This window comes from Sander lucioperca, chromosome 11 (genome assembly GCF_008315115.2).
Source record: "Sander lucioperca isolate FBNREF2018 chromosome 11, SLUC_FBN_1.2, whole genome shotgun sequence".
NCBI lineage: Eukaryota > Metazoa > Chordata > Actinopteri > Perciformes > Percidae > Sander > Sander lucioperca.
Window position 1 is genome coordinate 34,843,593 of NC_050183.1, and position 144,179 is coordinate 34,987,771.

General features: G+C 39.8%; 1 protein-coding gene and 1 long non-coding RNA gene across 2 annotated transcripts; both read left to right on the forward strand.

Moving 5' to 3' along the window:
* The first annotated feature begins 15,162 nt into the window (after window positions 1-15,162).
* On the forward strand, window positions 15,163-119,732 carry LOC116063358. Its single transcript, XM_031318320.2, has 5 exons — window positions 15,163-15,451; window positions 25,013-25,134; window positions 31,432-31,479; window positions 101,292-101,497; window positions 116,422-119,732. Exons 1-5 carry the CDS (start codon window positions 15,394-15,396, stop codon window positions 116,597-116,599), a joined length of 612 nt encoding a protein of 203 aa, XP_031174180.1. The 5' UTR covers window positions 15,163-15,393; the 3' UTR covers window positions 116,600-119,732.
* LOC116063360 lies at window positions 74,075-88,849 on the forward strand. Its single transcript, XR_004108253.1, has 3 exons — window positions 74,075-74,194; window positions 84,880-84,882; window positions 88,839-88,849. It is a non-coding gene; the product is annotated as an uncharacterized LOC116063360 (long non-coding RNA).
* Window positions 119,733-144,179: the final 24,447 nt, after the last annotated feature.

Consider the following 144,179-nt stretch of genomic DNA (forward strand, 5'->3'; position numbering starts at 1 on the left):
AGAGTTGCTACATTTGGGCTGGTCTTTGATTGACATTTTACATTTAGGTGTTTAGCTGTTACCTTAATTTAGACAATGAACATTACAAGAAACCAGTGTGAAGTAGGGGTCTGAACCATAGTGCCTTGACATTTCATGGTCGTCATGGTAGGATGACTATGTAAGGGAAAATGGAAAATACATAAAATGTGTGTATAAAGGTAGACTACAGCTTTTTATAGTTCATTAAATCTATTTCATAGTGCACATTAAAGGCAGTAGAACAAGCAGAGGGGCAAGCATTTAGCACAATTTACGTTTTCACCATCAGCTAATCTTAAAAGGATAGTGACATGCACAACATAATAAATGAATATGATCAACAATAAATGTGACAGAGGCTTTGTAATGAGCATGTCTTTGATGACAGCATTAGCTTACATTGCCATACTGATATTATTCCCTGTTTTCTGGAGCTAAGCCAGGTTGAATATAATGTAATAGCACTGAGAATGTTGAGTGGTTTGTTGGAATGAACTACATTCTTTGCTTTTAGTTGAATATCAACAACATGAATGTATGGCCTGATGGAAAGAGCTGTGCCCTTGCCCCATATTCAGCATAATAATACTCTGTCTGCTTGAACATTTATTTTCCCTGTATATACTAGAATCTTTTATGTTCCTCACAGATTTTTTTTATGGACTGTCTGGTTTATTTCAGCAATGTGTTGGACTCTCAACTCAGACGATATCTCCATCTTGTTTGAAGAGGTTGGGGATGATCCACCTCAGCTTGGCATTACCTATGACCATGACTGTCCAGCAGCAGGCTGTTGGCCAGTCTGGACCTCACACCATGCTGGGTAGCATGTGGGAAATTTGTGCTCTCAGTTCAGATAGATGTAATTGAGCATGGTGGCAGGGGCGATTCCAGGATTTCTTTAACTGGGGTGGCATCTGCTTAGAAATATAGGAAATATTGGATAGGATAGAACAGCACAATGTCATTTAGCTAAATAAAACACGTTACATTCATTATCATTTGTTTTTATTTTCAATAAATTGTGTATCCAAATACAATACACATTTATATGGGCTCTTAAGGCAAACATTTGGATTGTCATCATGGAAACATTAATTGGTCACGTAACAAGGGCTGGGAAGATTTTTTTTCACAGAACCGTATAAAATAAAGTGCAACAACTTCAACAAAGAAAACCTTGCTGTACACAGTTTTCAGATAATAGGAAACAGAATAGAAATAAAGTGCAATGCGCAATTTATTTCTTAAAGCAACAAGTTCTCTACAGTGAGTTCAATATGTTTCTACTTCTAAACTGGCCTCAAAATGTCAACAAAGTACACAGTTGCCATAAAATGTGTGTTTAAAGGATATATCCATTTACCAAATGAAAAGGCAGCGATTGGCAGAACAGGCAGCAAAGTGACAGTACTCTGATCCAATGGAAAATAAAATTTGTCAGATTGACAGCACTCTAGCCCAGTGGATTGCGGAGGCACCGGGGGGGGGGAATTGCCACTCACTCCTCTCTAGACCCACCCCTGCATGGTGGAGGAAAAAGGCAAATTAACTCAGATTAGTGTCTAAGCTTGTGACATTTACAAAATAAAACATTTCTTTGGATATCAGTGTGTTTATGTGTACACTATGTGTGTATCATGCACAATATATGTAGGTTGTTTAGTCCACTCTTTATAAACTTGATTTTTTAAATCCTTTTTGCCTTTGTACCAGTGCACACAGTCACGTCAGGCCGACTGTTTTTCAAATAGAGAAACTTTCCATTTATAAGGTCAACATTCATTGTTGTTTGGCTCCATAATCTACCATAAAGCCAAAGCCAAAGTCCACTTCTGAAAATGGCTCATTGAGATTTTGATCAATCTTGTTCTTTCGGTGAGACAGACTTAGGAAATGCCATCAGAAAATTGCATTTCCCAATGACATTAGGCGCCCAGTTGACCATCCAATTCCATGTGTTTCTATTGAGATGTTAAGATCTGATATTGTTTGGGTCAGAAAACCTGCTTTTTTTTCTCTAAGTGAGGCAATTAAATTTCCTTGATGGTCTCTGAGAGCACTTAGCTTAAGAGAATACACTTTTAAATCAAAAAGCTTTCAATCATCTCAAATCATATTTGGGAGAAATTTGCCCCAGAGTGTAGTGTCACATGCAATGCTATTGAGCATGTGACAGACTCGTGCTGAGATGGGCAATGTTGGGAAAGGTTATCGTACATGTCTCTGTGGGCTGTTCATTGGCTGCGACATGTTGTTTGTTGGCATTACAATGTAACTTCATATCAAAGACAGGACAGGATAAGAGAGGCTAACCTTAACTGAGCAGAGGCCTGGCAAATTGAAAAAGAAAATTAATAATTAGAAATATTTTGATATTTTTATGTTTTAGAGATTGATTGTGATATAAAAATGATTATTTGGTAAATTGTTTTTGACGAATATTTAGAGGGACACAGGATTAGAACATGGAAATGTATTTTTCATTTCACTGTCTTTAAGAGCAGACAAACACACCTTTATCCATTCCTTACACTTTTGCTCATCTATTTTTGGTTTTAGAAAGGCAGGCCATATATAACAGAATGTAATCTGTTAGGCCAGAGATCTCATTGATTCCATTCAGGCTTGATTGCTGCTGATTGTATTTGCGTAATTTGAATATCATTTTTTAAATAATGGAGTACTTGAATTTGTGAACCCTATAGACTATTGAACATAACAAATAGAAGAACGACATGAATTAAGTTAGATGTTTTTAAAGTAAAATATGAAAGTGCTGTAAATTCAATGCCAAATTTCAGCATTAAGTATTCAGTAGTCATTGCATTCCACATATAGGTAGTGAGTTGCTTAAAAAATATAAATCTTTATGGCCATTATTTGCCATTATTCATACCTCTACTGTGCCAGAAGTATACAAAAAAAAGATTACCTGTTTGTGACAGTGTTAAACGTCATATTGAACAAATATAACATATGAAGAGCTTAAGTTCTGTGAGGGTGAAAAATAAACAAGATGACCATCTGGCAAACCTAAAATCAAATACCTAATTCTCTGTAACTACCTGTTAACTGGTTTACCATCCTGCTCTATTTTACGGCAGCTAATTAGGCAGGTTTTATAACCAGGTTTACTTAACTCTGTCATGCAAGGATGAATTACCATTTTGCACTTCTCACTTAATCATTTTAATTACCACAGGCAATGCATCAGGCTGTCTTCAGGGTATGAATAATTGCAAAGATTATTAGATGAGAGTACAAACTGTATCAGGATATACAGTAAGAATATCTGGTATAATTTTTGAGGAGACTGAAGGAAATATGGTATGTGAGTTTGTACTACCTACTACTAGTTTTACAGCCCATCATATTAAAGTACAATGTGTTAGATGTAACCATTTTACAGTCATTCAGTGCCTGTCCTCCCTTACAGAGATCATCAGCAAAAGACAGAAGGCTTGCGGTTTACACATTTTAATGCTTGTGTGTATCGGGAGTGTGTTTGGGAGGGGCTGGCCCTTTGCTGACTTTGTCCTGACATTCATTCCCACAGTAGCGAAAGAGGGATGCACCAGATGCCCCCTCCACACAGATCAAAGAGGGGTGTGCCACGCTGCTGTGGGCTTACTTGAGAGACTACCAACATGAAAATACATATACACATCCCAGTCCTCAGTGGGGGGCCAGTCTGTAATTGTGTCTTGTCAGACCTCCAAAGTCCCTCTCACAGCTTCGTACCTGACATTTTCCTCCAATGAATTTATTTTTCATTCTTTGGTATTTTGGCAGCGGTGCCACTTGTGACCAAATTTAGCTCTTTCCTCTCACCATGTGTACTATGAGCCAATGATACAAGTGTGTGGAAATTGCACTTTGTATGAAAAGAGAACGTTACCCCCATCAAGAAAAGGTCACATCAAGCAAAACTGAAGAACAATGCACCAGCGATGTATCAGTTTATGATTCATTGGCTTATATGTGCCTCACTGTACACCATTTTGCAAGAATAGAAATTGCCACTGAATTCTCAACACCACACAAGTGAAAAGCCATATACATGATCCATCTTCAGAAACAAACATACCATGTGTGTGATCAAACAGAACCAAAAGGATATATGTGTGGCATTTTACAGCAAAAGTCACTACTGCTCAAATTACATCAAATTACATAAGATTTGACACAATTACTGTATATAATGTACAAAGATTCTGAGCTCTAACCACCATAATGCATTGCCATTTTTCAGAGAGGTACATAACAGCTCTGGAAGACAGCCTGCGTGGTGCCTGTGCCAAAGACCCTGCATCCCAAGGATCTCAACAGCTACAAACCGGTGGCACTGACATCCCACCTGATGAAGACTCTGGAAAGGCTGGTCCTGGTCCATCTCCGCCCCCTGGTGAGCCAATCCATGGACACACTTCAGTTTGCCTATCAACCTGTCACTAGGGTGGATGATGCTATCATATACCTTCTCCACAAATCTCTCTCCCACCTGGAAAAGGCTAGAAGCACTGTGAGAATCATGTTCTATGATTTCTCCAGTGCTTTCAACACCATCCAGCCAATGCTTCTGAAGGAAAAGTTGGAGCGGACTGGGGTGGACCTCCACCTCACTGGATGGATATTGGACTACCTCACCAACCAACCTCAGTTTGTAAGGACACAGGGCTGTGTCTGACAAAGTTGTCTGCAGCACAGGGGCCCCACAAGGAACAGTCCTGGTCCCGTTCCTGTTCACCCTCTACACTGCAGACTTATCACTACTACTACTATCACTCAGGAAACTGCAACCTACAAAAGTTCTCTGATGACTCTGCAGTTGTTGGCCTCATCACAGATGGGGACGACAGGGAGTACAGAGAACTTAACAAAGACTTTGTGGACTGGTGCCAGCGGAACCACCTCCCAGATCAATGCTGGGAAAACCAAGGAGCTGGTGGTGGATTTCCACAGGAGCAAACACTCTCCACCTCTGCCGGTGAACATCCTGGGTACGGAAATCAATATGGTTAAATCATATAAGTACCTGGGTGTTCACCTGAACAATAAATTGGACTGGACTGACAACACCACAGCACTACAAAAAGGCCAGAGCAGACTATATCTGCTGAGGAGACTCTTGAGGTCTTTTGCGGTGCAGGGGGCACTTCTGAGGACATTCTATGACTCTGTGGTGGCATCAGCCATTCTCTATGGAGTGGTCTGCTGGGGTAGTTGCAGTGCAGTGGCAGACAGGAAAAGACTGGACAGGCTGATTAAGAAGGCCAGCTCTGTTCTTGGTTGTTCCCTTGATGCCGTGGAGGTGGTGGGAGACAGGAGGATAGTGGCCAAGTTATCCTCCATGATGGACAACTCCTCCCACCCCATGCAGGACACTCTGTCAGCACTGAACAGCTCCTTCAGTGACAGGCTGCTGCACCCGCGCTGCGTCACGGAGAAATACCGCAGGTCTTTCCTGCCTGCTGCTGTCAGACTCTACAATTAGCACTGCTCCCAGTAGACCACATGGACAAAACACACACATCAGGGCTGATAAAACGTGCAATAAAACATGTGACTGTGCAATTACTGTAAATACATTTTAGTATTTAATAATTACTCTCTTTAATTATATTTATTATTTTGTGTTAATGTGTGTCTTTTACTTTTCCTCTTATCTGTTGCTGCTGCAACAGAGTGAATTTCCCATTGTGGGATTAATAAAGGATTTTGAATCTTATGAATCTTGAATAACACAGGCAATTAAGTTTAAGGCTCACTGTTTTTGGTTTCACTACATGTCACCAAGAAATGCCTTAAAGGAGAATTCTGGTCGATTTCAACCCGTAGCTCTGTTGTTTGTAAATTTGGAGTGCTGTCAGTAGCGAGAAAAACGAAAACAATCGGTGCTGCCTACACCGTGTTATCCTCCTGCTAGATTTTGCAGCCAACAGGGCAAGTTTTAAACTTGTTTTTAGCCTCTAAACATGTTTGAAATGTCATTAAAAGTGCCTACCCATGTGCAGTTATTCCTACCGAGGGAACACAGCGAATTTGACTGCAGTAGCTGTGACAGAAATGCATAAAAGTTGTGTTAATACATACCTCAGTTTATTTACTGGTTTCTGGTGAAGTCCACACTAGTCGATTGCCGAACTCATACAATCCAATATTCCAAAATGTATTTTTCCCCAAAAAACGATTTGCCGTGGTTATTTCCATAGTAATCACTGTAGCAACAAGCTGTAACCTGACACCACACCACAGCTCAGCCTGCAGAGTGGCTGGCTGGAGTTCAAAAGTTCAACAGCTATCGTGCATGTGCATGCATAAGGTAACCATGCTGTCATAAGTGGTTGGTTTTGACCAGTGGCTAACCGTGGTCCTGGACCCTGGGCCTTCAATAGGACCATGGGACCACACGTGGCAAAAAACAATCAAAGAAAAGCAATAACAATAATAGCAAGAACCCTATGTCACATTGAAGTTTAGCATATTATAGGTTTATTCAAGAATTCTTTGCTCTAAATAGCTTCATAACCATACAACTATTTCTATGTTCACAATACACAAAGGTCATTATGGAAAACCAGAAGACCAAAGCTGGTTATATGAAAATAAATGACAAATTTATCCATTTGGACATGTCATACAGTTTGATTACACTATCAAATGCTTTTATAATAGTCATGAATAATTATCTTGACCATAAGTAAAGTGGAACCATTTGGACTTTTCAGTAAGATGTCATAACATGTTATATATCAGTTTGTCCATCCTTCCATCTTCGTCCACTTATCCGGGGCAGCAGCTCCAGCAGGGGACCCCAAAGTTCCCTTTCCCGAGCCACATTAACCAGCTCCGACTGGGGGATCCCGAGGCGTTCCCAGGCCAGGTTGGAGATATAATCCCTCCATCTAGTCCTGGGTCTTCCCCGAGGCCACCTCCCATCTGGCCGTGCCTGGAACACCTCCCTAGGGAGGTGCCCAGGGGGCATCCTTACCAGATGCCCAAACCACCTCAACCGGCTCCTTTCGACGCAAAGGAGCTGCAGCTCTACCCCGAGTTCCTTGCGGATGGCTGAGCTTCTCACCCTATCTCTAAGGGAGACGCCAGTCACTCTCGTTCTTTCAGTCATGACCCGGCCTTCATGACCATAGGTGAGGGTAGGAACAAAAATTGATCGGTAGATCGAGAGCTTTGCCTTCTGGCTCAGCTCTCTTTTCGTCACAACGGTGCGATTCTCCGACCAATCTCCCGCTCCATTGTCCCCTCACTCGCGAAGCCCATGACCCCAAGGTATTTGAACTCCTTCACTTGGGGTAATAACTCATTCCTTACCTGGAGTAGGAACTCCATTGGTTTCCTGCTGAGAACCATGGCCTCAGATTTAGAGGAGCTGATCCTCATCCCAGCCGCTTCCCACTCGATTGCGAACCGATCCAGTTGATCCTCAGTTGAGGTCAACAGCATCCTATCCTTACTGTACACAGCTTGGATGGTTCTCCGCTTCCCCCTCCTGAGGTAGCGAACTGTTTTCCAGAAACTCTTTCTCTTCACCCAAGTGTCCAAAACATACAGCCTCAGATCAGATAATGCGATTATAAAATCGATCATTGACCTTCGGTCTAGGGTGCTCTGGTACCAAGTCAAACATGGTGTTCGTTGTAGACAATCCATGACTAGCACAGAAGTCCAACAACGAACAACCACACGGGTTCAGATCAGGGAGGCCGTTCCTCCCAATCACGCCTCTCCATGTGTCTCCATCATTGCCCACGTGCATGTTGAAGTCCCCCAGCAGAATTATGGAGTCCCCCACTGGAGCCCCATGCAGGACTCCATTCAAGGTCTCCAACAAGGCCAAATACTCCAAGCTTTTGTTTGGTGCATATGCACAAACAACAGTCAGAGTTTTCCCCCCCACAACCCGCAGGTGTAGGGAGGCGATCCTCTCGTCCACCGGGGTGAACTCCAACGTAGCAGCTCTCAGCCGGGGGCTTGCAAGTATCCCCACACCCGCCCGGCGCCTCACACCCTGGGTAACGCCGGAGAAGAAAAGAGTCCAACCCCTATCCAGGAGTATGTTTCCACAACCGAGACTGTGTGTAGAGGTAAGCCCCACCAGATCTAATTGGTAGCGCTCCACCTACCACACAAGTTCCATCTCCTTCCCCCACAGAGAGGTGACATTCCACGTCCCCAGAGCCAGCCTCTGCTGACCCGGTCTGGTCCGTCGAGGCCCCTGACCTTCACTGCCACACGTGTGGCAGCACACCCGACCCCAGCAGTCCCTCCCACAGGTGGTGGGCCCTTGGGATGGAGAGGAAGGTGCCACGTTGCTTCTTCGGGCTGTGCCCGGCTGGGCTCCGTGGCAACGCCCAGCCACCACGCGCTCGCTGATGAGCCCTCCATCTGGGCTTGGCTCCAGATGGGGGCCCTGGGCTTCCTCCGGGCAGGGTAACTGTACCTCTTCCCCGTTGAATCATAGGGTTTTTGAACCATTCTTTGTCTGGCCCCTCACCTGAGACCACTTTGCCATGGGAGACCCTACCAGGAGCACCAAGCTCCAGACAACACAGTCCTCAAGTTCATAGGGACACACAAACCTCTTCACCATGATAAGGTGATGGTTCCCGGCGAAGACAAGGCCAGTTTGATGACAGTGATTTATGGAGTTCTGGACAGATAGCTTTATTTGTTGCTAAAGTAACAGTTGACTGTTAATAACTGTAGTTGGCTGCCGTTAGCTAGTTAGCTCGGTTTGCTGTACAGCTTTCCTATATCCTATTTCCTGTGATCGGAACAGTCAGGAAGTATATTTAAACCAGGTCAGAACAGGGCCTTAGTGAGCTTTGAAATAACTCATCGGTAAGGCCCTACAAATTCAAGTAGTACTGACAGTTTACTTTAGTCAGTCTCATATCTATCCATTTTTACAGCAATACAAATTACAGTAACTAATACAGACTGACTGACTGTAGCAACTCAATGAAAGGTTCAGCACAAACACATACTGTAGTTAATCTGTTCAGTACTACACCTCTTACTTACTTACTGTAGTGCTCCTTGAAATCTCCCCGTGCTAACATGCTGTATGTTACTGAGAGGACTGAAGATTAGCATATGACATGACAGATTACATTAAATCATGTCTGCGCCGTGCTTTATGACATTAGCCTCTTAGCCCAGGCATATAGATGCATGCAAATGTTCCCCCAAACCCTCTTATTTAAATCTGCTAGATGACATGGCACCTTTGATATGATTATTAGTCATCTAAGCAACTCGACTTCACCCTCATCAGATAGGAGATGTCAGCGAAGGTGAGAAATGATGGCCACTTTGAACATGAACCTTGACAAGCTGCTCTGAAACACTGAAAAGCAGACGACTGACTGAAAAATGTTATTTAACAAAGGATGTCTATGAGGCGATATTTTTCTTACTCTGACTTACTCACATGATATGTTGAACAAAAAGTCTCACCGTCTCCTCGAATATAACAAAAGAAAGTTGTTGAGAATGCGGTTGTTCTTTTCATGCTGTCCAACTCATTAGCAACAGAAGTCAGTCTGTCTCAGTCATAACTGCTGCCCAGATGGCTCTCCAATCTGCCCCGTGTAAAGAGTGAATCATCATAATCACACATAATCTGCTGTTTAACACATGCCTTTTGCTTCAATTTTTTAAAATTATACACTACAGTAATACATAATACACTCTTTCTTTTTAAGACCCGCAAGCGACACAGAGATTGTGAGTTATCATGCATTCTAAAAGAATTGAGCAATCTGGATGTTTCAACCTCATTCCAATTGTCAGTCTCATCTAGTGTTTGCATATAGTGATACCCATTCTCCTACTCTTTTGGGAGGTAGGGATTGTAGATACTTCTCTCCAATTATTCCCAGTGTCATTGGAGAAGCCTGCAACACCACTTGAGTGTCTTGTCTGTGCTCCATGGTATTTAATCTTAATTATAAAGCTATCATTACAGCATGAACCCTGGGCTGCCAACAGTGGAGCCCTAGGCTCATCTGCCCCGAATCAATCAAACTAAGTTCTGCACTGGAGGACTTTTTCTCTTTTTTTCAATCAGGTCATTTTGATTCTCCCTTATCTCATTTTCATAATTATGCTTGTCCCTTCTCTACTGAGTAAAAACATGCTCTAATTTCCACAGCTTTACATGATCAAGTCATATATAAGTCAGTTTATATTTAAACTGTGTCGCAACCTTGAACATCTAACCTTGCTTTAGAACTTCGTTGACAATAACGTAAGGTTTTTTTATTTTTTGGTCGTAAGCAAAGCTTCAGTGAATAATCCAAAAGATCAGAATTTGTTCCCTGCAGTGCTTGTTAATAGATCCTTATTAACAAGTTGTTAATAGTGGAGGATGAGACAAGAACAAAATAACTTAGGTAGTTTATTGTTTATGAGAAGGTGTTAGATATGGAGTTATGTGTCTGTGAGACTCCCTCATTCACACTCAAATTGTCAGCTTCGTCTGTAAATCAAGGCAGTAAAATTGGATGACAGACAGAAAGTTGGCAGCGGCCAATGACATATTTTCCCTATCTCAAACGCAGCTGACATCTTCAAGCTGTGATCAAGTGAAATGATCAAAGGCATTCAGTACTCCACTGAGGTGTGTGTGTGTGTGTGTGTGTGTGTGTGTGTGTGTGTGTGTGTGTGTGGGGGTGTGAATTTGATTAAAATTTTACTTTTGATAAGAAAATTCAATAAAACAAAGTGTTTGTTCAACTGTGTATTTATTTGGCCAAACCTGTAATTACCAAAAGTAAAAAATTTCAGTTTCATACATTTTTTCAGCAGCGACCTACATAAGTGTATTTCAGGACTGTACATTTTAGATACAGACTAGCAATGACGTCCGGTTCGTTTAACTAATGTGATCGCTCTGCTAATCCGTGCCCTGGCCCGCTTGAAAGAGGTGGGCTTTGTTAGGTTCTTACCTTACAGATGAAGGGGAATTGTAATCAGCGAGTCCTGCAATGTGATGACGTAAAAGTATGCTCTGGCCCTACATTTTTTATTGCAGTGTGAGTGCAGACCAGCAGGGGAAGTGGGGAGGGGGGACTAGTGTGACAACAACTGGGCCTAGTGTGAGTATGCACATAATAGGGCTGCACGATATGAGGAAAATATCTTATTATTTTGACTGATATTGCGATATGATTCACGATATTGGAGGGAATGATTTTTGTATCATTATTCTCATTTTAATTGAAAAATATTAAAATAAAACCAATTAAAATGATTATAGTGTGATTTTTGCGAGGATCTGTCTAAAACAAAGGCTTTTTTTCTTTAGTCTGTAGTATACGATTTGTAGATTTGTATATCTCTGCAGCACCGTAATACTGAATTCAGAATGGTTTAACACATATTTAAATATTGTGCCACCCTGACATTTGGATATTGCAATAGTCCATATTGCGATTTCGATAAAATCACAATTAATTGTGAAGCCGTATCCCTTAGCCCCATCTGTGATTTGAACACTCCATATACTACTCTGTGTTGTGATTTGAGTCACGGTGTAACATACGGTATGCTGAGGTTACAGGACTACCTGTTCCTGTTGAGTTTTGACAGTCTGGTCATTTGCTTTCACCACATCTGAACCCATGAAAGAGAGAGCGCTCACACTAGCTAGACCCCCTCCTTTGTATACGGCAGGACAACCAAAGAGTGTGCAGGAGCTGCTGATGACTCAGCACATGTTGATATAACATGTACAAAAAGTTACGTCTTGTGGGATACTAGTTACCCTAGTTTCCTAGCTTCCCCTTTCCTTGTGGAAGCTAAGCTATACAAATTTTTTTTTTTTTTAAGTTTAATATGCTAACCAACTAGCCTACCTTGCTAGCTCCCATTTTTCGAGTGAAGCTAGATTACCTATCTTGCTAACTTCCACTTACCTTATGTAATACAAACTACCAGCAGCATGTGTCCTCCCAAATGTTTAGTGTTGTGAAGGACAAATAGCCTAGCTTAAATCAATGTTTGATAGCGTGAGGAGACGTGACGCGACGCCACAGTCGGCATTCTTTGCCACGTTCTTCGCCTTCTGCTTGGTGTGTCAACAGCACCTATGGAATTTATTTACCAATTAAATGGGAGATTTCTGGTATATTATGACTCCATGATAAACATTAAGATGTTCAAAATGTAGTAGGCCTATGCGTTATTCTGTATTAGCAGCACCAATCACTCTGTAGTCTCTAGTCGTAATTCAAGAAGGATACAATATCCTAGACTCTAGGGCCGAGAGCCACAGTTTAATAGATACTGTAGCCAGTGAACTTATGAACCTTCAGTCTATAGTGGAGAAATTCAAACGAAATCCTACACAAAGACAACCTGTAAGTCACATCATGCATCATTAAAGACGATGGAACAGATCAAAGAGTAGATGAATTGAGCTTTTCAGCTTTCAACAGGCGCTGCAGATACGGTATTGCTTCCCACTATCCATGCCACCTAGTCATAGCACAAAGGGGAAAGAGCCTGACAAGTGAGCATTATGACAGAGAAGATTATGTTGAGTTCATAGGTCACATTTCTTTAATGCGCAAAACCCTCCGAAATACCTTTTACTGCTGTCTGGGAGAATGCGAAAGCCTTACTTTAATGCGATTGAACGAAGGTCCTCGTTGGTTTTAAAATATGCAAAGAAGTACATGCTAACATTAACCACTGCCTACATTATTTATCCTCCTGAAAAGTGTTTTATCAGCACTAGGCCTGCTTCACTTTACTTTTAAATATTCAAATTAGAGCGGAACTAAAATATCTACCAGGCAAGAAAAGGGCTCTTCTACATTTGATTTTTAAATGAAGCTCACAAATCTCATGTTTGGTTAAAAATGGTTTGGTGTATTGTAAATTCTGTAGAGGTGCATTTTTCAAAGGAATTGCAAAAGGCCTAACTACCCATAGTAATCAATATTTTTTTTCTATGAGACTAAAATACAGTTTTGACTGAAGGAAAGCTCAAGCTGATTTCAGTGACAAACGTATATAAATGAAAGAAATGTTTCCCAGATTACTATTTGATGCAAGTATTGAATTTGGTTCCACTTTGAGCAATGACTTCAAATCCACTTCAAAATGTTTTTTTTAACTTGAGAGAGAACTTAAAAAATGTACTAAGAGCATGGTATGATAGTGTCTGAGAGGTTCTTAAACAAAATGTTTTTCACAGTAACACCATAAGGTCATAAACTAACAGATGAATCTCTCACCAGTTACTTTGTGTCCATTTCTCCGTCTTTAGTGGTTGATTCTCTCCCTGATGTGGACTTTATTTAGATGGCAGGAGGTTTTAGAGGGAGAGGGAAAAGCTTTTACTGTGGTTTACATTGGCCATGTATCATTGGGCTTACTAAAAAGTGAAGAGCTGTTCCTTGCTTTTTAGCACTCAATCTTTCCCCTCCCGCTCTTTATTCCCTAACACCCATCACAAATTTGGTCTGGTATGTGACTGCTAATTTATCCTTTCAATGTATGATATCCTGTCATCTCCTCATTTGTCCCTGAGTGTTTCTAATCTGAGATAATCCCAGTCAAATCCTTTGATTGTGTGTTTGGACGTGATCCATCTCTAAAGAAGCAATTTAATGGGCTTCATGGCACTTGGTGTTAAGTCATTTATCTAGTGGATTGGATGTGAATGCTTGTTTTAATAAGTGCTCTTCATGAATAGTAGGAGACGTGCCATTTAATTAAGCAGAGTGTAGACCTGTCCCATACCAACAACTTCTTCAAGGTTTTTATTTTTATTTTTTTTGGAGCTGAGTGCTTTATTAGAGAAGGTATGGAACTCTTGACATTTGGCATGTGTTTTAACTATACAACTGTGAAACTGTGAACTCTTAAACTATGCACATTTATGTACATGATATGGTGCTAAAAGGTTGAAGCAAAAGCTGCATGACCCAGGCAAAAGGGCAACATTCTCACTATGCTGATGACTCATCTAGAAGAAATGGAAATAAAGAAACAGCATTGTTCCGGTATTGCAGGGTAGTGCCAGTTAGTATTAGAAATTAAAATTGAATTATCATTCATTTTTTGTTTAGTTCTAACATAACTATTTCTTTGTATGCTAACCCTGGAAAAACATAATTTGACAAGCAACACACAGGTATATTTTGACAGCATGTAATAATAATACATTTTATTTATCCTTTCATAGCACTCAAGGACACCTTACAGTTAAAACAAGCAAAAATACAGTTAAAAGGCAAATATAATTAAATTAAAACAAACATATTTAAAAGATTGAGATAGAAAATTAAAATAAAGCAATCTATTCATTATTTTGATGGAGAATGTTGTCACTTTTAAGAGAAGCTTTGCTCTAAATTTATTATAAGTTTATTTTATTAAACAGCATTTTGGCTCCCGCACGAAAGATATTCCGGTCCTGAGGTAGCATTTTTCTACTGTTATGTGTAAGCAGATAATATGAACCTACTACAAGATCAAGTTAAGCTTAGGGGAATAAATAACATAAATGTACAACAAAATAACAACAAATACATTGTCCTAATTCTTTTCAATATCACCAAGGCTATATATATATATATATATATATATATATATATATATATATATATATATAAAAGAGTCCTAAAAAGAGAATGTTGTAGGAGACCTGGCAATGTAGGCTGCCAAAGGGAAAAATAAATGCCATAACTGTTACTTTGGAACTTTCCATTAATATTTTCACTTCGTCAACATATGTGTGGGGGAAACTCCAAGATCTGTTAGTCATCATTTCCCAGCAGTGAGCATACGTGACGGTTTGTTGCAACACAGTGTTGTTTATAAGAAAGCAATCTCTTCCATTACATGCTCCTCCATTATGAAATATTGCCAATCTTATAACTTATTTTCCCTTAAACAAAACAATGCATGTGGCAAACAAATAATCTCCCTTTGTGGTGTTTTGTAATCATCACTTTCTCATTCACTACATCTGTTTTAAGACTTAAGTCTTTGCAGTGAAGGCACCAGAGTTCACCCAATAGCTTTTCTTTGTTCTTTTTTTTCCATTTGGCTTCCTGTCCTGACGTGCTCCAGTGTGCAGCTGTGTGATTGGCTAACCCATTTCCCTAACTTCCTCAAAAACAAAAACACAGAGCGATCAGCTGACAGTGAGTGCAGCAGTAGAAGTTCAGATATACAGTAGTACATTTTAGATTTTGACATGTTGATTTGTCTCTTAATGTCTGTATAACCACAGCGAGAGAAAACTGAGGAAAGTTAACAGGAAGTGGCATCTGGAAGTGCTCAGAAGTGAGTGGAAGAAGACGTCTCCCAGCAACAACAAAAAAGTGAAATATGGGCAGTGAGTACCAACCACTGACTTCAGCAGAGTCATGCAGAAGGTTATTCATAGGTATGTATGTTGTTTTGTGAGGAACATATATTACACTTTTATACATTAATAGTAATCTGATTATTATCAGTTTTGTTTCTTAATCTGGTAACTATTTTCTGACACCCAGGTGAAACCACAGTGAGGCCAGGGCATATCTGTCAAGCATCTCAGAATCCCTCCGAGGAATTATGTTGAAAGTTTAACTAGGACTAAACCCATTCTTACCTCAGAGCAGAACTCCAGGGTCACTTATGATTCTTCCTGCACTTACTTTCTGCAAGTCCTTCTCCTAGGAGAATGGGATGACACTCATCTGCAAAGTAGAAATTATGATCATGTATTGTAGTTTTCTGAAAGTTTTAGTTTGAAATTTTAGAAAGTGGTCAAATAAGAACCATTTTGACATGTGTTATTAGTCACTAAGTTAATTAGGTTATATGTGCAAAATCTGCTGTGGCTCTGAAAAGGAGCTTTCCGAGGTCGGAAAAATAGCCCTGATGATGACATCAGGGATATTTCTTTTTACACTTATACAGTGGACAAAATATCTACATAGAAAAAAAGAAAGTCAAAACTCAAAAAAGTCCAGACGCTTTTTCCCTCATGGCATTCACTTACTCCAATTCTCCACTGGGTGCGTCTGTGCTGCGTTCCGGCTTTGTTCCGGTTTTGTTCCATCCTCCGCCACGTGCCATACCACACCAGGAGCGTCTCAAGAAGCGGAGCGTGTTGCTGCCCGACTTGCAGATTATATTGTCTCTACAAGTACTTTACAGAACAATCACGTGTTTATTAGCTATAGTATCTACCTTCCTCTCCAAGCACTCCTGTTATTAAACTCCATGCCTTCTCTTTTCGTTGTCCTTAAAAAAGATATGTGATGTCAAATTACGTTTTAATATAGACCTGGCGCTTATCTTTAGCGGCGCAGAGGGGAGAGCCGCTTCACGCATGCTTCTGGGATGTGTCGTCGCGCGGCTGGTGGAATATCAAGCATTGACATGAATGGCAGCGATTGCTCGCAGGGGCCACCGCGCATCCAGAACACAGTGCAGATGCGCCTGGTGGAAAATAGGGGTTATGCAGTAAAAAAACAGTAATGCCATTTTTCTCTCTGTCAGGGTCAGTCACATCGAACTATTCTGCCCTCTGGTCATTTTTTAAGCCAAGGACCCCTCAACTGAAAGAGAGACGGAGCAGGGACCCCCTTCTACATGTATAAAATTAAGCCAAACTGGGTTTACAATAACATGGACAGCCTAAACCCTTTATACATACCTTTTTAGTGCATAATACTAAGCTATTAAAAAATGATTGTTGGCATGAATTTAAATAAATGTGGCAAAGTGAATCCTTAAGATGAACTGTATTTGTGGATGACTACCTTAGTGACTACCTTACCTGTAGGCCAGTAAGCCTATCATCAATGTTTGTTTTTTTTCACAAATAGGCAGATTTATATTTGGTAATAATATGTTGGACTCATGTTAAGCTATTTTATTTTTTTTAAAAACTTTTAAAAAATACAATAATTTAACAATAATTTGGTGGCTCCCCTCCAGTAACTCTGAGGACCCCCTAGGGGTCCCGGACCCCCTGTTGAAGATCTCTGCTCTTGGCTATATACAGTCTTTGTTTCATCTGCAATGATGCACACACACATGGATAGTCAGACCAGCCTTCCATTGGTTAACTAGCGGCGATAAAAGACCTAAAATCCATAAATTATGGACATAAAGTTTATCAATCTGTATGTAAGAGTTTGGATTTTTTTGCTCAAAGACCCCAAAAAATGCTTAAAAAAACCTCCTGTAAGGGCTATGAAGACACCAAAAACATCAGTGGAACAGCGTGAGTGTTCGCTTTTAAAATGATTAGAAATAAATAGAGATGCAGTTTTTTGTCAATCTCGGGCTTAAGGTGGTATTGAGTTGCAAATTGGCAAATGAAAAGTTGCCGGAGTGCCCCTTTAACTTAGGAGCCCTTACAGTCGAGGGAAATATTAGTTATTTCTGTACTCTCACCATGTCTTGGGAAGTACAGTACACTGTAATAATATAAACATAGCTCTTAAACATTAAAGGCCCATCACCGATCATTTTAAATAAATAAATAAATAAATAGATGATTAACTCACAATTTGCATGAATGCAGCTTGTGGGAATGAATTAATCTATTATCTGATTATAGCAAAGTTCGATTCACTGCTGCTGCCATTGCCAATCTAAATCATCAATTTGGATAAGCTGCATTTTACCTTTTTTCCCATTTTAAGGTTGTGATGATGTCGTTTTTTAACAGTTTATGTGCTTGTTTTTGCGTACGGCAAAAGTATAACTTTATTATAGTCTAATTTTAAAGTAATATAATTAAAGTCTGAAAGTTTTGGGCCAATTTTGACTGATTCCTTACTTTGACATGTTTGATAATATATCTTAATACTTATATTATGAATGTACTTTAGGTGTGTATTTAAAGTAACCAGCCATACATGTGTTACATTAAGTAAATCCACCTTCAAGCAATTATCTCAGTTTTAATTATATTGGTTAAAACATCCAGAGATATTCAGTGGATAAGTCTACTTAATACTCGCATTTTGTGACTTGAATCACATTATAGCTCAAATAAATGAACAGAAAATAACATTGGAATTCACATTGGTTAGTAAAACACTAATAACTGCTTCCATCTAGAGGGGCTCTCGGCCTGCGCTTGGAAGTCATGACGGCCGTGGTGCTAACTTACCAACCTCCAACCCCCACTTAACCCCACCCCCCATTGTAGCCAGATGGCTGTCACACAGGCGGTTCCTTGCCCAGACCATGCTGATTTCCCATCATTCTTTTGTTAATGAGGTCGTTAGCAATGCAGCGGACAATTAAATGATCTCAATCTGGCATTTTCCCCATTTGTTTACTGTATTGTGTACCGTACGGTGTTTGTTACTCATCCAATACCACCGCACAGTTTGACTACTTCTGTTGAGGGTACGGCTCCTATTATCCTTCTATCATTTTCTTTCTTATGATTCACGTCTGTGACACTGTGAAGCAGGGAATTAAAACATCACTGACAGATGCCCACTACTAAGAAAGCCATTTTTCTGACAGTCAAGTAGTATAAACTGAGCTGTTGATAGAGTTTGTGTTGGTACATTGTCCTCTGTGATAGTGGGAGATCAGCGTCTTTAACTGACAAACTTTGTTTTAGTACATCATCACCCTGTATGGAAGCAACACAGCCTGCAGCTGCTGTTGTTGCTGATGCACAGAGGAAGTTTTGTTAGTTGTTAAATCGTGCATTGAGGGTGGCTTCAGCCAGTTAGTAGAGCACTCACCTTCATGTGAAACGCTGCCGAACACTGACACCGCTGACAGTTAATTATGGGTGTCACAGATCCCACAGACGTGTCAGCTCGGCTACGATTGACGCGCCGCATGTTTACATCTCTGTTGTAATGTTGTTTTCTAGTTCTTTTCTCGGCAGCAGTGCATCTGTTATTTAGCTCCAGAAGTGCCTCAAGGCATGCCATAATGATCGTAAAAGCAATACAGATTCAGGGGAATGACATTTTTAAAAAAAAGGACTTGTGGGTATAATTTGTGAACCTGCCATCATAGTACCTTTTGGAAATGTTTTTGGTCAGACTGCTGAAACACACAGACTGCCTGTTAGCTAGACTGTCATAATCTATATGTATGTCTCTGCACAGCTCCATTATTTTCTGCAAACTCTTCTACACATACAAATTTTGACAATGAGTGAAAACCAACTAAACTTGATATATTGTTAAGACAGGCAGACGAAAAGGAAGCAAACATATGAATTTTGACACACAGTAGTGTTTGGAAAGTGCCTCACTAGAATTATTTTCATTATAAGGCCAGGTGGCTGGTGTCAGTAACAGGGAGGTAAAGCTAGTGGCACCCAGACACCACACATTTAGTCAATATCCACGACCTTCCATATCCGGGATTGCACCGTTGCTGCCGGAAATTCCGCCGTATGTCCGTTACCTTCCGCTTTCTTTGAGTTGGAATTTTAAACTCTGCTGGATTTATGAGGACTATGGTTAACTGCTCCTCAGATCTCTGCAGGGTAAATCCAGACAGCTAGCTAGACTATCTGTCCAATCTTAGTTTTCTGTTCTGTCTGCTAAAGTGAACCTGGGCTTTAAAAGGTCATTGTTGCAGGTTTACATTCCAGACAAGACAATGAACGCGACGGTGCAGACGTGAGAGTGACAATGGGGAACAAAATTCCGTTTTCTATTTAGTGATTATCTTCAACTGCTAGAATCTTGTTCGTAACTTGGTTTGTTTTTGTTGTTTTATTTAATTTGTTTACGTGCAAAATGTAGTTACTTTGCTACTAACCAAAATTATAAATTCAAATAAATTTACTTTTATTCTGCAGAAAAAAAAAATATAGAAGGCAAAACTACAGGGGAAAATTGTCCTATTTGGGCAAAAACTGCTTTAAAAAGAATAATTAAAGCCCCACACGGTAATTTTACAAGTTGTCTTTGCCAGATGCCAGAGTGAGCCGTCAGCAGGGGCAATTCTAGGATCAGACCTTAAGGGGGGGGGGTCTCAGCCCTTAATGAGAATGTGACACAGATATAGTGCCTTGCAAAAGTGCTAAATCAGTAATTTCACTGGATAACAATGAATATATGTATTTATTATTATAACAGAAAATATTGAACATATGAAAAAAATATGAAGTCCGTTCATGGACTACCAGAATCAAACCAAATGATAATGAGGTGTAAACAATAAATAGATAAAAAATAAAACTTTCCTTGACTGGAACTGGACTGGTTTCTTTGAACCTGTAATTGTTTGCTAACAGACAAGTTTGTAAACTCTAACTTCAAACACTAAAATTTATTTTTTTAAAAATGAATTTCTTTTTTATTATTATAATTTTTAAGGGGGCTGAGATGAAATTTAGGCTTGCCAGACCCTCTTCTGCAGCGCTGTGAAAGAAGGTCTGGCAAAGCGAGACTATAACACGTGTCTAACAAATGCCAGATTTCTGACTTTTAACCAAAATGGGTTCATCAGGGTTTTTTTCTATTTATTTCACAGCTTTTCTCACAGACATTAATGCGAGGTGAGATATCTGCCTGGTCAGTAATAAAATCTGCTTACACAGAATGTGATGGGCTACATTAAAAAAACACCCTTTGATTAAAAGACTTTTCATCCGAAGATAGATTTTCACCTGAAGCAATCTAGTTCAACGAGAGGCCCCAAAGGAGACAGGAGCCTCTGAGGCAGCAGTTTATCCCCCATTCAGGCGAGCGCACAGATGACAGCTAGCCTTCACTGCTGTCTCCCAATGTTTTTATGAGATGAAACCAACACGCCTGGCTTCTAGCTACTGGCCAATATTTAGCTTCAAAAGCTCCTGTTTGGGAATCAACACTAACGGAGATATTGGTCAAGTTTTCTGTTAAATCAGAGATGCTGGTTTCTGTGGGTAACCCCAGCCCTGGGCTAGGACCGCATGTCTGGCAGCTAGCGCATGATGTATTCCATCACTCACCTTTTAAGTCCACTCCTAATTGAACCGGGACAAATGATTTTACTGCAAGATATTAGGCATTGTTTCAGCTGTTTGTTCAAATCCGTTGTTGTAAGTTTTGAAGGCAGCAAAAAATGCGTTGTTGTTAACAATTAACAAATCCTGATCCTTCTTTTTACCCTGTTGCCGAACACAATCTTACATCAGACCAGGCTTTAACACATTTCTAAATCCTTTTTTAGGTTTCAGAAAGATTAGATTTGAGAAATTATGAAATATGTGTTACCGGCCTCAGACCTAGGGGTATCTGGGCAGGTACAAGGCCACAGGCTGGATAGCACTGTGGGTTGGAAAGAAGTGGAGATACAGAAATGATGTCTTTCTCAAGCGCTGGACGTTTATTTCTGAGCCAAATATCTCTCTTTTTTTGTTGTTTTAGTTTCTTTTCAAAAAGTAATTAAATAACATTGCCAACAGATAGGCCTAGCACACACCAGGTCACTGGACAATTAACAACACATACAATTATAAAATACACTATAATTATATAAATATCTCGATACTATGAGATCCTACACCGTAACTTTAGCCATTACATGGAATATATAATATAGAAATGGTCTATAATTACACTGAATACAATAAACAAACCAATATGTAAAGCATTGGTATAGATCAGATAAAATACAACACCCATTAATAACTATTATTAATAATTGTGAAATAGATACCTAGTCTTACGGTATAATATATCAAAAATACATCAACAAATGACACTATAGATCATATTACATCTTGAAACAATTGCTATAGCATATTCAAGTAGGTAGACACAAGCTACATGGCTATCTTGCTATCTGTTAGATTATTCCTTTAAAGTGAACACATACAACAGATCAGAGGCTACATTGGATTACTTCTATGAACTACATTACAATACAAACAACCTTTTCATAGATCAAATACCATGAATACTATATTAAGATTTAAACTGGTTACGTGACGGTGTAATAATCAATCACCAACACAACACATCGGTCTGCCGTTTGCCTGTGTGTCTACAGGCACGCGCACATCAACTGACGGCGGCGTAGCCTCCATAGAACATTGACAGGCTCTGGCTAACAAAATGTATACTGAACAGAGCACCGGCGATACATACAAAACGATACAATGTACAGAGAGACTTAATAGACATTACATGTAACACTTAAACATACTGATGTTCAATCAACACGACACTGTTTACCGTCCGTACAGAAAGACGAGAGAACGGAATCTTCACTGACGGTGACAGGCTAACTTCAACTAGCTTCTGCTAGCTCGGTAGCTAAAGCTGCTAGCAAATACATATAAACACCTCCTAATAACCTTTCTACACAGAACATGACCACATACATCATATAGACAACCGTACTGGTGATATACTCTTTTGATACATATTAACAGAGACTGGAGAGGTTTACAAATATACCTGTGGGTTGGAAAGAAGTGGATATACAGAAATTATGTCTTTCTCAAGCGCTGGACGTTTATTTCTGAGCGCTCGAGCTACCGTCTCCACGGCAACCCACTACGGTGAAGCAGTGCACTGAAGCGTCATCTACCGGCATGAAGTGACATACATGGAAACGTTATCTTAAATGTAATAAAATAAAAAAATAGGAGGGGGGTAACTGTTTTTTTAAAACTAATATATATGGGCATTTTATCTACCCATTACATATGCACTAAAACAAATGGGGTAAAATTATTGAAATTTGAAAGTTACGTTCGTGTAAGTGTATATTTAAAGCTATAGTGCGTAGTTTCTGTCTCCACCATGAGGAATTCTAAGGAATGACAACAAAACTGTTCACATGATAAAAGCCTATCTTGATTGTGCACCCCCACCGATCCCCAAGCAGTGGCTAGTAGCCAAGGAGGACATGGAGGATTAAAAAAACATGATGGACTCTTCAGAAGTTAATTATCTTCACTCGATTTTCTGCACGCGAAGGTCGCGCCGGACGACACAATCTACTGAACATAGCCATACTGAGAAATACAGAGAGAGTAGTGTGGAGCAGATAGTCTGAATTACCTTTGTATCAACTCATTTGGCAATGGCTGGAATGTAAATGCTGTGAAGAAAGTACCCTGCCTCTCACCCAATGTATGCTAGGATACGCTGTCTGACATTAACAGAACTTTTAGCAGCTTTCAGTTCATTGTCTTTGTGTCATGGCTCCACAACTTTTGGTTCAGTCTCACCACTCTTATCAACCTCATTTCCAGCCGCAGCAGACAGCTGTTATCCGTCAGAAGGTGGAGGCTATCAAACTAGAATTAAATATAGTGACTATTTGACTTTCAGTCAAAAACACAAATCCAACTGAATGCTAATGTCACTGGTTATGGAAACAGACAACTGTTTGCTTACATGTTCACCCTAACAACTTTCTATGGTGTACATCTTGTATTTCTCAGATGCTCTCACTGACTAATAATTCTGATGAATCTGACATACAGTGTAAAATCAAACATACAGTGCAGTCCACTAACTACCAAACTTTTCATAAAATAGATTGGCCCATTTATGATTGCTAAGGATGCAGTGGGACGACAGCATTTACTTTATTGTGTCATCTTTTTAGTGAGTCAGATTAGATGTGTTTTCTACATTACCTCTAGCTTATCAATAACAATCCAAAATTCAATGTAGTGTTAGGTAGAGGTCTGTCAATTTAATCTTTCCAGCTCCTCAATGCTTGCTCATGGCAAAATAGTGCAAACATAACAAAGGTTGTCCTCAGAAAATGTGCAGTTACTGGGTATTGGTGTATTGAAAATTCAAAATTAATTTCTTTAAACCAATCACAATCGTCTTGAGAGTCCAGAGCCCCGGTGCCTCAGCAAAATAGCCTTGGGAAGGAACTTGTTTTGGTGGAACGTGTACGTTCAAAGATTGTTTTAGTCGTGCAACAGAATACTCAGATTGGACAGATAGTCTAGCTAGCTGTCTGGATTTACCCTGCAGAGATCTGAGGAGCAGTTAAGCATAGTCCTCATAAATCCACCGGAGTTTAAAATTCCAACACAAAGAAAGCATTAGGTAACGGACATCCGGCCGAAAAGGACAGCCGGCCAAAAAGGACATCCAGCCGAAAAGGACATCCGGCCAAAAAGGACATCCGGCCGAAAAGGATATCCAGCGAAATTTCCGGGAGCAACCGAACAATCCCGAAAGTGGAATGTCGGGGATATAGACTAGGTACAGGCTTGTCAATTTAGTCTTTCCAGCTCCTGAATGCTTGCTCATGGCAAACTAGTGCAAACTTAACAAAGGTTGTCCACAGAAAATGTGCAGTTACTGGGTACTGGTGTTTTGAAAATTCTGTCTGACGACTCACTCTGGCATCTGGCAGAGCCAACTTGTAAAATTGCCTTGTGGGGCTTTAATTATTCTTTTTAAAGCAGTTTTTTGCCTAAATAGGAACATTTTCCCCTGCAGTTTTCCCCTGGATGTTTTTTTCTGCAGAATAAAAGTACATTTATTTTAATTTATAATTTTGGTTAAAGTAACTACATTTTGCACGTAAACAAATTAAATAAAACAACGAAAACAAACCGAATTACGAACAAGATTCTAGCAGTTGAAGATAATCACTAAATAGAAAACGGAATTTTGTTCCGCATTGTCACTCTCACGTCTGCATAGTCGTGTTCATTGTCTTGTCAGGAATGTTAACCTGCAACAATTACCTTTTAAAGCCCAGGTTCACTTTGGCGGCACTCCCACTGGGAACAAAATAAAGGTCTAATGCTCGAGGGAGCTGTACAGTGTTGTTGAATGCTCTATTAGCAAATAAGTTGCAGTATAAGTGGGAATATTTGCAAAACTCATTCTCAAAAGAAAATACAATGGTACTTGAATAAATCCTGAGTCAATTAACCATTTCCTGACCAGCAATGCATCTTCACGTGAATCTGCAAATAGCCTTTGATGCACGGTGAAATCAGTGCTAAACCATTCATAACCTATCTTTTCCTCTTCTGCTACAGAGACGTCAGAGTGCTTTATATGCAGGGATGTTGAACTTCAAGCCAGTGACCCACTGAGGAATTTCTGTAACTGCAAGAATTTACTTGCCCATCACGTGTGCCTGTCCACGTGGATCCAGAAGGTAAGAAAGACTTTACATGTAGGAAACTTTGATATTTTAGTCTGGCTGCTATTCCTCATCAGCCATTTGTCAGAATTTGAAGGCTAAAATGTCTTTGGCGTAGGTTTTGTTTCAACATGGGGGGGAGGGTCACATTATAACTGGGGGGTCTGGAGGTTCTCCCAGATATAATTTTGCGCTTCAAACACTTAATTTCCTGCATTCTGGTGAATTTTTCTGCAACAATTTATGGTGCAAATGTCTTTATTTATGTAAAAGGAAATTATTATTCTCCTGCATTGCAAATCGACATAAATCTATCTTTATTTCTCTCGCTCCTGTTGTGTTCTTTAACCCCCCAAAGTAAACAGTTATTGTTTTCCGTACATGTTTTGAGCTCCCATCATATTTTTGAGGGAGACAAATCTTCTTCTACTGAATGGGGGGGGACATATCCCCTGCATCCCCCCCGAAATATACGCCTATGTTTGTTGGTCTTCTAAAAGTGAATAAATTAGTTTGTCATGTTAGCATTCTGTATTGAGACAAAATGTTTCTGTTTTCCTCAAGGTAATGAGCTAGCCTTCAAATAGCAATACCAATTAGTTTTAATGAGGGTTGCAAATAATGATAACACGTCACTGTTATACTGTTGAAGCACAGCTCAAACAGTGAGAAGGGCCTCATGATGGACTGGTAGGAATCCAGGAAGCTATCATGCACCCGACACCTGTCACCTATACCGCAAAATGGCTTATTAACATGTGTAGCACTCCTTAACCCAGTAGTTAGTTGTATTGATACTGCGGTCACTGACGTGTTGTTTTTTGCACCGCACCTTCCAAAAGATCACTTTACACTCTTCTCAGTTAATGAAATGTAAGTTTCTGTAGGTGGCATACATTTCTCTTTCTGTTCAGTCATGGTGCTTATTGCTACTCATGCTAATTACTCTTCCTCCATTAATTCCCAGCAAACTGCTGCTGCCAGAATTGTAAAAATGTATAATTAGCTATGTATAAGTATTTTCCCCAGAAATTAAAAGTTAACGTTAAAAACATTTTGATTGATGTAAAAATGTAAATTTTAACTGTAGATTTTTTTACCCCTCAGCTGCAATTTTTCACAAAACAAAAAAAATGCTACGTTTTTTTATGTCACTTAAACATGAAAATGCACTTTCGGAGCTTGTTAGTTTGCATGGATAGATGTTTTTATAATCATTGTATAACTACCTTAAAGGGCATCATAATAATCCCATTATGGTACGACCAGCACTGGTTGAAAACACTGGGCATACTATGATATACAATATTCTGTAACTTAAAGCTGCACTAATCTATTTTTGTATATGGATCAAATGACCGTGTAATATGAAAAGTGTCATTTGTATTCATAAATCTACAGAGAACTATCACCCATCCCTATTGTTCCCCACAGCTCTACAGAGATTTTTTAGCCTTATTTAGCTAATCGTTTTAGTTTTATGCAACTTTACTGTTTTAATTTACAACTTTTATCAACCCTGTTTCAGTAGTAACCACTGTTATCAGCAAAAATAAACACACTGTAAACTATGAACACCAAACACCAGACTGACCAAGTTAGCATCTAGCTGGTAAACATAGCGGAACATTTAGCAGCTAAAGAGCCAGATGTTTTTCTCAGGAGTTGGTGGAGACCAAAACAGAGCTAAAAGGAGAGTGAATATTGTACTTACCAGAAACATCACTCCAATTGAATGCTAATATTGATCTTTGTCTGCGTAAACAGGCATGCGTTTTTATAAACACGTTTGCCATATTAACTTTACAAAGCCATAATAAGTCACACCCAACAGATTGATACAGCAGTATGTGTAGCTGTTAAAATAAAATGACAAGCCAGGGAGGTCCACCAATTTCACAAGATTAGTTTAGTAGTCATGGGGAGTACTACTAAGCCTATAAAAACAGTTGTATATTCTGTACTTTTACGTCACTGTGGGGGACCTTTGTCAAGTCTGAGAAAATTACCCTGATGAGGTCATCAGAGTTATCTAGGCTTGGGCTTTGAGATCACATTCTTTTACACAAAAGACGTTGTGTGGGCATTTAACAGGCAGGGAGTATCTGATGAAGAGACACTATTGCCACGCCATATGGTTAGTGTAGTATCCAGTATTTATGGAGCTTGATCCATGCTAGCGACTTCAAATCAGGATATCTAGGAATCTGCTGTACCAATATTAGTCTCGCTTTGCCAGACCTTCCTCCACAGCGCTGCGGAGGAGGGTCTGGCTAGTCCACACTGCATTCCGGGATGGGAGAAAAACATGCTCTGGTTTATTGGCATTTCTTTAAACCAATCACAATCGTCATGGACAACGCTAAGCACCGAACAGAGCCACGGTGCCACTGCGAAATAGCCTCGTGAAGGAACTTGTTTTTTGTGGAACATGTGTACATTCAAAATTTGTTTTAGTCATGCAACAGAAAACTCAGATTGAACAGATAGTCTAGCTAGCTGTCTGGATTTACCCTGCAGAGATCTGAGGAGCAGTTAACCATAGTCCTCATAAATCCACCAGAGTTCAAAATTCCAACACAAAGTGTAGAGGCAACTTGATAGCTCAGTTGGTAGAGTGGGCGCCCAAATACAGAGGTTTACTCCTCGACACAGCCAGCTCGGGTTTGACTCCGACCTCCGACTCCTCTCTCTCCCCTTTCATGTCTTCAGCTGTCCTGTCAAATAAAGGCCTAAAAATGTCCCAAAAAATAAAAAAAATATATACCTTCCTCGCCACTGATTGCAGGATGTAAAGTGTTTTGACTTAAAGAAACACGCTGACTTATTGGGACTTTAGCTTATTCACCGTAACCCCCAGAGTTAGATAAGTCCATACATACCCTTCTCATCTCCGTGCGTGTTGTAACTCTGTCCGGCGGTTCCACCGGTAGCTTAGCCTAGCACGGATCCTCAAGGTAATCAGTTCCAACTAGCCTACTGCTCCGAATAAGTGACAAAATAACGCCAACATGTTCCTATTTACATGTTGTGATTTGTATAGTCACAGTGTGTAAAAAAAACAAGGTCACATGAGACACAGCCATCTTCTAACCGTATATAAACTGGAAACTATATTCTCAGAAAGGCGAAGCACTGCTGATCTGCTTAGGGCTTCTCAGGTGCTGCAAAGCATATCACTCCGCCCAAGTAGCAGAGAGTAGCAGTGCTTCGCCTTTCTGAGAATATAGTTCCCAGTTTGTATACGGTTAGAAGATGGCTGTGTCTCATTTGACCTTGTTATTTGTACACGCTGTGACTTTACAAATCACATGTAAATAGGAACATGTTGGCGTTATTTTGTCACTTATTCGGAGCAGTAGGCTAGTTGGAACCAATTACCTTCAGGATCCGTGCTAGGCTAAGCTATCGGTGAAACCGTCGGACAGAATTACAACACGCACGGAGATAAGAAGGGTATGTATGGACTTATATAACTCTGGGGGTTACGGTGAATAAGCTAAAGTCCCAATAACTCGGCGTGTTCCTTTAAGTAGATCACCATGTCCAACTTCAACATGCAAGGCTATCCAAAGAAAGAAAGAAAGCGGAAGGTACCAGACATCAGGCTGAAAAGAGTGAAATCCGGCGGAATTTTTGGCAGCAACGGAGCAATCCCGGAAGTGGAACGTCGTGGATATAGACTATACCAATATTGATCAATATGTTTTAAATCTGTATCTCGCAAGTCACCCAGCTATATGGAAGTGCAATACTACATCGCTCGAGTACAGCTTTGACTAGAGAGCCTAAGAGCAGATACAGTGAAAATTAATTCAATCTGTGTCCCTTATGCACTTTTGGACTGTACAATATCTGTATTTCCATGTGTGGTACGCACAGAATGCAACTCTGAATAACAACATCCAACTCTAACTCTGTAAGTTGCTCTGCTGTACATAATATATGAATTAGTTATTATAACATACAATCATTGTATATTAATTAAGTATAAAATGTGTGTCTGCTGTTGAATGGTTTACTGTTGTGCCGTCCACTCCTGTGAGCTTTGGGTCTCTTTGGATACTCCACAAGTGGTAGACATCATGCTACAGCAGACCTTTCATCTGCACCACCCAGCTGTCAGAGTGAAGAGCCACTTCCATTAAGTGTGTGTCTTCCCACTATACAATTATATACAGACACACACACGCTCAGGCTCATGAAGCAGGCACACACACGCACACACACACACACACATGCACGCACAGAACACTGCTCTCTGCTGAGAGTGTGTGCTGATGCTACGAGACTACTTTAGTTTTTTGTGTGTGAGAGAAGCAGACAGAGAGAAACAGAGAGAGAGAGAGAGAGAGACAGAGAGAGAGAGAGAGAGAGAGAGAGAGAGAGAGAGAGAGAGAGAGAGAGAGAGAGAGAGAGAGAGACAGAGAGAGACAGAGAGAGAGAGCGTGCAACCTTTTAGAGTGCTCAGGGTAGGGAGCCCCTTTCCCTTTTACAGAACAGAAATCAGCAATTGACCTGTCACTTTTGCTCTGATAGCCATCTCTGGAAAGCAGGTCATGCACATATGTCTAAAGTGCCTCTTAACCGCATTTTATGAAGCCAGAAAATGTAATCCAATAATGATTTGACTTGCGAGAGAGAGACAGAGCTAGCCAGCTGGGAGTGATAGCATGCACCGTTAGCACTCCTAAAAGCAGCTTGAAGAAAAAAAGGGCAAATTCCATGTCCTTATTTAATTTCACCCACAACAGTATCACACAGATGTTGTCACTAAAACAGGCTGCATTCAAACAATAAAACAGTGCTGGCATTAATTTCCACAACTGTTGATACGTACTTCAGCATGTTTGCAGCCGAGGACTATCTGAATGACTATCATCTGCACTGAGCCAAACCATACGCTATCTTTTTTTAGACTGCCTCATTTGTGCCCCCCCCCTCTCCTTCCCCATTTCAGGTTCCCAAAGACAAATAGCATGGTACAAAACTAATTAGTAACCAGGAACTAGTTAGGAGATGCCCTTTGAAAAACATGTCCTGAGGCAGAATTTAAATATAGGGACAGAGTCAGTGACTGAGTGTGCCTAGGAGATCCCGGCCTCCAGGCGCGGCAGCACTTTGACCCCCGACCCTCATTATAGGGAGTGCATTCCTAGAGGGGTGAAACCCCTCGCAGCACAATGTACAAGGGCACGGGGGGACTGTATGGCTTGTACCACACCAGCCGAGTGTGGCCTGGTGTGTCTCACTGCCCAACGACGGCTTGAGAAAATACAGAGCAAGGACGCAGGCTTTTGGAAAGTAATGGAATACCACGCTTGCTATCCCAACGGATATACAGTATATACTATGTATTTTAATTTCTACTCTATTGAAGTTAATAGGAAAAAAAATGCTCTTCAGAATTTGTAACCCCATCTATCTGAAATAAAATACATTGTAGTTAGGGGGGGAAGAAGTGAGAAGAGGGGTTTGGAAAATGGCAACAACTTTCTGGGGAGTAAAGCATTGACCAGTGTGAACACATGAAAAACACAGTGAGAAGATAAGTTTAAATGCTGACATGTAACCCACCCCCCACCCCCCACCCCCACCACCAGCCCACTCATGGGTTGATAATTCTCATCACTGCAAACAGACTTGGTTTACATTCATTAGCCAAACACTCACAGCAATCAGGCCATAGTGCCAGGGGCAATGGTTCTCTTTATAAAAATCACATTGCCTAATGACAGTGTTCTATAATTATATGCCATTAACATCTATCAAAATGTGCTCCTACATGCGACACATATTAGCAGTGGATTTGGCAGTTTGTGTTTGTACAACTGCTTTTCTTGTTATTAGCATATTCGGATAGTTAGCACCAGCTTGAAGATTATTGACAACGTTATTTTTGTTTCATGTGCAGTTCTGTCGTGTGAAGTGGTACATTAAGTGTGTGCATTAAAACATCTAGTTATGCATGTCCATCTAATAATTACGATAACTACGGTGGCCCTGAGGTGCAAAACACAACAACATTGGACAAAACACACACACAACTAAAATAGAACTCTTGTTAAAGTACAACAATGTGAAATGTGCTTTCTGACATTATGTTTCTGAAATATGGTTGTGTTTCCTATTTTGTTATTGTGTTTGCGTCTTTAACAGCTTTGGGTTAGAGATGCAATTACATTTTCCAAACAATTATAATTAGTTTATTGATCAAAACAGTAAACAAATGATTTCTCACTCATGCATGTCATTCTACAGTCCATGCTTTAGAACTTTACTAAATTACTTTTAAATATTGTTTCCTTACAGGGATTTGGGAGTGAAGACAGGCTGCGCTGCATTATCTGCAAAGCCAAGGCAAGTACATCAATAGGTGTGTGTGTGTGTGTGTGTGTGTGTGTGTGTGTGTGTGTGCGGGAGGGTATTATAAAAATGCAATGAGAGATCTGATGATGTCTCATTCTTTTAATCTTCCTGTGTGAAATGTAGGTAGCAAGCATTTAAGCAAACACCGTTTAAGTCATTAAACAGTGACTGCATCTCACAAAACAGATTTAAACAGAGCTGATCCATAATACTAATGAGCAATCAGGTCTTTGTTTTGCTCTGTGATTTAGCTGATTTTCCAGCAGTTGTGTTGCTTATGAGCTGTAAGCTGTCTTATATTCCTTATTATTGCAGCATAACACTCGCTGTGAAAAAAGGAGGGAGAAACATTACAATATTTGGCAAAGGATACAAGCCATGTAATGACCAAATCTGTATTCATTTCATGAGCAGAAATTAATCACGCTTTCCTGTGGTACATTGCTAATGCAAATTTTCCGTCAACACATTGTGTCTTGTGTTTGTGAGTTTATTTGTGTGAAATGTTGGAGCTGATGTGTCATCACAGATGGGGTTGCATGCTGGATAAGGTGGCTACATTACTAACCATCTCAGATTAGGAAGTGTGCTGTTGATGTGTTGTATGTATTCATGCTTGTGTCGTGGGTCAAAGCATCAAGTGCTGGCTACTGAGTGTTTTATTCATTGTTTGCTCTGCAGCAGCGGGTTGACAGTGTGATCTTTGCTGTCTGTTCTTGTGTGTATGTATAGGAGGGATCCACTCGGTGGAAGAAAATGTCACAGTTACTCTGACAACGACCTTTCAGGATTTCGGAGATATTTTTTAAACATGAAATCATGCACACACACACACACACACACACACATACACAGATTCACACAATCATGAAAGTTAAATGAAACATCTAGTCCGTGGGGAAGTCTCACTGATTGTTGTTACTCATCTAGGAATTTGTCTTTGTCTCCATTTGGGGTCAAAGACCAATTGGTCCAGAGTCTGATGCTTTCTTTTATCAAAGTCAACATGTCTCTATTACATACAGCTGGAGGTTTTTACCAAAAGGGTGATGAGTATGTTTTCAGGACATGGATTTTAAAGTCGAATGGAACTTGGAATTTTTCTCAATTTTTGTATTTCAATATAAACTATAATAATACTGTGGGTATTGTGTATATTTTTCTAAAGAGGATAAAACCTATTTGTAGAAACATTTAAAGCATTTAAACTTGAAGCCCCGAGCTGGGTGTTTCCCTTGGCAGTGGTTGACTGACATTTGAGAGCCAGGGATGCTGGGAGATATGCTGTTAACTTTCGTGGCGTGCTACTGACTGGAGTCATAATCCTCATAATCGTATTTCAGACAAATGATAACACAAGCCCACATAGCGTTTGTTATCAACCATTAACAATGTAAGACACCTCTCCCTTTAGTTTGTATTGCACTCAAAATGATTACCATTAGAAGTAAATTTCCGTTCATATTATTTTAACACCTGCTGAGTAAATGACCAGACTCACGAAACTCACAAAGTATTCCACTTAAAAAGTGGAAGTTAGCAAGTTACTAGCCTTAATCAGCTGAAGTACATTTCCAGGATAAAGCCACACGCCGGATTTCTCTCACCTTCCGATCTCTGTGTGTTATCCCTTCGCTTCCGGGAAATTATAAACTTCGAGCTAGCACGTTTCACGCTGAAAAAGCCAAGTTTTAAAAAAACTTTGGATCGTGCAATAAGACAGGCTTTTTTGGTTCTTTCGGATAATTATTGTAAAGATTGACAAACAATATGTTAGTAGTAGTAGTAGTCAGTTACTCTCTAACTGGGACATTTTGGGACTGATTGGTGGGATTGTTATGGCTGAAGTACACACGGCGATACACTGGTAAGAGCAAATGACAAAATGATTTAACCATGGATCCAGCTACAATAGCTCAAAGCTATTTGCGGGGTGCAAATGTTCCACCAAAACAAGAGCCACCGTCGCTTAGTGCTGCCCAAGCAATTGTGATTGGTTTAAAGAAATGCGAAACAACACAGAGCGTTTTTTCTCCTATCCAGGAATGTATGTGTGGAGGGGCCAGACCTTACTCCGCAGTGCTGTGGCGATAGGTCTGGCAATGCGAGACTAACAAGTTACTAGCTTTCACTCATAAAGTAGAAGCTAGTTAGCCTAACTTCGTTGCCAATATAAAGACTGGTTTCCACCAGACATTACTTTTTATTTATTAAGTAATTTGTTAAAGTGCTCATATTATGCTTTTTTCCCTTTCCTTTATTTATCTTCCTATCCTTTATCTTTTTTGTGCATGTAATAGTTTTACAAAGTGAAAAAGCCCAAAGTCCACCCCAAAGGGACTTACCATCTCCAACAGAAAACACTGTTCACATACTGCTCCAAACAGCTCTATTGGAGTCCAGCCTTTACTTCCGTGATGGATGTGGCGTGCGTCACTTTGTAACACAGGTTATAATGCTCACCTAGATGCTAGCGTAGCATGCCCTACTCTGCTTCTTACTGGCTTGTAGTGCTAAACTAGGTACTGCGCCCGGTAAATGCGACTCCCAACAAAGATGTAACAGAAGTGAGATGCCTCACACGGTAGCTAAAACAGAGAGCTCAACACACAGGGTGAAAAGAGGAGCTGCAGCATTGTGTAGTACAACAAAAACATAGTGTTATTTGCAAATTAAACCATGTAAACATATTCTGATATAACCTCTAAATACAATTATGAACCTGAAAATGAGCATAATATGAGCACTTTAAGTCATTGGCAGTTCCTGTACATTCAGTGCTGTATTTGTCATACATTATAACAAGACTTGGTCAAAACCTAGTATGTGGCTGGAACGTGTATGGTCAATGTGCTAAATTGTGCTAAATATGTTATAACTTCCTGTGTGGCCTTTGGAAATGAAGTGATATTGCAAAAATGTTTAGTGCCCACCCACACTGATATTGCACATCATCAGTTCAAGCCAAAAACTCATGCTCCCTGGATAACACTTATGCATGGGGCGCTGTAATAAAACTTACATTTCTTCTTTTTAATAACTTCAATTTTGCAAAAAAGTCAAGTCAAAACAAACTGCTTCTTACCAAAAATCTGTTCAACATGCTGCACTATAATACTTCACGAAATATTATTCATTGGACCTAACCTAAACTTAAATGAGTCTGTGCTGCACTGTACTGATTTGCTGTTCAAAAAATAAATAAATAAGGTCCCCATGATATATCAACAGAGGTTGAACTACTACCATGAGCTGTCATGTTAACCTGCAGACCCCTACCTGACTGTAATAATGTAACTCAGTGTTGTTTAAATGGAAGTCATTTTCATTTTTTCCCTGTTTCCCTGACAGTATTCTGCTGCAGGCAAACACATTTTTTTAGGCGTTACAACCATCTCTGCTCTTTACCTATGAGGGGACATTTCTTGCACTTTTGCAGCATCTCTAACTGACCGTTGCAGTTGTCTTAGTCCATTGTACCGATGGAATCGTCATCAATTATTAATGCCGAGCAGAGACATCCCACTGAGAGTCCAAACAGCCATGAACAGGGTTTAGTGGCAGAACTGGTGAATGCAGCAGTGCCATTTAGAGAATGATTGTTGGGAAGCTTCTGCTGTATATTGATATGAACTCTGCCACAGTAAGTTAATGCATCAGTATAATAACATTTTAATGTCTACAGTGGCACGGCCATTTAATATTTGTCCACAGAGAGATGTATATGTACATCAGCAATGACTGTAATGATGATAGTGATAATCATTTGGTCCTGCGCTGCTATCACTCTGAAATGCATAACTGCAATCATCCTTGGTTAACATTAAGAGGCTTTAGCCATTAAGACTTTAAGGAAGCAGTGATCATCATACAATCTGCAACTCAATGTGCCAGCCATTTCATTTTCTAGCTTTTTTTTCTTGTCGATGCTGCTTTTTCTTGTATGTTGTTTTTCCCCTTTTGCAACGTAGTCTCAAATGTGGGCCATTTGTATGAGTTATGTTAATGTGTTGGGGCAATGAATGCATTAATTTCATTAGCACATGGCCTCAAAGCAATAATTACCAGAGTAGGTGTGTCACAAGCAATCATGTTCAAATTTGCCAGTTAATTATTAAGATTTTGTTCTGAGGGACCTGGATTTGACACGAGTCGCCGAGGGAAAAAAAAGAGAGGAGAAAGTTAATGCATTCCAGTGGCCGAGGCTAGGTGCTTGTTGTTGAACACAGTGGGGGTGGCTGGGCATTGTGGACCTACTGGCACGATTTTTGCATGTTGACAGCTCACATTCTGGACTAATTAGGCCTACCACAAATAGCAGAGGGCTAGCTGGTGCTCGGTCTTTCCAGGAGGGTCTAATTATAAAGAAAAGGAGGTCCAGAGCCGCCTAATGGCCTCCGCTCCCTTTGATTGGAGTCCGGTGGAGAAGACATTGGTTTGAGATTTTGAAGGAGAAAGCACATTCACAGCTCCCTTCCTTGGCTCTGATTAGCCCTTGTCCGAAACAGAGCTGAGGTCAGGAGGACAGACTCTGTGTCTAATGATGCATTCGTAATAAAAAATAGTAATTCTTGGTACCATGAGGGGTTCCTCACGTATAACTGTCGGAGCCATATTGGTGTAATAGAGAACTGGGTTGCTTTTATTTCCTGTCAGGGCATTTAATTTCACCAGTGCTGCTTCAATTGTCTCGTTGGGAATTCAGTGTTAATTTTCATGACAGGACACAAGGCCTTATAACAGTAAATAATGTAGGAAGTCAGAAAACCCGTTTGATTAGCTGGCATGAAAACAATATATGTCAAAAGAGCACTTGTTGATTGCTTGAAAATGTGAATGTGAGTTTGAAATGTCTGGTTTTGTTGGCAAATTCTAAGTTGCTTAAAGATATGAATACCCTTGAACGTAATGTCAACCATTTTTAGGTTTAATATCTGTAAGGACTTCTCAGATTGTTTTTTATTTCCCATTGCAACCACTTCAAAATACGTGTTGGCAAGGATTGGTTGTTTATTAGTTTATTTATTTTTTAAATCCAGTTGTTCCATTGGATCCATTTTCCGGACTTTTATTTCCTGGGAACACCCACCTAAAGCTATTTTGACACAGCATCTGTTTTACGTTATACTCCTATGGAGTAAACTGTGTTTTCAAAAAAGTCCTGAGCGCTTTTTTAAACGCCAGCGGCGACTTATTTTTTGCAGCTCGGAGCGTCTTTTTGAAGTTGAAAAAGTTCAACTTTTCTGAAGAAAAAAACACTAGACGTAGGGCGTTTTTTTTTGACAGCCGGCCAATGACAAGCGGAGTAGCCAGACCTGTCGTTTTCACACAGGAAACAACAAGAAAAAATGGAGTTGGAACACAGCGAGTTATATGGTATGACCGGGTGCTCCCTGTACAGGGAACTCGCTTTGTTTTATTTAACGTTAGCAGCACCACTCTCTGTCTCTGTTCTTTCTCTAGCTCGCTCCACCACTTTGTTTTATCTAACGTTAGCACGGCTCCATATAGCGCTCTAGCTACGATACTGTAGCAGTAGCTGTTGTTATAGCAACAAGAGACGCTCTCGGAAACTTTTTGGAATAAAAACGCTGCCAGCTTTTTTTTTCACTACAAAAGCGCATTAATCAACTTTTTCTTGTCAAAAAAGACACTAAGTGTGAACATAGCCTAAAACTGTATCTTTGAAGGTGTTGTAAAATCTGACTCTCCCAATGTTTTGGGCAGACTTGATTGTCGACCAGGGAGTCTGCAACCTGGGAAGCTATGACTGTCTACTTTTCTTAATAGTAAATTACCTAGAGCTTCTCCAGCCATGGTAAATGTGGTAGTTTACAATTTGCTCCATCACACACATGGATATATTAGTGATTGTTGATCTACTGTGGCTTGGATTGTACCTCATTTGTTTGTCCCTTTGGACAAAATCGTCTGCCAAATAAATAAATGTAAACGTAAATTAGTATGATTTATCAAAAGGAAAAACCTTCTGAATTTTTTAAAACCTTCTATTGCAGACTTTAAAATAGAATTTATTACACTAGATTTTGTATAGTGTTAATATTTTACAGCATGAGTGCCCCTTCTGTGATTTATTTCTATTTGAAAGAAGTATTTCAAATGAACTGGTTTTAAAAGGCAGTGGGCAATTAAAATCATAATATAGAAATCAGTCCAGACAGAGTGACAGTCTAACCTGAAAGCTTAGTTGATACACTTCGTTCGTATAACTTCCATATCTTCTGACACAATTCTGCACCGTTTCCCCGCCCCGTGCATCTCAAGTGTCTCCTTAAAGGTGCTAGCATTTACACTTCCATCCCCTCTTTTAAAAAAATGTTAATCATCACTTGATTCTATATGGAAAGCAGATTATCCTTTGATTTTGATGAATGCAGCAGCTGCCAGACTCTTCATTTGACTAAAAGCAGGACATTCTGCCGAGGCCTCTCATATGTCACTAAGCCTCTGTCAGGACAGTAATGTGACAGGAGATGACACATGAAAGGAATTCCTCCTCATGGCTTTCACAGGACAATGGAACACAGCCTTGAGGGTGTGTGTGTGTGTGTGTGTGTGTGTGTGTGTGTGTGTGTGTGTGTGTGTGTGTGTGTGTGCGTGTGTGTCTTTCTATTTTAATATTTATAACATTTAAATTTGTTTTCTAAGTTAGTGGAGTGCCCGTTTACAGTTTGTACAGTTTGGAAAGGGTCGATTGCTTGGCCTCCGGTATTGCAGCTTTCTCCAGACCCATTGTAACCCCAAAATAACTTACAGAAGGCCCCCAAAGCACCTAATGTGCAACCCAACATTATATTGACATATTTTCAAACGAGATATGGGATTAGACAAAACAGTTTATATCAATATGGTTTAATGTTGCGTTACATAACCCATAACAATCGGCTTTATGGTCAAATAAAGTTTTTGTATCATACACTTTAGTCCATCGCACGCTCCCTCTCTTTTCTATGAGCCCTCCTTCCCTCTCTCTCTCTCGGGGTGGATGGGTGGGCATTAAAACACAGGATTATCAAGCCAGGGAGCAGAGTTCACATCCCGGGGAAAACAAAAGACTTTCACCCAGGAAATACTTGTTCCTTGCGAGTGTTTTTAATCCAAACCATGGTCGTTTTGGTTCCTAAACTAAACTTTCGTCGGCGCATAACACTCACTTTTTTCTTGCCTAAACTTAACTGCCGAAATTTTGCAGGACCTGCGTCAAGTAGTCTTGGAGCCAGACTATAAACAATGCCTATGCACAAAAAAATGCATACGCTATTTCCCATACATAAACTGGTGTTTATATGTGCGGTGAGTAACGAATACAACAGACTTGGCATACACACAGTTTACTAGAGATAGCAGTGGATATGATAAGGAGGAGCTTACATATAAGGAGAGAGATGTGTCTTACACTTAAAATAGGTTTTTTGTACAAAAACAATGTACATATGTCTGTCTTTGTCCTTATGCAGAGTTTATTTTTAGTTGTAAATCTGTTCTGAGTTTTATGCATCCGACCCCTGGTCTTCACAAATGTAAATGTAGCATCTGTATTTGGAGCAAATTCCACACAAAATTTGGGCTGAAACTGAAGAGTCACAATGTCACCAGACTTTGAAAAAAAATAAGAAATAACTACAGCATCTGGTTTGGTTGGATAAGGTGCACACAAAATGTAATTTACATCATAGCAGGGTCAGTCTGTAGCCATTATTCCAAGAAAGGACTTGGACTCTTGGTAAGTTCACCCTTTTTATTTAACCTCCATGCCCTCCCTCTCTTTCCTGCCATTCGTCCTCGAGCACTATTCATTTGAGTTCCTGTTTCGGGAGGGTCCTGAGGCTGATTCAATTAAGTTTCCTTTAATTGGCTTTCAGGCATCCAAACTAAAACTGATGGAGAATTAATAACAGGTCCAGTTGGTCTCTGCACTGTTTGCAACCTTGGACACATCCTAAAAAAACTGGAGGCTAAGTCAGTCCCATTTTCCATGTGTCTGTTTTGGTAGTTTGATAATACAGCTGTGAAGAAAATGTGGTCAGAGTTACTGTGTGGTCCCCGATCTTGGTATGCAATTCATCTCTTTGTCAACACCCTGGAAGTTTGGTGCAAATCTTGTACCCACAAAAGCATAACAGATGCCAAAGAAAACTCTGCATAAGTACAGTATATCTAACTATTGCTACATTTGCTAAAAGATGCATATGATTTCAAAATGTGTAGTTCTGTTCTCCAAAGCCATTGCATCCATTAAGTGAAAAGATTAAAACACTATTCATCTTAAGCCTTTACAGTATGTTCTCTTGTATTTGTTCCTAACTGAAGCACATGTTGTACAAAGCAAATATCAGCCCAAAAAAAGCAATTTTTTCTGTCTGACAAGTAGTTCTCTGTGGATAATATGGCTCACTTTGTGTCCAGAGAAAGATAAATCATTTGCAGATGCATTACTATTTAGGTAGCTAACAAAAGACGAGTTGTGAAATGGCAGAATTCGACGGCTGCTTAAATTAAGGTTTGAAGTTCACAAATCATTAACAGCCATGAAATCAACTTCTCCTCTGACTGTACTTTCCCTCCAGAGTATGCCTTTGTCTTCAAACAGCGCCAAAGCAATCATTATGCTCACACATAATGCACCATAATGACAGTCATTTCAGAATCAAATTTTCAAATGTTAGGCCTTAATTCATCGTGGTTAAGTAGCTTAGTTGTAGTTCACATTTGCTACCCTTCTTAGCACAGTGCTCATGGAATGAGATGTATAAAGCAGGACAGGAGAGCAATGCATGCAGGGAAATTTATTTAAATACTGTCTGGAATACTGGAGTCACTAACTCTGTAGTCTTTTCACTCATTTCACTCAATCATTCACGATTCCAGGATTTTTGAAGTGTGTGTGTGTGTGTGTGTGTGTGTGTGTGTGTGTGTGTGTGTGTGTGTGTGTGTGTCTGCTTAGAAAAATAGGAATATATATAGTATAGGATAGAAGGGCACAGTGTAATTCTGCTAAATAATTGGTCATAAAATATCACATTCATTATTAATTTCACTTGTTTTCATTTAAAAAAAATGGTATACCCGAATACAATACACATTTTTTTTAAGCTCAGTCTGCCAAAAAACAATTCCAGTGCTGGTTCCATGGTATCAAAATTGTATATAGTCGTCATGGAAACATTAATTGGCCACGTGACGAGGGCTGAAAATTGGCAGAACAGGCAGCCAAGTAGACAGTATTCTGATCCAATGGAAATCACAATTGTCAGATTGACAGCACTCTAGCTGGGGGCGGGGGGGACAATCATATTTCACTTATATCAGACTTCTTAATATATAGCTCAACACATGGCAAGAAGCAGCAAATCCATATGCACAGGATCATTTCCATCCCATAATATCAGAATCAAAATAGATCAGCATGCCGATTTGACTCTATCGTTGGCCAGTTAAAACCACACTTCATTGAAATAATCTTCAGTTTTCAGTTGGGAAAATTATGACATGCGCCGATACGTGCTGAAAAACCTAATCATCAAAGAAAAAGAAAAAAAGGAAGGAAAAATGTATTAAATTATTAGCATTATATTAATAATTGATAACATAGTTATTATTACATAGATTTGTCCTCAAACACTATTTTCTAGTGTCTAGTTTATATCATAGTACAGCGATATGGTGGTGGCCTCATTATAATGATTTGTTGGCATTAAAAACCTGCCTGAGGTTGATACATAGGCAGAAGGCCCAAAGCCTACTTGGACAAACCTAGAAAGAAAGAAAGAAAGAAAGAAAGAAAGAAAGAAAGAAAGAAAGAAAGAAAACATAACATAAACTGCATTCAATGACAGCTATTTCAGCTTCATGTTTATGCTGCTTTTGACTCATACTACACTGTCAGAGAAGTCCATGGAAATATGGGCTAATATTCCGTGTTAATACGAAGGAATTTTCTGTGATGAGCAGGTGTTTTTCCTTATTTTGATTTTTGGATTAACAGAAATATCCGTTAATTGTACAGAGGATATACTGTAAATTAAGAGAATTTAGTATAGAGAATAAAAGAAAAGGTGGTCATTTTCTGCCAAGACATTGTCCGTTTTTTTACGGATTTCTTTTCTTACAGTGTACAGTTAAAATACAGAACCTTTGAAAAAAAACACTGGAAAAACAGTGTCACAAAAAAAGCGGGAAAAAGTGACAAGAGCATCGTAAAAAAAAATGCCCAAAATGTTTTTTAAAAAGCTACAAAAAAAACATCGGGGAAAAAAAAGTGACAACGTGGACTTCTTTAATTTCCTATAACCAACCTCTGTGGCCAGCCAGAAGTTGTCGGAGCACAAATTATACAATTCCAAATGTAAAAAAAAACTGTAAAACAACTTTAAGGGCCCTATTTTAACGATCTAAGTGCATGGCGTGAAGGGCCTGGCGCAGGTGCGTTAAGGGCGTGTACGAATCCACTTTTGCTAGTTTAATGGCGGAAGGTGCATGGTTCCAAAGGGTTGTACTTAGTGTCTTCATTAATTCATAGGTGTGTTTTGGGCATAACATGCAATAAACCAATCAGAGTGTCATCTCCCATTCCCTTTAAAAGCCAGGCGCGTTTGTACCTTGGCGCATTGCTATTATGATGGCAGATTTGCTAAGCAGGAAGGAGAGATTTTCTGGAGAAGCTGATCTGCTCGTGCGTGAAGTGGAAGCATGCGAGCAGTTCATATATGGCACAAGCACTATGCCACCAAAACTCCATAATACTATTTCACATTGTAATATTTTTATTTTCAATCGTTTGCATGTTTGTGTGCTGCTGTGCGTCCCTGTGTGTGTGTAACAAGCATAGTGTGCGCGCGCATTTTACTAATGCGCTGAAAAAATAACAATGAAATACTGCGTTATTGACCTCAGACCAGGTTTTTGTCGGTCCATGGGGCGATCACTTTCCGCTGCCTCAAGATAGCAATACGGCAAGAATGCACCTGAACACACCTCCCTGTAAGCACGCTCATGGGCACAAAGATGGGCGCAAGTGCATTTGCTATTTAAACGACGTGGGCGCTGGACGGGAAATTGACAATTGCGTCGGTCCTAAACTAGCAAAGATACTTGCGTCGGGCTTTGTGCTGCGCTGCAAGATAGGGCCCTTAATCACATTTTGTGGACAATTTCTGTTAAAATATGCAGACCTATGACTGTTAATACACAGCTATTTTCTTAGAGTGTAACCTTTTTCACATACGTAGTTGTCATCTACCTCATAGCAGACCTTGCTAGACTGGATCAGTATTTTGATTATTAGGGCCCCTCATAGCCATTATGCACAGACTCTTTCGGTTCCAAACTGAGCTGTAAATTCTGAGAGAATCTGACACCCCTGCCCGAGGGTTACAGCAGAATGCTAACGAGGCCATGGCGACATTTCCATCACCATACAGTCAGTCGTACCATACATCAGCTCCGCGCTGAACATCTCCCAGCGACGCATGAAGTCAGTGACAATTTCAGATGCAACACTTTATTCGTATCCCCCCCCATATCCCCGGTGTAATGAATGAGGCCATTTAAACAGGATTTACGATATCTTTCAAACTTGATTGCTTAGAATTTAAGAATTATTCATAAGACTAAAGCATCGTTTGTCATACAAGCGAGTGCTGTTTTGGTGGGAACAAATGGTTTTGTTGTAGTTTTTCAAATGAACTCCTTTTCATGCGCTCTTCAAATAAGCCATTTCTATGCATATAAGTCCACACGGCAGATGTAATTAAAGTGGATCGAGGCTCAGGTGACAGCTCGCAATCAAGTTTTCTTCATAATGCATGGTGCCACTGCGGGGCTAAAGTAACAGATATAGATGCAAACGATTAAGAATACGCACACGTATTGTATTGCACTGCAACTTCTGCTGAAACAAAGAGTACAGTGGTCATACCACAATACATGTCAAGATGTTTTGTTTGCTTAAAGGTTACCTCTGTTGAACTTCTTCTCTTATTGAACAATACAGAAAACGTATCATATTATCTTATCTCCCCTTGAGTTACATTTCCTTATTTCCACCATGAGAGAGGCTTCCTCGCCTTGTTACAAAGATTATTGTGCTCACTTCCTGAGGCTGTGTGACCATGCTTTGTGTGCAATGCCCAGATCATCTCATAATTACACAAGGATCCTGAGGCAGAGGGTGGGGACTCGAAGTGAAGGACCAGTTATGTCCACACACACACACACACACACACACACACACACACACACACACACACACACACACACACGCACACACGCACACACACACACACGCACACACACACACACACACACACACACACACACACACACACACACACACACACACACATACAAACACTGCTATAGCTTGGAGGCATGGCTTACTATTGCCACAGCCAAGAATGAGGCCTCTCAGGATAGATTTACACACAAATAAAACCAGTCTTATCTTGGCCCACATGTGAACGAGAACTGATTACACGGTCTACATTTCAATGCTCAGATTAAATGGAGTCACTTTCCTATGGCCTATTTAAAACCAATTCCAACCTGCAAAATAACAATGAAGCCACATTTGATATTACTGCACTAAAAAACCTCAAATAAGTTAAACTGTCCACTGAGAAACTGTTTCGAAACAGTTTTTGGAAGTTAAAGATGTGCTCAGTTTTGTAATTGTTTTAACACTGGTGCAATTAAGTAATATAACACTTGTGTAACTGCAAGCCAAATATATATATAATGTGTCTAAACAAGGTACTATGTCTTCCTTAAACACCATTTCCTAACAATATTTTACTTTATGACAGTAAATAACTTTGTTGCAGACACTGTATTATTACTATTACTATTATTATTATTATTATTATTATTATTATTATTATATTGTCACTTTCCTTACATCATTATTATTACATCATTATCCCACACACTCACACACACAGACTTCAAGTAAAATGGCTGCAAATATAGTTTACAATTCATTTATCTAGCTGGCCCTCTTTTATAGAGTGACTTATGGTAAGATAACATACGACTCCAAAAATTGAAAACAAGTCCTGGATTGGTTTAAAGCTGCAACTTAAGATCATTTACATTATTAATTTATCTGCTAATTATTTTCACGATTAATCACAACTTTCAAAACCCCAGGGTGCTCTGGTGGCCTAGAACAATGAACGGCAACATCCTCAGTTCAAATCTGGTCGGTCTACTGTCAACTCTGTAACAAAGAAATGCATTCAAAGCAATGTGAACAAACAAATAAAATCAATTATACAACTACAAAAGTTCAAATTTCATATTGCTTGTTTGGTCTGACCAACAGTAAAAACATTCACTTTACTAGAAGACAAAGTTCGTAAATAGACACTCTGAGCACTCTGGCACATACTGTACTATTGAGCGCTGTTGGTATATGCTGTTGGGTTATTCAGAGCAGCAGCACACGCTGGGAGTAGCAGAGCGTACTCTGGGCACTCTGTCTGAGGAAATGCAGAGCGCCAAGCGCAGTGAATGGGACATGAACAGCTGAATCGATAGGAAAGTTTTTCTTTTAATTCATTTTAACTTTAACTGATAATTCATATAGAAATAGAACACTCTCATTTTAGTGTAGAGTGTCACATTGGATTTGCAGACGCACCCAAAGGAAAACAGCAATGTTTGACAACACTCGTATTCAAAAAAGCAATATTACAAAATTTCATTTTAGACATTTATTTACTATTTTATTCACATATTACGCTACTTTTGTGAACCCAACACTTTTGTAAATTCATTTCAAGCACCAAAACAATTGAGTGTAGGTTTGTTTTTTGTTTTTTTAAAAACAATTTTTTGGGCTTTTTTTTTTTTTTTTTTTTAGGCCTTTATTATATAAGACAGCTGACGACGTGAAAGGGGAGAGAGAGAGGGGGAATGACATGCAGCAAAGGGCTGAGTTGGTTCTGAACATTTTAACATATAACATGTGGGGATCAGTTTAAATACAAATACTCTTAAAAGGTGAATTTAAAAAGATATGTAAAAATGCTTTTAGACCTCAGAGGGTTAAATTCAATTCAATTCAACTCAATTTTATTTATAGTATCAAATCATAACAAGAGTTATCTCAAGACACTTTACAGAAAGAGTAGGTCTAGACCACACTCTATAGTTTACAAAGCCCCAATTAATCAGTTATCGAAATAAATATTTGTTATGTTCTATTCAAAATAGACGCAATAATGCAAATTCCATTTAACGGCACTAATTTCTTTTGATGTGCGTTACTAACGCACATGCATTCTGTAATTTGGGCCTTGTGCTGCTCCGTAGTTTTGGATATCAGGAAGCGATGCAGCACCGCTGCACCAGCACTGCACTCACCCCAAGACACCGTTAGTTCGGGGTCACAGCACATTATTTTGACCCACAGTGGGAACTTCGGTCGCATGCTTTGACTGTTATGAAGCTAGAGAAGAGGCCTCTCACCGACGCGTGCGCCAAGCACTTTCTGCAAGTAGCCAGACAGCGGGGCCTTAAACATAAAGTCGGCACACTGTCCACTGATAGTAATGTAATGTAATTTTATTTAAACAGGGACAATGCACAATTAAACATTAACCTTGTATAACAAGGAGAGATGCATTGTACCAGGTTGTAGCACAATTGCTATTTTCTGCCCGTAGTCCCTGGGCAAGTAGGTAAAACAATAAATATTCAATGCAATTTACGTACAAAACATCAGAATATACAATTTCAGAAACACATTCACACCTAATTTACAATAATACAAATGTGCAAGGTTGTATCAATAAAATGATCACGGGCTCAATCGTTACCACATCCTAGTGCACGCAACATTGCAGCGTCCAGACAACTCCTGTTGACACATATGCCTCCACCGAGCCATCACAGTTTTTTTCATTCTTTAGTTACTGTTTGTTTGAATTTATGTTTTGTATCACCCTGTTTTGATCCCACTTAGTAGAAGGGGATGTTTGATTTTCCTACATGTGAGGTTAACTCTCTGAGGATGAAAGACGCTCTGGCGCGTCCAAACAATGTTTGACAACCCTCCTACTCAAAAAGCAATATTCCAAAATTTCATTTTTAGACTTTTTACTATTTTAATCCATATATTACAGTACTTTGTGAACCTAAGGTTTTGGTAAACTCATTTCAAGCATCGAAACAATTCGTACAACACATCATACAGTAAGTTAAGGTTTGTTTTCAAAGGAGATTTGAGGAATTTCAAAAAGCGAACATCCACGTTTCAGCTTTAGCGCCAAATTATCTATTTACACATTGCTCTAGAAAAAAATGTGGGCCTCACTTTTCGAAAGCATAGTTTGTTCTGAAATGGATCTGTTCTATGCAAATACCCTAAAAAGGTAAATTTAAGAAGATGTGTGAAAATACCTTTTGAATAAAGTTTTCAATCTTGGTTACAAATAACAAAAAGAAAGAATCTTAATATAACCTAAGAAACTACCAAAGAAAGGGCCCAAACTTAAACAAGTTCAACTAAGTAATAAATAAACTATGTTTCAACCTAACCAAATGGACCAGGACTTATATACCCACATGGACTACCCTACCCATACACCAAGAGGAGCTTAACTGATAAATAACATTAAACATCTAACCCACTTAGGAGATACCAAACCTAAACAACCTATTACAAGAAATGATTTACAAAGAATGAATTAGCTTTAAAAAAAAAAAAATCGTAAGAAATTTACACAAAAAGGATTATTGTTGCAAACTCCAAGCTCCTTTCATCTCCCTGTTGGCTCCTTCCACTTCCTTAAAAGGCCCTCTCTCCCAGGCTTCAGGCACTGGGGGCCAGCAGCAGATACGGCTGCCACGATACCCTTAGACCTCAGAGGGTTAAAGACAATGACTTTGTTTCATTTAGCTGACCAATGTACTTGTACAATTTGTCTGTTGCTCTCATTGTTTTGTGTTAAGCTGTTTAAGAAAATAGGATGTTTAGCTTTCAGCATATTATTTGAGTGTACAGTACCTTTGAGGCTATTCTGGAGAATATTCTAGACAGTATTTGTCATTGTTTTGGATTGTTGCAATAATAATAAACATTTGCATAAAGCGAGAATATTTGTCCGCTCCCATGTTGATGAGAGCATTAAAAACTTGAAAAATATCTCTTTGAAAGTACATTTAGAACAGATCAAAAATAACTATGGAAAATCGTGCAATAAATCGCGATTAAATAGTTGATTAAATAATCGATTGACAATCTATTCTATTTTCTATAGATCAACCCCTCTATTAATCAACTAATTATTTCAGCTTTAGTAAACACGTGACTAGCATGAAAAGCTGAATCACAGAAACACGCCGAAACAGAATAGCTACTGTCAGACAGAGTGGAGAAAGATTATACAGTATGTACAGTAGCACAACTAAAGTCCTAAAGACATTTGCTATCATCGGCCACCATTAGCTACTTGTCATACCAGACTAAACAAAGTTGTAGCAGCAAAACCCTCGAGTGTAATAAACTAGAAATGGTCCGATTCCATTTTTAGCTTCCCAATACCAATTCCGATACCTGAACTTACGTATCGGCCAATACCCAGTACCGATCCAATGACAATGTGTTATATATTTTATTATATTTTAACAGCTGTATACTACTATCCCTGTATGGATGGGATATGATTTCTATCTTTGTTGTATGGCCTGGCTCAGGTTAAACTATTTTGGGAAACATGAACAAACACAAACATTGAATGCCACAGAACTTTCTTTTACTATCCAGTTTGACAGTCAGTCATAATGGAAAAAGAACATACATAAATAAACTACTATAAAGTAGATTTTCTTCATGGCTAAATAACGTGGTATCGGATCGGTGCATAAACTCCAGTACTTTCCGACACTGATCAGAAAATCTCTATTATAAACTGAGCAAGGGTGCCTTTTATTGCTTATGAATTCAGCTTTTCATTTGTAAGTACTGGTTATTTCTTATTTCTGTCAAAAGTCTCACTTTAAGGGATTGAAAAATGAGTTTATCTACCATCAGATCTCCTGAGAGATCATGTTTTACTCTAAACATCATGTAAAGCATTTACATAAGCACTCATGGTGTTGCACACTGCTTTGTTTGGAATGAAGCTGCAGATGTGGCAGAAGCATGTGACTGGATTCAGGCTGGGTGTTGTATGTTTTGTAAGGGACATCTCTTGAAAGCACGTGGATCAAGCTTATATTGACGTGAACAAAATTAGGTTGGTCTGTGACTCATAAAGACATTATTGGTCAATTTCTGTGTAACATGTACTCTAAATGAGTTTTCATTGTCTATCCCTTTAATGGATTTTTTTTTAAATATATTTTGAAGGCTAAAGTCATTGGTTCTGCTATGAACAACTCCCCCACTGATCATGTAAGGCCACTCTGATTGTTCATAAATTAATAGGAAAAACCTTCAGCGATGGGGAGTATGTACACTGGTTATTATATTAGTTATTATCTTAATAATTGGATTTTGGATTTTTTAACTTCGGAAAAGGTTAACTCTACCTACATTTTTTATGTTACAAAATGTTCTCTAAATTAAAAAAATATTTTATGTTTAAAATAAATGCCTTGTAGATTCAATTATCTGAATTGTGAGGAAGTATCATGTATGTGTGTGTGTGTGTGTGTGTGTGTGTGTGTGTGTGTGTGTTTAAAATCCCACACGGTCATATTGCAATGCCTCAGCAAAGCTCTTGATTAGCTGTGGTTTTTATGTTTGGATGGTCCATTTAATTAGGTTATGTACGGGATAAAGGCCAGCCAAAAGTAATCACAAGGATTATTTATTCTTGTTAATTGAGGCTTCATCTTAACACCACAATTAAAGGTTAATGTTCTCTTGGTATATTATTTACTGTCCACACTCCAGAGGGTAGCCCCCCCCCCACCCCCACACACAGTGGAGGAGGGACAGGAGAATCCACAGGTGGGGGGGGATGGAAAATGATTTATAGTGTAATATTGACAGTAGTTGAACTTTGGATATTTAACGGCCCCCGCTCTAAGCCATCTGAAATACTGTACAACCTTCATTTTAATAATCTTACTTTGGCTCAGGTGTGATGCTCAAGTTTCCTGGAGCTTTAGGTGGGTGCAGCCCATCACCATTCCTAATCTCTCCTTTAACTAACCACAGATAACTCTCTGCACATGTACTGTAAATCATAAAGCGCGCTTTAAAGTGAATTGAAAGGTAGAATTGAAGTGACATTGTGTGATTAATTCTGCCGCTCTATAAATGACCCTTCGTTTCTGTCTTCATAGGAAAGCTGTTCTAATAGTCTTTCCAATAGTGATTAAAATTACAAAAATGTGAACCTGTAGGTTAATAAAAATGGTAATTTAACTAGTATCTGATTTAATTGACTCTGAAGAAGTACTTAAACGTGTTTGCACTCTGGAAAATCTACATGGCTCAGCGGCAAAGAAATTGGAATATCCAGCTGTCAAGATAATAAATTTGACTATTTCATCGCTGTAATCTTCATACAATCTCCCTTTGTGCTGGTCTCTATGGCTCACCGCTAATGTAATAAATCACCTCCATGTTTGGAATTGTTTCATGTGTTTTAAAGTAATTGTAATATACTCAAAAGACCCGAAGTGTGGTGATCAGCCAGTGTCCTTAACCTTTGTAGATTCAAGATTTGGAAAGTTTAACTCAAACTTCCACCTACAGCAAACTTTTGCCGTGTTACTATAAAAATGGCTCTTGCTCTATCAATGCATGGTGGGCAGGATTGTACGGCACTATAAGATTATTTATTTTTAGACATGGTGGTTCATTTTAACTCCCCTATTCATGGGCGTAAATTTCTCCTTACAAATGGAGGGGACACAAATATTACATACAAAATTGTACTTGTATAGAATATGTTTAGTTGTGGAACTCCAGTAAGTAGGCTGGCAAAGCTGTTTTATTCACTTCAAAAGTCGGATGAAGTGACTCTTTTCTCTAATAAAGATGATGCTGAACTGAGCCTCCTAGTAAACAAGCTAACGTTAGCTAACCAGCCAGCCAGCCGACCACTAAATTAGTAAAATATAAAAGCTTAATGTTTCATTCACACACTATTGTCACAGCGTAGAAAAGCACAACGCTCTCGCCGGATGAGTGACACTTTGTTTGGCTCATTTTCTATAACCAGTGTGTAGCATGAAAGCACGGTGGGTGGAATTTGCAAGCTGGCTAAAAACTATCCAACAAGCTACCAAACAGGCTAAGTAACTTTATATCTGCTAACATAGCGGACTCATGGAAAAATACATAATTTTGTTGTCATGACTAATTTATTAATGACTTAGCATTGTCTGTATTAAAGGAAATAATCACTTCATCCGATGTTTAAAGTGAATAAAATAGCCTTGCCACTCTACTTACTGACATGATTCGTTCTCTACCACGAGTCCCACTGGACTTCTGTGTACCTTTAAGTAAAGGGAGAAAACCAAGCAGTGGACCAAACCACTATGAGGCAAAGGAGGGGGACTCAAAATGTTTCTAAACTTAAAATGCATTTTTTGCCCCATTTGCATTTGTGTTGTTTTACTACTTACACAATTATTTGAAGTATATCTATTATATACAATACACAGCATGGTTTTAATGATATTTTTAGTGATCCCACAGTGATTTCTGCCTATGCCCCTATTTAGTATTTTTAAGCAGTTTATAAAATAGTAACAAATGGCTTATAACACATTATCATGTAAGCAGATACGATGACATTTTGGAGTGGTTTTTTTAGCGTTTAGCTTAGCCATTGAAACCATTGGAACACTAGCTTAGCCGCGTCATCCTACCCAGCTCCACCCTTTTGTCCATATATGGTCACTTCTGGCTCTAAATTACCAAGATGGCGAATACCGAAATGCAAACTCCTGTTTCCAAAACGGCAGTCCACTAACCAATGGGTGACGTCACTGATGTTATGTCCATTATTTTTACAGTCTATGCTAGTGTACTTCATTTTCTGCAATAAATAGTTTTTCTTCCATTTATACGCCTCATACCAACCCTGTCTTCTAAGAAATAATGTTTCCATACAACAAAATTGCTTCATTTATGTTTCGGTAGAAACACATTTACCAGTGACTGGTGAACAATGTGAAACGGTTGCTGTTTTAAACACATGGTCAATGTGGTGTATTGAAACAAAACGACGTGATTGGGTTTGGGTGACGATAGTAAGTACAGCGGTCTCCTGGGTGAAATTCCTGTGTTTGTTTGACCCATCCTTCCACCCCTGCCTCCTCCTCCCTAAACCTAGATAATCACTAGTAAAACATTAAAAAAGGAGCCTATACTGAGTCTAAATAAAAGCTACAACTATTAAGGTTCGGGCAGAAATGATAGTGTCAAATAAAAATACTGTCAAAATTAAAATCCTTTTCATATTTGTTAAGAGCGCGTTATATGTTCGTACCCAAATAATGTATTTGTTTACGATCATCCTAGTGTTGATTAATGTCTGTAAAGTTTGATCAGAGAAAGCCTGAATAATCATTTTATACTGCAGATATCATGTGTTTGGGACATAACGAAGTGTTACCGACATGGTTTGGTATGTAAAAGTGTCTCGCATGCCCATGATTGTGGATCCCATACGAGGATTGAAAACCAGATAATTCTTTCAGTGGCATAATTTCCTTTTTTTTTTCATTTCTTATTTATATGATGCCAAAAATATGCTCCCAGGGCTATCATTTTTCTGTGGCTGTTTGCAAAACCAGAGAGCTAAGAGGATTTATCTTCTTGACCCATCACACAAAGACAATGAGCTGAAGAATAGTGATGTCCAACAGGGAGGACTGAGGGTGTGCACACCCACCCATCCTCAGGCCTCCTTCTAAAGACAGAATCATGTTACAGGCAAGAGACCCATTACCCTTGTCTGTATCAACTCGCACTGCCTTTCTAAAAAAGCCAGTGCATGTGTGTTGGTTGCAGGGATTACTGTATGTCAGTATTATATCTCTGGCTTGTTTTGACCAGCTCAGGCTTCAGGTTTCTCACAGTACACAGCATTAGATATCTGCAATGGCAGGAACAGGACAAAGCAGCTTCTCCCTGTCTCCAGTATACGCCAGCACAGTTTCTGGCTTTGCATGGAGACTAAGTAATAAAACAATTTTGCAGAACTCCTCACTTTTTAGGAGTCGTTTGCCCCGGGGCTAGGGCTAATGGTTTACTCACTCCCCGAAAAGGCCCTCAGGCTCCAGGTAGTCTCACATTGTCAAGGTGCTCTCATTAACTCCTATAACTCCTGGAGAGATAAGCGTTAGACAGTCACATACTGGAGGCCTTACACGTGGAAGTGCAATAGACTGACAAACACATTTACAGGCAAAAGTACACAGTCAAATTATAGTATTATTTTAGTTTGGAAACAACTTTTTACACATGAATTGCTATTCAAAAGGTCAGTTTGTAGTGTTTTTATGCCCTGTATAATATACAGTTGTTGATTTGAATTAGTTCTGTGCTTTAAATCTATGTTCCACATTAGTAGTGGTAGAAGTACTTCAATAAAAGCAGCAATACAACAGTGTAACAATACTTTGTCATCTGAATATATTACTTAAAAATAAAAAAAGTACTTAGAAAATAAGCTCTTTTAATCGATATAATAAAATAAATATTATATCTAGTTATTATTATCAATGTATTATGTGTATATAATTGTAACTGCTTTATACTTTTGGGTAGTTTAATCCATAATATTGCATCATATTTTACAAACTGATCATATGTTTGACAGTATATGTAAAATCTTGATCTTTGAAGTTACTACTAACTATGGAGTCAGATAAATTACATTACATTACATGTCATTTAGCTGATGCTTTTATCCAAAGTGATTTCCAATTAAGTGCTTTCAACCTTGAAGGTACAAACTCCAGACAACAAGAAGTAAGTGCAAGTACATTAGTACGGTGGCCCTGAAGTGCAAATCACCACAGCAATTAGAGAAACGCAACAACAAATCATAAAACACAACGGCAAATAGGAAAACACAACAGAAAAAATGAAAACACGACAGCAAATATGAAAACAAAACGGCAAATAAGAAAACACGACAGCAAATAGAAAAACACGACAGCAAATAGGAAAACACGACGGCAAATATGAAAACACGACGGCAAATAGGAAAACACGACGGCAAATAGGAAAACACGACGGCAAATAGGAAAACACGACGGCAAATATGAAAACACGACAGCAAATAGGAAAACACGACAGCAAATAGGAAAACACGACGGCAAATAGGAAAATACTTCAACAAATCACAAAACACAACGGCATTAACTTCTACCGGAAAAGGTAGGGCCTATCTAGTAGAGGACGGACCGGGTCTGTCTTTTGACAGGAAGGAGAGGTGAAAAAATAAAAGTGCCTCACTGTCTATGCATTTAACAGATGGACTAGCCATTTCTCATTTCAAAACACTGGACGAAATGGATGTGGAACTATGAACTGTGCTGTTGGTGAATCGGCGTCAGTCTGCTTGCAGGAGGAGAATATTCTGTCAGGAACTTTGCTCGCAACGTGCAAAGGTAGGTAACGTTACCGACACCGATAGGCTTTAATGTAAGCAATAGTCGTTTTGTCTTATTTATTCCATGTCAATAAATTAAAAACTCGTGGGAGTTCATGTTTGTAGTAGTCATAACACTTACCGGTAAGGAGAATTGCAGTAGCTAACCGTTTACATTAGCTTGTAGTTTACTGCATGTATGCAACATTAGCTCATTGTCCAGTAGCTTCTAGCTTTCAGACAAATGCAGTGCAAAATATGATCAGCAACTACAAGGTAAACGCTACCAGCTAATGAGCTACCACAGGCAGTATGATATGCATTAAACTGCAAGTGAGAAAGGGTAAATAGTACTGTAAACACACAAGCTACAAGGCTACAACCAACATATGAAAAGTCATAATACCTCCATTGATAAACACCCACTAATACAGTAAAGGTAGGTGTAAGTGTGTTAAATGGTCAACAGTTGTCAGTTAAGACCATGATGAAGAAACTACACCACTGCACAGTTACATGAAGTACCTTCATGTTTCAGTATGCTTAAATATACTTATGATACAATTCTAATCTTACCAGGACAGGTTGGATAACTACTGGACTAACCTAATCTTTCTCCTTCTGTCTGCAGTCCAGAAGCAACACCATCATCGGGAGCTGAGTCTGATCGCCGCTTCATGTTGAATATACTTGTGTACAGTATATAGTAATGTTTGAATAAATGTTATAATAAAGATACACGTTTCATTAATGTCTTTTTAGAGCTTGTATACCTAACTAGTTATTAAAACAGGTAGCATCTGAATATAATTACTCAGTTAGAAGTTTCCTGTGTCCAGGTCATAATTTGATGGAAAAATAAACATTGAAAAACAGTTTATATTATATACACACCCAAAAACTTAAAAGACACAGACAAACTAGTTAATTTAATGCATTTATTTTTTGAATGGCAATCTCTAATATAGCAAATAATCTATTCAACATCTCTTTTTGGCCTCTGTCTCCCTGCTTGTCTTTTGCTTTCCCTCTCCTCCTCATCTCTCCCTTCTGGTGACGCTAGTGCAGCCACGACGCTGAAGTTGGCATCCGATTCGCAGCTTATGATTTGGCAGTTAAGGGGAACTTAAAACTGTTTTTTTAACCTCTTACTGTATTGAATGAGTGTTAGTCATTAAGGTAAATTTATAATTATGTCTAAAACACACTTTTAGATTTGTGAAAGCTTTATTGTCTTTATGAGAACACAATAAGTTTTTTTTCACATATAAACCACATTAGACTAGGTCTAGATCCACCTAGACTTGTCAAATCTGGACTACATTATCCCAGAGAGGCTAAGGAGTCTTAAAAACACAGTTTGGGATTTGTGAAAGCTTTATTCTATTTGTGAAAATGCCATAAAGGGAGATTTTACTGTTTTTTGCATATGTAGACCACATTGGACCAAGTCCACATCCAAAACCACAATACCTAAACTTGTCAAAACTGGACAAGAATTAACTCACTCTCTCCATGTCATTTATTATATCCATGAGCAGGTCTTCCCCTGTACTTGTGTAAACACGATAACGCAAACTTGGTAATCTACAGTGGGCAATACAGCACCGTAAAGAAAAGACCTTTACGACAGCAGGTGTGGTGAAAATACTACCACTTTTGTCCAAAGTGGCCGCTAGAATTAACACAAACTGAAAGTTACATATAGCCACTTTAAGTCATAGAAAAATGTCTTCATGAATATAATGTGGAACTGCTGTGGACCTATCTCTGACAGCAACACATTTAGGATGTATTTGATCCTGTCAGAAGACACCATGGTGCACACTTTATCAGAGAGTGTGTCACAGCTGTCGAGGAAGTTTGACAGGTATTTCACAATCCTGTCCAGCTGGGTTTCATCATCAAAGAAGATCGGGACCCAGCGTTCCCCAGAAGTGGGGTTGCTCCTCACCTGAGACAATGGCCTATGAAGTATGAATTAAAAAAAATCTTAATAAATACTCTTTTTCTGAGAAAAGGTGAGAAAACAACACTTATGTTGAAGGAGAAGGATTTGAAGAGTAAATTAAACCACTGGCAAATCTATGACGATATTTGGATTGATTTCCAAAAGGTAAAAATAACTTTTTCTACTTTTCTTTTGAAGTGAGAAGGAAGACCTGCTCATGGATATAAGAAATGACATGGAGAGACGTGGACTTCTACGTTGAATGTCAATTAGCAAAGGCCATGCTGTGGCAATAAAATAAAACAGTTTATTTAGCCTCTCTGGGATAATTTAGTCCTGATTTGACAAGTCTTAAGTATTGTGGTTTTGGATCTGGACCTGGTCCAATGTAGTCTATATGTGAAAAATACAGTAAAATCTCCCTTTATTGCATTTTCACAAATAGAATAAAGCTTTCACAAATCTCAAACTGTGTTTTTAAGACTCCTTAGACTCTCTGGGATAATTTAGTCCTGATTTAACAAGTTTAGAAAAACGGTGAAATCTCCCTTTATTGTGTTCTCATAAAGACAATAAAGCTTTCACAAATCTAAAAGTGTGTTTTAGACATAATTAATAATTTACCTTAATGACTAACACTCATTCAATACAGTAAGAGGTTCAAAAAACGGAGGATCAGTCACTTAGCAATGTAAATTATGTTTCCCTGCTGAATCGGACAGTTTTAAGTTCCCCTTAAATTTCCCCTTAACTGCCGAATCGGAAGCTGCGAATCGGATGCCAACTTCAGCGTTGTAGTGCAGCCTCCATTTGTTCCTTAGTCCCTGTTAAAAGACAGCAAACACAAGAAAAAGATCTTTACCATTATAAATGCTATAACGGAATGTTATACTTGTTACATGGGAAACTACTCATACATTTTAGCTTTCATTTAACGTTGCTAGTGAAGTTAACAAGGTGCAGCTTTACCTCCAATCCTGCAGCTACAACTGATAAACACACCAATTTCTAAATCTCTGCTAACATTACGCATATACAGTAACGGCTTAGAAAAAGAGATGAAAATGCCACCGGACATTAAACTTTACGAACACAAATGGCATAAAAGACAGCAACACAGCTAGCTAGCTAACAGCCTAATGTTAAATGATAGGTTCAGTTAGCTTAACGTTAGCTCGGGGTGTATCTACCTAATTATAATAGCAATTTGTACCAGCATTAATGCGTAACACTTGACATTGATGTAACACATTAACGGTGATAACAAATGTACGGCAAACACTAAATATACTTACATTTAAATGTTAATTGTGCCATCAGCGATGCCGCTCCAACTCCCACTTAGGTCCACCATTGTTGTTGTTTTTTTAACGAGCCGGTAAAGCTGCGCGCATAGGATTGTGGGTGATTTGGGAGCGCGAAAGACAGACAGTGCGTCTGTCCAATCAGGAGGGTCCGTCCACTGCTAGATAGGCCCTACCTTTTCCGGTAGAAGTTAATGCCGTTGTGTTTTGTGATTTATTGAAGTGTTTTCCTATTTGCTGTCGTGTTTTCATATTTGCTGTCGTGTTTTCATATTTGCTGTCGTGTTTTTCTATTTGCTGTCGTGTTTTCATATTTGCCGTTTTGTTTTCCTATTTGCTGTCGTGTTTTTCTATTTGCTGTCGTGTTTTCCTACTTGCTGTTGTGTTTTCCTATTTGCTGTCGTGTTTTTCTATTTGCCGTCGTGTTTTCCTATTTGCTGTCGTGTTTTTCTATTTGCTGTCGTGTTTTCCTATTTGCTGTCGTGTTTTCATATTTGCCGTCGTGTTTTCATATTTGCCGTCGTGTTTTTCTATTTGCCGTCGTGTTTTCCTATTTGCCGTCGTGTTTTCCTATTTGCCGTCGTGTTTTTCTATTTGCCGTCGTGTTTTCGTATTTGCCGTCGTGTTTTCCTATTTGCCGTCATGTTTTTCTATTTGCTGTCGTGTTTTCCTATTTGCTGTCGTGTTTTCCTATTTGCTGTCGTGTTTTCCTATTTGCCGTCGTGTTTTCATATTTGCCGTCGTGTTTTTCTATTTGCCGTCGTGTTTTCCTATTTGCCGTCGTGTTTTCCTATTTGCCGTCGTGTTTTTCTATTTGCCGTTGTGTTTTCCTATTTGCCGTCGTGTTTTCATATTCGCCGTCGTGTTTTCATATTTGCCATCGCGTTTTTCTTATTGCTGTTGTGATTTGCACTTCAGGGCCACCGTACATTAGCTTCAAATAAGCCAAACTACAAAGAGCCATATGAAAGTGCAGCTTTTTTTAAATTTTTTTTATTTATTTATCCAAGGTGCAGTCGGAAGAGATGTGTTTTAGCCTTCAGCGGAAGATGCGTAGGCTTCCGGCCGTCCTGATGTGACGGGGGTAGTTCATTCCACCATTTTGGAGCCAGAACAGCAAACATGTCGGGATTTCGTTGAGTGATTAGATGTCCCTGGCTGTAAGGGAGCAGCAAACAGGAGCGGAGTGGGCGGGCTGGGGTGTATGGTTTACCATGTCCTGGATGTAAGCTGGGGCTGATCCGTTCATGGACCTGTAAGCAAGTACTAGTGTCTTGAAGCGAATGCGGGCAGCAAGTGGTAACCATTGAAGAGAACAGAGGAGCGGTGTAGTGTGAGAGAACTTGGGGAGTTTGAAGACCAGTCAAGCTGCTGCGTTCTGAATGAGCAGCATTTCCCTCTGAATTGTAGTGCAGTACCTCAAGTGCCTCAAATTATACTTAAGTACACTGCTTGAATTTCTGAAATGTGTGCAAAAGTACTGCACTGTAAAATAAAGTACTGTGACATTAAATTGCAATCCAAAAAATCTGTCCCACCAACCTTTGTTGCATTTTTTTTATTTTTTATTAATATGCCAACTTTCCACCTCAGCCAAACATAAAGACTTTTTGTTCAGCCTTAATTTCAAATCTGGCATTTTGAATCAATGCGCAGAAAATGTGTCTCAGAACAGGGGGATAAAAAACATACAGAATGCTAAAATGTTCAGTTTTATCACTCAAGTTATCCCTATCACAGGGCAGATTATGCAAGAATTATAGGGCTGGGATAAAAAAATCGAAAATTGTATGCATCGGGGGGGGGGGTTTTTGCGACGATTTTTAAAATCGATTCTTATCCCTAGAATGTATATATATATATATATATATATATATATTTTTTTTTTAACAATGATTCACCTAATATATGTTCTGTTTATACAGTACCGCTGATGGTGAATAAGTCATATGCATTTTCTGACCGAAAGCATAAAATGCATTAAATACATATGTTATGCACTTCTTTACAAATGACTGACTGACGTGATGTGCATTCTATTTAGAAAACAATTAGTTTTTAGGAATGTCTCATGATATATTGTCCAGAAGTGTATTATTCAATCGCAATACTCAATACTATCGAATCACAACCCGTTCTCACTCCCAACTCGTAAAATACGGACGCTTGAGCAGTGGCTCTCAGCGTCAGATATGACGCAAAAAGCCCCCTTTAGCGTGTGTATAGAATGCATCGGGCAGAGCAGCAGCTCCGCGGCGCTTTAAGATGACGTAGTATTAAGAGTGACAACGGTAGCGAGTAGGATGAAAGCCGTAAATTCTGCGTAGGAAGGTTGTTTGGGGTGGTAGATGGGTCAAACAACACAGCAACTCCTTTGACCCAGGAGACCGGGGTTCGTGTCCCGTTGTGTGTCACTGAAACATTCATTTAATAACCCCGCCCACAATCTTTTCCTAAACCCAACTGTCCCGTTCTTGTGCCGCATGTCAGTTAAAGAATGTCCCGACCCAGAGCGTCCAAAGTGACATGAAAAGTCCCGACCAAGTGCCTTTAGATAAAGCGTGTTTAGATATGACGCTAAAGGAGACTTTTAGCATCAATAGCAACGCCAAAGGCACATGGCGAAGCGTCCATATTTTAAGCGATGAGAGTGATAATGTGTTGCGAATCGATCTGGGACAAAGGCATATCGTCCCAGCCCTAAAGAATAAAAATACATATTTCGGGAATTTTCGGGAATGTGTGGCAGCCTTGATGAAGTTTGGTGTATGTTGCTGACAAATTGTATTTTTTACTACTTTCTACTTGAACACATACAGCTCTCAGTGATGTGCACATAGATACTTACTTAAAAGACTAAAAGTATGATTGAATAAAAAAAAAAAAAAAAAAAGTTACACCAACTTTTTGGAGATACACAAATTCTTCTGAATTATACATTGGACCTGTAAACGTCCTGGGTACTCTCACAGTCACCTGTTCCACTGTTTCTCCTTTAATCTTGATTAAACATGGCAATCTCTTTGTTTGACAATGTTTGAGCTGCTGGACCGTCGCTCAGTAAAATATGCACGGAGGCCTAAAGAACTGTAGAGTAAATTATAGACTGCTAAGCCAACATGTTTTCATAAGACACAGTCTCAGATAGAGGTCACTTTAGAGTCACTTTGTTAATCTACTCATCCATTTATTCATCTTACAGCTGACTCACATCATACACACTCATTCATTTAAAAATACAAAGAATTGTTCCTAGTATCTTCTGTATGAAAAATGTTGATCTTGCCGCCACATTAAAGCCTTCTGTTCTGACGGGTGCAGAAGAAGTTATTTATTTATGCTATATTTATATTTGTTTGGTTAGTGATGTATATACTGTTAAAGGACTTTTCCTTTTCCTTTGTTCCTTCATGTTTATTGGACCTAGGTTTTTTTCAGTCAGCTTTTTCACTAACCCATATGAACACGCCATTTTCTGCAGTTTTGTTAATTTCAAATGAGAGATTTTGAAATATGAATATGAATCCCTAAATTAGCTTTTGTAATGTAGGTGTTGACACAACACATATTATTATTATAAGTAGAAAACTGCACTTTCAATGTAATTATCAATCTCTTTTTTTAATGGTGTTTTTTTTGTTCAGTTCAATATTCAATCTTTCAGTTTTCTTTTAATTCAACAAGCAATTTGTTGTATTATAGCAGTATAGCAGAACTGAGTACACTTTAATATGTTGCAATAAATGCAAGTAATATCGTTAGCGATATTCAACATTATCGCATATGTTCCTCATATCTTGCAGCCCTACTAGAATTTCATAACAGTAAGCCCTCCCACCACTGTCAAACAGTCTTCAAGAGATTTCTGGAAATAACATTAAAAGTATTAAAAGCATTTTTTTTTTATCCCAAAATGTTTTTACCTACATTTTTCTCCCTTCTTCTTCCTCTTGCCCCGTACTTGTGATTGTTGAGGTTGAAAAAGATTAGGGGGAAATAGTGCATCATAAACTGGCTGCAGGCCTCGGGGCAACAGTGTCTGCTCTAAAGCTGGATAATCTCATATCAGTGTGGCGTGTTCATTTAGCTTAAAAGATAGGACCTTTTTAGAAGCACCTCCTTAGGTTATTATGAAGCTTTTCATACTCAAGATGATAACTCATTCTGGCACCTGTGTAATTTACTAATGTCACATGATTTTAGCCTGCACTGACTGCAAACCCCGGGAAGGAATTACAGTGCACTGCAGAGCCTCTGCAGATATGCCAGCCACTGACATTGAGGCACAACCTGGTTGGGTTGTGTTTTAACTTCTTTAATTAGATGTGTTTACTCTGTATTTTATTTGCAGAGATCATGGAAGAGCCTAGGGGAAAGGTAGATTTAATTAAGGGGCATTGATGAAAGCACACAGCTCGCACAATCTCCAAAGTGTTTCCTCTGATATTGCTGCAAAATATCCTGATGACAGGTGGTGCTGGGGAGGAGTTGACACGGCTGCGAAATAGAACAATTTGGATTCATTCTCACCATGTGTAGGTGGGAGAGTGTTATAGGTCTTCTGTTATATCACTGAACTCAATTTAACTGCTAAATAAAATCCATTTAGATACACAGACTGAAACATGAACAAAAAAAAGATGTGATTGCACATAAAGGAATTGTGATGGTCGGTGAGATAGTGGAAATGTACGAGCAGCTTTGCAATTAGCAAATGCAGGCCTGCCACATTGTCAAATGCCCTCACGCTCTGTCTCTGCGATAATTGTCACAGCCCCTCTCTTTCATTACAATCTGTCACAGAGTCAACCATATTCATTATGAATTCTTATCTGCTTGTGCTTTAACATTTGCCAGATGGCACGTCGGTATCAAAAGCTAATAATGATGTAGTAAGGAAATTAAGACTTTATCAAAAGCTACTTAATGCCAGAAAAAAGGAAAATCAAAATACATTGATGCATCAGTTGATCCTTGATGATCCCATCTGTGAAATTGTAAAAGGTGAATCATCCTATCTTAGAGCTACAGAATGCAAATTGGACAGCAAAGCTGAAATTTGATTGGGTTTAGCTCAACTAATCTCCTTTGGTCACAATTTAAGTTTGATGTTGAAAGAAATTTAATTTTTTACACAGATTTAATCTGGTTTTCTACTCTACAGGACAGATTTTACTGGTAGGATAAAATGGTATATAATGCAATGTAATGTCCATAAAATATGTAAAGGAAGATGACATGGACAGCTACACAAAATACAATGAGCCCTGAGACATGTTATATACCTGCCAAGTCCCAACAAAGGTATTTACGTTTGCCACAAGCTGCAGGTCCACTGGTCTAATTAATACATACACAGAATATCTCAGCTGGTCAACACATGGAACCATGTGATTTAAAAAGCAGCTGGAGAAAAAGAAAATGGATTTAATTTGACTAATCATATTTTTGTCAGGAATCGGTCATTGGGATTCCTTATGTATAGGACTCAAGTACCGCAGGCGTAAGCATCGTGTATAGCAGCGTAGCGCAGCTATTTTTATTTTGGCGCCCACGTTATCCAATCTGTCCGGCCACACCGGGCATGTAGCGTTCGCATATGCCCGCACGCTGCAGCGATAGTTTCGGCGTCTCCTCTATTACTACAGTGCAGCCGGATGTTTTACCAAAATAAACACATTTCAAAATAAAACAGCCAGGTTTACGGTGATTTTGGCTTCTCAGATGTGTCTACAGCGAGACAGGCGATCAGGCATGCAAAGAGAGAGACAGACAGGCGGATAGACAGGTGGGAGTGGCCTAGCTGGAGGTGGTAGGGGCTGTCGGTACACGATCCGTTCTGCCTGCACGATCCGTTCTGCACATGCGCAAGATAATACTGTTTTACGTATCCATACGACCTGCACGATCTGTTCCACGCTAGCCTATGGCTAGCCTCCACCGGGAAGCTAACGTTAGTTTAGCTAACAGCTAATTCGGCTAACCGCTAGCTGACAGCTAGATTCAGTCTAAAATAACGTTAACTCAAACGTAATGGGAAAAGCAGGCTACAGCTAAATTAAGACTTCACAGTAATAACAATAAAGACAAGTATTGAGTGATTGTATTTTAAATGAGCACAAGTAAAGTAGAACTGATGTAACAGCTGTTATATATGTTAGGTGTTTGTTATATATGTCAACGTTTATTTTCAAGTTTTATTTTGAGGGTCTTTTAAAGTTATTACATGCTGTCTCAGCTAGCAGTTAGCCGAATTAGTTGTTAGCTAAACTAACGTTAGCTTGGCTGTCGACCGGAAGCGTGGAACAGATCGTGCAGTGTCGTAAATCCTCGTACAACCGCGCATGCGCGAACATTTTGCGCATGTGCAGAACGGATCGTGCAGGCAGAACGGCTCGTGTACCGACAGGGGCTGTTGTTGGATGACTACCAAACACAGAGAGAGAGAGAGAGAGAGAGAGAGAGAGCCGAGAGGAGAAGGATCGCTTTGTGACCGGCGCGTAGAAATACGCGTCTGGTATGAATGGCCAGGCACACAGTCAGGCACGTATCTACACTACACGACACTTACACCTGCGGTGTGTTCCCGGCGTAAGTGTCTACAGCCATGCTGACGGTTTTGTGAGATTGTGGCTGAGCACAGCGGTGGGTTGAGCTAATGTTCACATTACCATGCTAACATGCTCACAATGACAATGCTTGCATGCTTAGCAGGTTTAATGTTCACCATCTTAATTTAGTATTTTATGGTGTTATATATGTGCCTCATTCCTGAGCGAGTAATTGTATGTTTTGAGCACAGAGAACTATCTTTTGCAAGCACATTACATTGCATTTTGAACAGAAACTAACACTCGCAAAAAATAATTTAGTTTGAGTAAACAAAAACCTATTCTGTGCTCGATAAATGTATTTGCTTGTCTTTCTCTGTGCGTAGGTAGACGCTGCTGCGCTCCGGTCATGTCTCCCTCGCTCTACAGACAGATATTTAATAGTTATTGAGATATTTCAATAAACCTAATACCTAATACCTAAAGTCAACCGCATGGCGGCGCTAAAGGGAACGTCAAAAGATCACCAAAGTTTAAAATTCATTGTCTGGGAACCATGAATATATGTTAAAACGTTGAGCTTCTGATGGCACTAGAGGTAAATTCAGAGGATTACGTTAGTCATTAGAATGTATCCTCTAGGGCAGGCATCACCAAATGGCGGACCGCGATCCAGCCACGGACCAAGTGACGGTTCTGTCCGGACCGTGACCAATTTCTGATCAATGAATGAGAAAACAATCTTGTCCTGTTTTCTTTTACTTACAGTGTAAGCCTCAAGTTATTGTTCTAGCAGCTATGTAACAACTTATTTTTCTATGCTAAAATATCCTACTTTGATAATAAATATTGTTTAAATGATAAGAAATGTGTGGTCCTGATTTGATTTGATAGAAACAGGCGTTCAATTCAATTTGATTTATAGTGTCAAATCATAACAGGAGTTATCTCAGCACACTTTACAGATAGAAAAGGTCTAGACCACACTCTATAAGACCCAACAATCCCCCCCGCTGCCAAAAGCAAGCATTTGGTGTGACAATGGCGAGGAAAAACTTCCTTTAACAGGCAGAAACCTCGGACAGACCCTGACTCTTGGTGGGTGGCCATCTGCTGCTGCTGTTTGGGACACAGAGACAGTGATACAGATATACATATATACAAAAATATTATTCATAATAATTATAGCAGTTGGTATGATGAACAGTGGCAATTATAGTAAAAATAAAGATAATAGAACTATGACTATAAATAATAGTAGTAGCAGTGCAGGGTGTAGTAGGGCGTCGAGCAGGACCACGCAGCAGCTGCAACCACGAATTAGGTGCCACCCCAATCCAAGGAAATCTGCGAGGTGAGAAAACATAAGGACTTTGGGGAATAAGCTCCCCGGAGCTAAATTAGTAACAAGCATCACTGGGACATGAATGCACACAGATGGAAAGGAGCCCAGGGTGTCAAAGGAAGTTCCCCGGCAGTCTAAAACTATTGCAGCATAACTAAGAGCTGGTCCAAGGCAGACCTGAGCCAGCCTACAAATATTGGTAGATGAATCCGACAACTATGAAGAGAAGCAGAGTTAAGGAGGGGGTGCCGTGTCTGCAGAAACACACCCTCCCTCGCTGGTAGGGGGGTAGGCTATTGATTGCAATTCAGACCTTTTGAGTTGCGGACCTTTGCTGGGAGAAACTTTTAGTAACTGGACCTCTTACCACATACCACTGCTCTAGGGACATGAATATATGTACAAAATTTGATGGCAATCCATCCAATAGTTGTTAAGATATTTACATCTGGAAAAAAAAAAAAGTGGTGGGCCCACCGACCAACATACTGACACTTTTGTCACTAGAGCCATACTGTGACTGTTGCTAAAGAGAAGACAAACAAGATGAGTGTGACATGACTCTGTTGTTGTACTGATGGAATTATTGCTGTGGAAATGTACACTATGCTGAATTTATTCAGAAAACAGGTACACATAGTGGAGGTTTGCATCAACAGCTAATAACATCAACAAATTAAAATGCAAGCAGGTTTCTTACTAAATTATGATACAATACAACAGGGAAAATTAGAAATACTGTTTCAAGGCTTTCATCCTTCTGTGATTCTACCATTAATCTTATCTAAACTGCAAGTAAAGCCAGTTATTAATATGTCTTTCCTCTTGAAAAATAGGCCCAGAACAGAGGGAGAATTTCAGCAATGCACAATAAATAGCTGAGAATATTAGGCTCATGGGAACTAGAGGTTTGGTCCTAGATTTTCCTCCCTCAGTGACATCTTGAATAGTTCAGGAGTTATGTACAAAAGTTGTGGAAGATAATGTCTGGTGACATAGACTTGTTGTCACATTTTTCATCCACTACTATCCAGTCCCTTTGCATTCTGATCACACCTCTTCAGGCAGATAACTATTTCCTCAGGATTAATGTCCCAGTTTCAGCATCCTCCAACACATCACAGTTAATGACCTTGATTTAAATCACAAGAAGGTATGTAGGAACTCATATTACTTCCAAACAAGAAAATAGATCAGCCTTTAGGTGTTGTTTTTGTCTGCCCCTGTGCTACACAACTTTTGGCCTGCAGCTATCAGTGAGATAGGCAATCGCCTCTACTCCTGGTTTGATTGATTCAATGCAGGTTTACCAAGCTGGGACACCTTGCTCATGCATATGCTGTTTCTTATTTCTGCATTTTTGTTTGTTTTGTTGTCAGATACTCTCTGCATTTGCTGTTTGATTGCAAAAGCTTAAAGAGTTTGACGCCCTGAATAATCGTGTAGGTTATGTGGCTTTACCAAAGTGAAAGGTATGATAAGCTCAGAGGATGAATTAGTGCTACTTTAAGCTTGTCACATTTTTAAAAATTTCCAATAATTCCCAACATCAAGGCTAAGCTGATGACAACATCACAAAAATGACAAAAGTCAAGTAGAAGCAAAGCAAACTGCTTATAGGCCTATAAATGATTTAAGGCTCACAGGAGGTGAATCCTGAAATGTGTGACATTCACATTACACACACACACCTCCCCCTCAAAATGCACCAACACACTCTCTCTCTCTCTCTCTCTCTCTCTCTCTCTCTCTCTCTCTCTCTCTCTCTCTCTGTCTCTCTATGTCTTGTCTCTGTCAGTCTTGATTTCACACACCTGAAATACACAACCACATAGTTTCCATTGGATGACTGTTTGCAGTTATGTTAAGCCTAACTGACACCATATTTTGATTACAGTAAAAGTATATATACTATACATATAATACTTAAAAAAGTCCATGACAAACACATACAGTGGGAGTGACAACGTAATAATTATGCTGTAAATGGTAAATTGTAGTAAGGTAATGCAATAAGTGTTTCTCATTAGAACATCCTTCCAGTAATCTGAGAAACTCATTAAAGCTGAATAACAATAATTTGCTTTACCATTATTACATTATTACATTTACCATTGCAGGTTTATTAATTAAATTTTTTTAAAGTGAAAAATAGATGGTAAGCAGAACGTCCAAAGTGAAGTAAAAAAAATGTAAATAGGAAAGTCATAACTGTTCAAATTAACTCTTAATTAAATTAACTTAATTTTGTGGCAAAGTCAAGTAATTTCAATTGAATCATCGCGATCAGTGGATTCACGCGCAGGACTACTAGAAAACCATTTTGACAGTGCTGAGCTTTTGAGAGGACAGAAAGCCAGAGAGTCCAAAAACAGAGGAGGCTATCATAGCTGATTTGCTGTGTTGCACATCCACTTTTATTTCACCTCCGCTGCCAGAGTGAAAGAAACACCGGTACAAATGTCTCTTGAATACACTGTATATGTTCCTGTTATCAAGCTAGCTAGCTCAAGCCATTGTGACTGACAGCGCTAGCATGTTCCCAGCTAGTTGGGCTTATTAGTGTTAACCCTGCAAGCAGTAGTTCACCAACTAGCTCACTAGGTCGCCAAGCTTCTAGCACCTCCTATTACTCAACGACATGCAGATGGATTCTGTTCCATTATCTGATGTGACTGGGCTGGTATGCAACCAGTGCTTAATTTGTAAAGTGGGAGGTCCAGGAGCGCCGAGTGGGGGTGGATCCGACAACTCAAAACGGGGGTTGGCAGTAACGGAACAAAAACAAATTACACTGCCTACGTAGCTTCTCTGACTAAAAAAACCTAAACAACGCTGTGTGTACATCAGGGTAATGTTTATTTTAATTTCAGAACATGCATTGCATGGGTACAAAATGTAATGTCTCCACATTCTTGATCGGCAGAAACGATTTTTGCTTGTTTGGGATCCGACTGGCCAGCGTATTTGAACCGTTCTCTTAATACATCCATGATTTGAACAAGTTAAGCAAACTTTGTTGTCTTTTTGACATTTTTGTGAAACGAGGCTAACAGCAAACTCAACCAGCACAAGCGCAAGTGTCACTTGAAGTGACTCCCCTCCCTCCGTCCCTCCGTCCCTCTCACCCCTCTGTCTTACCCTGAAAATTCACCTTAAAACGCATCGAAAATGCAAACACAAGATTTTTGTGGAATTTCAATGGGGAATAAAGACTAACAAGACAGATAACAACATTGAACACTACACAAACAGTGATTTATTTTTTTCATTTAGGCGATTCATTTTTCATAGTGTCACTCGAGGTGCTGGATCCAATAAAAAAGGTTCCGAATCCAACGTCGGAGGTGCCGGAACATGTTCAGCCGTGTTCTGGCTCAAATTAAGCCCTGTATGCAACTGCTATTTCCATTCCACAAAAATTCTCAGCTTTTCTGTATGTAACTGAGTGGACTTATGCCGACCTTTTACCAAATTACTTTTCAAGCTAAGTCTTGCTTGAGTTATGGCGCGATCCCATCATCTTAATCATTTGGTGTAAGGTGGTCATAAAACTCAGTCCGAGTAAGTCTTCTTCCCATCTTGACGTTCCGACAAAATCAAACGTGTTTGATTTATCGTAAGTCTTGGTAGTTAAATTTAAAAGTTAAATCACCTGAACCTTGTCAACAACCAATGGGTGCACTCCACCCAGCATCAAACAGGAAGCCACAAACAGGCTAGAGCCAGTGTTGTGTATGATTGTAACGACAACGTGCTAAGCTAAAAAGGGGAAGTTGCAGATTTTGACATTCATCTGCATGTACGGCAGAACAGAACATCTGCAAACTTTCCCTTAAGTTACCAACTAACGCAAGCGATAGCTAGCTAGCTTGGTTAAACATTTTCAAAACAAATCTAGTCGTAGTCTTGCAAAGTGTGAACCTGCAAGATCCCCAGTCTTTGCAAAATCTTATAGTCTGTGACTATAAACTCAGTGATTATATGACAGATTTTCTATAGATGTGAGATAGTGTCAGACTTTAGTCTTAAAGTCTTTTCAGAGTCGTTTAGTGTATGGTAGGCATTAGTAACATACAGTATCCTACAGTTATCAACCCCTGTAAAAAGTGTCACCAAGTTCTCCATTTATCACATTTTCACCATTGCAACAAACTGAAGAGGTAATGGTAAAGGTCACATCTTTTATCTTGAGGCACATGTGTTGGAGACCTGTTACTAAGATGTCTGCAAACTCATTGCACTGCTGTTGTAGAGGTATATCCCCTCACCCCCCTCACGCACACACACATGCATCATGCGTCACCAGCAGGTGCATCCTTAATCGGCCTACTACTGATAGTAGGTATGGTGTCCCTCTGAATAGGGGATTAATTATTTTTAACCATTTATCCAACAATTTTCATTTTCTAATCATTTTCATGCAGTCACCAAAATGAGTGCCAGCTTCTCTAAACATTGTATCAGTGAGTGGAATTCTCAGGAGGGAGCTAAACCTTGGAGAAGTCGCTCAACGTGGACGAGCACTTTAACCGATATGTCTTTATTCTGACTAACCTACCTGTAGCTATGTTTGCCAGTGTAATTATTTCATTGAGCACTAAAGGGTATACAATCAGACTATTTAAGATTAGATGTAGATTAAACGTAAATCACATTTGTTTTGGGAACCGATGTGAAATTAGTTTCCAGTGAGTTTCATTGGCGCTCACTTGATTAATGAAAATAAAATCATCTGCCTTCAATATTGAGCAAACGAAGAGGATAAGAGACATTCGGTTGGAAATTAAATAATATATAGAAATAATAAACCAAAACTGGGTAGTAAACTATGCAGTGTGTATAAACTGAAGTGTTCCAAGACGCAGCAGGTTGCAGTGACGCATGTGTGACAAAGCTGAGCGCATGCCTGCACAGAGCCAATAGACAACAGCTTAAAATGGAATGAGAGCATTTATGACATTTATGTCCATGAGACAAATGACTAACAAACATGAGTCACTGTGGTATAGATAGACTTTAGCCTCCAAATGTGATGTTACTGTGATACAGTATACAAATTGTAGCCTAGAGGATGTCAAATATTAAAAGATCACTTACCACCTATGGTTTCCACTATACAAGTACATTTTAGCACAATCTGTTGTGTAAAATTATTCTTAATTTTGGGGATCTTTTAGATTCTGTTACATAGATAAATACACAGATGTTATTTTCTATTAAGCTCTCAAAGCTGTGAACGAATGGCAACATCTGGATTTGATCTCACAAGGCCTGAGGAGTCTGACTAATCACAAGAGTAACCCAAGTAAACTATTGCAGATGTGAGATACTTGCAGGGACTGGCTCACCAAATAACTTCATTTAAATTTGCAGAAGTTACTCTGTCAATGTGAGGGGTGATGGGTCATCTCATTTCCCTACCTCTCAGTGCAACATGATCTGCCACAGTCTGTAAAGGGATATGTTATTCAAAACTTATCAAATACCATTGAAGCTTTAGTGCATAACTTTTTTATATTAACCCTTGTGTTGACAACACAAGGGTCAACACAGGGTTTCTTTCAACCAAATTGCATAAAAAATAACATAGATGCATGGATGTACGTTGTATTGAACCCATCCTTTGATCTTAGCTATTAGTCAAAATAACACATAATTTCTGAAAAATTAGGTATAATGTCATATGAATTAGGTTTATTGAACGGTAATATAAAAAGCGTTGAAAAGCGTTAAAATAAGTGACAAAAACGTTTAAAAACAGCGTCAAAAGCATCGAAAAAAGATGTTAAAACTTCGGAAAGAACACCAAAAATTCTACTTTGACCCAGAAAAACAACAAGTTCATGATTGACGGGAAGACAACACAAGGGTTAATGAACATCTGTTACATTCAAGCCATTGCCAAATGAGTTGATACAAAGCTAAATAAGACTATCAGCTCCACAAAACTCTCTCTGTATTTCTCAGTATGGCTATGTTCAGAAACCGGTGTTGTCTGGCGACTTAAAATTGAGTGAAGATAATTACCTCTTCTCAAGATCACAGAAGGCTTGCATTATGTGGATGCGCCGACAGTTTTGTTGTCATTACTAGAAACTACGCACTATAGCTTTAATGCATGTTCAATGTTCTATGTCCATGTTCTAATTTAATTTAACACACTTATGTGTTAGGTAGAGAATACGCACTGACACACAGACAGGATATTTTGAAAGACAAACTTGCGCAGACAACAATAGAGCTTGGACTTTGAAATGCTGCAAAGAATGCTCATTAATTGTGTAAAATAGGTTTCTCTCCAAAGAAGTGACATAAATGGTGTAATGCTGGGCTTCATGGGTAGATATGCTGGCTAATTTGCTCTTTAAAAGAAGGTTAAGGTGTTTTAAAGGCCTCAAATTGGTCTTTTCTCCTTCAGAGCAAGTTTTGAGTGCCAAAAATAATTAGGGAGGTGCTGATTGTTATGGAACCCATATCACACTAAGGCAAAATAGACAGCAGGGAGGATGCCATGGGAAGCTTTAAGAGTCTCATTTGAGGTAAGCTGAACTGATGCTCATTATAAACTGTATGAGTTGTGTGAGAGATAGCAATACAGATTACATAACTACCTGGAGCCTTTAAAACAACCATTTGCAGTTTGTATAGTCATTATTCGTGGAATTGAATTTCTGTATGGAAACACTATTTTAAATGCATGATCTCTCAAGCCACGAGGAGGCCTGAAACTATAATCAAGAGACTGTCCTCACCCAAAAACTCACACCATTGGTCATTTGTTCAAATGCTTAAAGCAGCAATAATTGATTTTTTTTTGTGTTGGGGGGGCAACTTTGGGGTAGTGAAACAAGCTGTAAACACAACACTGACACATCAATTTATAAAGTTGTTGTGGCAAACATGTAAGCAACCAGTTGTTTTACACACAGCAGACATGCTGCAACATGCAGCAGGATTCATTTTTAGTGTTGTTGCAGACCACCCAACCATGTATTCTATATATTCACTCTCCTTTTGGCTCTGTTTTGGCCTCCACCACTTACTGAAGGAAATACCTACCTTTCAACAACTAGCTGCTGTTTGGCGCTGGGCAGGTAGTGCACGGTTTATCAGAGCTTTTTCGCAGTGGACAGCGACATGCTGGATTTTCTTTTTGATTTTATTAGAACGGTGAGAGTGAACCAAACTGTAAAGTTGCGGGCCAGAAAACCAAAATAGGCCGACACGACACCAAAACACTCTTTAGCGTTAACCAAGTCCTGAAATTTGTCAAAGCTTAAACAAAACTTAACCATGGAGTTGACAGAACAGAGAATACTCATATGTTTTTTTTTTTGGAAGTCAGTGAGTATGTTTACATGCACACCAATATTCCACTATTATTCCAAATATGACAATATTCCGAATTTGATACAGGTCATGTAAACAGCATATTCCGGTTGAATATACCGAATAAGGCCTTTTTCCGAATATACCATTTTCCGATCAAGACGTGGGATATTCCGGTATTATTCAGGTTTTAGCAGCATTCTTTGGACATGTATACAGCGCATTTGGAATATGCGTCTCAATATGGGTTTTGGTCAGCATCGGCATATGGTCAGCTCTGTGCATTGCTATGGTTGCTGTACACAAACCAGCCAACAGTTTGCAAGACTGCAGATCCCATAAGAAGGAGAAACACAGCTACTTTTAAACATTATCAAAGACTTGGATATCAACAGGTTTTTGGATATGCGCACACATCGCTAGGCTGACCTTTTCAAGAAGCCAGTTGAAGGAATGAAAGAGGGAGGGTGTGTTCGCACGGTCCAACAAGTCCGCCACCGCTGGTAACTTTGAAAAAATCGTATTTTGCATGGCTACATGTAAACGGGAATATTATTGGAATATTCACTTTCATTATCCACATAAACAGCTTACTTGGAATGACATCTTTTTCAGAATAAGGGCAAAACTGGAATATTATGTGCATGTAAACGTAGTCACTGACAAATGATCTGGTCTTCCTGCCGATAGGAATGCCAGATCAGAAACTGCTCCCATCAGTATTTTTGGAAGGCAATGACAAGTTTGAGGTTTAGGTATGAAATATGAATTGTTAACATTCTGGATTATAACCTTTCCTACTTAAGTTAGCTTTGCCGTTATTGTAGATGCTGACTGTAGACGCAGATAAATGTACATTGCACCTGTGATATCACACACAGTTTTCGGAAAAGATCCTTTAAATATGCATTAAATAATTTTTTATATATATATGGTTTTTAAGCTGCTCAGAGCGCTACTGTGTTCATCAGCTAAAATGTAACTTTGCTTGCCATTTGGTACTATAGTAGTAGGTACAAAATGTACAGAGCTTTTTCCATGTTATTATCAACGTTTGTCAATATGTAAAAGGCCCTTACGGAAATATTTCAGTGTATATTTACCTTCTATATCTTAAATGGGCCTCTAAAAAATGCCCATTGTAGTGAGTGACCACGTCGCCTAATAAGTCTCTGACCAGTGTTTACCTTTCTCTTCAGTCTCCCGAGTCCTGACATAACCTTTCGTAGTTCATCCATCACCGAGGACAGGTTAAACTTACTCAATGGCGAAAATTGTAACTGTAACTAGTGCTGCATTGTAATGTACTGCATTGTTAGGCTATTATTATTACTATTATTATTATTATTATTAACACACATTGATAAACCCTTCCCATATCGTAGCCTAAGACATTATGTGATTCATAACTACAAACACATGATTTCTGTACTTCCAAAAACGTCATGACTAGCAACTGAACTCTTAACAAAGTTGCTCACAGTCTTTTGACAAAATAAATGACAAGACAATGATAATGCGACTGACAGCATATGGGTAAAAAGTGTGTTTTGGTCAGGTGTAAATCGCAGTAGGACAGGACCATAACGTTATCACGCTAGCAATAATAACTTAGTAGTAACCGAGGCAAAGTTATGTATTAATAATATTTGGTGATCTAAATCAGCATAAATGACAGCCTGCGTGGTCACAGTATATTACATCTGAGTTACAGATGACAATTGAAGTCAGACTAGCTTAAATTCAAGTCATGACTATGGCAAGATCACAAGCATTTCTAAGCATTTAGGTACATGGAGTGCTAGCGAAAAAAACTAACGCTAGCATAAGGCTTGGCTAACTTCAAACTTCATTAATTTCTAAAGCAGTGTTAGAACTTTTTTGACAGCATGGTACACATTAACAATGGTATTACTGTATTTGTCCTATGTAATTTGTTATTATAAGTCGAAGAGAGAAATTGACATTTACCTCACACAATAATGAGTAGTCACTTGCCCTCCAGTTTGCTCTTTTCACCTTCAGCTCCCATACTTTTCGCATTTTTGGTTCACAGGGGAAATCTTTTGCCGCTTCTCTGTCTTTCATTGCAGCCAAACGCGCAACAGTAGGGCAATTTTTCAGTGATTCATGCCATTTTTTTAATAATTTATAAAATGTTTCCACTATTCCCTGCACTATGTCAATGGGAATCAGATGAATGTTGATATCTAACATGGAGTCCACGAAACACGTGACCAATCGCATAACAGGATAGCTCAAAACATTTGATTCCCTAATTGGCCAAACTCTCTCTATATATGGCTCTGAATTAAACAAGACATTTTAAAGTCACCACAAAGACACAAATAAAAAAGCTAAATCAGCTAAGGTAACAGCTAATCTAAATTTCTCAAATCTAATTTTGTTAAATATAAAATTTAAATTTGGTTTTCCTTTGCACAAAAATGATTCAACAACACCTAAACATGTTAACCTACATGGCTGATTTGTAGACCTAAACTTTTAATGTTGCAAACGTAGTCTCTGTTCTATGGAAGATGATTAGGGCTACATTTGAAAAAAAATTAAGTTCTGAGTTTAAAGTCAGAATTCCGAGAAAAAAGACAGAATTCTGACTTTAATCTCAGAATTCTGACTTTATCCTCAGAATTCTGACTAATCCGCCTCCATACTATTCTTTGGCAATGACAAAGACCAAACATTAATCGTCACATACCCCTCTGAGCGCACATTCCACTATCGCAGCTGTTTGGGGACTTCCACATTCCACCATTGTGAGGTTCCATAACGCTGACATGGAAACATGGTGAGCAGTCGGATGTCCTAGTAGCCTCATTCTCCCTGCTAGCAGAGCATGTCCCAACTGTTGTCAATTTATCAATGTATCGTGCACTAGTGGGCACAGTTTGAGCCACCATTAGGACAGGTGCCTCCATCCATCATGGCCAAGTCACTTATTCCAACTTGTCAGGGGAAACTAAATGGAGCTTTTGAAGAAATGTAAACAACTCTCAGTGGACAATCAGAGGAGCCATCTCAACACTCCAACTGGAGAACGGAATACAAAGAGAGTTCAGTCTTCCATTAACATTCAGGGCCTCCTGTGCTCATGCTGATGTTTTCCCATATGTCTTTTAATTGTACAGACCCACCGATATGCAGCATATGAGCTGTCTAATGTTGCATTTTAAGTGCTGCATGTTTTCATCTAGATGTAATTATCCTATTGTCTTGATTACCCAGAAAATCACTCTACTGTGCACTGCAAGAGCGTTGCATCTCTTAAACGCTATATTTAAAAAAATAAGTTTTGCCTCGTCCAAACACTTGTGAATTATGGAAGAAGAAGGGGGAAAACAATCTGTTACAAATGTCTCATTCTCCAAGATACTTACAGCTGAAGCTTGTTTAGTAGTTTCATTTTGACAATTATAATCGTATGAGGAGTGCTCTTCCCCTCTAGGCTAGCTGCACTTAATTCATTTTTGTTATACTGCTGCACAATACAGCCAGAGGTGAAGTGAACTGGGTTTTAATTAAAAGAAATTAGAAATTGGGGGATGCAAAAGCTGTTAAGCAATCCCCACCAATCAGCCAGGGTAATAACGGCAAAATAACCGTCAACAGAATGAAGTGAATAGAGAGAAGACAGATTGATAGGTTTTTCTTTCTTTCTTTCTCATGGATCTAAATAAACATTTGCAGTCATGATGAAAGCTTTAATGCCTGCTAAATTCTCACTATTTTGTAGGTTATCCAACACCAACTTCACTCCCACACACCACATTCTACTTATTTGTTTCCCTGGTTGTAACTAATATTAACCCAAGAAAACAAATGAGAAATATGGAAAGTGATGTCTGTTAACAATCGAATGTATCTGTGATTTCATTACTCGTGTTTCTATATTTGTTATTACTCATTTCATCATATTGCATTAGATATCTTTGAGGTCACAGTCAAACATTTGCATTTTTCATGAAGGACATTTTGACATGTCAGAGGGTAGGAAAGCACAGGTGTGAATAATAAAATGAATGGTGGCTGAATTCCATTTAGCTGCTTCAGTTTCAAGTCCTGGTATTGTGCATGCTGGCTCACTTCCACCCTGTCATGGCTAACTGGGACACTTGAATAGAACAGAGCCATTATTAAAGGGTACCCTTTTTTCAACCTATTTTCCTATGTTTTTGTGTCTAAGTGACTGAAGAACAACAATCTTTGACATTGGTTCAGTATTAAAGGTGCAGTAGGTAAGACTTATATAACTAACTTTCTGTCATATTTGCTGAAACTGACCCTATATTCGAGTAGAACTACATGAAGCAGGTAATTTAAAAAATAATCCGGCTGCTCTGGCACCACCTACAGCCTGTAGTGCGATTTGCAAAAATCCGCCGCTCCCTGTTCTGATGGGGGGGTGTTATCTAACTGAGTGTCAATCACTGCTCATGCACACGCATTCATTCTCCCTTGTGGGGGGAGGGGCTTAGGAGACCGTTTTGGGCTTTAGCAGAAGCTTGTCCTTTGTAGCTTGTATTTACCTTCACGAAAGTGCTCGTTTTTGCCACTGACAGGCTCAGATTAATATTCTAAGTGTCTGACAACATTATGGACAGGATCCCTTCAGAGATAGACCTCTTTGAGACCTTTCTGTTTAACCAGAAGCAGCTCTGAAGTTGCTAGCGTTAAACCCACCAGACTCAATTTAAAAAAAGCAATACTTTTAGCGTGTATAGAGCCAACATATTTTCCCATGAAAATCGGTAAACTATGTGTTTATTTCAATCAACACTAGTGTTGTGATGGTTGTGAAGTGGAAAGACGACCCAAAACGGCTTTTCATAGTTTTATTTTGTTTCTTTCGACTTTGAATGAAGTGTATTTTACGATGCTTAAATGACTGTTTATTTACATGGCGTCTGGTGGATTTAGCGAACGCAATTTCGCGGATGTTTTCACATTTAAAAAAAGGATCTTACTCTTTAACAGAAAGGACGACCTCCTTAGAAATCCTTTCCATAATGTTGTCCGACCCTTAGAATATTAATCTGAGCCTGTCAGTGGCAAATCCAGCACTTTTGTGAAGGTAAATACAAGCAGGACAATTGGCCTATGAACTTACATTGTAGCTTGTTTCGCCACTGCCGACTGCAGTGATCTTGCTTAATACTGGACCAATGTCAAAGAGTCATTTAAATACAAAAACATAGGAAAATAGGGTCCAGGTTGAAAAAAAAATGGTAGTTACCCTTTAATGTTAATAGTAACACCTGTGATTTTCCTACTATTATAAGTCAAAATGTCTGCTGTGGAAACATGTCTATTGTAAAAAGTTAATTGTTTCAGTGGTTGGCTATGTGGTTAACCCTTGTGCTGTCCTCGGGTCAAATTTGATCCATTTTCACAGTTTTTTTTATATCAGAAATATGGGTTTCTTTCAACCAAATTGCCCAAAAATAACATGGACGCATGGATGTACGTTGTTTGAAAGCCATACAACATTCTTCGCATGTAAAATCAATGATTACTTCCATTGAATTTTGGGCATTTTTATTCAATTTTATAGCATTTGAATTAAAAAAAAATCCTACAAAACAAACAAAATTAGTCTCCCGACTAAACTTTGACATAAACTGTGAGTCACTCAACATCCTCTGAACTTAACTATTAGTCAACATAATTCATAATTTCTGCTTTTTTTAAACTCAAAAAGTAAGTATAATTTCATTTAAATTAGGTTTATTGACCATGAATTAAAAAAGTGTTGAAAAAAGTGACGTTAAAAAAAAAACGTTAAAAAATAAAAGTTACTTTTCAATTTTGACCCAGAAAGACAACAAGTTCATGGTCGACAGGAAGACAACACAAGTGTTAAAGGACAAGTCAAGTGATATTTTTAAATTTTTATTTTGTGAACAAATTCCATTAAGAGACCAAAACCAACAGTGAACAGATTCTTCAAAAAGTGTAGCCAAACTATAATATATTGTAGTTTGTTCCTAGATAAGGAATAGAGCTCAATTTTAAGTAGAGATGGTCCGATACCTTTTTTTGCTTCCCGATACCAATTCCGATAGCTGAACTTGTGTACCGGCCGATACCGAGTACTGATCCAATACCAGTGTGTTTAAACAGCTGTATACTACTATCCCTGTATGGATGTGACATGATTTCTATCTGTGTTGAATGGTCTGGCTAAGGTTAAAGTATTTTATGTAACATGAACAAACACAAAAAATGAATGCCATAAAACTTTCTTTTACTATCCAGTTTGACAGTCAGTCATAATGGAAAAAGAACATGAATAAACTACTTTAAAGTAGATTTTCTTCAGGGCTAAGTTGCGTGGTATCAGATCGGTGCATAAACTCCAGTACTTTCCGATACCAGCATTTTAAGCAGTATCAGAGGCTTTTCCGAATGGTATCTGTATCAGAACATCTATAATTTTAACTAATAATAATACAAATAATATTTAGAAACACACCGTTGCTGGGTGACATATCCTCTAATTATCATGAATGACACTACAGCTTGAAATTTGTAATTCCAACTGCTGTTCGAACATAGAAAACAATTTCATATTTAATCTGTAATCGTCTATTTGAAGTCTATCAACTAGCTATTGTTTTCTCTTCGCTAACACTATAATTGAGAAGGCTAATGAGTCATGCCAGCTTTTTAGTCACTAAACCATCTGAAAAGGAAGCATTTTGCTAACTTTTTTACACTTTGGTTTTAGTTGGACTAAACAAACAAGATATAACCAAAGACTGCATAAAGAATGGACGTAGTCTCCATGATGTAACCCATAGTTTTCTGAAGAGGCAAAATAAAACAAAGAGATGGAGCTGAGGTGGGCTGAATGAAGGCTACAGTCTATGCTCGCCTGTGATGGCAGCCACCTGTCACTTAAAGCAGAACGACCTTTATTATGCAGAACTTTAAGCCTGAATATAATTTAAACGTGTGAGTTATACAATAACTTCTTCCCAGTTCGGTTCATTTCCAAACGTATCTAAATTGCAGGGTTTTCCAACCGGTTCTCACTCCGAACACGTAAAATACGGACGCTTGGGCAGTGCCTCTCAGTGTCAGATACGACGCAAAAAGCACCCTTCAGCGCTACATGTCATTTAGCTGACCCTTTTATCCAAAGCGACTTACAATTGCTATATATGTCAGAGGCTGCACGCCTCTGGAGCAACTAGGGGTTAAGTGTCTTGCTCAGGTACACATTGGTTGATGTATCACAGTGGAATTCGAACCCAGGTCTCCCACACCAAAGGCATGTGTCATATCCACTGTGCTATCAACACCCCGAGCGTGCGTGTCGAACGCACCGGACAGAGCAGCAGCTACGCGGCGATTGAAGATGACGTAGTATTAAGAGCGACAACGGTAGCGAGTAGTATTAAACCCCGAAATTCCACGTAGGGAGACTGGTTGAGGTGGTGGATGGGTCAAACAACACAGGACTTTCACCCCGGAGACCGGAGCTTGTGTCCTGCTTGTCACGTTTCCTAAACCCAACTCCCCCTTCCTTCATTTCCTAAACCCAACTGTCCCGATCGTCTTTTCCTAAACCAAACTGTCCCGTTCTAGTCCCGTGTGTCACGGAAACGTACCTTTAATAACCCCAACAACAATCTTTTCCTTAACCTAATTGCATCAAAAGTGACGGCAATAGCCCCGACCAAGCGCGTTTAGATAAAGGCACCTGACCAAGCGTCCGTATTTTACGCGATGGGAGTGAGAATGTTTTGGGTTTTCCCTGCCATTATAGGTGCTGCCATTTTGGGCAGCACCTAAGCCTAATGAATGAATGTAACTAAAAGACTTTTCTCAGATATAATGATTGTAGTTGGACCTCAGTGGACTTCTTTAACAAGTTTTGTCTTTATGCTTTTTGAGTGTTATTTATTTTTGATCTGCTCTAGCTTTTCCAACATTTTTAGACACGATATGGTATTAATAATGGTCCAAAATGATGTGAAAAAGAGACACAAAACTTAGTAATGTTCTGTTTGTTTTTACTATTATTATTACTATTTTATTGTCTTGTAAGGTGACCTTGGGTGTCCAGAAAGGCGCCCATAATTGAAATGTATTACTATTATTAAAACTATAGTTGGTAGTTTATGCCGCCCCCATGAGGAATTCTAAGTAATGACAACAAAACTGTTGGCGTGTCCACATGATACAAGCCTTCCGTAACTGCGCACGCAGTTGCTAGTAGCCAAGGAGGACACGGAGTGTTAAAAAACATGATGGACTCTTCAGAAGTTAATTATCTTCACTCGACATAGAACTTTGAACATGCATTAAAGCTATGGTGCGTAGTTTCTAGTAATGACAACAAAACTGTTGGCGCATCCACATGATGCAAGCCTTCCGTGATCTTGAGAAGAGGTTATTATCTTCACTTGAATTTCTGCAAGGGAAAGTCACCGGACGACACAATCTTCTGAACATAGCCATACTGAGAAATACAGAGAGAGTTTTGTGGCGCTGATAGTCCTAATTAGCTTTCTATCAACTCATTTGGCAATGGCTTGAATGTAACGGACGTTCATTAATATCAAAAAGATATGCTCTGAAGCTTTAAAACTACCACAACAGAGCTTTTGAAACAATCGCTCCTGGACTGTAAAACGCTTTGCTACAGGTTTTAAGAGTGACTGCATCTGGTGGAATCTTTAAAAAACAGCCAAAGACACATCTTTTTAGTCAGGCGTTCATTTAGCCACATTGCTGACTATATTATTTGGTATTTATGCTTTCGTGTTTTACTATGATTTATTGTGCTTTTCATGACTATTGATCAGTTTTAATATATGTATTTATTTTGCCTATGAAGCACTTTGTGACTATGTCTGTGATAGGTGGTATATAAATACTTAAAGGAAGGACGCCCAGACCCCCCGCCAATTACGTGCACCTAGGTCTTCTACAAACCAAGGGGAAAACACTGGCAGTGTATCCTTTAAATGAAATGGTGCCACATGTGTGAGTATGACAGGAATTCAGTATAAGCAAATTTGTCCAGCCTCAATTAAGAGCACTCCTGTTGATTAGCTCAAAAGCTCTTGTGGGGTCAGTGAAAGCCGTTATACACATCATACAGTTTGAATCATTTAGCAGAACCCAAGTCATGTTTCCTCTAACAATTTGTATAATGTATGTTGATGCAAGAGCAAAAAAAACATTTTTATCTAATTATCATGCTTTTTTAAAAGACTTTTCCATGGTTATGAAAATAATAACAAAAACAACAGACTGCAACCTGATCCACACTCAGTAAGAGCGAAGACATGGAAGAAGAAAATATCACGCTTTTAATCCAGACACGTTTCATCTCATTCTGATATATTGTTATGAAGTGAATTCAATTCAACACGAAAGTAATTATATCTATTATATTCAAACAAAATGTTGTAAACCTTTGGCCATGCTAATCACATCTTCTTTTATTCCGAGTGAAGACTCTAGTTGGCTGTTTCTTTCCTTTCATATTTGATATGCTTATTATCTAATTTTCTTTTGAAGGCCTTGATTATTCCCAGTCTGAAAATGAACAATAATTGCTGCCCTACTGCTTACAAAGTCTGCTGAACAGAAGAATAAAAGAGTAGTCTTTTCAATGGTCAATCAACAAAGAAGTATATTAATCACAATCTCACATTACAGTTTCTTGTTTTGTGCATGAAACATGGCTGTGCAAGAATTAAAATGTCTTTTACCCTCCCAATTATGTGTGAGATTTGTATGGTTACTCTGGAACATAATATGAACAACAAGGATAAAATGGAATTTACAAAGAGGAGATGGGCTTTGATCACATACGGTATGCCTTGAGGAGTCTTGCCTGGGAGTCTTTGATGTGAATCAGTGCATGAAACACAGGTCCAATTGGCCTGGGGTGACCCTCAAATTTGCACTCTTTAATCATGTGTTCGATGTCAGGTGTATTAAAAAAAAAAATGCTCCCTTGTGATTCATAATTTTTTTTTTTACCATTATTGCATAAGGCACATTTCCTGACAGAAGTGTGTGAAACAATTTGCTGCCCTTAAAGGGGCGGTACACTGAAAAAAACCAGCAGGCTGGGATTGCCTCCACACAGCTCTCACACACCGTTCCCCAATTCGTGAAATACAGACGTTTTGTCACAGGTGCATGCACTTAACATGCATGCACGGCCTGAGCAGCTATCAAAACATAAATCAGAGAAGCTCAGATTACAACACACACAGAGGGAGTATCTTTATATAGCAAATATGTGTTTGCTGCTATATTAATGTTCTGAATGTCAAGTACAGAACCTTTAGTTATTGCACAAAACCCTACTGCTTGCTGTGAAAGCCATTACAGAGGACAAAGACAGGATGGTTGGAAAAGCCCAAACAGTTGTTGTGTTAATACCTTCATAAACACTGGGATTGCAGCACCTAATTACCATCAGATGGATGGAACTGAAAGGTCAGTCATAGCCTTTTTTTCGCCACGCAACCAACACAGCTCTAGGGATTATGATGTTGGTCTGTTCTTCCAACAACATGGACGGATTGGATCTTCCATCTTGATATGAAGACACTGCAAAAACTACTAAACAAAGCCCCCCTAAAAAGGGTCTAAATCCTTAATCGACCATGCCCTCAACAAAAGCAGCGTCCTACAAATTAAGCAATACAGCATAGCGATAAACCTAACTGTTGCTTTCTTAGTCCTTTGTATTCTTGAAAACACAAGTATTAGTGCTGGTTCTAACACGTTCCCTATCACTAGTTCTGAGTAACAGAGACACAAGGCATGAAAGTAGTTCTGTAAGTGAGAGAAATGGTCAACTCAACAGCTCTCATTCCTTTGGCCTGTGTAAGTTTCCTACATCTATATTTGACCTTGCTTTGTTAGTGGCAGTTTGTGAGGCATGCCACATATTTTCCTGACCATTCTTCTGACATATTTTACAATACATTACTATTGTTACCTCAAAGCTGGTGAAACCGGAACTTTTATAAGAAGTAGGAGACGCTCCAGTTATAGGGGAGGAATTTTTTATGACCTAGAAAATATAATCACTGAACTGAACAGCTGGGACAGCAACAGCCCAAACCGAGAATACATGTATACAACTTTATTCTTCCCCATTTCTTTAGACCATTTTGGAATAGTTTTGGCTAGTTTATAATGAAAAATGTACATATGGTTCCTTAATCTTGAAATGGCAAATGCAAATTGTTATCTGTCCATAAACTAAATTCCATTGCTCCCTCTGTATAGACATTCCTGTGTGATTTAATAGGGTCTTCTTATTTCTATATGGAGATAGAATTGGAAGACAAATAGGATTTAAGGAAATATATTACCTCTTGTCCCTCTCTGAATACAAAGGGCAGACCTTAGTGCTATCACAAAGAAAACAGCTTAGCAGCAGTGCATTTGTTTTCCATTCAGAGAGAGAAGCACTCTGTCTTTCCAATCGTTACCTGTCTGTGAATCAGTTGCTCCATTAAGGACAGCCTAAAGAGGGAGGTGCTGTCTAGGGCTAAATTGCAATTAGTCGGCCTGCAAGTGAGGCTGGCACCAGTTAACTTGGGATATTGGAGTGCAAGGGCCCCGTAATCAGGCTTTGGTCATGTAGAACAATGCATAAAATTAAATTGACATTAATGAATAATTGTGTAATGAAAATGGAGGAGTGGAGTTAATTGCATGTTACAGTGAGAGTAATGCCCAGATAACCTTGTGTCTAATGCTATTCTTAGACTGACTGCCAGGACTCTCACCGTGGCTCCTCTCGGCTGGAAGTCATTAAAGCTAGCGAGTAGATAATGCCAGTGTGCCGAAACCCAGAGTAGCTACAATCTTGCAAAGACTTTCTTTCACAGGCTTTTTTTTTCCTAAGTGGGCTATGCTGAAGTCATTTGTACACAGTCTGAATGAAATTAAAGGTCACTAGTGCTACGCATCTATGTCTGGATGGGCTTTTAGAGTGGGGCCCACTCACCCATGGGGGCTGTCAAACGGTAGAATGAACACCTTAAGTTGACTGAGGGCTAGGATATTTGCCGCAGATGAAAAGGACTTGAGTGACAGCTGCTCTGACTAATTCATAAATGTAACCCATGTTGATCTACACCTTCCATTAAATGATTCCGACAATTAGATGCCTTGTTCAGAATATCAGATTGAGTTGCATTCACATTTTCAGATTCATAGACTATTTCAAAATGTCATTGACTTCTCAGTGACAGACATATAATTAGACTTGTAATATGCACTTCCCAACTTGGGAACCCCCCACAAGGGGGTTGCAAGATAAATCTGAAGGGTGGCGAGGTGATTCATGGAATATGAAAAGGAGAACAAAAACATGCTATGCTACACAATATTATTTTACTTTTTTAGATGTTTGGCTAGTTTTGTGTAAAAAACTATGTAATTTGGCTCCAATTTTAGGTAACATATTGACTGTTTTGTTACAGCTCCAATTAATTAATTCTAGTGAAATGCTAAGCTAACATAACCTAGTGTCAGCATACATCTAAAAACTGTCAATTTGTCTACATGCAAGCATACAATTTAATATATATGGAGAATAAGGTTTCCAATTTTAAATGAATGATACATTAATACTTAATTGGGGTTTAAGTGGAGCAGTTCTTCCAAATAAATTTCTCTAGAAATCAACTGCTTTTAAACTTTAAACACAATTAAAGCTTTAGTGCATATCATTTTGATATTAATGAACGTCCGTTACATTCAAGCCATTGTCAAATGAGTTGATACAAAGCTAATTAAGACAGACATCAGCTGAGACATCAGCTTCACAAAACTCTCTCTGTATTTCTCAGTATGGCTATGTTCAGAAGATTGTGTCATCCGGCGACTTTCCCGTGCAGAAACTCGAGTGAAGATAATAACCTCTTCTGAAGAGTCCATCATGTTTTTTAATCGTCTGTGTCCTCCTTGGATACTAGCAACTGCGTGGAGAAGGGGGGGGAGGTGCGCGGTCATGGAAGGCTTGGGTCATGTGGATGCGCGACAGTTTTGTTGTCATTACTTAGAATTCTTCATGGGGGAGGCAGAAACTACGCACTATAGCTTTAAACTAATATAGAACTTTGATTTTGCATACAATTTGTACTAAATTAGGCTACTCAACTCTTTCCAGGAAATTGTTAGGAAGTAATGGACCCGTAAAAAAAAAAAAAAAAGAACCAAGACCTGCACTTATTAAACAAGTGATGATGGGTGACAAATAGACATTACAAAATTGTACGTGGTGGAACCACTGCCCAAATTGTACATACAGAATAATATTAGTAATACAATATATGTAAGTCCCCTTAGAAAAAAAAAACTGCCTCCATTTGTTTTGCAAGGACGTGACACAAAGGCCTAAGGGGCATACATAGATGATATAAACCCTCAGTGTGGGCCCATCTGCAGCAGCCTCCCATAGGGAAAATCAGTGAAAAGAACAGCAATGTATCAATTTACTAGCTGCTAATTTACCATTGTCTCAGCTCATTAAGCCAAAATGCATCACTAACATCACATTATCACAGTAGCATGCAATAAATAAAGCTAAGGAAGCAATGTTATAGTAATTTACCTGATCATTTGTGGTAATCACTGATTTGTTTGCTTATTGCTGTTTGCTGTTAATGTACTGAATGACTGAACACATGTTATCCAATCATCTAATGAATGGACCCTAAGAGGAATGAAAATATTCAACCTGGATCCTATTTTCCTATGTTTTTGTCTTTAAGTGACTGATAGGAACAACAGTCTTTGAAATTGGTCCAATATTAAGCGTTAATGCTGTAACCGTCCGGGCAGACCGGGCTGCAATGTAATCCTATGGGGCAAATGTGCATCATCAATTTGGTCCACTAAAAGTGCTTAATTTTGCCAATGAAAGGCTCAGATTATTATTCTAAGTGTCTGACAACATTATCGAAAGGATCCCTACAGAGGTAGGCCTTTTAAAAACCTATTTAAGACCTTTCCGTTTAACCAGAAACAGCTCTGAGGTCGCAAGCACTACACCCATCAGAATCCATTTAAAAAAACAATACTTTTAGCGTGTATAGAGCCAGCATATGTTCACATATAAATCAGTAAACTATGTGTGTACTGGTGTATTTCAACCAAAACTAGAGTTATGAGGGTTGGAAAAGTGTTTTCATAGTTTTATTTTGTTTCTATCGACTTTGAATGAAGTGTATTTTACGATGCTAAACTTACTGTTTATTTACATGGAGTATGGTGGCTTTAGCGAACACAATTTTCGCGGATGTTTTTAAATAAATAATAAGGATCTCACTCTTTAACAGAAAGGTCAACCTCCTTAGAAATCCTTTCCATAATGTTGTCAGACACTTAGAATATTAATCTGAGCCTGTCAGTGGCAAAACAAGCACTTTTGTGAAGGTAAAAACAAGCTGCACAATTGCCCTATTAAAGATGCAGTATATAAGACTTATAAAACTAACTTTCTGTCATATTTGTTGACCCTATGTTCCAGTAGAACTATATGAAGCAGGTAATTTAAAAAAAATCTGGCTCCTCTGGCACCACCTACAGCCTGTAGTGTGATTTGGAAAAATCCACAGCTCCCTGTTCAGATGCTCCAATCAGGGCCAGGGGGGGTGTCTAAATGCGTGTCAATCACTGCTCATGCACACACATTCATTCTCCCTTGTGGGGGGAGGGGCTTAGAAGAAAGTTTGGGCTTTAGCAGAAAGGGGGGAGGGACTGAGAAGTTGTCGATGTTCAAATTATTTGGCTATGTCCTGGATCTTCACAATCCTACCTACAGCACCTTTAACTTACATTGTAGCTTGTTTTCGCCGCTGCTGACTGCAGCGATCATACTTAATACTGGGCCAATGTCAAAGATTGTTGTTCCCATCAGTCACTTAGACACGAAAACATAGCAAAATAGGGTCCAGGTTGAAAAAAACGGTAGTTACCCTTTAACACAGCCTTTAGTTTTTAACCCTCTTGATTGTCCTGATCAGAACATTGTTTTAGACAAAGCTAAAGTAAGGGCCCCTGCTTAAGTAATATCAATGATAATGATGTCACTGTGTTAAGTTTTACATGTCCATGCTCTTCAGGACTTCTACAGTATCTACTGTACACTATGGCCTAGATAGACTCCCCTAGATATGTCAATCTAGCCCTTTTCTTTAGTTTTTTATTTCACTTGAATAGCTTTTATCCGTGTTAGAAGACATCAGAAACTGCTGTTGAATTACAGAAATTGGCATTCATGTTGATAGTGCACACAGATGTACCGTGGCATGATGTAATGCTTTCCATCTTATCAAAGGCACTTAGGGTACAGCCTCAGGCCCCTCATGCCCCTTACTGTATGTGTTTAGTTTCATTACACATGGTGGTGATGAGGCACTGTTTCCTTGAACGAGTCCTGTCTTGTACAGTTTTACAGTTGCCTTGTTTCATTGGTGAAAGAAGCAGGATGTCACACTAGAGGAAGAAGACCAATTAATTTACAGTACCCCCCCTCACATTCTTTACTATTACTCACTAGCCAAGAGTTTCCCAAAGTGAAGTCCCTAGAGAGTTCCCAGTGAGTTTCTAAATCACTTCCGTGGAGGAGAATCTTGATGTCGTGATTTGAGGCATGCTGGAGTTTGAATGTTGTCAACAACTAAAACTGATATGGGCGTTAACAACCCCTTTCCTCAACTAACCTTAGCCATTTTAGCAGAATACAACCTAACCCACTTTAACTAAACATCAGAATGTTGTGATGAATATTGGTCATATACAGTATGTACTACAGTTTTTGTCCCACCTGGAATTTACACTGAATAAATGTATCACATTAGCAACACATATCAACACCACTAATGCAATTCATTTTACAATCTACACTGTTGCCAAGCTTCAGTTGGCTAAAAAGCTGAATATCTATGTATTTGCCGTGTTTCTTTTAGCTAATTTAGTTATGTCTAAGGTTGGGGACACTGGGCTGTTAAAACACGTGTTTTGACATTCTAATAATAAGCAGAGGAAGCGTTGCCATCTGGTTACATTTGACAGTCTGAACAAATTATCCATCTAGTTTATTCCTACTCTCTAATATAACCTACGGGAGTGTTTTCTGTCCTCATATCTAAACCAGAGAACATAACAGTCGCAGTTTTTAACATGTTAACATTGTGCAACAGGCGCAGTGTTGGTTGGCAACAGTTGGTTAGGTTAATAAGCACAAAAACTACTTAGTTATGTTTAGGCATTAATATGACTTATAGTTTAGAAAACACTGTGGTTTGGGTTAAATTCAGACGTTTCTTCACCTCCGGTTATTCACGTGGCGCTGAACGTGACGTAGCTCTGTTTGGTCTGTTAGGTTAAAAAAATCTTGCCCTTTACTGCGATTTTCAAACAGGACACAGACACTGGTCTTCTGGTCGGAAATCTTGTTTGTTTGACCCATTGACCCACCACCCCAACCTGCCTCAATCTGCGCTCTTATACTTTCTCACATCACTGTCTGCTTTGCTCCCGCCATAATGACTATGGCCACTAGAGGGCACCACAATAAACGTAAATATGTGAGGTAGTTCGCTAGATCAGGAGTACCGTACCTGTCTAGGTCACAGCTAAGCAGAATTAACTGCATGACAGTGGATTTGGTATTAAGATGTATTTATTCTGATATGATCATTGTTTTTTTCTGGCTGTTGCATGTCCTTAAAAACCCTTAACAATAGCGTGATTTAATAACAATGTATACAAAGAATCCTCCAAAAATAAGGCAGTATTGTAGTTTCTGGGAGGAGATTTCATGACACCTACAGACTCAAAATGTATGTGAACAGCATGGAATGTTAGGGCTGAGAAAATAAAGCAGTCGCTTTAACTTCATGTAATATCGCTCCAGGCTTCACTCTCAATATGAGCAGCACATTGCTTGAGTTCTGAACATGAACTTTGATCCAGTCCACTGCATACTTTTCATTGCCTGGAGACCATTTTCTAGATGTCTGAAATTTTGCTGATCTACATAAATAGATACATCCAAACTGGTCCAGTGGTTTAATTGTTTATGTCAACTTAAAATTTTGATGTATATCAAATGAATTAAAAAGTCTGGGCTTAAAGTCTTCATAAGCCTTTAAAAAAACTTTTGCGGCACATTGACGCTCGCAGCTATGCAGACTTACCTGTCTGAAAGGGAGCAATGAATAATTTGATCACATTTTTCATTTCACTCGAGTGCTGAACAAACAGGAATCTGTGATTAACAGTTTTAATTAGGATTCTAACTTGACAAATTCTTACAGCCTCGCAACGTGCCTAAGATGAATAAATCACTGGCCTGGGATCATCAAGCTGCCTCCTAAGTGAATGTGCCTCGAGATTACTTTGTGATTCCACAAACTGTGAGTCAGCCAAGGCTGAGTGTGTTTAACTAATCCTCTTCCCACCACATGTCAGGTGGAGGAGGTTTATGTCCACTCAATGAGTCGACTACCCCGCTCAGGTATTGGACCCCCAGTGCTCTGCAGTGTTTCTTCTTTGACTCTTGAAGGCTGGACGTCAAAACTAAGTGGAGCCAGTGTTAGTTATCCTCACAGCGTGTAAGGCGTCTGCACACCTGGGTTATGAGGGCACTGTAAAAATAATGTCAAAACATTTGGGGAGTTTTATTTAGAAGTCATGCTTTGGTGCACATACGGTTCATTTACAGTTGATACTGCCAACTAGTCAGTGAAAACAGAAGAATATTGCCTTTTTCATAATTTATGTGATTATTTTGTCAAAGAAGAAAGGAGAAAATACCCTCAAAGTCTTTCTCTGGAACTAAACAGTAGTTTTTATTAATTGAGCTTAAACTGGTATTGTTTGTTGTTTATTGTTCATTTTGACCCCCATCAGTTGTTACCTTAGCAAGAAATACCCTACATGAGGTCCATATTGAAGTCAAACTGAAATTAAAATTAATTTTAAATTAAATCATCAGGAAATGTGTTTATTATCTGCTTTTGTTCAATTTTCAATTCAATTCAATTCAATTTGTAGTATCAAATCAAAACAAGAGTTTTGATTTACAGATAGAGGAAGTCTAGACCACACTATAATTAAATAAAGACCCAACAATTCCAGTAATTCCCCCAAGAGCAAGCATTTAGTGTGACAGTGGGGAGGAAAAACTCCCTTTTAGGCAGAAACCTCGAGTGGTGAGGAAAACTTCCTTTTAGGGAGAAACCTCGGACAGACCCAGGCTCTTAGGTGGTGTCTGACGGTCCCGGTTGGGGGTGTGATGAACACAATAAAGATAATGGAACTATGACTAGAAATAGTAGTTGTAGTAGTTCATGGCATAGCAGGGCACTGCATGGCGTTACAGGGTGTAGCAGGGCATAGCAAGATGTAGCAGGGCACTGCAGGGCATAGATAATGGAACTATGACTAGAAATAGTAGTTGTAGTAGTTCATGGCGTAGCAGGAAACTGCAGGGTGTTACAGGGTGTAGCAGGTCATAGCAAGACGTAGCAGGGCACTGCAGGGTGGAACGGTACATGTATTCGTATTCAACCGAAATGGTACGGGTGTCTCGGTTCGGTACATGAATTTACACGGAGAATACACGGTATAAAAATAAATAAAACTCACGTGCAAATTAATTAATGTAATGCAGAACTAATGTAATGCGGAACTGGTTTTGTCTTGTAATGAATCTTTGGTCTGAAATAGACTTTAGAAACACTTAAAAAACAAAATATAAATGTTTATCCATTTTCATTGCATTTCATAAGTTAATGTGTGTTATCAGCAAACATTGTAAGGCTTTGTTGAAAACAATTGGCATATAATTGATAAATTGAAATACAGAAAAATAATGGCACCAAGGGACTTCCCTGGGGGACACCATGATGTTAACCTAAAAAATATTAAAATAATTCACAGATTATTGTTAAGAGTATCTCATGGTGTATGCTAAAAGTCTGAATTCATTTTTTTATTTTATTGAAAAATAATGTGGAACTTAGTCAAAACAGCACTCTTCTCATTAACTTGACAAGCAGAGGGAGAATACTGATAGGAAGACTTACTGATTCACAATCAGTTATGATATTCAACTAGTTCAACTAATCTCTAAACATTATGTGTTTATAGTGTCAGATGAGATGCTCCATAAAGCAGTTCAGTTCTATTTTTTTTCCTTCAATCACTAGTCAAGCCTGTTCTTACTGTGCATTACATGTAAATTTATATCTACAAAAAGTACTGCACTGTAAGTTTTGTAATTGCAGTTTGGTTAGAGTTGTAGATGGAGATACGCACCATCCCTCAACCCCCGTGACCCGCCCTAATTCCAAATTTAAACATCAGTAATGTGCACTGGTGTCTGAAATTCCATTGTGAAATGTTAGATTTAAATCTTGATGATATGCATTGTAACTATTGTAATCAGACATCCCAAGCTTCGCCGCCATTATTAATTGTCCAAAGCGTAATGATTTATTGTAGTCCTGCAGAATGATTATTAATTTTCTGGTTGATTATACCTGTGGGCGGCAACAACACTGTTCTGCATATAAGTGTCTGCTAAATGAAAAAGTATTCTTCACATGAAAATATGTCCTTGGAGAAACAACAGCTCATTTTTACTTTAATCAAACATATGTAAAAGTGCTGTTGATTAAGGATACTGTGGCATGCACTCAGAGGGGAAATAGGTAATGCACATTATCTAATTATTTTCTTTGTTCAGACTTGCAAAGGACAGAAAACTTTTATTGAGCATGCAGATAAGTCCAAGTAACTGTTTTTTTAAATCATATTCATGCTGTAACATGGCAGGTACTTCAGTGCTGCACCCCAAACTGCACCTGCACTGCAACAGAAACCTGCAGCCCCAGTATATCACACTGGTGTGACACTGGTAGTTTACATTCCAAAGGAACAGCGGAGAGTGACAGGAGTGTGTGTACAATACAAGCTGCTCTCAGCCAGGCAAGTCTGGGTACGCCTGAGCCGCAAACAGCAGGCCAAGTTCAAACTTCACTTTGAGAATCACTGGGATCTCAACACTTAGAGGAATGCACAGGTGCAGACACTCAGCAGCAGACAATCCCAGCTAACACTTGATCAATTTGACACTTTGCAGGGCCAATGCCAATGACAAGTTCCTGTTGGATTGTGATTGAGCCTCCTGCAACAAAAGAAAGAAGTCCATTGAGCTGCTTTTTTTCCTTGCCTCCGGTCTTGCAGTAACCTGGCTTAGAAAATCCCTTTTCACTCTCCTGCTCATTTACAGCATCACAGCTGATGGTTGTGTAATAACGCTTTAACTCTGATGAGCTTGGCATTGGTATCCAGTGGCATATTCATCTGTCCATGTCCAATTAATCAATGCTGAATCACATGCTGGTGCTCTTACATTTACTGACATCAGCTGACATGTTTTCCCTGGGATCACATTCCTACAGAATAGAGCGCATGCATATATTTCTATACTAACACATTTTTGCTGTATTTATTAATATTGTGTAGCAATCAGTCAGGAGAGAATCTCCGAAGAGTTCCATTTGCAGCTTCATTGATCACAAGAGATATTACTGTCCCTCAAACTAAATTTCCCATGACTTTCATTAACTAAATTAGATTAAATATCCAATTAAATAGCTTCACTCAAAAAATTAGAAAGGAAGGACATGATGTAGTGTTTTAATGATACTGATTAGAGATGTTGCTTAACATCACAGCAGTCTAATCCTAAATTGGATGTGTATTTATCTGGAATAGTAACTCTGACACACTGTGCTGAGGAGGGAAGACAGCACTCTGTTCACCCCGTCCTCTCCGGCCACTGAGAAGGAGAGGCAGATTAATTAACAGACCTTTGCAGCCAATGAAGACAGGTGGCAATAATCCTGACAAGAGACAGATCTGAAGCCTCTCATACAAAACCAATTTCAACTGCACTCCATTTTTCAAAAGCTCATCAGGGTGAAGAACGAGGGAGTTGAACCCGTGTGGCTGCAGAATTTGTTTCTCTCTGATTGCCTTGTCAGGATATCTTATCCGCTGGCAGATGACCAAAACCCCACCCTTCTCAGACAAACTCTCTTTCTCTCTCTCTCTGACACACAAAGTGTTTTTACACAATGCATTCTGTGTCTTTCCCACTCGCGCACATCCTCTCACACTGTCTTACACTTCCCCACAAAGACGCACACCGCCAGAATTGAGGTTTCAGCCAAGTTTCAGTCGGTGCACTTGTCAAGCTTTCCATATTCACACGGCACAAATGCAGTTTACAATAATAACAGATAGATAACAGGAGTAGATTTACCACTCAGAATTCTTCTAATATTTGAAACGAACAGAGGTATACAAAAGCAGGCTGCTTACTTCTACTCAGGGGCCTTCAATTCTGCAGGCAGAAATAACAACCAACACTGGAAGAGGTGGTTTGACCGATTGGTTCGCAAAACCTTTCACAGTGCATTTTGGGTGCATATACACCCGTACTTTCATGTGATCAAGCACTATCAGATTGTAATCCGATCACCCAAAACACATTTTAATGCCTGGTGTAAATGGAGTCTTAGATTATGCTAATGATATGCTAACTCTTGGCCTTGGAAGTAACACTGTGGGTATACCTTTGCTCTTGTGTTTTGGTTTTGAAAAGGCTATAAAAAGACATCACATTCCAAACTCTTTAGATACAGAGAATACAGTCCCGTCCACACCTCTTCAACATTTGGAGAAATCCAAGGACTATATTGCTATGATTTGGACAATCCCTGTTTGTTTTTTTGACTCAAAACATGTGTAAAATAAACTGAACAGGAAAACTAAAAACTGAATTGTTTCCACGGAGGGCTTTAAATCTGGCTATTTATCTTAATAATTGTCTTAGGTACAATGAAGTTATTATAGTAACGCTCCATTGGCAATTAGTACATAATAATGTGCTGCACTTGCATTAATGTGATTGAGCATGTCTGCTTATAGGGATATGCATATGTAACATTCTTTCCTTTCCTTTCCACCACTCAGGCTAACCCTCCCCAAGAGAGCCTCAGTGGTCGATGATAGGATCCACCCTGACTGTCCAAACACCGCTCCCTCAGGGACATTAATTTCCAAGCAGTCCCATGAGTGAGTCAAAAGAGAGAGAGCTCACTGAGCATGAAGAGTAGGGAGTGAAAACCACACGTCTCTGTTAAAAAAAAAGGTCTCTTTTTTTCTCAGGGAGAAAGTATAATGGCAAATTAATTTCCCAGAGATTAATGTACAAGGTAAATATTTTAGTGCGAGTACTTATCTTCTAAAAAGTCAGAGTATGGACAATTCCTCACTCCCTTCCCCCTGCCCTGCTCTCCCCAGTGTGGGTTGAAACAGCTTAGATGCATAAGGAGTCTAATGAGAGAAGAGATTCCAAGCTGCCTGATGGCTCTCATCAATCACCTTTCTCCTTTGGAGGTGTGATGCCGGTCGGGGGAAGGGGCCACGGAGGGTCAGGTGGGAGGGAAGGCATCAGGCTTTTAATCTCAATAAGTTAATGGACTTTCTTGTCTGGTCCTGCTAAGTAGAACTTCATCTCTGTTGTTAGCAAACAGGCAGCATGTACACAGGAGACTGTCACTGGTGCTGCTTGGCATTTCCACATTACTCAGTTAATTTGTGTTGCAACTGAAATTAGGAGATCTAACTAAAGTTTGTCGATACGCTGATAACGGGCAGTTAAAGGTTACTAAGTACTGTGTTCAGAAAAACAAATCCAGATATCTCCTGCAGCAGGTATATATGGTACAGTTCCTTTGTAAATATGTTAGCAGCTTATGGCAAAGGTGTATGATTTTTCATTTAGCTGAATGAATAAACAGTAATCATGCCAAAACTAATAAACCACACAGGACACAATACTATGATTGCTAACATCCCCGAACATGACATCTGAAGGTGGAATTGACAGTTAGCTAACCCTCCTCGCTGAAAAAATGAATGTCTAAATTATCATAGCTTAGCCACCATAACTGTCCTGTCAAGCTTTAGGGTCTTGGTGGTTTTATTTTTTCATCTTTCCAAAACACAAAAGCAAAATTATAAAAAATAGATGTGTTTGTCTGCTTTATGGAAAGCTGCTAACGTTAGCATGCCTTGCTACCTAGCTCACTAGCTAAATTCATGGATGTATTGTAAGAACTGGATACAGCAGCCCATAATGCAGGCACACTAGAGACCTCTGCCGGCCGAGCCGGCTACTTCTGGTTTAGCGCTCCACTAACTTAAATGGAGATTAAATTATTTAATCGTGTGGCTCTTGTAGACTTTCCAAATGTTATCTGACCAAACTGAAATTCTGATAGTGAAATGAGTCATTAAGCGGGGGTTGTGACACACACAAAAAAATATCCACTGATTTATAGACATGTAAGTCCTCGGAAAAAGTATATTTGGGCCGGAGGGCATCATGTGACAGGCCGGGAGTTGCAATTCCACTGTTTGGCCACTGTGTTCAATTAGCTTCAAAGCTATATGCGCACTTCCTGGGGGCCTGCCTAAAGTAGTACTGGTTCTTTATTATTATTATTGAGGACTCTCTGTGTGTGCATATGTGTGTGGGTCTTTCAAGCCTGTCCAAAAGACGTTGCACGCTGTTGTACAAGCCCCTGTCCAGCAGCGGGGACGGAGCATTGTTTAGAGAATTTACACAATACAGTTGTTATTTTTTTATTTTTTTAAATACTGGGAACCAAGCAATTGGCCTGTTCCGAACAGGCACATGCTTCAAACATGCACTGCACTAGTATTGTCTGAAAATACAAAAGCTATAAGCATAATTCTTACCTCTGTGTTGAATGTTTCTGATGAGTTTTTGCCTGGGACCTGTCAGCTTTAGCTAACAGTCTTTTTTAGCCTCATTCCAGTACTTAGTGGGCATATTATGTAATGTACGTAACCATCAAAATCATATTTTAGACTTCTCTCTTCCAGGGTTTTCATCTTTAAACCAGGCAGCTGAAAACATTACAAAGTCTGCCACAGATACAATTTCTACTCAACTCACAGAGCTAACGTTAGTTAGCCTATATAGCCAGTTACAGCTGATATAATCTCGCAACAGCATGTAGCCTGCTTTGTCTGACATCAAGGACACATTGTTTCCAAAATTACTTTGAATTTAGAGTGGTCAAGCTGCCTCCATTATCACTGTACACTGCATATGTGCCGTCCTAAAGGCATAGCAAAAGTAACAAAAGGGGATCAAATTATAAATCATTCATTAATCTGACTATGGTATGCCGTATCATCCCTTTCCCTCTGTAGGTGTTTGTTCCCAACGTTACATCTGACAACACTAAAACTTGTATGTAATTATTGTTTTGATATTATATCAGAGAGAATGTTACAGTCATTTAAATTGCATGTGTGACCATGACTTCATAAGGATAATATTGTATTTTTGTCTTTGTCCCCTTTGCTGTACCCATGTGACAGATCTGGTTAATTAATTATCTCCATGCTGGACAATGTGTTGGTTGTACTTCTGGAGGGAGAGGGGGTAATGTGGAAAATATGCAGAAAATGTATTTGGGTTGACTGTCCGGTTATTAATAATGATTGTGTTTGGATAAATAGTGCCCTACTTTCAGAATCTGTGGATCTACTGTAAATATTCCCAATAGGCTGCTTCCCTCTTGTATTGATTGATTGGTATAGTGTTTAAAGGTCATAGTCATAAAACATCAGGATGTAATTAACACACTGTGATTTTTTTAACCAGGGGTTAATGCATTGCGTGTTGACTTTTAAGTTATAGTTTCACAGTCTAGTGTGGATTACCATGTGTTATTTGAATGTAAGATTAGGTGCAGAGGAAATGTAATTTGGTGTTCCTTACCAAAAAAGGGGGCAGGTAGGTCTGCCAGGCCTGTGAAACATATCCTCATATAGTGTGTCCTTAATCATAGTTTCCTTCAAGGAATAGATGGACTATTGTGTCTCCTTTTCACTCTGAACCACTAGCCTCCAAAATACTAAAACACTGCTTAAATTCAGAGTCACGTAAAAGACAAGACAGATGTCATGGTCTGTCTCGTTACGGTTACCAGTCTTGTATAAAGTACTTGAAAGCAATACTTGAGTAAAAGTACAAGTATCTTACCAGAAAATGACTTTGGTAGAAGTTAAATTCACCTTTTAGACTATTACTTGAGTAAAAGTTTTAAAGTATCTGATATTTACTGTACTTAAGTATCAAAAGTAATTTTCTGATATAAAATGTACTTCATTTTTAGAAGTAAAAGTTAAAAAAAACTTTGATTGTGAACTTTATTGTGGCTTCCTTATAATAAAGCATAATATTCAGGGTATCCACACATACTTAAACATCTAATTCAAAGACTGACATTAAGAAAGAAAATAACAGAAACAGAAGTTTCCTTTTTTTTGTGAGGAAGAATCTTTCACTCCAACGTACGAAAACATTTCTTGCAAGTAATGAAGATGCTTAGGGGAAATGTAGTGAAATAAAAGTTTACATTTTATTTAGTGCAGTAACAAAGTATTTGTACTTCGTTACATTACTGACGGTTACTTTACTCATCTTCTTCACAGATAATAAACATGGCTGAGGCTGAGGGAATACAATAAACATATTGAGTTGCTTTTAAAGCTATAGTGCGTAGTTTCTGTGCCGCCATGAGGAATTCTAAGTAGTTACAACAAAACTGTCGGCACGTCCACATGATAGAAGCCTTCCGTGATCGCGCACGCGGCCCCACCCCTCCTCCACACTGTTGCTAGTAGCCAAGGAGGACACGGAGGATTAAAAAAACACGATGGACTCTTTAGAAGAGGTAATTATCTTCACTAGAGTTTCTGCGCGCGAAAGTCACCGGACGACACAATCTTCTGAACATAGCCATACTGAGAAATAGAGAAAAAGAGAGTTGTGTGGAGCTGATAGTCTTAATTAGCTTTGTAGCAACTCATTTAATAATGGCTTGAATGTAACGGACGTTCATTAATATCAAAAAGTTATGCACTAAAGCTTTAACCGGATTCAAACTGGCTCGGGCTTGATATGACTAAAGGCTGAGGTCCCACTGATCAGTGTGACGCTAACAGCTTCATTAAAATGTGCCTTCTCTTATGATTGTCCCCAAAATGTGTTCAATTGTTTTCGACCAAACCTTAAGGACTGACCACCACACTAAGTTCTATTGTTTTTTAATAGCTTTGTATTATCAGGTTCTATATCTTAATAACAAAAGAAAGCCTTCACTGTGTGGCAACACATTGGCTCTGTTGTTACCTTGAGAATGGAGTCTATTCATATTTCCTCTAAGATTGAAAACACGTGGTTTGGTTTGTGAAGACATTTATCTGAATGTCTGGGCTTTCTTTGGCAAAAAGGATGGAATAAGCTTACTTTTTTTCTTTTTCTCTCTAATAGCCTGTGCAGAGACAAAACTGGTATTCATTATGAACCAAAAGCGAAAAAGATTTATAAATTCAACATTAGCTTTTGATGTATGATTAATTAACTATTCATTTGATAGAAATCTTATTAGTTGCCATGTTCCAAGTGAACTGAAATATATATATATATATATATATATATTTCTATTTTTTTTCTATCTATTTCCATTTTTTTTTTTTTTAAATGTAATGACCTGACTGTGAACCTGATCAACAACTTTGGCATGTTAAAAGTCAATTTTAAAAATCAGCCAGGATGTTGAAAATAGTTTTGTTTAATAGAGCCTGTATTTGAAAAAGAACCACATTTACTGACTTGCGTGGCTAGAGTCAGGATGGAATGTGACATTAACACAGTATTTACAAATTCCTTGGCTGTAATGTTTATCTGACAATCCTTACTATGCACATCACAGAGAGAGTTTATAATCTAAAAACACAAAAAGGTGTTTGGTTTTCATTTGGCTGCACCACTATTCCACCTTGAGAAGGAAAAATTACCACAAAAGAACCCGATATGAGTGGAAATCACAACCCAGTAATTTAATCAGAGTGACTAAAATGAAAGGAGGCAAAAGTTCAGGATCTGAATGCAAAGAAATGTATCAGTTCCTTAGAACCTACTGACATAGCTCACTTGTGGAGGAGCAAGCCTAGACAGAGAGAGCTGAGTAATGAAGATGGATGCATTCTGTTATCAGGCAACCACTTACTGGGGCCTGATGTAACCTTAAACATTGAGGATAGCTCAGTTGCACAAAGAATCTAATTAATGAATAGCAGCCATGAAAGAGGACAAGGCAAGTGTGCATTTGCAGATGAATTCCAGACACTAATCAAACGCTGTTCAAGTGGTTTGGTTTGTCTCCAGAGCAAGGCGATATTTGGCGAGGATTTAAGGCAATGTTTGCATGCCGGCTTGATGACTGCATGCATGCTTCAGTGTTTTTTATGCATGTGCCTGTGTTTTATGTTTAATTTCTGTTTAACTGTTTAAGTATTTTATACAGTTTTTGAAGTGCCAAGCCAGAGGTAAAAAAGGACTGAATGTATGAATCAGGTTTGAGGTTGTATTATTGAGTTTATTCCAACAATAGGGGTTTGTTCATTCTCCATTATGGGGGTCACATTACAATTACTAGGATTTCTATTTAGGTAAAATTGTGTCCTGTTTTACTCGTTGTCACTGTAGCTCAGATTATTGTAAGCTGGAAACACACTACACAATTTAAAACCCAATGGCCACTACACTAGTTTGTGTTACCATAAACAGTCAGGGCACATTCTCTTGTAATGGTAGGTTTACGGTAAAAAAAACGTAGACATATGATTTAATGACTAAAATCTGGATCCATTCTTTACTTCTTTAGAATACATTGTGTCATGCCTGTATTTTGCCAGTATGACATTAATTAGGCCAAATCTTTTACACGATTTTAGCAAGACTTAGGCCTACTCCACACGTACATGGGTAAGTAGCTTTTCTATACATTTTGGCCTTTCGTCCACACCCAAATAGTGTTTTGGGTCACTATAAACAAAGCTTTATGAAAACTCTGGATAGGGTGAATAGCTCACGTTACTGTATTGTGTGAACAGTTAACTTCATTTAATATTTTATGTGGCGTTTTCTTTTGGTGGGTGCAAATGTCCCACCAAAACAAGTTCCTTCCCGAGACTATTTTGCAGAGCCACCATCGCTGCGTCTGGAGCTTAGCGCCGCCCAAAACGATTGTGATTGGTGAAGAAATGCAAACAACCCAGAGCATTTTTTTCCCTCCTATACCAGAATGTAGTTGTAGCGTAGCAGGAAAAGTTAACCCTATCCTTGATTTAATGTTGTTTATGGAGAAGGAGAACCAGGAAATGAGTCACGGCCGAGTGACGTGCATCGCCATAACGTGTAGTTACATTTTTCGAGAGGTGCACATCAGGTCACGGCGTAGGGTCCAGCGTATTGTCCATGTCTCCACGTACCTACATACGTAGCCACGGTGTAGATTTAACGCAGAAGCATAAATTACGCTTTACTCCACAGCGCTGTGAAGATAGGTCTGGCAATGCAATACTACTAAAAACCCTCTACAGTGTTTGTGGCTTGAGATCTTTTATTGCTTTTATGCATCTAAAACTGAAACCATTTTGATATTTTTTTCAGTGATTAGACATGTTTTTTTGTGATTGTGTGGTGAAGTCATGAGACCTGCTTTCTTCTCTCTTGTCCAGTACCAGCTCCAGAGGAGTTCTCCATGGCGGTCGCTGAGCTTCCAGTGGCAAACGTGGCTCGTGCTGATCGCTGCGTGTGTTCTGCTGGCTCTGGTACCTTATGTTGTTTACTGCATGATGACCACCTTCACCAATCCTCCTCCTCCCAACACCTTTAAAGTGGCAGCAGCCTCTTTTGGTCTGCTGACAGAGATCCTCCTAATCAAGTGAGTATTTATTTTTCTTACTCCATATGAATTAGAGTTGTACTGATACTAGTCTCGCAATGCCAGACCCTCTTCCGCAGCACTGCAGAGGAAGGTCTGGCTAGTCCACACAGCATTCCGGGATGGGAGAAAAATGTGCTCTGGTTTATTGGCATTTCTTTAAACACAATCGTCATAGGCTGCGCTAAGCGCCGGACAGAGCCACAGTGCCTCTGCAAAATAGCCTCGGGAAGGAACTTGTTTTGGTTGAACATGGGTACGTTCAAAAGTTGTTTTAGTCGTGCAACAGAAAACTCAGATTGGACAGATAGTCTAGCTAGCTGTCTGGATTTACCCTGCAGAGATCTGAGGTACAGTTAACCATAGTCCTCGTAAATCCACCGGAGTTTAAAAAAGTTCAAAAAGTAACTAAATTAGTTACTTAGTTACAAATTATAAAAGTAACTAGTTATTTCAGAAAGTAACTATTGCATTACTTTCAAGCACATTTTTAAATGCTCAAATGTGATGAAAATACAGTGCATGTTCAATTATTTATGATAAATCTGAATATTATAATGAAATGGACACTTAATACAATACATTATTAACAGAAACAATGTATACAAATCGAAACTATTTTAATGTTACTATGGGACAAAGTGAGACTAGCCTCCAATAAAATGCGATGTATGTATATATTATGTTTATATAGTGGATCGATACAAATAACACAATAGATGTTTTGGAACTTTTGATATTTACTTTTCGCCATACCTGTCTCTCATTGACTGACTCGCTTGTGTTGTTCGTTGTGTGTCCAACTATGCGTGCTTTCGAACACCCGCCCAACTCTACCTCTGATTGGCTTACCATGAAATTTTACTCAACCTCAGCCAATCGTCAGCATTTATGCTCTTGTCTCGTGCACTGCCCACTAACCAAGGAAGAACAGTAAAAAAAAGTCTTTGCCTCTCGGCTCAGAGTTGGTCTGATGAAAAAAACAGCTTCAATTATAGTAACGCGCCGCATTTTTTAGCAGTAACGGTAACGGCGTTATTAAGATGGGAAGAGTAATCAATTAGATTACTCATTACTGAAAAAAGTAACGCGTTTAGTAACGCCGTCATTTATAATGCTGTTATTCCCATCACTGGTTTTCATCTGCCAAATACAAACAATATTTTTTAAGTAACATTTCATTTTTTATGGGATTTTTAAAGCAAGAAGCAGTGAGTTTCGGTGTCATCCAAATAATCATCTTTGAAAACGTGCTGTTGTCCGACCCCCACCTCTCTTGTTTTCACTTCTGCCTTTTTCCCATTTAGATATTGCTAATTGGAATGGTGCCTGCGGAACTGTAAACCATTAGTAAATGAACAGTCTGTTTTTATCAACATCTAGCTTGTAAATAATGCATTAGATTCCTGGCATAAACAATATCTACTCTGTGATTAGAAAGCAACATTTGGCCGCTACTGTAATCAGATTACAAATACAGGGTTATGTAATCTGTAATTGCCTAAAATAGTACCCCAATCAGGCTGCACATTTCTGTAGAATACCTACTGGATTAATTATAATTATGTTTGAAAAAAAAGAAAAATAATAGTCCTTATAGTATGTTTGAAATAATGTGCCATATTGACTGGTCTTAATCAACTGAATGCTGGGATTTCAAAAAGCTCACCTGCTTAATAAAATTCATTGTAAAATATGATGGGAGTAGTAGAAGTGATGTAACCCTCCAATCACCCTAAACTGCTTTTCGTGCCAGTAGCAAAATTAAAACTTTGTGTTCTACATCTGTCCCTCCTCCAGTATTTGTCTTAACTAAAATAAGAGAGGCTGTTTGTAATTAACTCAACAAGGCTCGTAAATTTTGTTCCCCATTAAGTGCCTTTGCGAGGAATGTGGCTAGTGAACTGGTAATTCATAAATATGGTTGCACTGGTTATGTGCTTCTGCATCATTATGTTGTCGAAGCCCTATTCCGCAGTCATAATGAGCTGTAATTTTATGACAGGAAATTGGTTTGTTTACCACACATTCAGCAGCTTCAGACGAGCTACATTCTTGGCAGATCTCAGCTGCAGGTATTTGCTCATTGTTTTAGTTGAAAGAGGTTCAACTATGTTGTCATGCTAACCATTATACTGTTAAAATACTAACACTTTGTTAATCATGAATCCTTCAAAATAACTTGCCATTACAGGTTTATGTTGTTTTGAAGCTTCAAAGCCTTAAAGGCAGGGTTGGTAATGTTGAAAAGCTAGCGAGGTTTGAGAGTAGCATCTCCTTGGGGCTCACACCAACACACAGGCGGACACAAGACATTTCCTGAAAACAACAAATCCCCAAGTACCCCCTCTTAACCCTAAATACTGTACCTGTCCAACAGAAAGACGGCAACCGTGGCAGCAGTGGCAACTTTTTCTGAGTTCCCTCAATTCTCCAGTTGACTTGCACATTGACAGACCTGCGGAGGAAGGTCTATGAAGGTCTTGCAACAGGACCATATGCTCCTGGATTGGAGAAAACATCAGGGGTTATTTGCATTTCTTTAAACCAATCACAAGCATCTTGGGCGGTGCTCTCCGGATGCAGCAAGGGATGCAGCAACGGTGGCTCTTCATAATAGTCTCAGGAAGAAACTTGTTTTGGGTGGCAGTGAAGGTCAGGGGACGTGGAACGTCACCTCTCTGTGGGGGAAGGAACCGGAACTTGTGCGGGAGGTGGAGCGCTACCAGTTGGATCTGGTGGGGCTTACCTCTACGCACAGTCTCGGTTCTGGAACCATACTCCTGGATAGGGGTTGGACTCTTTTCTTCTCCAGAGTTGCCCAGGGTGTGAGGTGCCGGGCGGGTGTGGGGATACTCACAAGTCCCCGGCTGAGCGCCGCTACGTTGGAGTTTACCCCGGTGGACGAGAGGGTCGCCTCCCTACGCCTGCGGGTTGTGGGGGGGAAAACTCTGACTGTTGTTTGTGCGTATGCACCAAACAAGAGCTCGGAGTATTCGGCCTTCTTGGAGACCCTGAATGGAGTCCTGTATGGGGCTCCAGTAGGGGACTCCATAGTTCTGCTGGGGGACTTCAACGCGCACGTGGGCAATGATGGAGACACATGGAGAGGCGTGATTGGGAGGAACGGCCTCCCTGATCTAAACCAGAGTGGTTGTTTGTTGTTGGACTTCTGTGCTAATCATGGATTGTCTATAACGAACACCATGTTCGAACATAGGGATGCTCATAAGTGTACTTGGTACCAGAGCACCCTAGGCCAAAGGTCAATGATCGATTTTATAATCGTTTCATCTGATCTGAGGCCGTATGTTTTGGACACTCGGGTGAAGAGAGGGGCAGAGCTGTCAACTGATCACCATCTGGTGGTGAGTTGGGTCAGAGGGTGGGGGAAGACTCTGGACAGACCTGGTAAACCCAAACGGGTAGTGCGGGTGAACTGGGAACGTCTGGAGGAGGCCCCTGTCCGACAGACTTTCAACTCACACCTCCGGCGGAGCTTTTCGTGCATCCCTGTGGAGGCTGGGGGCATTGAACCCGAGTGGACAATGTTCAAAGTTTCCATTGCTGAAGCTGCGGCGGGGAGCTGTGGTCTTAGGGTCTTAGGTGCCTCAAGGGGCGGCAACCCACGAACACCGTGGTGGACACCGGTGGTCAGGGAAGCCGTCCGACTGAAGAAGGAGTCTTTCTGGGATATGTTATCCCAGGGGACTCCGGAGGCAGTTGCAAGGTACCGAAGGGCCCGAAGGGCTGCAGCCTCTGCCGTGAAAGAGGCAAAGCAGCGGGTGTGGGAGAAGTTCGGAGAAGACATGGAGAAGGACTTTCGGTCGGCACCAAGGTGCTTCTGGAAAACCGTTCGCCACCTCAGGAGGGGGAAGCGGGGAACCATCCAAGCTGTGTACAGTAAGGATGGGACGCTGCTGACCTCAACTGAGGAGGTAATAGGGCGGTGGAAGGAGCACTTTGAGGAACTCCTAAATCCGACTAATACGCCCTCTATGGTAGAGGCAGAGCTGGAGGATGATGGGGGATTGTCGTTAATTTCCCTGGTGGAAGTTGCTGAGGTAGTTAAACAACTCCACAGTGGCAAAGCCCCAGGGATTGATGAGATCCGTCCAGAAATGCTTAAAGCTCTGGGTGTGGAGGGGTTGTCTTGGTTGACACGCCTCTTCAACATTGCGTGGAAGTCGGGGACGGTGCCTAAGGAGTGGCAGACCGGGGTGGTGGTTCCCCTTTTCAAAAAGGGGGACCAGAGGGTGTGTGCCAATTACAGGGGTATCACACTTCTCAGCCTCCCCGGTAAAGTCTACTCCAAGGTGCTGGAAAGGAGGGTTCGGTCGATAGTCGAACCTCAGGTTGAAGAGGAACAATGCGGATTCCGTCCTGGTCGTGGAACAATGGACCAGATCTTTACTCTCGCAAGGATCCTGGAGGGAGCCTGGGAGTATGCCCAACCGGTCTACATGTGCTTTGTGGATCTGGAGAAGGCGTATGACCGGGTCCCCCGGGAGACACTGTGGGAGGTGCTGCGGGAGTACGGGGTGAGGGGGTCCCTTCTCAGGGCCATCCAATCTCTGTACGACCAAAGCGAGAGCTGTGTCCGGGTTCTCGGCAGTAAGTCGGACTCGTTTCAGGTGAGAGTTGGCCTCCGCCAGGGCTGCGCTTTGTCACCAATCCTGTTTGTAGTATTTATGGACAGGATATCGAGGCGTAGTCGGGGTGGAGAGGGGTTGCAGTTTGGTGAGCTGGGGATCTCATCGCTGCTTTTTGCAGATGATGTGGTCCTGATGGCATCGTCGGCCTGTGACCTTCAGCACTCACTGGATCGGTTCGCAGCCGAGTGTGAAGCGGCTGGGATGAGGATCAGCACCTCTAAATCTGAGGCCATGGTTCTCAGCAGGAAACCGATGGAGTGCCTTCTCCAGGTAGGGAATGAGTCTTTAGTGAAGGAGTTCAAGTACCTTGGAGTCTTGTTCGCGAGTGAGGGAACAATGGAGCGGGAGATTGGTCGGAGAATCGGCGCAGCGGGTGCGGTATTACACTCAATTTATCGCACCGTTGTGACGAAAAGAGAGCTGAGCCAGAAGGCAAAGCTCTCAATCTACCGGTCAGTTTTCGTTCCTACCCTCACCTATGGTCATGAAGGCTGGGTCATGACCGAAAGAACGAGATCCAGGGTACAAGCGGCCGAAATGGGTTTCCTCAGGAGGGTGGCTGGCGTCTCCCTTAGAGATAGGGTGAGAAGCTCAGTCATCCGTGAGGAGCTCGGAGTAGAGCCGCTGCTCCTTCGCGTCGAAAGGAGCCAGTTGAGGTGGTTCGGGCATCTGGTAAGGATGCCCCCTGGGCACCTCCCTAGGGAGGTTTTCCAGGCACGTCCAGCTGGGAGGAGGCCTCGGGGAAGACCCAGGACTAGGTGGAGGGATTATATCTCCAACCTGGCCTGGGAACGCCTCGGGATCCCCCAGTCCGAGCTGGTTAATGTGGCTCGGGAAAGGGAAGTTTGGGGTCCCCTGCTGGAGCTGCTACCCCCGCAACCCGTTACCGGATAAGCGGAAGAAGATGGATGGATGGAGAAACTTGTTTTGTTGGAACATTTGAACCCCGCAAAACTGTTCACACAATACAGTAACGAGAGCTATTTAAATTAAGTGGATACATGGTTAAACGTCATTTCCTCTTACCAGTCTATCACCGTGTGTATTTTGTCTATAGCAAATCTCCGTCAATCGTTCACAAAATGTCCCAGTTAGAGAGTAAATGCCGTAAACATTTTCTTCGTAAATCATTCCCCAAAGCATGGACCGTGCAACAAGCAGGCCTGCCTTGTCCACATTTTCTTTAGAACTTGCCATTTTCATCATTTTTCATCCTGTAATGTTGCTCAGAGGTTCCAGTTATTGTTGCTCGATGTGAGGAGTTTAAAGTTAACACAGAAAACAGAATGTGAGAGACATCCAGCAGAACTTCCAGCGGCGCCGGAACTATCCCATCCCCGAACCGTCGTCGATCCATCCAGACTATTTTGACTGCAACAACACGCATTGAGCTCAGGCTCATACATGGGAGTGAAAGAGTATGCACAGCAGGGCACGGAGGCATTTCATTGGTTCTTTCCAAGCAGACCACGAGGCAGTGATTGGTTGGCGTTTTTACAGGATTACAGCAGCTACAGATGAAGGATCTTTTTCGCTCCTTTTTCAGAGCCCATAAGTTATTTATTGCTGTCGGGATGTAAAGACCATTTCAAACAATATATAATAAAAAGTGCATATTGGAAATACTTACCAACCCTGCCTTTAAACGAATAAAGTAAAACCATTCCTCAGATATGTTATATTATTATATACTGTACATGTATCTGTCTGTTGAACATGCAACCTATGACACTGGAGGTATCCCACTGCACTAAACAGGTTTCTGTTCACTGATGCTTACATTATTAATGGTACAATTGGGAGGTTGGTGGCTGCCCTTATTAGGATTGGTGGGCCTCACTGATCTGTGCCCCATGGTGCTTGTGCTGCCTGGGATGTGCCAGCCTCCTGCTGCCCCCTGTCAGGGTGCATCTCAGTCACACTTCACCCCAAGGGCCGAAGCCCTTATGAGGAGCAACCCCCTCTTTTCTCACAGCCCACACGGCCTGGTTGTCTTTGACACAGAAACGAGACAAACACTTCAGAATGAGCTTTTATTGTGTTGAATCCATGTTGTGTACTTATGTTCTTTTATACTGACTCTTGATGAAATGGTAACATGCGATAATGCCAGTCTATTGGCAGGAGGGCTAAAGCATTTTGCTTCCCCCTCCCAGTGAATGAACCCTCTGTGTCTCTGTTAACTGTTGTCTGTTGCCCTGGCTACAACACTTCAGACGCAAATATTTGTTTGTCAAATTGTGTCGTTATAGTTGAGTTGTGAATAGATTTGACGAAATATGTTGGTTGAGAAAGTATATTTTTGCCATAATGAGAAGTTATGGTCATTTAGTTAATTAGTGCAATGTGTTTTATCTGTATCTGCTGTTCATTTAAAGGATAAGATTGCCAATATTCTCCTAGCCTAGAAATGTAGACGCACCCTATCGGCAGCAAATGTAATTTGCAGCCAGGGGGTCTAGCAACTCTGGAAAAGCCAAACTCTAGCTGGGCCAATCACATCGTGTATAGAGTCGGTGGACGGGCTTAACATAATGACGGCAGAGTTTGACGGTTCCGCGTGAATTCCCTGCTACTTGAAAACAAAGATGATGGCTGCTGCTGCTGGCGAACAGCGGTCTTTGGAATCGGCTTTGGCCGTGACTCTGGAAGACTTGGAGTTAAGCTTTTTTTTGAGAAAAGAACAAAGAACAACACTGAAATCATTCTTAAAAAAGGAAGATGTGTTCAGAGTTTTGCCGACCGGATACCTTTAATCTATCAACTAGCGTTGCTCTGGTTGGTTGGAGCGCTATCCTATTGCGTACAGAGGGAATTTGAAAGACAACCATTTATCCCGCACCTCGGATTGAGCCCTGTCAATGGTGAGTTCCCAGACCCAACATCTTGATGTGGGTCTGGCTTGTCAGGCTAATATTCTCCATGAAAAGACCACAACCAACAGTAAATTGATCCAAGTAGTAATAGGCATTGTTTGCATAGGTGACATGTTCCTTCATTGCCATGAACACAGCACTTTATACTGATTCCATCTCACACACAGCGTCCTGCTGCTAAAATGTTTTCTTAAAGGACCAAATATATCTTAATCTGCAGCAGAAAATAGTCCCCAACAAATGCACTATTTCCTTCTGTTTCAGTGACGTTTGCTAAAAACGACAGTGCCTGTTTCAGAAAATTACTGAGCCTTTTTCTTAAAATGAAAGTGTTGACTCGTGACCCATTTCTAACAATTGACATTGTGTGTAGGAACCAATGGGCTTACTTGTTGAAAACTATTGAATTAAATCAGACTAATCATTGATGGTAGTTGGTATGTTTCTGTTTAGTACTGTGTCTTTGTTTTGTTCAAAAGAAAAGTAAGTTGTCCTGTTATTATGTATTATGATATAATTCTTTTTTCGACAGAAGAAGCAGGAAAAGAAAAGAGCACAGCAGCTTTGGGTTAGAGTGCTAAAAGCAACAAATGAATGTAAATGGAGACCCACTGAATTGTGCATCATTTGTTCTTCCTCACAGTCTACTTACAAACTTCTTTCAAATGAATGCTTCTCGTTTCTATCTACTGCACTCTGGCATCCTTTCAACATTTTAAACCTCCAAAATATTCAGTTTTGCCCTCCTCCTTGTGCTGCAGGTCTGTTATTGGACACTTTCACAAAGTCACGTGACATTTGTCAGGCTTGAACTGCCTTTCAGAAGGCTGTCAGACAATATGCGCCCTCTCCTTCCTTTACTGTCAAGGCGAGAGTCAGGGTGCTGAGACAGTGCCCTGACCACGCAGCTCTGCACTGTGAATTTTTATATGCCATTGCCTGGAGGTTAGACACTCTCATTATGCCGTGTTAGATTTATTAAAATAGATTATGGAAATGTTAATTAAGTCATTAATTACATTATTTAAGCAGCATTGACAGATAAGGGAGTGTGTGTGTGTGTGTGTGTGTGTGTGTGTGTGTGTGGTGGGGGGGGGGGGGGTCGAGCTCCCTGGGTGGTTTAAAAGGATGTGATTGGTGACAAGGGACACTGTGGAGATGGCGTCTAACCGCTAGCACTGACATGATACAAAGTGGCCTACACTGCTCTCTCACCTCACGCTACTGTCTACAGCAGTTTGCAGAGCTGCCTGAGGACGAGTAGCTCATCGCCCTTTTGCAGATATAAGTGTTCACAAGGGTACAAATGTACTTCTTTTTTTAAGTAGCAACTACACATAAGTTAAGTGAATTTGGGGACAGAGAGAGCACAGTGCTTAGCGTCTACACGTTTTGCATTCTGCTTTACATTTTCCTTTGTGTGAGCATTCGGACGAAGCATTTGCAGTGACATTTAAGCAAAGGCCTCAAATTAAAATTTCCAAGCTGCTCCAAAAGGAAAACACAGAGGCACAATTGTAAGATGAATTACCCCGGAGTTGATACTATGGACTCTCTTATCTGTTGACAGTTTAGTTACCACAAAGCACAAGAAATGTGTTTTCCAATTCTCCGAGAATTGAGCTTTTTTCCGTCCCATCAAACCTATATTAAGGGAGGGCAAATTGCTCTGATCACACTCGATAACAACAAATGATAGGTGTTGTAAACAAGCAGAATGCTTCAATTCTGATCCGAGACATTGATTTGCTTCAGCAGACAATTACTATGTCGACTGAGGTTATACATCCAGTCAATCTGGGATCGGTATTGTTTGTTTGCGGCCCAGTCTTTTGCTTTGTACCAAACTGTTCTTAAAAGTGTTAAACGGTTTAATTAAAATGCATCATAAACTGTTATAGTTAACGTGTGTGGGGAGGGGGGGTGTCTGAGTGAGTGAGGAGAGAATGACTGTGATGATTTTGTCATTCCGTTGATCCAGGCTAGCATCAACCTTATTGGATTGTCCACTAGTGTAGTATTAGTTAGGCTCCACGCAGAGCATTCGCCGTAGCCTACGTAAGTAGCCTGAAGTTTATGCTTGTGCGTTGGTGTGTACGTCGATCTCTTTAAAAGAATAGCAGGGCCGGCATGTGTGTGTGTGTGGGGAGTGTGTAGTAGAGCGAGTGAGAGAGTGACGACGATTAGCTTCGGAGCGAGTACTGACTCTATGGTCATAGAGGCATAGTGGAAGAAACAAAGTGTCTCCTCTGTGCTTTCTGACCATGGTGGGAAATCTGTAGCAGGAAAACTTAACCCTCTCCATGATTTCATGTTGTTTATGGAGAAGGAAAACCAGGAAATGAGTAGGGGGAAATGTAACCCTACCAAGCCACGGTCGAGCAACGTGCGTCGCCGCAATGTGTAGTTACATTTTTCAAGAGGTGCACATCAGGCTACAGCGTAGGGTCTGTGTCTTCACTTACCGTATTTTCCGGACTATAAGTCGCACTTTTTTTCATACTTTGGCTGGTCCTGTGACTTATAGTCAGGTGCGACTTATATATCAAAATATATATAATTTAACATGTTTTTAAATGTTATTTCATACTGAAAACATTACCATCTACAGCCGCGAGAGGCGCTCTAGGCTTGTGACAACTATATGCTGCTCCTAAAGACAACTGAGAAAGAAAAGAAAATCTTATTCTGCAGATTACAAACTGCAGGTAGTAAAATACGCAGCCGAAAACGGTAATCGAGCAGCACAAAGAAAGTTTGGAGTGAGAGAGAAACTTGCGAGGGACTGGCGAAAAGGTTAGTCTTACTGCAATGAAGAAAACAAAGAAAGCTAATCGGCTAATCGGCTAATCGCGGGCTGAAAGCAAGATGGCCAGAGCTGGAGGAACGAGTCCACAGATGGGTGCTTGAACAGCGTCCTGCTGGGAGAGGCTCGTCAACGCTGCCGTTACGTCTCCACGCCCTGGTAGTTGTTCTGTGTGCTACTGTGTAGTTGAATAACTGTTAATGTGTTACGTTAACATACCGGACACCTACCGTATTCAGCCCCTTGTTCTGTGTGCTGTTGTGTAGTTGAATAACTTGCCTTTCCTGTTCTTGGTCTTGGATTTTGTGAAATAAATTTCTAAATAAATGCGACTTATAGTCCAGTGCGACTTATATATGTTTTTTTCCTCTTCATGACGCATTTTTTGACTGATGCGACTGATGCGACTTATACTCCGGAGCGACTTATAGTCCGGAAAATACGGTACCTATGTACGTAGTGACAGCGTAGGTTTATCACAGAAGCATAAATCATGCTTTACTCTTGTCGTGTTTGGAGGCTACAGTGCGGCACTTTATGTCAGGGTTTCAGGGCCTTAAAATGTCTTAAAAAGTATTGTGTTCTAGGTCTTAAATAATTTTAAACATGTCTTAATTTTCCTACGTCCATGCAACGCTACCTCATTATGCTCTTTTCTTTTAATTCTGTGGTGTTGTAGTTCTTTCTTTTGCTAATCCAAATATAATTTTACCGTATTATGACTACAAATGAGACCAAAATGTAATTTATATTGCAGCCAATCAGCTTTCGTGTTATTTGTGTGAGTCTCTTTTGGATTGTAGGCTAACACAGACATGAAATGAATTTTAGTCTTCCGCTATGGGGAAGTGCATGTTTAGCTATACTTGGCTTGAAAAAACTGAATTTATGTTTTTTTCTTGTATTTCACGCTAAAGTGAATTACGCCAAAATGATTGCCCATGGTATGCAAGAGTTTGGCGGCACCTTCCTGATATGTTGGCTAAATTAGATAGCATTTGCTCACACAACCCGTTCTCATTCCGAACTCGTAAAATAAGGACGTTTGGACAGTGGCTGTCAGTGTCTGATGCGATGAAAAAGGCGTCTTTTAGCGTGTTTGTGTAACGCATCGGGGAGAGCAGCAGTTAGATAGGATTTAGCGAGTAGTATGTAAGGGCAAATTTCCGCATAAGGAGGTTGGTTAAGGTGGTGGATGGGTCAAACACAGTACTTTCACCCAGGAGAGTGGGGTTCACGTCCTGCTTGTCACGCTTGCTATAGTCGCTTTTTTCTTTCCTCCCACGTGTCACAGAACCGTACGCCCACCCACGACCCTTTCCCAGGTCGTGGGTGGGACCCACGACCAACCGTCCCGTTATTCCCGCGTGTAACAGAACCGTACATATATTTATATTTTCTGGTACTTTATACTTCGACTCCACTACACCTCAGAGGGAAATATTTTACTTTTCACTCCATTACATCTGGCAGCTTTAGTTACTAGTTACAAAATAATCAATAAATAAATAATGATATTATTATATCAATAAGGCTGCATTGTTCCCCAGGGGAAATTTACATGCTACCCAGCAGTATGTTAAATAATATATAAAATATACATGAATAAATTAAAATTAGCTCCACATTTACCAGCTGTAACATTAAAGTGATAAACACATTATCAGTAATTATAAACCAATAATATAATATATAGTCTATTATTCTGAAATGGGCCATTCTGCATAATAAGTACCTTTACTTTTGGTACTTTAAGTATATTAGGATGCTAATACTTTTGTACTTTTACTGAATCCTGTGGCTCATCTTGCCTGTTGTTAGACATTGTAATTAAAACAATCAAAATGCAATAGAATATTTGTTTATCAAAACAATATGTTATTTTCTCGTTGTATTTTCAAAATGCTCTAAAAGGCTCCATTTGCGTATTAAAATCACTAAAATTATCTTCCGCTGGAGAATGTCCCCGGGCCCACATACCTGATTTTAGTCTCGTAGGGTGTCACCTTTTCCACTCCTTTAGTTTGCAGGCCTGGGTTAAATAATGAGCATGATTCCTCAGGTCCTCCATCAGGTTGTAGGCAGTACTGGAAGGTGTGTGTCTTGATATTAAGTGGCTACTGATTGTAGGAAATGATACAGTACGAGGCTGCCCAGGCAACTCAGAGTCAAGCTATCATGATTAGCTCCTACATCAGTCACATGAACCTCATGATAACTTGTTCATTGCTGTGATAGTTCCTATATACCAAGATGAACAAAACATAATAACACTTAGCCCCACCATCACCACGACACTAAAACATGCATATTTTTCCTGTCTAATAGCAGCAGATTACACTGTGAGAGAGTAAAGTACTTTGACGTTTTAGATCTTTCACAAGAAAATGTATGCCCACAGCACGATAGGTGGAGGTTAATGTAACCTCTTGGCCAATCACCAGACAGTGATATACTGTAACAACTCTGACTCCTCAGAATGCATTCATAGTAATAACTAATTTACATTAGTAAATATGTTTTGTAATAAATGTCATTATGTGAAAAGTACGTTTTATCAATGTAATGAGGAAACAATTACAGTGAACATATCTGCAAACTGTTCACTGGCAATGCAAAATGTTTAAATGTTCACTTTAAACATATTTTATTTCCTACCATATGTGCTCCTAGCAACTGAAGCATAAGACATAGAATAGAATACACTTTATTAGACTTTTAGGGACATTAGACTTTTTTCCTCCAATATTTTAAAGGAATAGTTTGAAATTTGATGAAAATAGGACAATGTCTCTCCCTTAAAAGAAGCTGCAGATGTTTAGCTTAGCTTAGCATAAAGACAAAAAAAAAAAAGTATACTTTGACTACATTGCTGCAGGTTTTGATACATACAGATACATGTAAAAATGCAAATCTAAATGATACAACAGTTCTTGGTTTGGACACTTAAACAGAATACCTCCACTTCCTAAATATTTGAAGAATGTAGGTCTCACTGGACTGTGTGATTGCATCATATCAGGAGGCCAAGCAGAGTGAGTGCAGAATGAATGGTGGTCTATGGAGCCCTACCCCTCAAAATCCACTTTTCTCAGGATATCATTTTTTGTCTAGTAATTTGAATGTTGCATTGGAAAGGGGAGGCTAAGAAAATACACACTGCTGGGTGTTAGATTTTTTTCAAGTGGTAAAAAGCCTTTTAAAATGTCAATGACATCATACACATCGTACAGCGACAACACAGCTGACAGGTTAGGCTCTCCCTGTCTATACACATGCTAGAAAGAGGTTTGCTAATGTTTTAAAGACCACGCCGAAATATTCACTCTGACTTTCTGGTACCGCTTCAGATGCCATCAAGCGGGATCTCTGGTCGTAATCAGTCCTTCACTGACCAATCAGCATTCATTAGCAGAATGCTAGCGTGTAATGGGCAACAACGACTCAACCTGTAAGAAATCGAAAGGACATAAGTACTTGTTTATTCAACTTTTGACCTATAATCCATGTTGAACTTGCAAAAACTACAATCAAATCTGAGATTTCTCAACGACAATCAGGCAAAAGAGACAAATTTAGCCGTCTAGCTCCATAGAGTCCCATTCATTTTTCAGTCGCCTTTGATCACCCCCAGTGGAACTCTGGTAGAACTGCAACCAAATTCAGTACAATGGGGCTAAATAGGGAGTGAAATGGCTCTCCGTAGACTGACTCTGGTTAGATTCAGAGCTTCATTTGTAAATCAGGAGGTCCTGAAACACAGAAAGGAGTCTGATGGCGGGTCAAGACAAGGCTGGGTGCTAGCTGCTAAAACTAAACTGTCATTAAAGCAAAACATTATTTGTTTATGTGTATTAATAGTCTAGAAACAGCGGTTTACACCGGTTTGCAGCTCTCTTTCTCTCGCTGTCGAGGGGGGTAAGGGGGTCGCGAACACCAACCTCATTATTCTGGGGGTCGCGACTCGAAAAGTTTGAGAACCACTGGGCTAAGGCAGAGATATTAAACAGGGGGTCCTCAGAGTTAGTGCAAGGGGGTAACCAAAATATGTTTAAAAAAAAATGTTACAAAAGAAAAAGTGTTTTGATGGTTTGTTTTTTATGTTGTTGTTTTTATGGCTGAAAATATACAATATATGAATCCAGCATATTACAGCAAATATAAATTGGCCTATTTGTGATTTGTGTGCGCAATCACGGAAGGCTTGTATCATGTGGACGCGGACAGTGTTGTTGTCATTACTTAGAATTTATCATGGGGGCGACAGAAACTATGCAGTATAGATTTAACATGCAACTTTATTTTATACACTATATGTACAGTAGTAGGGGGTCCCTACTCCGTCTCTCTTTCAGCTAAGGGATCCTCGAACTAAAAAACGTTGAAGACCCCTGCTCTTAGGACTTACTAATAGGGGGAGAGGGACTTGATAATTACTAGTATACTAACAACGTTATTTGGGTTGAATCAAAGTGTGAATGTAGATAATTTGACTTACATAACAGAAATATGTGGGATGAAGTAATCAGACCTTGAGTCCTTGAGTCTGTTCTCTCCTAATGTTTGTACTGGGTGGTGTTTCCTCAGGTGTCTGTCCAGCTACATCTGCAGTCGTTACCGGCAGGCTGAGCAGAGCTCCTTCACAGTCCGGCCCAGAGGCTTCGACGAGGACAGAACGAGTCCGGGCCGCTGGGATCGGTCTGCGGCCCCGGCGGCGGCAGGCCACCCTTTTATCGACGGCCTCACTCAGTCAAGTGGACCATAGGAAAGTGGATATGTTGAAGAGTGAATGTCTCAGCTTTTTCTGAACCACTAACAGAATGAGTTTACAGAATACAGGGTCATAGTAAATCCTATGGGTATTAGCCATTCAAGATATCGCAGCAGTTTATCAGCGTGGCATTAATGAGATCTTACACTTTAAACCCTGTTTCCGAGGTGTCAAATATTCTGGTGTCAAACCCTTACACTCTTTATTCAGTGGGTATATTCTCACATATTGCAAATTGATCATAAGGAAGCTAATGCACGCAGCTTGCATGTTCAGGAGAGAAAAAAAAGCCTGGAATCACTCTCTTTCCTTAATGATGTCCACACAGAGACAATGGGGCGCCGCTCTGATTAGTGTCACCTGTCCTTGTGCATCTCATCAGCTCCATTATGGCTCCATCTCCCATGCTTCTTCTGCTAATTGAATAGCCTGTGAAGTGGTGACGAAGACGGGGGCGAGAGCAACGTCTGTTCCGCTGCTGCTTCAGAAATGAGAGTGAAGCTTCCCAGTGAGACACCACTGTGGTTCTTAAAACATAAAACCATTATCATACAGATGGAAAAAGTGCTAACAAGTAGCCCTCATGTTATATTACCTTCATATCGTCTACGGATTGTGTTATATATAACAGCTTTCAATTAGCTATAACTATCTATATATAACTATATCTGTCTGTTAAATATACTATTACAGCCAGGCTACAGCCAGCAGCTGGTTAGCTTAGCTTAGCTTAGCTGAGCACAAAGACTGGAAACAGGGGAAAAACTAACCTGCCTCGGTCAAATGGTAACAGAATCCACCTCAGCACCATCACTAATTAACTTGTTCTAACTTCTTTGTACAAAACAAACTAAAACATTAAAAAAGGCAATTCACTGTTTTCCGGGGGGGGGGGGTGTGCTGGACATTCCCAAAATGTCAAAATATTCTTCTAAAATTTGTTGTAAGGATAAGGCTGGCATTATTCTATATTTTCCTTTTTGTCAACAAATTCCATTAAAGATGATGATGTTAGATTTATTCGGTGGGGACAATTCTGCCCACATTGTTTTATGTGGATCAACGTATATTCACCTGCAGTGACTGGCTTTTTGCAGTGTTGACAGGGAATTCTCTGAGAAAAGGAGACAACTAAGAGCAAAATAAGATTGAAGTTAAACAGGTAGTACGAGACAAGCATGAGTAGGCTTAAATTCACTAATGGGGGTGGCCTGAAAGAAGGAACAGTCAGTCCTTTTCTAATGAGCTAAATGTTTATTACAGTAGTTATGACTGTGTGGTGCCGGTGTGTGACTGAGTGAAGCCAAAAAAAGGCCACTGGCCCAGACGGACTACAGGCACATGTCCTTAAAGACGAGTCTTTACCATGTCCTTCCAGTACTATTCCAGTACTTGTTAAACACATGCACAGTGCAAAACTATCAATCATTAAGTCTGTTCCCAAAAATGCGTGTATGGTGAATGACCATACACGCCATCAGTTCCTTGCTTTGTACAACCATGGAGAGAGTATTAGCTAGTCATCTAACTTTCTCTGTGGTATAGATGATGCACTGCTATGTTAAATATCACTACGCAATATGTTTTATTTGATTTTGTTCAGCTTTTTAACTCTGAACTATGAAAACACGTCTTTTTACAAAGACTCACTGATCTTGGGGTCAATAGTGACTTCTTTCTGACGGACCACGGAGAGTCTCCGTCGGTGGAACAATGTCTGACTCACTAACTGTTGGTACAGGTGCTCCTGAAGGATGTGTTCTTTCTCCTGTACTGTTCTCCCTGTAGAAAAATGAATTGAAGATGACATAGCTTTAATTAGGGCCCGACCCCAAACGTGCCGGAGAACCATGAAATTTGGTGGGAGCATTGCTCCCATCTTTAGAAACATTGAAAAAAATATTTTTTCCCCTCCTAACAGGAAGTCAGCCATGTTGGATTTTGTGCGTTGATTTTCATTTCATGAACACATGTTTGAGGACTTTAGGATTCACAAAAACTCACCCATGTTCAATCTCTGGGCCAGTCTGGTGTACAATAGGGGTTTCACAGAATCGTCGACAATTTGAATATTCGACCATCAAAACTACTAATCGATGCGGTGCATTATTGTCGAATATTCGTTCATCTCTGGTTTTAACATGGTGCAGTAAGGAAGTAGTGGCAAGTAATGCCAGATACATGTAATTACATCAGATATGCAGAAGGGGCGGTGTGGGTTAACAAGTCATAGTTGGTGCAAGGCGGTAAATTTGTGTAAAACTCTCACGAAAGTTCATGCGAGAGTTCAACTAAGTGTTTCTATTGGCAGCAGCCTTGCAGTGACTGTTAAATCGTTGCTCGAACATCAGTGGATAACAACAAATTATGTGAAAGCATCCATCTTGTGTATAAATATGAAGTTGTCACTTATATGGCGATAGCAATCTGCTTTCCAACGCTGTGACAAACGTGTGTGAATGAAGCATTAAGTTGTTAACTTTTACTCATTTAGCAGCTGGCTAGTTAGCTAGCTGGCTGGCTAATTCCACCATGCTTTGATGCTACACTGGTTACAGAAAATAAGCCAAACAGCAGGCTGGTGGCCAGTGTCAGCGCTGGATCTAACGGTCTCTCCAGCGCTACAAGACTACTTCAACAGGAGGAGATCAGAGATACCTTCTGCTCTTCTCCCGGGGAAGTAGTCCGCCAGCAGCGGGGGCCACCACGGGGTGTGCCAGCCAGCTAATTCTTGTCTAATTTGTGGTCTCCTTAATGGTAAATCGCTCTGATTACAATGAGAACGTGGCATCATATTTACACAAGACGGATCCTTACAACCCAGTAGACAATTTTTTTAACGCTATCCAGGAGTGCAAAATGAGGATAATAAATGGCAACTGTAGCGACTGTGAGTACTGTTACACATAGATGTTGTATATTTTCTATTTATTCGCTTTCATTAAGGTGTTTCATTGTGGTGAGTAGGCTATGCTTTGAATTTCTGTTTGCACTGTTTGAAGCCTATTTACTGTTTACACTTGCTATTTGAGGAAAATGTGTTAATAATCTTTGTCAGCTCATTCCTCTGTGTCAGCCACTATTGATGTTTTTCATTTTCAATAACGAATATCATTCATAAACTTCATGCAATCTGTGGACATTCATGTTTATTGGCGAGATTGCATATATATTCGACTATTTGTCGACTTTTAGGGAGTAGTTGATGACTACTAAAATGCACTATTGATTAATCCCGTGGTGTACAATAAACTTGTATTCTAATATCTGGCTCTCAGAACCAAGCCCACTGATACTAAAGAAATACATCTTTAAAAAGGTCACAAATACTAAGTATTTAGAAAAATAACAACTTTAAAGACTAATTTCCCAAAACAGCTGGGCACTTTAGTTTTAACCAAACATTATTCTTAAGGGGGATGTTTTGTTCATGCGATTAATTCTCACATCAGTATATTTTTTCGAGCTGTTGTTTTTCTCATTTGTACTTTCACACAGAATGCAAATATTACACGGCGATAAAGTGACATAATTCTTTTTCGAAACAAGGCTGATTTTTCTGAGCTTTCGCACCGCAAATAAAGACATCATGTTGTAGTGTCAAGTCATGTTGTATTGTATACTCATGAGTATACTCATGAGGATTGCAATACAACAACACAGAGGCTGCTGTCCGAACCCTTGACTGTTTAGATGGCAAACTTTATTACTACTTTCAAACTTGACGAGACGCATTTTCCATAAAAGCCCTAAACATATAACCTACACTGCATACTATTTACCAGAGGGAATTCACTCAGAGTAATTTGCTCAAAAGACACTCAATAAATAGCTTACAGTAGCTTAGGTTTAGCTTTTCCTGCTTTGGCATCCCAACCGTGGTTGGACAGCACAGTGGGAGACGGGGCTGGATTCTCCGGAGCTAACGTTAACCCCCGTCACTCCACTCAGCAGCCGGGGAAACAAAACAGATGGTTTTGAGGAGCTGCCACATTTCTTTGTGCTCAAACTGCAGACTCTAGCTACTGTCCATTCATTTGAAATCTTTACCGTAAAGCGTTATCTCCACTGCTCCGATCGCCCTCTCTCGTCTGCTCACACCGCATCTCTGCACTTTATCTCTCGCTTCCCAGAAGGAACTAAAACTGTTCCACTGACATGGTAGATAAGCTGGGGCAAATATCCGAAACGTTTATTGAAAACGGTCGCAAATTCGCTTCGCTGCTGGTATGAATAGCTTTGATGCAAAATATTCACAGCTGAATTGTCATTTTCGTGTTGTTTATTCGTCACGTCCCAGGTGTGTAATGGCCTTAAATCGTTTTTCTTTCTTTGGGCCTATTTTCAGTTTTGGATTAATACACATTTGGTGCTCTAGTGCAATGGTTCCCAACCTTTTTGGTCTGAGGTACCACACAGCCCTGTCAGATGATATTGCCTAACCCGTCATCGATTCCCAATGTATGTACCAAATGTATAACACTATTCATTGTATAAAAGTGAATATTGTTAATTTTTGGTACAATGAAATGTCATAAGGTTGGTTTGGTCAGCAATCCTACTACTACAAGGCTACCACTACTTGGAGTGAAGCTGAATGTTTCAACAAAATATATATATATATATATATATATATATATATATATATATATATATATATATATATATATATTACTTTTAGCTAACTATTTCAACTTTTAGCTTACTATTTCAACCTTTAGCTAACTATTTTAACTTTTAGGTAACTGTTTCTTCATAATCATTCAAACTGTTCACTCATTAATTCTAGCTAGTTATTTCTAACATTTATTCATTACTTTTAGCTAAACTTCAGTGGTGCAACATGTAGTGTTCAGGTGTTATAGTTGACTTCATGTTAATATGTGGATATATTTTTCCAATCAAATCATTATTTCTATTTTTTTCAAATTAGTTGAACTACTCTATGATATTTCCATGTACCCCCTGGCAACTGCAGAAGTACCTCCTGCCAACCTCCAACCAGTACCCCTGGTTGAGAGCCACTGCTTTACTAAGTATTTAGTTGATGTTGTCCCCCCCAAGGACAACATCAACTACACCATTCGGTAAATGTTCATGTCCCCCAGTTTGTACTGCAGGCTTTATGTTATTAGTTTGTAGTCTACAGGGCCAAACAGAGAACATTATACAACTGTTTTAACTTTAATGCATGTTTGCTATAAATGTACTGTAAATGATTACTCCTTTATAAATGTAGGACACTGTCTTTTACATGAAATAATTATGTTAAATAACTGAAAGTTATGTTATTGCAAACAATTATTGAACTACTATATACTTTTATATGGAAAAAATAAAAATGGAGGCAGATGTTTACACTGAATAATGTTCAGGTCTATCTGCATTTAGTCAAAGGAACATATATAAGATATGTTCCAGATCAGCAAAGAAAACCTTGAAATAAGGAAAGTAGTTTATTTAGATTGGATAAGCATTGCCAGCTGTGATGCAGGGCTGTAATGTTGGTGCCTCTTCTACCAGGCAGGAGCTCTGCTGTTATCTGCATGTGCCTGAGGCACAGCTAATGTAAAAAGATCCTCCTCACTCTGCTCTGCTCTGCTAACAGTGAGCTCTGCAGGCTTATCCTGCTCAGTCCCTCCCCGTTTCACCTCTCGGTCACAGCCAAGTGACTCTCAGCTGTGTACCACCTCAGCTCGGGCCTTTCTACAGACAGAACAGAAGAAGTACAGCAGTATCTCACACTGCTGTGTATCTGGTTAATGCCACAACAACAGGACTGCAGAGGCTTCCCAGTGTCCCTATGCCTGTATGGTTCTGGGGCTTAATGTGTGCGCGTGGGGCCAGATGGACACTTTCATGAGTGTGGATTATTCTGCCGGCTACATCTGGGGCTCCACATGGTACAGCAGACTGCGGTAAGAGAGGCAGGTGGGCTTGTGGGGAGGGCACCCCTCCAGTGGGCTCTCTTACATCTATACCCACCGACAGGGCATTGCCGCAAATGGCAGACTGAAAGGTTACTAGACGATCCTGCAAAACACTTCTGCTTCTCTAAATCCTGGCAAACATCCACTTCTGGTCTTAACTTACTGTCTGACAGCAACAGCTTACCGTTTCCAGATGTCAGATATGTTCTTTATATATCTTTTATTTGGCAGATGCTTTTGTCCAAAACATTTTTTTTCCCATATACACACTTTGGGAACAAAATGGAATGCAGTGACTTTCTAAAGGACACTTTGTAATGTTGACAAGAGGAGCCAGGGATTGGGCCACCACTCCTATGATTAATGGCCTACATCAATCACATCAATCAATTAATCCATCAATTTTATTTGTCACCTGAAATCGTACCAGTTACAATTCAAGTGAATTCTTATACCATCAGCTCTTTAAACTTGTGATTCATCATTAAGCAAAATGTGGCCGTCAGATCGGCACAGACAAAAAGACACCTGGTTGGATGGCTCCGGCATTCCGGGATCCAGCCAAAGGACATCACAGCTCCCGACATCCCGCTGGAGACTGACATAGACATGGAGGCCACCCAGCTTACCCGCTGACGCCTGCACACTGGCTAGCAGAATTCCTAGCAGAGAAGTCACAGTCAGTGTTTAATTTCTCCATGCTTGTCTCGGTGCCCCCTCTGATGTAGAGATGAAGGTGGATGCTGAGATGATCTTGCCTGTCCACGTAGTCGCGATCGTAGCCATAAGTCGTAGCTAGGTCTTCACCTTTTCCTCTGTGTTTATTCTGATTTTCACATTCGAAGACCTCGACAGGCCAGGCTAGCAGAGTCAGCAAAAGATTGGTGAGTTGATTTTCGATCCTGATGAGTGACTCATAGTCATGAGATGGCCACAGAGATGGTTTAGCTGGCTTGAGCTCATCTTCTCCACCTTTTCTTCGTCGTTTAGGCTAGCAGAGTCGGCACGAGACTGGAAAGTTGCGGAGCTGACAGAGAGGCGACTGGAGAGTTCCAGCGCCTTCTAGAACACACCTACACACAGCGGAACTTGAACAATCACGGAAATTACTGTCGTCAATATAGACTACCTATTCCCTTACACTAACCAACACTGCCTTTAAAGGTATAAAAAGCAGAAATAAACTATCTTTTACATTTGCATATTATTGAAATCATGTCACTCATTTCAGCAATGAGCAGACCATCACTATACCCGCATTTTGATATAGTATGTGTTACAGTAAAAAAAGGTGTATCTAGAAATTATGAAGTAAAATGTATAGTATAGTGTCAAATAAGAAAAATCAAATCATTCCATTTTTAAATTACATTTTGCATTGAGCTCACTCCTTAAACTCAATTCATTAATGCCCCCACACTCATATTAGATTGAACTAAAGCCAAGGCCTTTGTGAAATCCGTGCTGATTAGAGGAGTCCACCTCATAATGACTGGCCAGATCTATCAGAAGAGATAATTCTCCCGGGCTGCGCTGACTCATCCAGTTGAACACGCCCGCAGCGCCTCAGACCACATGTGAACAAGATATTTGCTTTGAAGCACCAACATGCACATTTGAATCAGCATGTCCGATTGTCAAATGTCCTAGGTTGTGAGTGACAGGGGATCTGCTTTAGAGTTGGCTACCTATTGAGGATTAAACAAAATACAGATGGTGTTTACATATTAAACAAACAAAGGCAATCTCTGTTCTGATGATGGCAAAAAATGCTTTCGTCAAGCGAGGCCGTAGTTAAAAGTGGATTACATTTCAGAGAGAAATATAGTACTTTTTACTACAAATAATCTGACATCTTTAGTTACTTTACTTTAAATTGAGATTTTTGCACACAAAACACATGTAGTTTATGAAATACGATTTTTTATTATAAATTACACTACCCAACGATACACAGGGGTACAACTCCAGGTGAAATAATTATCTGATTAAACACAGAAATGTTTTGATTGTTGCCAGTTTCTAAAATGTGAGGATTTTCTGGCATCGAGTACTTTTACTTTGAATACTTTATGTCCATTTTCCTGATGATACTTACATACTTTTACGTAAGTAAAAATTTCAATGCAGGACTTTTACTTGTAACAGAGTATTTCTACAGTGTGGTATTAGTACTTTTACTTAAGTAAAGGATCTGAATACTTCTTCCATCAGTGTTAGCTGCGATTCATCATTTCCATACCTTTTGTTTTGATCAAGCCTTTTCTCTCCTCCTAGTGTTCCTCATGAAACCAGAGTCCCTGGCTGCAGATAGGAAGTCATGAATGATGTTTTTTCTGGCCTGTGATAGAATCACATAGGACCCCGAGATCACCTCTGAAGGACGAAGGCTGCTGAGTGTCCGGCCATGTATTCTGGCCGTCAACGCAGCACGAGCGCGGTCTGATCCTCCACGGGTCGACTTGAATAAATTAAATGAATTACCAGCTGCCTTGTGCGAGCTCGCAGGATGCAGGGTGGCATGAGCACGTCATTACAACAATGATAAGGATATCTGCATGGCCTTGTGTTAAAGGAATTACACATAGCATCCAGAGCCTTTAAGAGAGTCTGACAGTTGTGTGTACCCTGGCAAGTTAGTATGACATGAAAATGTGCGTGGCTGCAGAACGGCTTGGCTGCTGCTTCGCATTCTTCATGGGGGCACCGAGTAGTTGGCTTGCTGAGAAGTAAAAAAAAAAGAAGAGCATGGAGTCTTATTGTGATGCAAATTGCCACAGTATTGTGCTTAGATAATGCATTAATACATCCTGTTTGTGCAGATAACATCACAAGATGCACAATAAAACAAAAGAATGTCCTCTGAGGTTATTTAAAGCGATACGACATCAAATCCTGACATTGCAATAAGTGCTTACTGCCTGTCCAACTGGTTTTGTCTCCAGCTTTGATAAAAACAGATGAAGGATAGAAGGCTGCTTTTGAATCCTAGCCACTATGTGGGAACAGCCATTTACATAATATTATGTATATTGTATTCCGCTCCATTCTAACGTTTGAATGTAAACTGAATTTAAGTCTTTAAGGAAGAAGTGTTGTAGCTTAAACGCAAGACACGTGGCACGGTGTCCGATAACTTTGTCATCTACCTGTAATCCGATGCAGCGCAGAGAGGAGGGATCGGCCTCACTTCCCCAGGGTGATTTATGATTGAGGACATGTTAATAAAAATATCAAAACAATCTGAGCTCTGGTGGGGAAGATACCGGTCCGCTACGTACATCATGCTCGACAGGCCTGTGCAGGGAATCGCCTGCTCTTTGATATTATGCTCGTATGGATGCCCCGTTGCCCCGCTCTTGAATACAATATGCAGCTGTTGTTGTTTTTTGGGAGGGTCGGTGGGGGTAGCACTACTCACACAAGGTGACATTTGCGTGAACATATGCTCCTCCTTACCTGATAGGTGAAAATGGTCCAGAAGGAGCCAGGGATGGTTTTCCTTCATTGAAATCTAATGCAAAAATTCATATGTTAGAAGTCTTCTTTTTTTTGGTGATTAACCTTTTTTTTTTTTTTTTACAAAATACAAAACATACAACTCGCAACGTGAACAAACCCCCCCCCCCACCCCCTTCCGTCATCCCCACCCACCCAGACAAAAATCAAGAAAAGATGACACAGTAACTACAACATTCAGCAAAAATGGTAACAAAGTAAACAATAAACCAAATAAACATATGTATAAATGACAACACCATAAGCCCATCACGTACATCTCTCCACAGCACAAAGCTTCCTAGGAGCCCTCCCGAAACTTCAGGTACTTTCCCCCATTTTCTAGTATATCTGGCAAACCGTTTATATATGACATTTTTTTCAAACGCCGCCACCCTAGCCATCCCACAAGCCCACTCCTGGATTGACGGCACCCCTTCATTCTTCCATCTTCTTAAAATAATCTGTCTGGCTATCATCAAACTAGTCTGGACCCAGCTTCTTATGTGCTTATCCATCCCACTTAGGATTGACAGAAGTCTTTTTTTAATTAGGAGCTACGTGGGTCACCTGTCCTTTTAAAAGATCACATGTACTATCATATTTTACCCCAGTGGTACAGAATTGAGGGACATGCTGCTTCAAAATCTGTTCTTACTAAAGGATGCATATCCCAACTCACTGGAGAGACACACTCCAAATAGTTCATTAAATGCCTTGAATGACTGGATGAAAAGATATAGGGCTGTGTTCACTTCTCACACACATTTTCTTTTCCCTCCCTCTCGCCTTTGATGGATTTATATCGAGTATGGGCGTGGACGCAGAGTAATTTAGTATGTGTTAAAAGCCGCTGCAGGGATGTAGACTGTAATACTACTCACTCAATTCCACTTCCAATATCACTGTTTGTGAAATCTCAGTGATTTTCTGTCTCCAAGTCTTGCCGAACACAAAATCATCACAGAGTACTCTGTCAAAAGGGAAAAAGGTTCTGAACATGGAATCCACTCCGAGCATACCTTGATGCTGTTGTAGTGGAGCACACAGTGTACTAATGTTGTCGAAGTGTTACACTGATGCAGTTGTTTGTGTCAAAAACTCCTTTTGCATTTTGGAGGCTTTTGTGATGTCTCCTATGAGTGAATCAAATGGAATGCTGTGTAATAAATTTAATTACAATATGATGAAAAATTATTATGGAATTTTTGCCCAACAACGGCAAAAATAAACTTCCTACCCCAGCTTCAAAGGTCCAAGTAGTATTAAATGTTACCTTGTAATCATGTTTTATTTTTATCAGTATGCCAAGACTGTCAGATGTCAGAAGTACATCACCATAGAAAAGTAGCTGAAGCCATTTGCCACAAAGACAGTGTTTAGTTAAGCGAACAGTGAGATTTGTTGAGGAGGGGAGAGATTAACAGCCTTTTAGTAAAAGGTCAATCCTTCTTAACACAGCTACAGAACTCTACATGTTTTTGTGTGAAGGAAAAGTGCCTTGTAAAAGTACGTTTTTTCAAATTGCCTGTGTTTTTTTTTTTAAATTGAAGTCAATGGGGAAAAGCTTAAAGGATTATTCTGGTTTATTACAATATGGGTCTTACTTTTGGCCCATTAGTTATGATAAAATTGTATTCACCAATTTAATTGCTGAGACGTGGGAACATGATGAAGTCGGACGGACAAGAAACACAAGTTGTAAACAAGCCAGCAGATTAGGCCTGGCACCTTCTCAAATAAGTTTGAACAACTAACATGTCATTTATTCGCATTCAATCCAATGCAACCCACATCACCTGATTGTAAAACACACATCAGAGCTGACAATGTTCTGTTCCTTGGTGGTGCCTCTGCTGACTCACTGAGTAACAAGTTGACTTTAGATTCATATTTTACAGTAATAGCACCAGTATGCTTTGACTGAAGTTCTTGGTCGAACCGAGTTTGATGGATAGGCTATTTAATAGCTAATGTAACGTGAGGATTCGATATGTGGTGGTTGTATCACTCTAAATAAGAAGAATCAGCTGAATGGAGACGGATAACTTTGTTAAGCAGCACTTTACTGTTCTTCACACTTCATCAGCTCCACAACAACAACACTTCCGCATTTTACTTAATCACATGTAGCTGAACTAACCAATCAGACGCTAGCAGAACTTAAGTCTCGCATTGCCAGACCTTCCTCCACAGCGCTGCAGAGGAGGATCTGGCTAGTCCATACAGTAATCCTGGATGGGAGAGAAATGTGCTCTGGTTTATTGGCATTTCTTTAAACCAATCACAATCGTCTTGGGTGGTGCTATGCGCCACACGTGAGCCCCTGCAAAATAGCCTCGGGAAGGAACTTATTTTTGTGGAACGTGTACGTTCAAAAGATGTTTTAGTCGTGCAACAGAAATCTCAGATTGGACAGATAGTCTAGCTAGCTGTCTGGATTTACCCTGCAGAGATCTGAAGAGCAGTTAACCACAGTCCTCATAAATCCACCAGTTTAGAATGCCAACACAAAGAAAGTGGAAAGTGACGGACATCCGGCCCGAAAAGGACATACGGCGGAACTTCCGGCGGCAATGGAGCAATCCGGGAAGTGAAAGGTCGTGGATAAAGAGGTAAATGTGAGGAAAACCACAGAGGTAGATTCATACTGCTGATGTAAATATGCAAATACTAACTGTGTAAACACAAATATGTAAATAGTTAAATGTATAAACATTGTAAATACATTTTTAGTAAATTAACTCAAATATGTGAGTTAACTTGAAAATCTTATTACCACTTCTTACCCCAAACATGGTCCATCCAAGTGTCACCTGAAAATAGTGACACAAGTGCGAGCTGCCGTCTGAGAACAGGAAGTCACACAAACACTCAGATCCTGTTAGGTCCGATTCCGATTTAATAAAATGTTATCAGACCCATATCAGCTTGTACACAATCTCCAGTTATTTTTATTATGGCAGAGTAGCTGTTAAAATGCTCTACATGCGATCTGTTGCTGATGTTAATAAACAACAGACTGTAGATGATCCGTAATCTGAACAGATTTAGTCTCTCTGACTTCTAAACGTCACTATCAGCCACACAACATGTGTTCTGTACAGAATAAGCCTTTTAAATCAGACAAATATCAATTAAAATACCTCCAATTCAAAAACCAATCAGCTGTTACAGTAGATCAGCTGAGCGCCGTCGGTGGAGAGCAACTGCGTCGGCTGGCTCTAAAACTTGCGGCCGCCTTGATCTTGTGAGGTTATCGTTGCCCACGTGTGCATGACGTCAGAGCAAGTCGGACACAAATCTAACCGGCATGCATTGGGCGGCGATTGCCTGTGAATGATTCTACACAGGCTTGGCTCATCTCGAACGAGCCTAACAAGAGAAAGCTGACCCCTTCTGTTTGGGTTCACTTTCACTCAAAATAAGCACACGTTCAGTATGTTTACCTGGGTCACGTGTTTGTGCCAGCTGGGCATGGCGTTTCATTTAGTTACTTGCGTGGACTGCATGTCTGCACAGTCTACACGTCGTTCATCTGACGTCTGACTGAGTAGATATGTGTCTATTTTAATTTTAACAGCTGTCTACACATGTGTTTACTTGAAGCACATTTTTTGAGTCTATTTTTTCCATTTTCTGCGCGTTATTACAGTGATTGTATGTTGGGCTCTAAACCCTGGCAAAACGTTGGTGACCTACACTCAATACTGTGCCTGAACACAAGGACTACACACGAGCAGCTGCTCTGCTAATGTGCTGCTTAGGACAACATGTTGTACGAACATGCCACCACCTTACTGTTACTGCAGCTTTGAGTTGAATTTTGAAAAATGCTCATGTTTCTGACGTCTTTTTTGTGATGTCAACATGTTCCCAGATCTCATCAGTTAACTTTTGGCAATAGACCCAATCACAATGTTTGTTTACAGTAACTTCCGGTTAGAAAACTCCTGCGTCCCGTAAATACAATTTAAAGGATAACTACTGCTTTTTTTCAACCTGGACCCTATTTTCCTATGTTTTTGTGTCTAAGTGACATTGGTCCAATATTAAGCAAGATCGCTGCAGTCGGCAGCGGCGAAACAAGCTACAATGTAACTTAATAGGGCAATTGTCCAGCTTGTTTTTACCTTCATAAAAGTGCTCGTTTTGCCACTGACAGGCTCAGATTATTATAAGTGTCTGACAACATTAAGCAAATGTTGGGAATGTTGCATCGTTTTTGCCTGAAATGACAATTGACAGCAGCAAAGAGTAGAACAGATTTAAAGTTTGAATGCAACAATGTGATAGCTCACGTAGATTGTGGCAAAATCTGGTTGGTTTAACGGAAAGAGTAAAAGCCCACATTCAGCTGATGACAATGCAGCTGATTAGGTTGGGAGAGAGAGAGAGAGAGAGAGAGAGAGAGAGAGAGAGAGAGAGAGAGATGTAATAAACCAAAATGATCTGGTAAACAGGTATGTGCTTTGGAAAGTTGCCCAAATTGATGATTCATTGGAATTTCACTGATAATATGGGCTTTTTTTCAACAGTTGGCAGCTGATAATTGACAACAACCAACATGCGTGCAGTCTGGAAACGATATCAACACCCCTGCAATGTGTTTCACCTTCAGCTACCATAAAAACACCAGTTTTCAGTTAGTTAGCAGCAGTACCTTCATTGATTTAAAACCAAGTCGTGGTTTCGAATCACTGTCTCCTAACAGTGCAGATAGTGCAAGATAAATTGAATCCAATATGAGCTGTTGCACCCTGACACCAGCAAACTTAGACTTGTGTAAATGTTGAGATGTCTCCTCCTTTTGTTCACTGCAGAATTTGCCAGCAGCTCATTTCCTCCAGGAACGCATTAACAAAGCAGTTAATTCTATCATTAATTAAAAGGAATCACAATTCAGTGAACACTTCAAATTAATCTTTTGAGATTTGCTCTCACACAATGCTCGCATTCTATTTCCTTTGTCTCATCGAAGAAATTGCCGCTCGAGAGGCATGTTTTTTTTTTTTTTTTGTGTGTGTCATTTGCATCAGTCTGGTCCTGTGTAGCTCCGCTAGCAAAGCATGTCGCCAACACTGCCAGGGTCAATGCTTTGATTGCAAAGGGATCCAGCCATGCAATACATGAATATACTTGCATATACTTGCATTAGCAGGGGGCTAACACAGGAGTTTTGGGCTAAAAAAGTATCTAATTATGAAAGTATGAATACTCTAAACCAGTTATTCTCAACTGGTACTGGCACCCAGAACGGGTGTCGCGGACCCGTTCTGGGTGCGTCACGGACAGCTGGTCAATAAATAAATAAATAAATAATATTTAATGCGCATCTGATTTTGGACTTGTCTTTTATTTTGAAAAAACATATTTCCATGCGAGCTGTGCAGCAGTCTAGCGCCGTAGCAATGGTAACCATCATTTGATTAACGTTCACTTTAAGTTTGTGTCGATGTCCGGAGGCAAGATGGCGAAGCGCAAATATGACCCGGAATATTTAAAATGTGGATTTTTACGTACATTGAGGATAAAAAAGGGACAGAATCTCCAGTGTGTGATATGTAATGAAGTGCTTGCACATGAGAGCATCCAACCATCCAAACTGAAGCACCATTTAGAAATATGACGTACGTGTGTTTTCGAAGGCTATTTTTGAAAAATAAATTTGCTTGGTTTGAATTCTTTAAAAAGTGGGTCGCGACTTAATGACCATGGGAAAATGCTGCTCTAAGCGTTATTAATTACATTTAATCTGTGCTGTTGTAGCTTGCATTATGTAAGAGTGCCCTTTGGAGCAGTGAGTTCACTTGAAATTAATCTAAAAGGCAATGTTTTCTTTATGAATCCCACATTCTTCGTCTAGAATAACGCCGCAAAATAGTTTCACAACACAAGCAAAATGTTTGATGTGGCCATTGGCCTCACCGAGCTGTTTATCTCCTCAGTCACTGGCGTTGTAAATACTCTGTGCTCGGCGTCTCCACAGTATGGAGCTACTTGGAGGGTGATAAGGTGCTAATTAGGAACCGTTAGCAGAAGTACAAAAAAAAACGTACATGTGCAGAATGAAGCACATCTCGCTGTTGCCACTGAGTGTTCCGCTGATGATCCTTTCTCCTCCGCTCGCAGACAACGGGACTTGAGAGATGTCCCTTATTAACACTGTGTACAACAAACTCTCTTTTTTTTCTCCCTTCCAGGCAAGCCAGGTCTAACAAATAAAGGCCGGGGAGTCATTAGATTAAGATAAGAACTTATCTTTCACTCCGAGACAGACTTTTATCTAATGTATTTTTCTTCTCTCCCATCTCTTTCGTTCTCTCTCTCTCTCTCCCCCCCCCCCCCATTCACTGTGAGATTGTTAAAGTAATTGGGATGTTATGTGACCACAGAGGCCAGATACGTTTTTAACCCTGTCATGGATTAACCTTTCGTGTCTGAGGTAGGTCACGAAAGGTGCAGTCGGAGACATGTTAAGACTCATTTAAGGGAATCTTCATGTATTACTGTTCGATAAGGCATGTTTTTTCTTCAGGTACATGTGCCAGGAGGTCTGGAAAGGACTTCTGTATGCTGTCAGGGGTTATTAAAGCATAAAGTGTATTTTTGGGGTCGCTGAGCAAGGCTGGTGTGGTGTCTTCATCTCCGAGTACATCATTTGGAAACGTTCAACCAGGTTTCATCTCATGGTTCCTGAGAGCTATTTTAAATGACCTTTTAAAAGGGAATCACTGTCATGGTCTGTTCAGTTTAAAGAGAATCAAAAAAGGAAAAAAGATAACACTTTTTTTTATAATATAACCCACAGCAGTATAATTAGGAAAGTAGCTCTCTGAAATCAAATCGCCATCTGTAGCTTTGTCTTTGTCAAAAAGCTGTGTATGCATTTGACCCAATCGCTGATGCTTCTGTATAATTTCTGTCAGTGTTGTAGTCAAGACGACCTAAACAGAGACCAATTCATCACCAAGACCAGAGTGTATCGAGACCAAGTCAAGACCAAGACCAAGGCAGGGAGAGTCTGGAGAAAAACTCTGGTTTATTGGCATTTCTTTAAACCAGTCACAATCAGGGCAGTGCAAAGCACCGGACGGAGCTGAACAGAAAACTCAGATTGGACAGATAGTCTAGCTAGCTGTCTGGATTTACCCTGCAGTGATCTGAGGAGCAGTTAACCATATCCTCATAAATCAACCAGAGTTTAAAATTACAACATAAAGATAGAGGAAGGTAACGGACATCCGGCCGAAAAGTGTGACATTAGGTGGAATTTCCGGCGGCAATGGAGCAATCCCAGAAGTGGAACGTCGTGGATATAGACTACACACTGCATGACACGACTGCATGACACGATTGTGGAAAATGCTAACCATAGGCACTCCTCAAACTGATCTGAAAGATCCACATTCCCATAAAAAACACCCACAGAAAACAAATTAAGATTCTTCTTCATTCACCACTTTTATTACCATAAGTGTATTATGAGAAATGCCTTGATAATATAAGTTGTGGTCTTGACCAGTGTTGAAGAAAAAAACCCGTCTTCTTCATCTGAGAAACTGTAAAAATGCAGGTGATTCCGAAACGAGACTGAGACCTTAAAAAAGTCATCTTAAGACTAGTCTCGAGACCAAGACAGATCCTGAGTACTATAAAACTACACAGCAGTATAATTATGAAAGGAGCTCTCTGAACATCAAATCGCCATCTGTAGCTTTGTCTTTGTCTGAAAGCTGTGTATGCATTTGACCCAATCTCTGATGCTTCTGTACACTTTCTGTTATAAATATCTGAGAGAAATATCACAGCCCTGAGCAGTATGATCGGAGCATTGCGTTTTATTATGCTTCAAAGCAGAACATCTAAAAAACACCTGAAATAAATGAGTTGGACTACATTACAGTCCTTTGTTTGAAAGGCCATTGCACTGCCTTGTTGATATCTCGAGGTTTCTTTAGAGCACTAATTGTGTCTACATTCTTGACCACTTTGTCAGACAACTCCACACTAGTCCACACAGCCAGTTGTTTACTGCGATCAAGATAACAAGGACAAGTCTGTGAAATAATGAAAGCCGGGGCTGATGCAAAAAATACTATATTTTCCATTTTAATGGTGTTTTAAGCATGGAAGCTGGAAGAAAGATAGCTTGAAAAAAGTAACTAAAGGATCGGATTCAGTGGGATCCAAATGGCAAGGGTAGCTGTTGGGCATGATGACGTTCCTTTGATGTGAGCTATAACTAGCTTTAAGCTCAGCTCGGGCGCATCATGGCTGCATCCTGACTGATGTGGGTACGCCACTTAGATGAGGGCCACTCTGTCGTGTGAGCCAACTGTACCTTTAATTTCAAATTCTCTAATGTCTCAGATGGGATGACATTAAAGGCCCGGGTCATTAGTGTATTGTGTAGTGTATGGAACATTTTCCCACAACTGTGCGAGCCGGACTGTCATCTCTTGGAAATTTGTCATATTCATCAATGCTCTGCGTAATAGGATGAGATACTATTTACATATCAGATCAAAATTACCAAAGGAGAGCATTAATTATTGAAAAACTGACAGAATCAAAAGAGCAGCTTTTTTCTCTCCATAGTTTGTTGTCTGCACAGACTGAAAGCCACTCTATGCCCAGTAAACACAATTATCTCAATTTAAAAATAAATAAAGACATTGCAGGCTTTTTTTAAAGAGAACATGCTCAACACAAAGGCCACAGCATCTTCTCTCACCATAGTCAAATGGAGGTTTGCCCTTCATGTCGCACTTCCCCAACAGGCTGTTACAAGCATCTGAGAGAGACTGTCCCCCCTGAAACACACCCAAATGAGTCGTTTGTTCGAGCAGCAATTACAACCTAGATTTCCGTTTATAGTGATGGCGCCCCCTAATGGCCGTAGTAGTTATGACGGTAGCAAAGCAGGACGTATGACGAATTATGAGAGCGAGGCATGTTGGGGTGGTGGATGGGTTAAAAAAAACAGGACTTTCACCAAGGAGACCAGGATTCGAGTCCGTTTTTTTACTTTACAGAACAAACGGAGCTATGTCACGTTCTGCTTCACGTGCGTAACAGGAAGTGAAGTAGCCTCTGATTTAAAACCAAACCACAATCTTTTTCTAAACTTCACTAAATGGTTTTTGTGCCTAAACTTAACCAAACAGCAACCGTTTCACAACGTTAAGGACATGTTTAAAACCGTGATCGTTGTATTTTCTGGTTTAAATATGAGGTTGTATTTCGCTAATTTAAGAAACGCTCCTGTGGGTTGTAATAGAATGTAATAGAAGGGGGGAATTATTGTAAATTTTTCGTACGTTTTTTCAAAAAATGAAAATGTCTTAACATGAATCCAACATATTATTGGCAAATATAAATCAGCCTATTTGTGGAAAAAAAGTATGATAGGCTTAATGGCCTATAGGTAAGGTAGTCACTAAGGTAGCCATCCACAGATACAATTCATCACTGTGCAACATGTATGTTTAACATTAAAACATCATTCATAAAATCATGCCAACAATTATCATTTTAATAGATTATATTCCATGCATTAAATATATATGTATTTAGGCTTTAGGCCGCCCACACTGTAGGTCGTGTTTAATATGCAACTTCATTTTATACTATATATGTAGTAGGGGGTCCCTGCTCAGTCTCTCTCTTAGTTAAGAGGTCCTTGGCTTCAAAGAAGTTGAAGACCCCTGTATTAGAGGGTAGGAATAAACGACCGATATCGCCGTATGGTTCGGAGAACTTGTTGGAGAGGACGTGGTGCAGCCTCTGGAGAGCCACCTACTAAATGTAAGTCTGCATCTTTGTTCATGTCCCAGGCAGCTGATGTGGTTAGCAGGCTCTGAATAATAGAAAGTGCATCATATTGATAAGCGACATTGAGCCTGAGACTTGTACTGACTTAATTAATGAAAGTAAAGCAGTGTGCTAACAAGGAAGTGGAAACAGCACTGTGGATTGTTGTGCACATTCATTCAGGGTAGTACAGTTTCTTTACTGCATATTATCCCATTAACATAAATATGGCATTATTTCACCTGTGTGATTAACATAAGACATCCATTCGAGTTTGCAGTGTGAGACATATTTATGAATTAGTTGTGTGAATTTAAATTATTACATCTATATTATCAAGCCAACCTAAATTGCTGTTTTACTGCAGTAGTTTTACTGCAGAGTGATACATTATGAACTTGTGATAAAGTCTCATACCTGACTCGTTGTCGCAGAACTGCATACTGGAACTTTTTGGATTTAGCTGTAATTATTTAATTTGTATGCACTTTCCCTTTGGGTATCATTAAAATTTCATCTTGATCTTATCTACTTAATCATAATCTTAAAATCTGTTTGAATATCGTAACCTGCTTTTCCACTGACGCAGTAAACGGTGTCTTTTTTATGCTCATTGCTAGCTCTCACAGTTTCCAGTCTAAAATATTTAAGAATATAAGGTAAGATCATGCCATTGCTTTCTTTTTAACATGTCTCACGCACCAGACGTCTGTTTAAACAGAGCCCTAATGGTCCATAATAACGTTTGTTTTACAGTACTGCCCCAGTATACATAGTATATTATATGCATAGGCAATGGAGACAGTGCAGACTTGAAATTGCAGACGGATACATTTTTACTGCATCTTCCTCGTTCACAGTGTCATCCCCTTAAGCTGCCAAGAGAGTGTAGGGGGGTGAATTCATGAGGGTCTTCTGTAATAGGCTGGCACATACACAGGCACAGCCTGTGGAACCTTACAGGCTGCTGAAGCTGGTCTTGGCATTGCTTTTGGCAGCCATGTGCTCTCTGGTACTACACACTCTTTCTGAAAAAAAGAAAGTTTTTACTAGCTGGTCTTACCGCTCCTTTTATAAATGAGGAAGCCTTTGGCATAAATAGATCTACATGTTCATTTGGTATATTAAGAGAGACACACACAGTTAAAGAGTGTTCATTACAATTGTAAATTTCTGCCCCCGGGCCCTTAGCCTGGCGCTAGATTACATGAGGTCTATGCTCACGGACAGCGCCTGGCATCTGATTGAGGGTCCAGTGCAGCTAATTAATTTCATTAGAAAGTGAAGTCATCTTCTAGCAGGAATTAATATTTGGAGCGTCATGTTGCTAATTTATTTCCAGATTTAATTAGCTCAGAGAAGAAATGTTGCTTGGGCAAGAGGACTTTTTAATTATCAGCTTGGATAAATTTGAAAATGTTGATGCCTAAGGGTTGAGTTAATTAAAACCTGCATTATTTTAACTTTAATTAGCTCCCATCTTTGTTTTTCTTCACCATATGGCCATGTCCTGTAGTCAAATTTAGTTAATTAAGCTAATTAAGCTAATCATTTTAATTACTCAAGACAATGTGATTGGATAGAGGATGACTACAAGTTTATAGCCAAGTACTTGTTTTTCATTAAGTTGAAGGGACAGAGTTATTTCTGATTGCAGTTGGCAGGCATAGCAGAGTGGTTTGAGAATGAGACAGCCTCTGAGATATTAAGGCTGAAGTCTAATTGCATTCCTTGATAAAAAAAAAATAATAATAATAATCTTGTCACGAGCACATTTCTTTTAGAGGAGAAATGGTTTTACTACGTCTTTAAGCTTTCCGCTCGTATGCTGATGTTGGCCCCCTTGTACTCCATCAGATTAAGTAATGTCTGCGCTTACTCACGTTTAAAGAGGTTCAACGTCAGAACAGATGCTCTGTTCACTACCAGGAGTGTTCGGGAGACACAATAACAGATCCCATGATCTGCAGATAAAGTCAGTGTTGGTTGGACAAACATCTCTCCTGATATCCAGCTGGGTAGAAAACATTTGAAATAAAATCATGTCTGATTTGTTTCTTCTGACCACAGCAGGCTATGGAATTGAATTGTAATTGGGTGATAGACTGGTGGGATAGGATGCTGCCCTTCCCCTTCATGACCCTGGAGTGTTGGATGGCTGGGGCAGGGGTCTATGTAAACTGCTAGCAGCTGTGCGTCAGTCTGGACACAAGCTGGGCCCATCCAGAAGCCAGGCCTAGCTGACAGATGCAGAGGCTAAACCCAATAATGAAATAATACTGGGAGACATCATGTCCGTGGTTTCCATCATTGTTAAAAGATTTTTGGTAGCGTGTACCCCCACTTAGGTAATTTGTTTCCATGTATAATCCTATTGCTCACTATTAAATTAAACCAACTGGTCATTTCAGTTTGGAGCCTATAAATAAACTGGTTGCTATGAGAATGGGCAGTACGTTGGACGTCTCATCTGATTAGAGGGGAAGCACTTAATAATTTGAACTGAAAAAGGTGACCTTCGGTAGCAGGTGACCTCACTGGTCTGCCACACATATGGCCCAGCAATATTACTAATGTCTGTTCCAAATGTATTTTTACAATCCTGATCCAGGACCACTCTCCGCAAATTGTTTTGGACAAATGTTGATGTGTGGTGATACTATGCTCAGCCTGTTTCCATGGTCAGGAGTAGTGATGTCGTGGACAACAAGTGCACTGGTCAAGAGAGACGATAGGCCACTCTCTTCTTTCATCAGAGCGAGACTGGTTAGTCATCAGCGTGTGTGTGTGTGTGTGTGTGTGTGTGTGTGTGTGTGTATGTGTGTTCTTGTTCTCGTGGGGTCCAAAAACTGGGAATACAGTATACTTGTGGGGTCCGGACAGCTTTGTGGGGCCAAAATGCTGGACCCCACAACTTTAAAGAGCTGTTTGAGGGTTAAAGCGTAACTCTCGTCTTTTTGTGAATGTACAAGAGTCAAACTTTCGTTTAAAACCATATTTAGGACGGAATCGCCACTTTTAAGATTTACCGTATTCTAGTTTTTGGGTCAAATGGCCTTTTGAATGGGAGTGCTAGGGGCACTTTTATGCTAGCCTCAAAATAGCTATTTTTAAAACACTAAGAAGGCTCGACACAACATGAAACGTTGCTCCAAGAATCACCAGGGGCTCTACACCTTAACGAAAGCATTGACAACATTGTTTGTGTACACAGAGTTTACTAAAAGGAAATGTTTTGAGCAACTCACTGTAGCTGTTGTTCTTCCGGTCGCTGTCTTTCGAGCCAGTCAAAAATAGTCGAGGGAGGAGAGTAAAGATGGAAAACTCCAAAAGCTTAGTTCCATATAAATGCACGGATAATTCGTTGTTTTGTCGTTAGTGAAACACAATATTGACCTTGTAGTTGAAAAAGGAGCCTCAAATAAGAATGACATTTCCTCCTATGGAGTACGTTCATTCGCATTCGGAGATCGCCTATTTTTGACTGGGAAAATGGCGGATAGCGTAAACAACAACTGCTAACGTGAGTTGCTCAAAACCTTTCTTTTTAGTAAACTCTGGGTACACAAACAATGTTGTCAATGCTTTCGTTAAGGTTTAGAGACCCTGGTGATACTTAGAGCAAAGTTTCATGTTGTGTCGAGCCTTCTTAGTGTTTTAAAAATAGCTATTTTGAGGCTAGCATAAAAGTGCCCCTAGCACTCCCATTCAAAAGGCCATTTGACCCAAAAACTAGAATACGGTAAATCTTAAAAGTGGCGATTCCGTCCTAAATATGCTTTTAAACGAAAGTTTGACTCGGGTACATTCACAAAAAGACCCTAGGTTGCATTTTGGCAAGAGTTAAGCTTTAAGACTTGGTTTTAGGATTAGGGTTAGAATTAGGTTATGTTTAGGGTTAGGGTAAGGGTTAAGGTTAGGCATTTAGTTGTGATGGTTAAGGTTAGGGTAAGGGGCTAGGGAATGCATTATGTCAATGACGGGTCCCCACAAAGATAGTGACACGCACTATGTGTGTGTGTGTGTGTGTGTGTGTGTGTGTGTGTGTGTGTGTGTGTGTGTGTGTGTGTGTGTTAGCTTGTGCCGGAGTAGAGGAGCCCCTAGCCTTCTCATAGTTGCATTGTAACTTAGAATGCAATATGAGAGGGGAATTAGTCACCGTGTCCCCAACAGGCATTCGCCCACTTTAGTAATGTTTCTGTCACCACCTGCGTATTGTAAATGGTGCTGTCTCTCACTGCAGCTGCCCACCTGATCTGCTGGTAGAAAGATACTAAGGCTATCTCTCTCACTTCTGGACATTTGGTTGGAGACAATCAATCCCTCAGTAAATAATTTATATTTAGGAATCTCCCCAACATTATAGACTTTTTTTTATGAAGGAGCGTGTGACTCATTTGATTCAGGGGTTTTGAAAAGAAACAGATTTTCCTAATAGCTCCCAGTGTTTTGACACTGAAGTCAGCAAAATGAATTGTATTTGAAGCACAACCCAGGAAGCTAATTTGGATGTATTTATCGGCAAATGTCATGAGCTGTGTGTGCTGTATGTGACATCAAACATCCTAATGTTTAGTCTCAAACTTAGATAGGTATCTAAGTTTGAGACTAACTCACTTTAAGAAGAAAAAGCTACATGTTTGTCCCTCAGTTAGGCTAAAATGGTCGGCATACTAGCATTGTATTTCTGGCCACTGCCAGTCGGGAAGCTAACATGCTGCAAGATGCTGAGCGTCCCAATGTTTAGTGTTTAGTCAAGTAAATACTTCCTTTAATGGCCGCCGTTTTCGCATTGTTAGCATTACTTGCCACTGCTAGCCTGGAAGCTGACATGCTAGCAAACAGCGCCCCTTTTTGTCAGTCGAGGAACCAATATAGAATATTTCCCCCTTGCATTGTTGTTTTGCTTTCACTGTAAAGCACACTAACTTTGCTTCAACTTGACTGTAGTCACTAAATAAATAGCTAACAGTGTGTTAGCTTGAATCTACTTCAGATGTTGTTAAAGAAAAGTAACATTTTAGGAGCTAGCTTACAGAGGTCTATATATTTTGCCATTTTACTTAACCAGCTTATTGTTAAGACAGGAAAATGACCATACACACAGCTTTACAATAAAAAATGCACACTGCCTCCATTGCTTAGCTTCACCATATAAATAGCCTTTTATAGTGTGTATAAGTATAGTGGTTGGTTAAATCAGATAATTACTTTGTAATAAGCTCAATCAACAGTTAAGAGTTAATATTGCAGCCATTTTGCCTAAGGCTTGTTGTAACTTTTTTTCTGTATGGCCCACTGTCCAATATAAGCCCCCTCCGCCGACCAAGGAGAGCTCGGTGAGAAGCAGCTTAATAGATTTAGATTAAGGGAGGGAGTCTTGGAGGCCTCAATCAGCAGAGAGCGAGAGCATCTGCTCAAAGGCCACCTCCCCACGCCCGGATCACCATCTCCAGAAGAACTCGGGCATGGAGCCTCCATCTCCACAGCTCCACACTAATTCCAGTGCCCCCGCCACACGCAGGCTAATTAAGGCCATGCATTTATTTATGACTGAGCTCATTAAACAGCGAAAAAGATGGTCGCCGCTCTGAAAACACATTAGTCCCCGAGGAAACTGCCTGTGAAGTCGCTCTCTTCGGGCTGTTTCAGGTCACAGATTCTGAATCTTTGTGACATATGAAGAAACAGGGAACCGTAATGCCTTAAAAAAAAAAAAGAAAAGAAAAAAAAAAGAAACTTCAGTTCTGAGGCGATGGAGTGATGGTTCAGGACATTCTTTAGGGTATATTTGAAGCTGCTTGAACTGGTCCCATAATTACATGAATAGGTCATTGACCAGGGGATGATAGAAATTCACTTTCAGGTCTTGTGCTTTGCTTTTTTGTCTTCGGGTATTTGGGAAAATTTGCTGTTCTTTACATTCATAATGTACTTCCTTTAATATAATATGACAACTGCAGCAAAAATAAATGACACTTTGGGCAAGAATAGCAGTATTATCGGACATAATTCAGCACACAAGATGAACACAAAATGCCCCCACACTAAAACACAAACCCTCTTTTTTATATTACTATGATATTTAAGTTAATTTAGGGCAATGCAGAGCTATGAAATCTAAGGCAGAGGATATCCCTCAGGTATATTTTCTGTCCCTGGAGGGCCTGTCTCCCTCACTCTTTCTTTGTGTGTGTGTGTGTGTGTGTGTGTGTGTGTGTGTGTGTGTGTGTGTGTGTGCATGTATGTAAAGGGCATAGAGAGATCTTATGCAGATCCTACTCCCTTCCCTTGTAATTGCAAAGATAACGCCAAATCACACAGTCCTTTGCTGAGACAACTGGCAACTTGATTTAGTGCTCTTTAATGGCTCCAACTTTGAAGACTGAAAAATCCCTGGTTTCTACGTGTGCTCTGGAGCTTCTCGTCTGGACTGGAAACAGCTGAAAAAGGATGTGTTTTATGCTTTCCTTTAGAAAAGACCTGGGTGCAAGCAGATTTTCCCTTCACTTCATATTTATTATCAACAAAAAGTTGCAGGAGTCATATAAAACACTGTGAATCCTACTGAGTGTTTGTCTAGCACAGGGGTTTTTAAAGTCTGTGAGGCCACATGCCTTGTCTCAGACAAAGCTTGGAAAAAGTGAGAAAGTGAGAAACTGTAAGTGAGAAAGCTAAATGAGACATGCAATATTTAAAAAAAATGTCACAAAATTTGACTTTTTCTCTTAAATGAAAGCATGTCGGGCTCTTGATGTGATTCTCATTTTCCAGTCTAGCCCTTAGTAAAGTTGAGTTTGACATCCCTGCCACATGCTCTACAAATGAGCCAAGAAACTCTAATATTGCTATTTGACATAACTTCAGACTACACCAAATACATAAAAAAAAGTCTGTCCAAAGGCATTTATTAGTTTCTGACTCTGGGAAAGTGGGAAAAAAGTAAAATTCCCCCAAACTACTGTATCTCCGAACTATTAACCACATCACACACAGTTGGGCTATTATATGTGATCCCCTAACTAATGTAATAACTATTATATTACATTATTATTTTACTTCCATTCACTGAGCCTCCACTGAAACAGTTTGAAGCCCCCCTGGGGAGGCCCTGCTCCCACCTTGAAAACCTCTGGTCTAGCAGCTATCCAGTTTAGCTAACTATCCAGAGGCTAATGCTAACCCCAGACGACCACCTTCAACATGGCAAGCTAATAGCTACTTAATTACTGCAGGCTGGGGAGCATAGTCAGACAGCCGAGAGCACCACTGCTGATATGGTGATTTCCATCAATGCCCAAATGAATGTAAATCAGTTTAATTATATTTAATATTACTAGATATTATTAATATTACTATTACGAGATATTTTGCTGATACAGCTCTGTGTCATAGCAGTGTGGGCAGCGTGTGTAGATGAACGGTGTGTGGTTTCCAGCCTGGTCTCACAGAATTCCGTGAAATTATCACAAACTGTTAATACCGCATTACACACGGAATTTTCACACATTCCGTGCTACCACCACGTAAAACAATGCCAATGTAAAGTCAATGAGAAGATGACATAGCATTAGGTATGAAAACCCGAAAATCCAGGTAGGGAGTTTGGTTGGGGTGGTGGATGGGTCAAACACAGGACTTTCACCCAGGAAACCAGGAATCGTGTCCCGTGTGTCACATTTCCTAAACCCAACCGTAACCGTCCCATTCTTCTTTTCCTAAACCCAACCGTCCCGTTGTTGTCCTGCATCCCATTATTGTTTTCTTAAACCCAACTGTTTATTGTTTTCCTAAACCCAACCATCCCATTCTTCTTTTCCTAAACCCAACCATCCTGTGTTGTCCCGCGTGTCATGGAAATGTAAGCCCACCCACAACCTTTTCCTTAACTTAAGGGGCCGTGTTCATTTCACGGAATTCTTCCGTGGGCCCATCACAGAATTTTCAGCGATCCGTGTTCATTTCACGGAATTCTTCTGTGGGCCCATAGCGGAATTTTTTGCGATTCTGTGAAACTGTGACAATTTTGAGTTAACAACTAACTAAGTAATGACACGTTCAAAAAAGGAGTAAAAAACTGAGATCATCGTTATGGTATGGTTGCGATGCTGCAGGCACAGAGGGGCTAAAATCAATCCACAGGGTACCCGCTCAGCGCTTCATTTTAGGATGGCTGATAAACAACGCCATTTGGTGACCTTTTGGTGTTCTTATGGGGGATTTAACCCCCTGCTCAGAGCTGCACCATGCTGGTGGCTCCAGCAGACAGGAGCATGACGTGCGCTGGAACTCAGATGGGTCTTCTTCTACAGGCATCACAGGACGCCTCG

Coding starts and splice junctions, on each gene's coding strand:
- LOC116063358 (XM_031318320.2), top strand. CDS start 15,394: ATGGGCAGTGAGTACCAACCACTGACTTCAGCAGAGTCATGCAGAAGG. Junction 25,135..31,431: donor TGTCCACGTGGATCCAGAAG/GTAAGAAAGACT, acceptor GTTTCCTTACAG/GGATTTGGGAGTGAAGACAG. Junction 101,498..116,421: donor ACAGAGATCCTCCTAATCAA/GTGAGTATTTAT, acceptor GTGTTTCCTCAG/GTGTCTGTCCAGCTACATCT.